The sequence below is a fragment of the Lucilia cuprina genome, chromosome X (genome assembly GCF_022045245.1).
Source record: "Lucilia cuprina isolate Lc7/37 chromosome X, ASM2204524v1, whole genome shotgun sequence".
Classification (NCBI taxonomy): Eukaryota; Metazoa; Arthropoda; class Insecta; order Diptera; family Calliphoridae; genus Lucilia; species Lucilia cuprina.
In genome coordinates, this window is record NC_060949.1 from 6,491,042 (window position 1) to 6,625,676 (window position 134,635).

At 29.7% G+C, this 134,635-nt stretch overlaps 2 protein-coding genes across 4 annotated transcripts; one reads left to right on the forward strand and one right to left on the reverse strand.

Annotated features, from left to right (window-relative positions):
* Window positions 1-18,723: 18,723 nt before the first annotated feature.
* LOC111689371 (43 kDa receptor-associated protein of the synapse) lies at window positions 18,724-57,397 on the forward strand. 2 transcript variants are annotated; one of them, XM_046945350.1, is made up of 8 exons: window positions 18,724-18,812; window positions 18,869-18,951; window positions 19,008-19,174; window positions 19,235-19,996; window positions 31,910-31,960; window positions 38,075-38,266; window positions 56,454-56,653; window positions 56,721-57,397. In XM_046945350.1, the coding sequence occupies exons 1-8, from the start codon at window positions 18,775-18,777 to the stop codon at window positions 57,211-57,213; spliced, it is 1,986 nt and encodes a 661-aa protein (XP_046801306.1). In that variant the 5' UTR covers window positions 18,724-18,774; the 3' UTR covers window positions 57,214-57,397. The 2 variants fall into 2 exon arrangements, with proteins under 2 accessions (XP_046801306.1, XP_046801315.1); XM_046945359.1 differs by lacking the exon at window positions 31,910-31,960.
* An 11,457-nt stretch (window positions 57,398-68,854) lies between these two features.
* Window positions 68,855-92,150, reverse strand: LOC111685658. 2 transcript variants are annotated; one of them, XM_046946385.1, is made up of 4 exons: window positions 91,808-92,150; window positions 76,655-79,136; window positions 69,427-69,578; window positions 68,855-69,364 (listed from the first exon to the last, which is right to left on the reverse strand). In XM_046946385.1, the coding sequence occupies exons 2-4, from the start codon at window positions 79,115-79,117 to the stop codon at window positions 68,959-68,961; spliced, it is 3,021 nt and encodes a 1,006-aa protein (XP_046802341.1). In that variant the 5' UTR covers window positions 79,118-79,136; window positions 91,808-92,150; the 3' UTR covers window positions 68,855-68,958. The 2 variants fall into 2 exon arrangements, with proteins under 2 accessions (XP_046802341.1, XP_023303689.2); XM_023447921.2 differs by having other exon boundaries at window positions 91,674-91,811.
* Window positions 92,151-134,635: the final 42,485 nt, after the last annotated feature.

A 134,635-nucleotide genomic window follows, 5' to 3' on the forward strand; every position in this document is an offset into this window, starting at 1 on the left:
GTAGAGTGACGATTGACTTCCTCGTAGGACAAGCCCATGTTAAAATGGTCGGTCACCTGGGTAGTCAGGTGGCTAGGGGCCACCACAAGTGGTAGGTTAAGTGGTCAGGTCGGGACTGTCCCGTCGAACTGCTGGGTATATACAAAAATTAATGTGTCTTTGTTTGTATATTTATATGTTTGTATGTTTATATGTTTGTATACTACTAAATGGCTGAACCGATTTGGTTGAAATTTTCAGAGCGTATTCCTGTATGTCTGGAATAGGTAATAGGCTACTTTTCATTTTGAATTTTCAAGTAGGCGAGGAGCCACGCCCACATTAAGAAAATATAAAATTCGTATATTTGAGATAATATAAGAGTTAGAGTCCTCAAATTTTGTTGGAGGCACTTAGTGTCAATATGATTATATGGGATAAAAAGTGGCGTTAGGGGGCGTGGCACCTCCCATATAAATGAAATACAAAAAATCCTTTATCTTGAGATAATGTAACAGTTAGAGTCCTAAAATTTTGTCGGAACCATTTTAGTGTCAATATGATTATTTTAGGATAAAATGTGGGAGGACTAGCGTTAGGGGGCGTGGTAACTCACATATAAATTAAATACAACAATTTGTTTATCTTGGAAACTAATACAGTTAGAATCCTAAAATTTTGGATGAATAACTTTAACATCCATGCAAACATTTTAAGTAATAAATTGGCTGACTACCCATGAGGGGTGCGGCACCTCCCATATTAATTAAATACAAAAAATCGTTCATTTTGAGATAATGTAACAGTTAGCGTCCTCAAATTTTGTTGGAGCCATTTTATTGTCAATATGATTATTTTAGGACAAAATGTGGGAGGAATAGCGTTAGGGGGCGTGGCACCTCCCATATAAAATTTTGCACGAAGAACTTTAATATTTATCTAAACATTTTTTAGAAAAAAGAGTAAACTTTCATCTGAGGGGGCGCCAATATGAATAAAATAGAAAAATTCGCATATCTCAGAAACTGTTAGAAGTAGAATCATTAAATTTCACTTGAAGAATTTTGACATTCATCTGAACATTTAGAGTATAACGAACGAAATTTTAATGGGGATTATGAATAAAATACAAAAAATAGTTTATCTAGAAAAATATGGAACTAGATTCATCAATTTTTGCTTATATTACTATAATATTCATCTGAACATTTTGAGGATAAAGCGCGGACTTTAATCTTGGGATCTTGAATTAAATAAAAAAATAGTTATTTAAGAAACTATTGGAGCTAGAATCCTCAAATTTTATATGAATAACTTTGACATTCATGTGAACATTTAGAAAATAATGGGCGGGATTTCAGTGGGGGCTTGGCATCACATATATGAATTAAATACAAAATTTCGTATATCTTGAAAACTGTTAGATAATTCGAATTTTTCTTAGATAGATAGAAATTGGCGAACTTGCAATATATGTAACATATTGTTAATCTTGAAAACTATTGTGGTTGTAATTTTCAAAATCTTTAAGTGGGGTTTTTATGTTTACTAGAGGGTAAAAAATATATTGTATATCCCAAGGCATTAGAATAATAATTATTCTTTAAGACTAAAGGTATATACAGTGAATCAATTAAGTAATTTGCCCATGTAAAATTTTATAAATTTTAAGAAAAAACTTTATCTGAACAATTATTTTTAAAGTAAAATCGTTATATTAATTAACGAGATTTTTGAGAAAATGTGAACGTATTGTTAACTTTTTGGGTCAATAAAGTATTTTGCTTTTTAGGGTTTTTGTTCATTTTTTTAATATTGCTGCATTATTTTATAAGGTTTAATATTTTTATTACTCCTATATATTAGAATAACATTTTTTAGATATTTGAGTAGTGGAACGACTAATTTTGGATATTTCTTAACCGATTTATTATCCTATATACCTATCAGAATTTATTAATATTTGACTTAACATAAAATCTATCGTTTCTTTCATTAAATTTCGAAAATTATAAGTAATTTTGAATTGGATACATGATATATTAGATAATCAATGGGTTTGGACCTAGAAAAAATGTTTTGTGAGGTATAAATATATACATTATAACGAAAATAATCCGGATTTTCGGTCATTTTGTATTGATAAACAAAAACTACATTACGGAGACTCCATCTATTTGGGGAATATTATGTAAACTTTAATTAGAATTGTATAATATTGATTCTTATTCAATAAATCTAACACTAAGTACCATCCTAGCCACTCTAAGTATGGGGACATCACCATATACCACTATAGAACTATTAAATGCTAAAATCTTGATTTTTATATTTTAAATTCTTTGTTTTATGAATAAGATACATTTGGATCTGGATAGTTATTCTTGATTTGGGTTCTAAATATATATAAGTGTATGTATTAGGTGAAAAATATTACGTTTACCTTTGGCAGTTAAAGATTTTGGAAGAGCACTCAGTGCGTTTTTTCTAATAATTCTTTGGATCATTTCATCTATTACTCTATTTCATATTTTTTTAATGTTATTGATTAAACATTTCATATTTATATTTTATTGATTTACACTTGTTGTAGAAATCTAAAATATGTAATTTTTTATATCGAAATTGCCTGATTATTATCCTTTTAACATTTTAAGGCAAATAACATCACATTTTCGCCTAATGAGGATATGATTTTTGCAAATCGCAATTGAAAAATACTTAACAATAAAACAATAAATTCCAAAAATAATTAAAAACTAATTTGAAAAACCCAATGAAATTAACCGGAATTCTCAATATGCAAAATACTTCATTGACATGCAAATTCTGATGAAAAATAATAAAATGCAACAACAAATGCACAAAAATTTGTATTTTAATATGTTTTCTAATTTTTCTCATTTTACCCAATTTCTCTTTTTAATTGGAAAAACATCTATTTACTTTTTAGCTGTTTTTTCGAATTATTTATGAACAAAAAACAAAATTCTCTTAAAAAAGGAAGACAAAAAACTTAGTTGATTCACTGTATTAAATTTTAACAAGTCAGAAGTAAATATATTATTAATGTATTATTATACCCTTCACCTTCGTGAGAAGGGTATATATAAGTTTGTCATTCCGTTTGTAATTTCTATAATATAATTTTCCGACCCTATAAAGTATATATATTCTGGATCCTTATAGATAGCGGAGTCGATTAAGCCATGTCCGTATGTCTGTCTGTCCGTCTGTCACAAATTTTTCCAAGTGCTTTTTAAAACAAATTTTTTACGATAAACAAAAACAAAATCTACGTCTCGTCAGTGTTTACCAGCAATGAATACGAAAGAGTTGTTGTTTTACTCTTGCTTGTATACTGTTAAGAACAACAACAACGTATTGCTAATGTTAAGCGCATATAAGTGTATAGAAAACACACTGTCTATAGCTAACCGCATTTACAAAAACAAAAGAGTACCAAGCGCATAGGGCTTGGGCACCCTTGGTTTGGATGCTGTTGGCGTCATTGCGTTGTTATTTTTGTTTTTCTGTGTTTTTCGTTATATATGTTTAGATCATATACCGGCGGATAGAGAGGCAGATAAAAAAAATCACCACTACACACACACTATTGGCATTTTTTCATTGAAATTGCACTGAAAAAAATATTTGGTTATTTTTAATTTTAAAGATTAAATTGCATTACTGTTAAATGCGAATATTTATAAACAATGTGTAATCAATGTACTTAAGAATGATAATTTCTTCACATAGAAACAACATTTCTAATTAAAATGTACAAAAAAAGTATGAAACAAGATTAACTTATTTACTTTCATTGTTATGCATTCTAGAAAATTATTTAGAGTGTACGTTGTTTTTGTAAATTATTCTCTTGCTTTTGCAAGTTGTTTTTGTTTTTTCAAGTTGTGTTTGCAATTTCTTTAACAAAGCGACACCAACCCGCTTTGTTGAATGCTGTAAAGCAACTAAATAAAATATTTGTATTTTTGATGCTCTTGTTTAGAGGTTCGTATGCGATCGTGTTGTGTACATGTAATTTGCCGAAAATCTTCGTTGTCAGAACAATACTAGCGCCGACGTCTGATCTAAACCAACAGACATCTAAACATACATAACGAAGAACACAGAAAAACAAAAATAACAACGCAATGACGCCAACAGCATCCAAACATAACAAAAAATACACAGCTGAATAAAACCAAATACATCTACACACACACACGTGTACATCTTTTTCTAATATACAGTGTTGTTGTTGCTTTTTTAACAAAGCATGAAAAAAATATGACATTTTTTGATGAAATTTACAGAGGTTGTCTCGGATTTTTGCTCATATCTCCGTTATTTACCGACCGATTTTGCTGATTTTAAATAGCGATCTTCTCGAAAGCATGTCTAATAGATTTATTGAAGATTCGGATCTCGCCGATATCTGGGGTCTGATTTCAACAGACAGACAGACGGACATGGCTTAATCGACTCCGCTATCTATAAGGATACAGAATATATATAGGGTTGGAAAATTATAGAAATTACAAAAGGAATGACAAACTTATATATACCCTTCTAACGAAGGTGAAGGGTATAAAAATTACTGCAATCTTTTCGAAATGGGTCTCAAAAGAAGAAAGCGAAAGCGCGATAAGAAGCAAAAACGAAAAACTCTGAGTGAAATTAAAAAAATATATATAATAAGGTGTAAAAAAAATAGAAAAAAGACTATTAAAATACATATTATTTATATACCCAACAGTGAATAATCAAGTTTATTAAAAATAAATCATATTATTGGATAAAAACTAATTAAAAAACAGCCCAACAATGACTGATTGCAATACGTGCAAGTCAGCCATTAGAGGTGAGACAGGCATTAGATGCAGTGGTGTATGTGATAAAATATATCACTGTACAAAAAAATGCTCAGGAGTGGATCAATACTCAATGGGAATGCTAGAGGCAAATAATTTTATAAGGTTCATTTGCGAGGACTGCATGCAATACATAAGGAATGTTGATCTTGTTTTAGGAGAAATACAAGACGGAGTTAGAATAAACAAACAGAATTTAAAAGAATATAAAAGAGAATTTGAGACATCACTAAAACAAAATGAAAATGAAATAAAACAACTATTGCAAGCTATTGAAAATAGGTACGAGGAGAGACTCAAAATAATAGATAAAACACAAAAATCATGTGAAAAAAACGTTGAAGAAATTAAGAAACTTTACGGCACAATAAAAGAACATGAAAATAAAAACCAAGAAGTATGTAACAATATAGAACAATCAAACGTCAAAATGTGTAATGAAATAAAAAAAGCTATAAAAGAAACAAGTGTCAAACAAAACAAACTATCATTCTCAGATGCATTGAAAAATAATATGGTGTTGCCAGAAGTTAAAAATCAGGCTCCTTTAATTATAAAACCAAAAGAAAAACAAAAAATAGAAAAAACCAAAGATGATTTAAATAAAAAGGTAGACCCTGTAAACTTTAAAATTATAAATATTGAAAATAAAAGAAATGGTGCCTTAGTGATACAAAGTGAGAACACAAATGAACGGGAAAAAATCAAAACTGCAATTGAAAATGAAATGAGTGAAGAATATGAAATTAAAGTACCAAATGAAATCGACAAGTCAATTGTTGTTACGGATATGAGTTTCAAATACGGAAATAATGAACTAATTGAAAAAATGAAGAAACAAAATCAAATTCTAGAAGGAAGCAAAATGGAAATTATAAAAATATATGAAATTAAGAGAAATAATAGAAAAATATTTAATGCTAAAATAAAAGTAGATAATGAAGCATACCCAAAAATACTATCGGTACAAAAATTAAATATTGGATGGGAAAAATGTAGAATATTTGACGGAACAGAAATAACACAATGCTATAAATGTAAAGGATTTAATCATAAGTCACTAAACTGCAAAAATGAAGAAGTGTGCTTTAAATGTAACGGAAACCACAAGACAAAAGAGTGTAATAAAGAATATATAAATAAATGCATAAACTGTATAAGAACCAATAAACGATTGAACCTAGGACTTGATGAAAATCATGCAACCATAAGCAGAGAATGTCCAGTATACCAGAATAAGCTAAAAATGAAGAAACGAAGAATGGGCTTGGTAGATTAACAACGAAAGAATATACAAGGAATGTACTCAAACATACAAGGACTAACAAATAACTTCAACCAATTGGAAGCAATAGCAGATACAAGAATATATAAATGAATGTGTGTTTGTTTGTATGTTTGAACGTTATAGACTACTAAACGTCTGAACCTATTTTCTTGAAATTTTCACAGCGTATTCCCGTATGTCTACAATAGCTAATAGGCTACTTTTTATTTTGAAATTTCAAGTGGGCGAGGACCCACGCCCATATTAAGAAAATATAAAATCCGTATATTTGAGATAATATAACAGTTAGACTCCTCAAATTTTGTTGGAGCCACTTTAGTGTTAATATGATTATTTTGGAAAAAAAGTGGGCGGGCTAGAGTTAGAGGCGTGGCACCTCCCATATAAATTAAATACAAAAGTTCGTATATCTTGGCAACTGTTACAGTTAAAATCTTAAAATTTCGCACGAATAACTCTAACATCTATGTGAATAACTTTAACATTTCGGGTAATAAATTGGCGGACTACCCATGAGGGGAGAGGCACCTACCATATTAATTAAATACAAAATTCGTTTATCTTAAGATAATATAACGGTTAGAGTCCTTTAATTTTCTCGGGCCACTTTAGTATCAATATTATTATTTAGGATTAAGTGTGGGAGGGCTAGTATTAGGGGGCGTAGTACCTCCCATATAAATTAGATACTAAAAATTCGTAATAACATTACCATCCCTGTAAAAATGTTGGCTAATGGAGCCCCTATGTAAATAAAATACAAAAATTCGTATGTCTGAGAATCTATTAAAGCTAAAATCTTAAAATTTTACTTAAAGAATTTTGACATTCATCTGAACATTTACCACCTTATTCACAAACAATATTATTATTTTTTAAATGGTTTATATATTAGATTTTGTATGGAAATTTTGTTTTATAAACTTTTTATAAAAAAAAAATTGTGTGTCAATAAGGGGGTTAGAGTATAACGAGCGATCTTCTAATAAGGACTTGTCATCTCCCATATGAATAAAATACAAAATGTTGTTTATCTAGAAAAATATAGAACTAGATTCATCAAATTTTGTATATATGAATTTTATATGAATGATTTTGACATTCATGCGACATCCTAATATCTATATATATAAAAATGAATGTTTGTTTGTATGTTTATATGTTTTGTCGGAGCCACTTTAGTGTCAATATAATTATTAAAAAATTGGGCGGACTAGCGTTAGGGGGCGTGGCACCTCCCATATAAATTAAATACAAAAAATCGGTTAACTTTGAACCTAATAGAGTTAGAATATTAACATTTTGCACGAATAACTTTAACATCCATTTAAACTTTTTGGTAATAAATTGTCGGACTACCCATGTGGGGAGCGGCACCTCCCATATTAATTAAATTCAAAAATTCGTTTTTCTTGAGATAATATAATAAGTGGTCGTACCAGCGTAAGGGGAATATGGGAAACTAATACAACTAATTCAATAAAAAACTAGTGTTTGTGATTTTTTTGTGGTTTTCGGAAGTGGACCTTATATGGCAGCTATGACCAATACTGAACCTATCAAGAAAAAAATTATGATTAATGTGCACATATATAAAACATATCCAGGTCAAATTTTATAATGATAAATTTATAATTCAATGCAATATGTGCGTTTAAATGGTTTTCGGGAGTGGACCTTATATGACTAATAATTAACCGATCCAGGAAAAATTCGATAGAATAATTTGCTTGTACATAAAACATATTCAAGACGAATTTTATCCAGATAAATAAATAATTCAATGAAATATGTGAGTTTAAGTGATTTTCGGAAGTGGACGTTATATGGGAGCTATAATCAATTGTGACCAATACAAATCTTCTTTGGTAGTATGATTTCCTTTTGTATTATATTGAGATGTACAAAATTTTGTATTAATATCGATATATTTGAAGGAGTTATTAAAGATAAACTAATTTCCGGGAATATGTACCTTTGTATGGGGGCTATAGAAAATATTAAATCAATTCTCATGATTTTCAACATACTTGGTCCATGGTAGAAAAAATAATATTTGTGACAAAATTCATCGAATTATCTTTTGTAGTTTTTGAGAAAAGAGCTGAAGAATGAAGAAAAAAAGGAATTTTTTCTAATTTTCAAAACCAAACTGCTTAGGATAACAATAAATATTTTCGGCGAATCTGGTTGATCTCCTTGGCTTAGTTTTAAGGTGAGCTTGTTTTACATAAACAGACAGACGGACATAGCTAAATCGACTCAGAATTTCATAAGGACCCAGAATATATATACTTAGATGAATATTTCATGGTGTTACACACAGACGACAAGCTTACCACTGATGGTGGTGAAGGGTATAAAAAGGAATTTTTGTATTTAATTAATATGGGAGGTACCGCTCCCCTCATTGGTGGTATGTCAATATATTACCCAAAATGTTTACATGGATGTTAAAGTTATTCGTGCAAAATTTTAAGATTCTAACTGTAATTGTTTCCAAGATAAACGAATTTTTGTATTTAATTTATATGGGAGGTGATACGCCCACTAACGCTAGTCCGCCCACTTTTTATCCTAAATAATCATATTGACACTAAAGTGGCCCCGACAAAATTTGAGGACTCTAACTGTTATATTATCTTAAGATAAACGAATTTTTGTATTTAATTCATACAAGCGCAGCGAGCTCTCAATTCACCTCTCTGCTTTATTTTCCAAAACGTATGTAACTTCCAAACTAAGAAAATTATAGCTTGGAAGTTTTTTGATGGAGTTACCATAGAGAAATCTCTGTTGTTAAACATAAAGATAAGTTCTTGTTTGCCGAAAGTTATTTTTATACCCACCATCAAAAAAGATGGGGGGTATATTGGTTTTGTCACTCCGTGTGTAACACATCGAAATAATGCTCTAAGACCCCATAAAGTATATATATTCTGGGACCTCGAATGATTATAAGACGATCTAGCCATGTCCGTCCGTCTGTTGTTGGCACGATAGAGTCCACAAAATAAGAGATATTGAGATGAAAATTTCCCAAAATATATTTTATTGATCAGAAATGTTTGGTATTGAAAATGGGCAAAATCGGTCAACGATTTCACATAGCCCCCATACAAATGTACCCCCCGGAATATTGTATAAATAGCTTCAAATATTCACAAATTCGTTGTTTATGATGCAAATACCACAAAATTTCGCACAGGTCAGTTTTTTGACGTCTGAAAAATATTTCTGAATTATGGCGGACATAGGACCATAATTGGCCCTACCCATCCATATAAGGTCCCCTTTAGAAATTCACTAAATAGCTGATTACTGGCTTAAAAATGGGAATATAGCAATGAAATTCGACACACATAAGTTTCATGCAAGTCAATATCTCTCAACCAAATTGTATGTATATCGGTCCATAATTGACCCAGACCCCCCCCCCCATATAACGTCCCCTTCAGAAAATGACTTTAACGCTCATTACTCGCTTAAAAATACAAGTATAGCGATGAAATTTGACATAAGTAAGTTTTTTACTAGCCAAAACCTCTCTATGAAATTTTATGTGGATCGGTTCATAATTGACCCTACCCCCCATATAAGGTCCCTTTCAGAAAATGACTTTAACGCTCATTACTGGCTTAAAAATGGGAATATAGCGATGAAATTCGACACACATAAGTTTTATGCAAGCCAATATCTCAAAAACAAATTTTATGTATATCGGTCCATAATTGACCCTACCCCCATATAACGTCCCCTTCAGAAAATGACTTTAACACTCATTACTGGCTTAAACAAACGAATATAGCGATGAAATTTGATATAATTAAGTATCTTACCAGCCAAAAATCTTTATGAAATTGTATGTGGATCGGTCCATAATTGACCCTACCCCTCATATAAAGACCCTCCATAAAATTACTATAACGCTCATTACTTGCTTAAAAATACGACTAAAGCGATGAAATTTAACAGAAGTAAGTTTATACTAGCCAAAATCTCTTTACCAAATTTCCCAGAAATAAGTTTTATACTAGGCAATATCTCTCTACCAAATTTTATGTGGATCGGTCCATAGTTGACCCTACCCCCCATAAGAAGTCCCCCCATAAATTGTTTTAATGCTCATTACTGGCTTAAAAATCGGACTATAGCAATGAAATTACACAGAAGTAAGATTTATACAAGTCAAAATTTACCAAATTTTATGTGGATCGGTTCACAATTGACCCTTCCCCCCATATAAGGCCCCCTTCAGAAAACGACTTTAATGTTAATTATGGGCGTAAAAATACTAATATAGCGAAGAAATTTGACATAAGTATGTATCTTAGGAACCAAAACCTTTCCATCAAATTTTATGTGGATCGGTCTATAATTGACCCTACCCCCCATATAAGGTCCCCTCCATAGAAACTTTAATGCTGATTACTGGCTTAAAAATAGAATAATAGCATTGAAATTACACAGAAGTAAGATTTATACAAGTAAAACTCTATCAAATTTTATGTGGATCGGTCCATAATTGACCCATTCCCCCATATAAGGTCCCCATCAGAAAACGACTTTAACGTTAATTATGGGCGTAAAAAAACGAATATAGTGAAGAAATTTAAAATTAACGATATGTTACATATGAAAAATTGGAATTATATAACAGTTTTCAAGATATAAGAAATTTTTTATTTAAATTACATATGTGGTGCCAAGCCCCCCATTAAGAGTCTGTCCGTTATTTTCTAAATGTTCACATAAATGTCTATGTTATTCATATAAAATTTGAAGATTGAAGCTCTAATAGATTCTCAGATATACGAATTTTTCTATTTTATTCATATGGGGGCTCCAAGCCCCCATAGTAGTAGGGCCTGACATTATATCATTCGTTACACCGGGATTTGCTTGTATTTTATGAAGTTGCTTTACAGCATTGAACAAGGGTGTTGTGTCATAATTTCTATTGACTTAATAACGCGCCACCTTCAACGCAACGCAATTTAAAACAAGTATGAATGTATAGTCGGACATGGCCGACCATATGATACCCTACACAAGTTTGTTTGTTAAAGAAGTGGATTATTATACCCTTCACTATCATTAGAGGCGATAAACTGTATATATTAGTTTCTACAAAAATAACCTTGAAGTTGACGTAAATTTCTCTACCAATATTTATAAGGATAGGTCCATATATACCCCTACCTCGATAAGAACCCTCTTGAAGAAAATCTCTTTTTTTTTTTGCTTCCATTTATTTCAACAAATTGTTTTCAATTTTCCAAGAAGCTTTTAAACATATATAATTCCCTACCCATTATACCATAATAACATAGTTTCTCTAATCAAATACTATGGTCTACGAGATCAAATGCTTTATATAGATCAAAGAATATACTACACACTCCATTAAAACCTTGATCTAAACCATTACATATAAAATTTACAACATTTACAACTGCATTTTCCGTTCCACTGCCTTTTCTGAAGCCATATTGGCCATCATAAAGAAGCTTTTTATTTTCCAAATATTGTAATAGACTTGCTCTTTTAAGTCTTTTCTGAATATCAATATTATTATTATTATTATTAGAATAATTTTTTGAGTCGATTAAGACATGTCCGTCCGTCCGTCTGTCCGGTTGGCTGGCTGGCTGTCCATGTAAACCTTGTGCGCAAGGTACAGGCCGCAATTTTCAAGATAATTTGATGAAATTTGGACCAAGCATGTTTTTTGGCACAAGGACGAAGCCTATTGAAAATGATTGAAATCGGTCCATTATTTCACCTACCCCCCATACAACCGTACCTCCCGATTTAAACTTTTTATGCTATAATTACGTCAAATATTCTGCTATCTCTCTAAATATTGGCACAAATAAGTTTTATATAAGTATAAATGATACTGCAGATTATCGTAACGATCGGCCTATATTTGACCCTAGCCCCCATACAAACCCCCCTTCAAAAAATGACTTAAACGTCTAAAATTGACTTGTAACCATTTGTATCGCAATGAAACTCAACAAAACTAACTGTTATTTAAAAATATATCCTTTTCCCAAATTTACCGAGGATCGGCCCATATTTGACCTATATAAAGCCTTATTTAAAAATTTTAGTTTTTTATCAATAAATGGCTTAAATATTTTGGAATTATGGTAAAATTCAACATAAAAGTTTCTTTACAAAAAATAAAAATTTTATAAAAAGTAAAAATTTTAAAAATATACTCATGGTGTAGGGTATTATATGGTCGGCCATTCCCGACTATACTTTCCTATTTGTTTCTTGCATGAAAATATACGATATACTGTGGCTGCAAAACATGTGTGTGTTTGAACCAAATTATTTTTGCACTGTTTGATAAAACAATACCATCAAATATTTATTCAAGTCTGAACTTGAAATAAATATTGCATTTGTTTGACGCAACTTTAGAAATATTTTATAACAAATATTTGGACCAAATATTTTACAGGTCTGAACTTAGCATAAGTTTGTCGTTATACAAGCAGACTTGAACGCATTATTGGCCGTCTTTACAAAAAATAAAAATTTTATAAAAAGTAAAAATTTTAAAAATATACTCATGGTGTAGGGTATTATATGGTCGGTCATGCCCGACTATACTTTCCTACTTGTTTAGAAATATATCTTTGTCCCAAATTTACCGAGGATCGGCCCATATTTGACCTATATAAAGCCTCATTTAGAAATTTTAGTTTTTTTTATCAATAAATGGCTTAAATATTTAGGAATTATGGTAATATTCAACATAAAAGTTTCTTTACAAAAAATAAAAATTTTATAAAAGTAAAAATTGTAAAAATATACTCATGGTGTAGGGTATCATATGGTCGGCCATGCCCGACTATACTTTCCTACTTGTTTTTAAGAATTTGTCTTTTCCTTTTTACGACAGGAGAATAATCATTTGCATTTGATAATTAATCTATTAAATTTGTAGTATCAATCGATGGATTTCCAGTTTGATAAATTGAATTATCATTAGTAAGGTATTCTCTAAACTTATTAAGGTCACAGAACTTTCGAGTAACTTCAAAGTAATTTGACTCTTGATATAATTTCCTAAACTTAAAAGAAATTATGTTGTGGTCAGTTAAATTATTTTCAATGGAATCTATATATACCAAATTAGGAAGGTTTGTATAAGTATTATCTATTGATTTCCCAGATATTTGACGAGTTACTAACGTGTGGCAATTCATAAAATAGTAACTTTCCAGTAAATTTACCAACCAAGAAGACGTATTCCTCAAAATGTCAATATTAGAATCTCCGATAATAATACAACAATTTCTACAGTATTTCCAGCAAATTTTCAATAATATTACTAAAAACACTTACTGGACGATGTTCACTTTTGCATATTTCAACATGATTTTGAATGTTTTCCCTCACATAAATATAGGTTCCTCCATAACCATCACTTCTACAACTATGAAAACAACTTTAGCCAGGGATTTGATAAATATGAGATAATTTTGAAACAAACCACGTCTCTTGAATTACAATTACAGTTGGTAGTTGTGCAAACTTAGTGATCAATGTCTTAAAATTATTTAATTTTTTATTGATGAAATACTTTTAACATTGAAGATATTTGTTCAATTCACAATAAAGTGTATGTTGTACCTACTAAAGTGCAGTAACAGTGATTGTAAACAGATCTTCGCAAAATGTTCTCAATGAGAAAAAAAACTATCAGAACAAATATACATAACAATGTCAAAAAATAAAAAAAAAATAAAAAAAATATTAAATTCTTTGAATTTTCATTTCATTTTATTTTCTTTATTCCACATTTTAAACTAATAAATAAACAGTTTTTAAAAAAAATTTATCGTTTTTTATGCTAAAATCGTTTGAAATTTTTGTTTATATGTTGAAATAAACAATTGGCAACACTAGACTTTCTTACAACATTTCAAAAACATATAAAAATTGTTGCAGAAGTTGTATAGAGCTTTTGCATAGAAAGTACCAACAACATTATTATGACTTTTGTAGCATCTGCTGACATACAACCCATACAACGCTACAACATCGGTTGTAAATTGAACAATTGTATTGAGAAATGAAAATTCAAAGGTGTTTAAATAATTGACATAATCATCAAAAGAAGAAAAGTAATTATTTTGATTATTATTTGTCATAAAAAAGAAAAAGTTTTATACTGTAAACAAACATTTGTTTATACCCTACACCACTTTAGTAGTGTAGAGAATGATTCACTTACCAACACTAATAACAATAATCAATAATAAAAAATAACAATAATAAATAATAAAAAAATAAATTCTTCATAATTAAAATTGAAGTAGACTTAACTTCCCCTACCAATATTTATAAGGATAGGGCCATTTACCCCTACTCTCTTTTGAGCCCTCTTGTAAAAAATATATTTTTTACCAAAAAAAAGTTAAAATATTCCGACTTTACATTCATACTTGTTTAATATTATATTTAAAACAAGTAGGAAAGTAATAACATTTAGTTTTGTTGAGTTTCATTGCGATACAAATGGTTGCAAGTCAATTTTAGACGTTTAAGTCATTTTTTGAAGGGGGGTTTGTATGGGGGCTAGGGTCAAATATAGGCAGATCCTTACGAAAATCTGCAGTGTCATTTATACTTATATAAAACTTATTTGTGCCAATTTTTAAAGAGATAGCAGAATATTTGACGTAATTATGGCATAAAAAGTTCAAATCGGGAGATACGGTTGTATGGGGGCTAGGTGAAATATTGGACCGATTTCAACCATTTTCGATAGGCTTCGTCCCTGTGCCAAAAAACATGCTTGGTCCAAATTTCATCAAATTATCTTGAAAATTGCGGCCTGTACCTTGCGCTTAAAAATACGAGTGTAGCGGTGAAATTCGACACAAATAAATTTTATACGAACCAATTTCTGTCTACCAAATTTTAAGAGGATCTACCCATAATTGACCCTACCCCCTATATAATATCCCTTCAGAAAATTTCTTTAACGCTTATAACTGGCCCAAAAATACGAATATATAAATGATATTCGACATAAGTAAATTTCATTCGAGTCAAACGAGGTTTGATGGTGGGTATATAAGATTCGGCACACGCAGAGAAAAAACATAGTTCGACATGGTTACTATAACTAAATTATGTTCACTGTAACAATATATTGTTATCAAAAACATATAATTGCAATTTTAATTCTATTTAAACAATATTGTTGTTACTATAATCATTTTCATGTTCATGGCAATTATAAATTTGAGTATGATTCACTGAAAAATAATTATTTTTTCAATAACTAAGTAATGGTAACGACTAAAACATATTATGTTACTAACAAATATTTTAACTTACTGATAACCATTATTTGTTATGTCGCTATATGTTGTATAACCATTATATGTTATGTGGTTATAAATAACCATTATATGTTTTGTTGTTCTATATCTGTTGCTACAACAACAAAACAATTTTAGCCACACACCTCACACATATTATTTTGTGTGTGTGTGTTGTTTAAAGCGACAATAAAATGAGTTGAAATAATTCTCATTGGTTTATAAAATTATATGTATAAGTATTTCACTTTGTATAGAATATGTTATGTTATGTTTTTGGGAATTTAATTGAAATTTGTAAATCGGTCTGAGTAATGAAGGTCTTTACTTTTTTAAAAACTGTAATTGCACTGATTCAGTAATCAAAATAAATTTGAATTCGAATACATATTTTTAACGATATTTTGATCACATTCGATCATAATATAGTCATGTATAACAAACAATATTATGGTAAATTAAAAATATTATGATAAAATGTTTTAGCTGATTTTAACCATAATATGATATTTTAAAATTGTTACAATAACCATAATATATTTAGACTACAATCATAATTTTAACCATAATATGTTGCACTTAGAACATGGTTACCACAACCATGTTTTTTCTCTGCGTGCATGGCCGAATATAACACTCTTACTTGTTAAAAATTACTTCGCGCTGTAAGGTTTTTTATTGTTCTTATCTCATTCATACTTGTTTTTTTATGGATCTGTTCGTATATTTAGATCCGTGGTGGCCAGAAAGAGAATGTTTAAAACGCATATGTTGTAGTGCAAAATATAAAAGAGAACATAAATGAAAACATGTGTGCTTTGCACTGAAAATATGAGAATTATTTCAGCACATTTATTGTCGCGTAAAACAACACAAAAAGAACTAATCTGTGTGAGGAGTGTGGCTAAAGTTTTTGGTTGTTGTACCAGCAAACATAGAACAACATAACATAAATTGGTTATTTATAACAATATAACATATACTGGTTATATAACCTACAACAATATAACATATAATGGTTATAAGAAAGTTCAAATGGTTATAATATGTTTTCATAGTTACCAATATTTAGTTATTGAAAATATAATTATGTCTCAGCGCCATGAAGATAAAAATGATTACAATAACACAAATATTGTTTAAATTGAACAAATTGCTATATATGTTTTTGATAACAATATTTTGTTACAGTGAACATAGTTTATTTATAGTAACCATGTTTTTTCTCTGCGTGTGGATGTCTGCTTCATTGTGTGGTATATATTTTGTTTTTTGTGTGTTTTATTTCGTTTAGATTGGTTTCTTTTCTTTTGCTATTGATATAATAATGATATAGCCGGAAACATAAAAAAATATAAATTTAATAAAGTAAAGGACATAAAAATTCGGCACTGGACATATTCAATCCTTTGGGACTAACGTGGTCGTCTGACAGACACCAAAAAATTACAAAAATTAGATTTTTCAATTTGTATCTTGTCAATAAACACTGCATTGTCGCGTCGAAGATAAAAAATATTATAATTCATAACCAGAGACTGAAAATTACGGGTCCACTTTGTTTTTATAAGGTTAATTGCTGTGATCATTATTTATAATAGTGTTTTTGCAGTTTATGACTATGTAAATATCTTTTGATAAGTGGTTGAGAGAAACCTAAAAGAAAAACAAAATAACACGCAACAATATATTTTTATTTTGTAAACGTTTTTGAAAAGGGGTGCCTATGATTTTTAGTTTTAAAAGCAAAACAACAAATCGCAAATATAAATACATTTTTAGAACACACAAACTATCTACAGAAATCATAGCAAACAACAATCAAGCGCTCAGCCAAAAACATAAGTAACAAAACAAAAGTAATAATTGTATAACTGTTATTCTGAGTGATTAATTTTAAAAAATAAATCACAATTCTTTCACATTGGTTATATGGCCTTTAGATAGAATCCATAAAAGGGAACTTTTTTGTACTGTTTCGATTTTTAAAAAGTACTTTTTAAATTTTCTATTTTAGGTACTGTATTATACGTATTGGTCCAAAACCCACCTTTAAGTATACCGATCGATTCAGAATCATTTTTTGAGTTGATTAAGTCGATTTTTTGAGTAAACCTTGTGCGTAAGGTACAGGCCGCAATTTTCAAGATAATTTGATGAAATTCGGACCAAGCATATTTTTTTGCACAGGGGCGAAGCTAATGAAATCGGCCCATTATTTCACCTAGACCCCATGCAACCGTACCTTCCGATTTGGACTTTTTATGCCATAATTACGTCAAATATTCTATTATCTCTCTAAAAATTGGCACAAATAAGTTTTATATATGTTTAAAATTGACTTGTAACCATTTGTATCGCAATGAAACTTAACAAAACTAAGTGTTATTTAAAAATATATGCTTTATATAGCATTTAATTTTATTAAAGAACCGAGATTCTACCAAATGAAACAAGCCCACACCACCAGACTACCACCCCCAAGTTTCACCGTTTCTTTTACCTGGTGCTTTTTTAAGCTTTTATAAGGGCGGTGCCAGCAGTATTCATTGCCATCAGACTAAAAACGATTAGACTTCGTTTTATCGGAATATATAACGCTTTTCCAGCAATCGAAACTCCAAAAAGTGGATACATTGCCTTTATTAGTGGAAAATTAATAATACTAGCTAAAATTATAGATTTATTTATTTATTTATTTATTTATTTATTTCTTTATTCTTTTGTTGCTTATTTAAAAATAAGTATCTATTTTTAATATTTTCTACAGATTGCGACCCTACCCTATATATGTATATATCCTACACTACTATCGAAGGGTATTATGCGTTTGTGCTGATGTTTACAACACCTAAAAATATGGATCCTATACCAACCTTAAAGCATAACAATCGGCTCACTTTCTAAGTCGATTGGTATATTCGTCCCCCCGAATATGTTAAATGTTAAAAACTTAGTGTTATAGAAGTTTGAAAGATTGCCGATTTTGGTAATGATCGGGCCTCATTTACTTATAAACACTAATAACACGATTAAATTCTACATAAATAACTTTAAAGTATATGTAAATTGATCTATCCCCATTTGAGCCCTCTAGTATAAAATCTTTTTTTGTTATTTTTAACATGCTGATTTGATATAGGGTAGGGTATCATATGGTCGGCCATACCCGACCATAATTTCCTACTTGTATTTTTTGTATTTACGAATAAGATTATATAAATGTTCTTCTACATACATATTTATATTTTTAGTTCAACTTGGCTTTTATAACATGTCATGGGAGAGTATAGCAAACAAAGATCTCCTTAGGTAAGGAATTGTTAAATTGGGAAATACAACAACTTATAGTTTTATTCGTGTTTTAGCATACCCCACAGTCATAATCTTTCAGCAACCCATTTATTAGCATCACCTGATGGTTCACGTTACCTGTTAAATAATACCAATGGTACGTATGACTTGTTACTGCCATTCTTGAAATACTTAATTTATTTGTATTTTTAGAATTTTGTCAATTGGATGAAAGTTACTCCCGCTTGGCTGGTTGTGGTTCCAGCCCCGATGGTACCTCATTATGGGCGCGGCATGGTTACACTCGTTCAAATAATTCTGTTATTAATTGTTTTTTAGCATGCCAGCGAAGTTTAAAGCAGTTTATGGCACGAAGAAAGGTAGAACGATACTTTTATATTACTCATTAGAATACATATTACTATTTTTATTCTTTAAAGATTGAACGAGGCCTTAAACTCTACGAACAACACAATCAAAATGCCGCTGTGCGAACATGGCGTAGTGCTTTAAAGTCGACTAGTCGCCGTGAAGACTGTTTTCAACTGCTGGGCTATTTATATCAGGCACATATGGATTGGGGCAAATATCGCGAAGCTATAGAATTCGGTCATCAGCAACTTGGTATATCAGAAGAACTAGATTCTCCCACCATGCGAGCCGAGACCTATCTCAATTTAGCTCGTGCTCACGAGAGATTAGGTGGTTTGGAAAGAGCCTTAAGCTATGCAAGACACTCATTGTATAATGAATGTGGTACGCAATGCCGTACAGGTGGACTGGTCCATTTGACTGTTGCGCGTGTCTATTTGGAAATGGGGGGATTCTCAAGGGCTTTTGAAGGTTTACAAGGTGCATACAAAATCGCAACTGCGATATGTGATCCTTCATTAGAATTGCAGGTTTATGTTGCTCTATCTGAACTATATGGTCGTCTTCAAGACAATGAAAAGAGTGCCTCGTACGCTTCAAAAGCTTATGATTTGTCACGTTCCTTACAGCTAGGTGATCTGAATTCTTCTCATCATCGAGCCGCTCTTTTAAGAATGGCTGTCGCTTTGCGTAAACAGGGTGACTTGGGCGATGCCCATGACTATTGTATGGAGGCAACACGACTATCAATGATATCTGGCGATCAAGCAACATACATGCGAAGTATACGCATAATGGGTGATATTTATCGCAAGAAAATGGACTACGACGTAAGTTAATCTAAGATTATCTTCAGGTATTTGCTCTAAAGTTTTCTTTGTTTAAAAAAAAATGAAACTTTAAGGCAAATGGGAAAAAAAGACTTATGTATTAGAACAGGCGCGGATCCAGCTCAAGCGTGGGGGTGGTTGTTTCTTTTTTATTTATTTTTCCCCCCTTTTCTTTATATTTTCCTTTTTTATACATGTTGAATCAAAAATTTTTGAGTAAAAAGTTTTGCGGTAACTTATAGAGCGAAGAGGCAACACTAATTATGTTTTTATTGGAAATTTCCAATAAAACAGAAGAAAATATTATCCCAATAAATTCTCTCCTGGTAAACTCTAAGTTTATGCCCACGTACTTTTTCAGCTTTTTCAGTCTAAAACTCATGTTTAAAATAAAGTATTTTTTTTTTGTAAAATTTTACAATCTGCACCAGGGTTGGTAAAATTGAAATAATTGTACTTTTTTGGTACAAGTCAAACATCAAAAGTACAATGGTAAACCAATGATTCATTTGTTACAATTTAAACGTTTCCTAACTTTACTTTTTAATTAATTGAAATGGCAACTTATTTGGCTGTCAATTTATTGTGAATATTTTTCTCTCTTTCTTAAGTTTTTTTGCTACTTTAACTACCACACAACCAAAAAAACCGTTTTAACTGCCAACAAGTAAGAAGTTATAGTCGGGCGAGATCTTATAATACCCTACACCTGTATACGAATGAAATGTGAATTAGGTTTTGTAATAAATCGACTTATAAAATGATTCTGAGCCGATTGGTATACTTTAAGGTGTATATTGGTATAGGGCCAATATTATTGTGCGTTACAAACGTCAGCACAAACTCAATATACCCACCCCAATAAAGTAGGGTATAAAGAGCGCGAACAAAAAAAACCTAATTTTGTACATAATTCCATTTAAAAGAAGTGTTCATTGTAAAAGAAAGTGTTAGTTTTTAAAACGAAATATTTGAGTTCTTTAAAGTCGTTAACTTTTGCGTAATTATTAAATGGTGAATCTATTTGAAATTTTTTAAACTATATTTTTTACAATAAAAATGAAGTAAAAATTTAAATTTAATATAATTTTGATGAACGAAAAATAGAAGAAGAAATGTAGGAGGTAGTGAAAAGCGCACCTAAAATTTATACGTTTTTAACAAAAACCAATCAACAATAAAACTTGAAATTTTATTAACAATATTCATTGCGGATCATAATTAACCATTTTCTGTTTTTGGATCATTTAAATGGATTACACAGATAATAAAAAAATTAATATACATAAGTAGAACGAAAGCAAAATAAATAATACACAGTGGGAACCATTGCAATATTATTTTAAACTAAACGATTTTGAAGCTGAGTTCTATACATTTATATTTATTATATCCACATTTTTAAACTTATCTTAATGTTTTTGAAATATTTGTTAAAAATGACAAATTCAATAAATTTATAAATGCAGGCAGAAGATGCATAATTTTAGAACGAATAACGTTTTTATTCCGCCAAATGGGCCCAATTTTTTGAACAAAGATGTACTTGATCTAAATTGTTAAGAAGATGTTTTTTGCGGAACACAGGCAGATATTTATATATCAACAAATGAAGTTTAAGAAAATGTTTTAATTCAATTAACATAAAAAAGATAAGTTTTATTTAAAATTTTGCGAAGTTAAGAAAACTAAATTTAATTTTGATAATGAAACCTTAAGCTGGTTTAATAAGTTTTTCCCAGAAAATTTTATCTCTGGTAAGACATGTTACTACACTTTCTGGTTTAATACAAACTAAAGATTTAATAAATTCATCAAACTGTTTTTCTCATAATTAGAAAATAACAAAAAATTTGTTATCAAAACTATAGTAAAAACTCTATACAACATAAAGACTTTTGTGAAAAATACATGTATAATAGAGTGCTCCAAGTTTGTATAAAGGAAAAAAAAATATCCTACCGGCCGTCCCCCCCTTGAATTGTTCTATGGGTTATAAAAATAAGTCGTGCAAAAAAATAGGTCAATAGGATTACGTTAACTGGTGTCGCAACGGCTCTGAAGTTTGAATATGCATTTACAAGGGAAAAATATGCAATCTTTCAACAAAAGTTTTGTCATTAAACAATTTGTTTTATATTTTATTGTCAAAGAATTGTAATGTACACAGAATTAGCGTTACAAAAAGATAAAAAAAAAACACAAAAGTTGGTTGAAAAATGTAAATGTTATTAAAAATTCCCCAGACCATTATCGTGTCTCAGAGAACTTGAATTCGAAATGTGATAAAAAAATAAACATATTTTTGAAAATTTTCTAATAAAACAATTGTATTACTTAAAATACATCTGTAGCAGTGTTGCCAACTTAGTGCTTTTAGCACTATTTGCGGTGCTTTTTGGTGTGCCAAACGCGGAAAATTTTGCTCATGGTGCCTTTCTTCAAAAAGGCACTAAAGTGGTGCTTTCTAATTTTATGACAGTGCATTTAGTGCTTTTTATACCCAACATATACCCAAGATGAGTGGGGTATATTGATTTTGTCACTCCGTTTGTAACACATTGGTGGTATATATTTTGGTCCTTATTAAATTCTAAGGCGATCTAACCATGTCCATCCGTCTGTTCGTCTTTCCGTCCGTCTGTTTGTTGAAAGCACGATAGGGTTAGAACGTAAAGAGCAAACGAGTTAAATTTTTCCACAAATTTTTATATGCATCAAAATTTCTCTACCAAATGACATTAATATTCATTACCGACTTAAAAATATTCGACATAAATATGTTTTATATAAGCCAAAATCTCTCTAGCAAATTTTACGGCAATCGGTCCATAATTGACCCTACCCCCACATATGGTCACCTTCAAAAATTGATTTTAACGCTCATTACTGACTTAAAAATACGTGTTTAGCGGAGAAATTCGAAATAAACTACTTTTATACAAATGTAATCTTCCTACCGAATTTAATTCGGATTTATCGGTAACGTACCCTACCCCCTATTAAGGTCCCCTTAAAAATATGAGTACAGCGATGAAAATTGACAAAAAATAAGTTTTATATATTTTTTTTACACAATTGAATCTATCCCTCATATATAAAGCCTCCATGATTACTTCATCGTTGTACTCGCAATAAAAAGATTTTTGTTATAATTCTTTATGCCAAATTTTATGACGATTGGTCTATAACTGAATGTAATGAACAAAATGTACAAAAGCATATATTCTTCAAAAACAAAAAAACAAAATATTCAAAATACTTTAAAATAAGTTATGTTATTCACTATCAGTGAAATTAACAATTTTTCCAGAACTCAAAAAACTTAAAAATAATATATATAGATTTTGCAAAAAAAATATATATTTCATAAGTTTTGTAAAATTTTACAATTTGGGTGTGGGTACATCGGTTGGCCAGTTGGTAGTGTGCCTGTCAGTTTGAATGTTTAATGACATTTTACTATTTTTAAAATTCTCATCTTATTTATCTAATATTCGTCAAACATTAGTTTTAGTTCTTACGTTACTAAAAATCTAACTCACACCGGTGAAAGACCTTAGTATGACGCATGTTTTGTTTTGCAGCCCAATATTCTAAAAAACGAATTTTGGAGTCTTGTAGGAAATGAGAGAAATAATGTGCAATTTTTATTAAAATAAACAATATTTGACTGAAAAAACGTTAGTGCTTTTTTACCCATTTTCAGTTAGAAAATTACGCTTTTTTACCCCTTTTTAATTTTTTTGCGCGCGTTTTGCTTGACCAATGTTGGCAACACTGATCTGTAGTTATTTGAATATGAGTTTTTGTCCTTATAGAATAACGTAAACCTGTTCTCAGCTATGGTCGAAATATTTTGATATTTTTTTAAGGTCGTTTCAAAATTCAAATTTCAGTTTTTTTGATACTTTGTTAAAAAAATTTCAATATTTTTGGGAGAACTCATAGGAATTTATGGACAACAGATTAGGGAATAAAACAGTAAAAAATATTTTAATACCTCTTATAGTTTGCCTTTCGAGAAAAACCCATTTTTATGAAATATTTTGCAAAATTAGCCTTTTTATTATATTGTTGTGTATTTTAAATGGAACCTTTTGTAATTTTTTAGTCCACATATTTCTAAATAAAAATCAAGAGTTTCATACAATTTGGACGCCATTAACGCATAAACTTTAAAGATCAAAGATCAAATTTTGTAATATTTGCAATTTTTGATATAAACTAGTCGAAATTGTTTCTATTTTTAGGTAGATTATCATAAAACTTATGAAATTTATTTATTAACAACCCATATTTACAATAATAGTGAAAAAAATTAACCCTTAAATGGCCTTGGGGTCAAATTGGCATGTTTTAAAAACATGCCAATTTGGACATATTTCAATAAAACCCGTTTGCAATCCCATTAATTCAGCAAATTGATAAAAAAACAATTGGGTATTATAAAAAATATATTATATATAAATAAAAATAATGAAATCTAAAAAATTTATTTAAATATTATTTGCATTACATATTTTAAAATAAAAATAAAACTGGAAAATTATATCACAAATATAAATTATTATATCTTAGTTTTTAATACAAAATTTACATCGATTACAAAAAGTATTACTGAAAACATGCTTTGGTTCAAATTGACGCCATATTCAAAAAGGTATTAAACCAAATTTTTTAAACTGAAATAATGGGATTGCAAACGGGTTTTATTGAAATTTTGCAAAATATTATCAAAATATTTGCAAAATAGTATCAAAAAACTAAAATTTGAATTTTGAAACGACCGTTAAAAATATCAAAATTTTTCGACCATAGCTGAGAACAGTTTTACGTTATTCTATAAGGACGAAAACTCATATTCAAGTAACTACAGATGTATTTTAAGTAATACAATTGTTTTATTCGAATATTTTCAAAAATATGTTTATTTTTTATCACATTTCGAATTCAAGTGCTCTGAGACGCGATAATGGCCTGGGGAATTTTTAATAACTTTTCTCTATGGACAAAAAAAGTCGTGTCAGTCACAACCTAGAATTAAAGATATGCCAATAACATTTCTAACAAGTAAGAGTTCTATATTCGGCTGTGCCGAATCTTATATACCCTTCTCCATGATGTGTTTAAAGCCTTTTGTACCTTTTGAAGAACGAAAAAGTACCAAAAAGTCCCCATCTATGGGTCCTCAGTTAATCCGGGCCATACAAACTTAATTACATGTTCCTAGGTTCAATATTGTAGAAATTGTAAAAAGTACCTTTTGAAGAACGAAAAAGTACCAAGAAGTCCCCTTTTACTGGATCTCACTTAATCCGGGATATACGAACTTAATAACATGTTTCTAGGTTCAATATTATAGAAATTTCAAAAAGTACCTTTTGAAGAATGAAAAAGTACCAAAAAGTACCCTTTCATGGGTCCTCACTTAATCCTGGCCATACATACTTAATTACATGTTTCTAGGTTTAATATAGTAGAAATTGCAAAAAGTACCTTTTGAAAAACGAAAAAGTACCAATAAGGCCCCTTTTATGGGTCATTACTTAATCCGGGCCATACATACATAATTACATGTTTCTAGGTTTAATATCGTAGATATTGCAAAAAGTACCTTTTGAAAAACGAAAAAGTACCAAAAAGTCCCCTTGTATGGGTCCTCACTTAATCCGGGCCATACATACTTAATTACATGTTTCTAGGTTCAATATTGTAGAAATTTCAAAAAGTACCTTTTGAAGAACGAAAAAGTACCAAAAAGTCCCCTTTTATGGGTCCTCACTTAATCCGGGCCATACATACTTAATTACATGTTTCTAGGTTCAATATTGTAGAAATTGCAAAAAGTACCTTTTGAACAACGAAAAAGTCCCCTTTTATGGGTCCTTACTTAATCCGGGCCATACATACTTAATTACATGTTTCTAGGTTCAATATTGTAGAAATTGCAAAAAGTACCTTTTGAAAAACGAAAAAGTACGAAAAACTCCCCTTGTTTGGGTCCTCACTTAATCCGGGCCATGCATACTTAATTTCATGTTTCTAGGTTCAATATTATAGAAATTTCAAAAAATACCTTTTGAAGAACGAAAAAGTACCAGAAAGTCCCCTTTTATAGGTTCTCACTTAATTCATGCTCTACATACTTAATTTCATATTTCTAGCCAATAACAAAACATTAGTGCTGCTCTCGCTCTGCTACTCTTGCTCTGCTTTGCTTTTATAAACAAATTACAATAACAATATTTACCGTATTGTTATGTATTAAAAAATCTAAATTTTATATGAAATTTTCAGAGGTTGTCTCTGTTTTTTGCTCATATCTCCGTTATTTATGGACCGATTTTGCTGATTTTAAATAGCGTTCTTGCCGGTCGTATGTCTGATAGAATTATGGAAGATTCGGATCTCGCAGATATCTGGGGTCTTCTAAAAACTGATTTCAACAAACATACAGACAGACGGACAGACAGACAGACAGACAGACGGACATGGCTTAATCATCTCCGCTACCTATAAGGACCCAGAATATATATACTTTATAGGGTCGGAAAATTATATTATAGAAATTACAAACGGAATGACAAACTTATATATACCCTTCTCACGAAGGTGAAGGGTATAAAAATATAATAAAAATAAGATTTTTTGCCACGCCTAGAAATACCGCCCTTTTTGGTTTTCATATATTACGTCGTCTATTTAAGTCCGATCGCTTCATATGATTTATCAATATTTATGTCTTGGCTGAAGTCTATGCCCGACTTCTGATATCTCGGATCTTTTCCCAAAATCTGAAATTGTGGCTATATAATAATAAAGAGCTTTTAATTATATAAAATATATGCCTTTGAAATGCTCACTTTTATGAATTAACAGCTATTTTATAGATATTTAAAAATGTTCATATATTCATCATCAACTGTTCTCACAACAAATAATCAATTTGCCAGAAAAAAGCGTCGAAAACACTTTTTTTAATAAATTAAAAAAAATTATTTTTTTAGTTACAAACCCTTCCAGATACTACTTCCTATCGGAAACAAGGAAAATTTATTATATTCTACAGCACTATAGTGGTTTAGCTTTGTCCATCCGACTTGTAATCAAATTACAAGTCAAAATTTCCCAGATAATACGATACAAATAGGCTGATATTTCTCATTTTACCCAAGATAGATTAGATTAAATAGGACCATTATTCCCCTAGCCCCCATAAAACCGTACTCCTCGAATAGGGCTTTGGAGCTCTTTAAAATGGCTTCAAGGTCATTAATTCCCTCTTAAACACAACAATCATAATGAAATTCTGAAAATTTATCTCTTATAAGAAAATAAATCAAACACCAAATTTTAATAGGATCGATCCATAATTGATCCTAGCTCTCTTTTACAAAATCAGTTTTTCATCAATAAAAATAGTATATGGAAATTAAGACAAAATTCGATATAACTGATTTATTAAAAAATAAATCATATTTTAGTTATGCTCATATCTGGTATCATATGGTCTGCCATTCCCGATTATTCATTTTATATTAGTTTATATTATATAAAGAACTTCTCTAAAATAATGAACCTATTAAAAAGAATAAATAAATTAGCAAAATTTTATCATAAAAAAGTTATCACATTTTATAAAAATTTGTACAAACATTTTTAAAAATTGTTAAATAAAGAAACATACAAGTAGTTGTATGGAAAAAAAACATATAAAACTTATAACTTTATAAAATAAAAAGTTAATTTTTTATATACCTACATGATTTCGTTATTAATTAATAGAATATTTGAATGCTGAATAAAATGTTAATATAGGGAGTAGGATGCAATTTTTGTATTAGAAATTAATTAAAAAAAATGTTTTTTTGACCATATCCCTAGCAAATTAATTGTATGTATTAAGAACTATACAGGTATTTTTATATACCTGTGTAATAGCTCTTTAGGCATAAAAGTGAGCATTTTAAAAGCGTATATTCATGTAATTAAAGTACTTTATTCCAGTATATTAGATTTTGGGGAAGGATCCGAGATATCAGAAGTCGAGTGTTCGGTCCTTTATTTATATTACATATGCTGTACCTTTTTATCTTCTTTTGTCATTTATTTTAATGCTTCTCAGAGAGTCAAAATTAACTTCAAATTGATACATATTATATTGTTTTTGTGTTTTGAAAGATAACCGTTTATATTCTTTTGTCTTACTTTATGCCCAATGTAACAATATTATATTTTTTTAGTCTACAACGAGATTTGATACAAATAAAACTTGTTTTACTACCTTTTGTCTTTTATTTAAAACAAATAAATCTACGGGTCGGTCAAATCAGGCTGTCCTTAAACATCGAGCATAGAATGTTAATTTGAAAATCATCTAAGGGTGAAATGAAGCTACATCCATGCCATTAATATTGATATATCATATGTTACGATCGGAATTAAAATAGCGTCGTAATATATAAAAAACAAAAAGGGCTGTATTTCTAGGCGTGACAAAAAAATATTTTTTATATTTTTGAAAATGTTATTAACATGTCTTTAATCGTAGGGGGTGACTGACTCAACTTGTCGACCCTCCCTAATATACATTATTAATTTATAAAAAATATAATACTTATTTATTGGAAAACTTAAATTTCTCCATCAAATTAGTTACTATTATTTTTCTTTGTTTCAACTGTACAATTAAATTTTGATGTACTTATTTTATTATGTTTTTTATTAAAATATGGGGGCTAGGTGAAATAATGGGCCGATGTAAACCATTTTCAACAAGCTTCGTCTACGGTACCATAAAAGATTATGTACCAACTTTCATTGAATTATATCAAAAATTGCGACATGTAGTTTAATTACAAAGTTTAAAAGCCCTATTCGGGGGTTCAGTTATATAGGGGCTAGGTGAAATAATGAACCGATGTTAACCATATAAAAAATATAATAGGGGCGTGGCACCTCCCATATAAATTAAATACAAAAATTCGTTTATCTTGGAAACTATTACAGTTAGAATCATAAAATTTTGCACGAATAACATTAACATCCATGAGGTAGCCGACACCCCTTATGTCAATTAAATAAAAAATTCGTTTATCTGGGAAACTAATAGAACTAAATTCTTAAAATTTTGCACGGAGCGTGAGCCACCATATGAATAAAATATAAAATTCGTATATCTGAGAAACAGAGCTAGAAGCTTTAAACTTTACTTGACATTCATCTGAACATTTAGAGTAAAACGGGCGGAGGTTCAATGGGGGACTTGGCACCTCCCATAGGAATTGAATACAAAATTTTATTTATCTATAAAACTAAAAGAACCAGATTCTTCATGTTTTGAATGAATTTTCTATGTAATGTGTTGTGTGGCCAATCGACCACAAATGGGTGTGTACTTGAAAACAGTCGTGTGCTACGTAAAAATATACGGGTATCGGGTACGAGTTCCCTAATTTCAGAGGAACACATTCCAATATAGTATCAATAGAACAGTGAAATACACCCCACATTACGACGGTGCTCCAGTAAACCAATAGAGTTGGATACCCTACTGTCACCGATAATTACCATACATTTATGTGTTAAAAAACAACATTGAGTATTGCAGGCGTTTAAATCGACTCTGTTTACACGACCCCATTCAGAGATTTTTATCAAATCGTGATTAAGCGATTCATATTGAGCCTCATTACCCCAATCTCTAGAGGGCTTGGTATATATTTGAATAGGAATCGTAGATATTGCTGTCATCCGCAAAATAGTAGATAGAATTGGAAGTTTGACATGGAAGGTCATTTATGAAGATAAGAAATAGGGTAGGAGAAAAAACGGAGCCTTGCAGTACCCTTGAATTTATCTAGAACTCATTTGATAAGATCCCATCTATAACAAGTCGTATAGTGCGATCTCTGAGAAAGTTCGAAATAAATCGAATGTAGTTATTACCGACACCAAATGCAATAAATTTAGATACCACACTCTATCAAATGCCTTGAAAATATCTAAGCCATCACTAATTCTACGAAAGCCACACTGGCGGTTATTAAGTAAATTGTTGAAAGGAAAGGAAAGGCATGACATTAGCAATCTTCCATCATGTATGGGATGCCGAAAAGATTAGCTAATGGACGAGCTAGCGTCGAAAAGCACTGCTTAAAGACCACTGCCTGTATACATCAGGAGACTTATTTACGCTGAGATGCAAGCAAGAATTACTTGCGAATAGTTCAGCTAAAAGGTTAGCTGTATCAACCGGGTCAGTGAATGTTTGATCGTCCCTGCAAAGCGTCGGAATTGAAGAACTAGCATTATCTTTTACACTTTTTACGAACGACGAAAAGGTTTTGTTGCCCCTAGAAGCAGCAATAATCATAACACGCAGGCCCTGCTCATATAGAATTGTTCGCTTCTAAGTACTCTAGCACACGAAGTTCTGGCCTTTTGCGCAGCATGACAGTGTACGCGTTTTTATTATTGCGGCAAATTCTGAAAGCTTCCGCTGTGGATCTGACTGCTCTTTTGCACTTCTGATTAAACCAAGATTTTTGTCTAGGTCTAATCAATGATTTTTTTGAAGGAATGAATGTTTTCATTCCCAGCGTAATTATATTTTCAACCAAACGAAAATTGAACGTTTCGTAGCTGGTTGTCTTTACTTTTTGACTACGTCCCCACACTTCTGAAATAAGTAGATAGATTTATAGAAGGTATATTTAAGCTTTTTTGCTATAATCAGTGACTTAAAACTGAATCGACTCACTAAGTAAGTATTAATCAGGGGGAAAAGTTTTATACCAACGGAGTCACTTTTCTTCCTTTCAAATTGTGCTCTATTAGATATTTTTAGGTAATGCTTACCTACATTCTGTTACGTTTTGATTACTAGTGAGACGTCCATCCAGTGATACCAAGGTAGTAACGTGATGTGCGATGTTCAAATTGTTTAGTGTCACAAGAGCTTCCTATGCTAATTGAAAACCTTATGTGTTTATTTTTTAACCACGTCATTACTTTTTTTTACCACGTCCCCACACGTCTGAAATAAGTAGCTAGGTTTATAGAAGGTACATTTAAGTATACATGTCTACTAAGAACGATAGTGTCATCAGCAAATGTAGAAATGGTTAATTCGTTGGACATATCCAAATCAGAGTTGTACAATAGTGATCCTAGAACACTTCCCTGAAGTACACCAGCTTTGATAGCATAGTCAGTTGTTGGATAATCGTTGTAGAAAACTTTCTCAAATAGTTTTGATCTACAAGGCAGCAAGCTGATTGGTTTATAGGAGGACGCCAATGTTTAATCCTTTCGTTGCTTCGGTATCATAATTATTTGGGAGATTTTCCAAATATCAAGGTATGTAACCTGATCAGACTGTGGGATGTTCACATTGGTAGTGTTACAGGAGGACAGATACCATGCCCACATTGTTATCCAAATAGTAACCAAAACGTAACAGAATTTACGTAGCAATATCTAATATTGCACAATTTGAAAGAATAAAAATTGACCCCGTTAGTAAGAAACTGTACCGCTGATTAATACTTACTTAGTGAGTCAGTCAGGAAATTTATCAAATTTTACACTCTTTTATGTAGTAAAAGCGACTTTATAATACATTTTATTTATTTCTCTTACCTTATGAATAATTTAAAATTGTTTATTTTATACTCACTAATTTCTCACTAATGTTTATTATATATTAAACTTATTTTTATACATTAATTTGTAATAAAATTATCAACAAATTGTACAATGCTTTACATGGACATTATATACAACTGTTTACTATAAATTTAATAAAATCTGCAATCTCTTCTTGTTCAAAAATTTTAAAAGCAAAAATAATTTTGCATTATCTTGTTAGTGTATTAAAAATGCTCTTTTTATACATTTTTATTCCAGACATACGCGAAGAGCCACCTTATGAGCTCTCTGGTTTTACTTCATTCACACGTACGTACGTTATTCTCTTAATTTTGTAGTTTTTCGATTGAGATACATACAGAGAAATCTTTGATGTTCTGTTCACCGAATGTTTTTATACATGAATAAGTTAGATATTGAAAATTTTAAAAAAGGTTAATCATCGACCCAAACTCCTAAACAAATGTAATATACCCTGCTATGTTATTTCACGACATATAAGCAGATTTCCGATTTCAATGTCCTGATAATATTTTCATTAAATTGACATTATGAGCACTCCATATGAGTGCAAAGCATCATGGAGGATATTTTTATACACATAACAATCCATTATTTGTAAAATGTCTTAAAATCTTCCATTATATATTTAGTTTATTTAGTTTTAACTTCACGAAGAGGACCTTAATACTCATTTTTGCAAATAAATGCATTTCCGATGACAATGAACTAAAATGATAGTTTTTGCTTTAGTTTTTTTCTAATATATGTTCATACAAAATCCAAAATATAACGATTTTTAGTTAAAATGTTAAAAACTTTCCTTCTAAGCCAAAAGCTGAAGCGGTGTCGATATCGGGTCTAAACCATTAGTGGGCAGACACTATACTATAAAGTATATATTTATATTTGTGTACGTTCAGCAGCAGCAGAGCATCGTATTATGTAGAAATCCAGGGATTCTTAAATAAATCGATATCTGGATTTCCAAATCCCCCAAAAAAATCAAAGAACCTTAATGATTTACTGCCCAAAAATACATTTCTACTTCATACTGCACTATGTAAGTGTAACAAACATTTTGTGAAAAGAACAAGTAAGAGTGCTATATTCGGCTGTGCCGAATCTTATACACCCTTCACCATAGTGTATTTTAAACATAATTGATCTTACAGTCTTGTTAATAAAAACATTAAAAAAATTTGAGTCGATTTAAGCCGAATGTTTCGGCGGCGGCTCAAGCAACTAAATATAGTTCGGCGGCGGCTAAGCTCCGACTAGAAGCCGGTCGACTTCGACCTCTGATTCATTGCTGGTAAACATTGACGAGACGTAGATTTTGTTTTTGTTTATCGTTAAAAAAATTGTTTTCAAAAGCACTTGGGAAAAATTTGTGTTAGTTTTAAATTTCAAACTTACATTATTCGCATAAAAATTATTGTACAATAACTCACAATCTACTCTCATATAATTGAAAACGTTTTAAATACTTTTTTCTATTCATCAAAAAATATATTTGCAAAACAAAAGGGAAAATTATTTTATTTTAACAAAAAATGCAAATCATATTTTTTTGCTGTGTATACTTTGTATGTTTGAATTCCAAACATACAAAAAAATACACAGCTGAATAAAACCAAATACATCTACACACACACGTGTACATCTTTTTCTATGTACAGTGTTTTTGTTGCTTTTTTAACAATTTTTTGATGAAATTTTCAGAGGTTGTCTCGGATTTTTGCTCATATCTCCGTTATTTACCGACCGATTTTGCTGATTTTAAATAGCGATCTTCTCGAAAGCATGTCTAATAGAATTATTGAAGATTCAGACATCGCCGATATCTGGGGTCCTCTAAAAACTGATTTCAACAGACAGACAGACGGACAGACAGACAGACAGACGGACATGGCTTAATCGACTCCGCTATCTATAAGGATCAAGAATATATATACTTTATAGGGTCGGAAAATTATATTATAGAAATTACAAACGGAATGACAAACTTATATATACCCTTCTCACGAAAGTGAAGGATATAAAAACAATTTTATTCTAAGTATTTAAAATAAAAATCTCTCCATCCCAGGTTAGTAGAATAAAAACCCACAAGTAAAAGCTTCTTATATATTATAAGTATAAAAAATATTATTTGGCAACACGCTTGCGCAACATTTATTTTATCTCGTACGGAAAGTTTATTCACCTTCGTGAGAAGGGTATATATAAGTTTGTCATTCCGTTTGTAGTTTCTATGATATAATTTTCCGACCCTATAAAGTATATATATTCTGGATCCTTATAGATAGCGGAGTCGATTAAGCCATGTCCGTCTGTCTGTCTGTTGAAATCAGTTTTTAGAGGTCCCCAGATATCGGCGAGATCCGAATCTTCAATAATTCAGACATGCTTTCGAGAACATCACTATTTAAAGTCAGCAAAATCGGCCTATAAATAAGGGAGATATGAACAAAAATCCGAGACAACCTCTGAAAATTTCATCAAAAAAGCCACATTTTTTCATGCTTTGTTAAAAAAGCAACAAAAACACTGTGAATTGGATAAAGATGTACATGTGCGTGTGGAGATGTATTTGGTTTTATTCAGCTGTGTATTTTTTTGTATGTTTGGATGCTGTTCTGTTCTCACGAAGATAAGTGGGTATAACAAGAACAAGGTGATAAACAGTAATATGTTGGTAATACATCTGATATTTGTTTGAGGATGGTAATACAGTTTGACGGTGGTATTACAGTACAACGGTTAATATTTCTTTCTGCTACAGTTTATATTTGCTTGTGTGTATGTTATGTGTGACATGTGTGCAGAGATACAAAATAAATAAAAACTGTTTTTTAAAACATACTTGGTGAAGGGTATATAAGATTCGGCACAGCCGAATATAGAAATATTACTTGTTTATATTATGTTAGGTTTCGCAGGCTCCCTATGTCACGTCGATATTTATACCCTACACCACTCCTCTCAGAATCATTTTCCGAGTCGATTTAGCTTTGTTCGCCCATCTGTCCGCCCACGTAGACTTTATAATGAAACTAAAAGTCGCAGTTGTGAAGTTAACGCATTTTGGAACATGATCTTCTATTGTACAAAGGGACGAAGCCTATTGAAAATGGGTAAGATCGGTCCATTATTTCACCTAGCCACCATACAACTGAACCCCCGAATAGGGCTTGTAACCTTGTAATCAAACTAGAGATCGCAATTTTGGAGATAATTCAGATCTTCTATGGTATTATAGATACAGCGTATTGAAAATGGTTGACATCGGTCCATTATTTAACCTAGGCCCCTTACAACGGAACCCGCCGAATTCAGCTTTTAAATTCATAATTATACCCTACACCGCTACAGTGGGGAGGGTATTATGCGTTTGTGCTGAAGTTTGTAACACCCAAAAATATTGGTGCTAGACCCACCTTAAAGTATACCAATCACTTTCTGAGTCGATTTAGCTATGTCCGTCCGTCTGTCTGTCTGTGTGTCCATGTAATCCTTGTGCACACGCTACAATTTTCAAGATAATTTGATGAAATTTGGCACGTGCTCTTTTTTAAGTTCAATGACGATCGCTATTGAAAATAGTTGAAATCGCTCCATTATTTCTCCTAGCCCCCATACGACCGTACCCCCCGAATCAGGCCTTTAAGCTCATAAGTACGTGAACTGTTTTATAATGTCAACAAAAATCAGCAAAAATTAGTTTTATAGAACAATAAATGACAATACTAATTTTTATTGTGATCGGGCCTCATTTGACCCATACAGATACCCCCATACAGACACCCCTTCAGAAAATGACTTGAAGGTCAAAATTAACTTATAATTACTTAAAAAACTATTAAAATCTACATAAATGACTTTGAAGTAGACGTAAATTCATCTACCAAAATTTATAAGGATATGCCCATATTTACCCCTTCTCCCCTATGAGCCCTCTTGTATAAAATCTCTTTTTTGTCAACAATAAGTAAAAATATTCCACAATAAAACAAATTAAATGCTTAATTTAAAAAAAATCAAAATTTTAACATACTGACTGGTGTAGGGTATCATATGGTCGGCAATGTCCGACTACAAATTCATACTTGTTATGTTTAATATACTCCTATCTAGACAAAAAGCTGCAAAATCAAGTTCATAATAGCCTTGATGGCCCTTATGAACTCTATAATTATAGGGTCTTATTTGACCTTAGCTCCTAGAAAAAACGCCTTCAAAATTTTACTTAAATGTCCACAATTTTATTCCACAATAAGTATGTCTGAGGCAAGGTACAATTGTTATACCCTACACCACTTTAGTGGTGAAGGGTATATTGGGTTTGTGCTGATGTTTGTAACATACTAAAATATTCGTGATATACCCACCTTAAAGTATACCAATTGGCTTAGAATCATTTTCTGAATCGATTAAGCTATGTCCTCGTCCGTGTGGCTGGCTGTCCATGTAAACCTTATGCGCAATTTACAGGCCGCAATTTTCAAGATAATTGGATGAAATTTAGCACACACGCCCAAGGACGACCGGTTAAAATCGGTCCATTATTTCGACTAGCCCCCATACAACCGTACCCCCAAATAGGGCCTTTTGGCTTAGATTTAATTTAAATGATCTATTATGTTAACAAAAATCTACAGAAATTAGTTTTAAAGAACTTTAAATGACACTACCGATTTTTGTAATGATCGGGCTTCATTTGTCCCCATCACCCATACAAACTCCCCTTCAGAAAATGACATAAAGGTCAAAATTCACTTACAAACACTAATAACACTTTTAAATTCTACATAAATAATATTTAAGAAGACTTAACTTCCCCTACCAACATACATACTGACTGGTGTAGGGTATCATATGGTCGGCTATGCCCGACTATACATTCATACTTGTTTTTATACCCACCATCAAAAAAGATGGGGGGTATATTGTTTTTGTCATTCCGTTTGTAACACATTGAAATATTCGTCTAAGACCCATAAAAGTATATACATTCTGGGTCCTTATTAGATTCTAAGACGATCTAGCCATGTCCGTCCGTCCGTCTGTCCGTCTGTCTGTCTGTTGAAAACACGATAGAGTCCAAACGGAAGTAGCTAGCGAGCTGAAATTTTGCACAGCTCGCTAGTTGATCCAGTTTGTTTTGGTGTTGAAAATGGGCAATATCGGTCCACGATTTCGACCAGCCCCCATATAAGGCCTCCTTTAGAAAATGACATTATCGCCAATAACTGACTAACAAAAGCATCAATAGCGCTGTAATTCGGCACAAACATGTTTTATGGGGACATAAATCTTTTCATAGAATTTCATAAGGATCGGTCCATAATTGACCCTACCCCCCATACAAAGTACCCTTCAGAAATTGACTTTGTCGCTCATAACTGGCTAAGAGAAGCATCATCAATAGCGGTGAAATTCGGCACAAACATGTTTTATGGTCTCATAAATCTCTTTGTAGAATTATAAAGGATAATTGACCCTATACATAATTGACCCTATCCCACCTATAAGGTCCCTTTCAGAAAACGACTTTAATGCTCATATCTACCTTAAGAAGCATATATATAACAATAATATTCGACATATAAAAGTTTTATGGGAACTAAAATCATTTTCTTAAATGAGTCCATTATTATATGATGAGTCCATTATTATGTTACCCCCTAATAATGTGCCCTTTAGACAACGAATTCAACGCTCATTACTACAAAATTCTACATACACAAGTTTCGTGCCAGCCAAAATCTCCCTATCAAATTTTATAAGGATCGATCCTTATTGAATGTAAGAATACCGGTTCACGTTTTCTCCTATCCCTATTAAAATGCCCCCTTCAGAAAATAACTTTATCGCTAAGAGATGTATGCTCATATCTGCTCATAACATATCTGCTCATAACATATATATAAAGCAATAAAATTCGACATAAAAAAGTTTTATAGGAAACAAAATCATTTTCATAAATTTAACGAAAATGGATTTATAATTGACCTTACCAAGGTCCCCTTCTGAAAATGACTTTAAGACATATTACTGACCCAAAAATGTAAGTACATCAGTAAAATTCTACATAAACATGAATGATTTGATGGTGGGTATATAAGATTCGGCATGGCCGAATATAACACTCTTACTTGTTCTTATATGTATTTGTGGTTGGTTGTCCTCATACTCCCGTCGTCAATTAATTGCAAATTAGTGTATTTTCTTAGTTTGTTTCTTAGTTCTTACACTTTTTCATTGTATATCTCCTCTAAATTTAATATTTCGAATAAATATATTAGTTTTATAAAAAAATTCCAATAAAAATAACAAAAATAATTACAGAAAATTCCCGCATCATTTCCAACTCCTAGTATACATATAAATAATATCATACTCATTGTCAAATTTTAGAGAGCTTTACGTCAATATGAACAAGCCATGGGCAACTCAGCATCATTAGGTGATAGAATGGCACAAATGGAAGCCATGGATGGTGCAGCACGATGCTTAGAAGCTTTACGACTACAGCAAAAAATTTGCAATTGTCGTCCACTGGAATTCAATACTCGCCTACTAGAAGTAGCAAGTTCCATAGGTGCTAAGGTATGTATGTATAAGGTTTTTTACGAGTTTTGTTTTTAGAAAAACGGTTTTAATTCTCTAAAGTGATTTTTATTGACTTTCAAAGAAGCGAAAATAATACTTATACCCTACTCCACTATAGTGGGGAGGGTATTATGCGTTTATGCTGAAGTTTGTAACACCCAAAAATATTGGTCCTAGACCCAATTGGTAAAGTATACCAATCGCATCAGAATCACTTTCTGAGTCGATTTAGCTATGTCCGTCTGTCCGTCCGTCTGTCTGTGTGTCCATGTAAACCGTACCCCCCGAATCGGGCCTTTAGGCTAATAAGTACGTTAAATGTTTTATAATGTCAACAAAAATCAGCAAAAATTTGTTTTATAGAACAATAATTGACAATACTAATTTTTATTGTGATCGGGCCTCATTTGACCCTAGCCCCCATACAGACTCCCCTTCAGAAAATGACTTGATGGTCAAAATTAACTTATAATTACTTATAAAACGATTAAAATCTACATAAATGACTTTGTAGTAGACGTTAATTCATCTACCAAAATTTATAAAGATAGGCCCATATTTACCAGTTCTCCACTATGAGCCCTCTTGTAGAAAATCTCTCTTTTTTATCAACAATTAGTAAAAATATTCCACAATAAAACAAATTAAATGCTTTATTTAAAAAAAATCAAAATTTTTACATACTGACTGGTGTAGGGTATCATATGGTCGGCAATGTCCGACTATAAATTCATACTTGTTTTTTTAAATTAAAGTATATTTATGCCCTACACCACTATAGTGGGGAGGGTATTATGCGTTTGTGCTGATGTTTGTAACACCCAAAAATATTGTTTCTAGACCAATCTTAAAGTATACCAATCGCCTCAGAATCACATTCTGAGGCGATTTAGCTATGTCCGTAAACCTTGTGCGCACGCTACAGGTCGCAATTTACAAGATAATTTAATGAAATTTGACACATACTCTTTTCTTGATTCAAGGACAAACCCTATTGAAAATAGTTTAAATCGGTCCATAATTTCGCCTAGCCCCCATACAACCGTACTCCCCGAATCGGGGTTTTAGGCTCATAATTACGTTAAATGTTCTATTGTGTCAGCAGAAATCTGCAAAACTTAGTTTTATAGAACGATAAATGATAAGCTATAGTGATCGGGCCTCATTTGACCCCCCATACAAACTCCCCTTCAGAAAATGTTTGAAGGTCAAAATTCACTTATAATTTCTAATAAAACGATTAAAATCTACATAAATAACTTTAAGGTAGACGTGAATTCCTCTACCAAAATTTATAAGAATAGGCCCATATTTACTCTTACTCCCCTATGAGCCCTCTTGTAGAAAATCTCTTTTCGTTGTCAATAATACGTAAAAATATTACACAATACGGTTAAAGAACAAACTAAATGCTTTATATTTAAAATTATCCACTTTTTTTAATATACTGACTGGTGTAGAGTGTCATATAGTCGGAAATGTCCGACTATATATTCATATTTGTTTTTGTATTGGAATTTTTTGAATTAAGGCATAACTATAATATGCTTACCTAAACTGAAGTCAGCTTAAGCAACTGTGCAAACACATATAAAACGTATGTGACAAACTATAATGTACTTAAGAGAGTTTCGTTAAGTTTCGTCAAATTTTATTTGTTTAAGCAAAGAGCGATACTGAAAGCTCATTCAGTACGGAATCAATTGTTTGTTTATTGTACACAAATAAAAAAAGAAAAACATGAAAATTTCCAAGAAAATTATATATATTTTTTTTTCAATAAAATGTAATGAAATATGTACATTTTTCATTACGTGTGACATTTAAATGTGCAAATGAAGCTAAAATGTTTTGAATGCACGTAAGTACATTATAGCCACCTAAAACTTTCCTAGGATTTTCTTAAGCACTTGAGAGACTTTTCGTTCGATTTTGTCATTAACTTAAGCTTGCTTATTCATATTATAGTTGGGCCTTTAAACCAATTTTATTTTGGAGTTAATTGATAAATGCGTGTAATTTATTAATTAATGTATGTTAACTAGCTATACCCAGTGTACTTTGCTACCCTAAAAGCAATGTTAATAAAAAAAACACTTTAGATGGATGTTAAAGTTCTTCGTTTTAAGATTCTAACTCTAACAGATTCCCAGATAAGCGAATTTTTGTATTTAAATCATATGGGAGGTGCCACGCCCCCTACTGCTAGTCCGCGGTCCAGCTGTTTAGCTGCATATAGATTCCAAATATAATCCAAATACATACATACATACATACATACATACATACATACATACGTACCTCCTCCCTATAATTGTTCTTTGGGTTGGGTTCTAGTTGAATAATACTCTATATAGTATAACTATTAGAGCCAAATAAGTGGTCGTTTTTGAGTTATTTCCGAATCATATTATAGTCATTTTTGAGGTATATGAAATTATGGACCGATTCTGGCAATTTTCAGCAGGAATCAAGGTCTTGAAACGAATGATGATTTTCATGAAATTATTTTACATAGTTTTCGAGAAAATTACATCAGAATGTGTAAAAAATGCTTATTTTTTCGGAGTTGTTTTAAATTTTGATTCATAACTTTTCCCGATGTGAACCGACTTTGCTCATTTTCAATATCAAACTGTATCGGATAATAATGAATATTTTGGCTGAATTTCGTTAATTTCTATTGCTTGCTTTTGTGAGCGTGTTTTACACAGACAGACTGACGGATGGACATAGCTAAATCGACTCAGAATTTCATAAGGACCCAGAATATATACTTTGTTGGGTCTCGGATGAATATTTCTTGGTCTTACACACGGAATGACAAACTTATATATACTTACCACTGATGGTTGTGGAGGGTATGAAAAAAGAATAAAAGTCATATGATTTATATTTTTTTGTATTTACACGATTGGAATAAAACAATAACAAAGCATGGAAACAGCTGTTTTACATATTTTGTATGTGTTTACATAAAATAAGTGACAATTTATAGTCGGGCGTAGCCCGACTATGACTTTAAGTCATTTTCTGAAGGGGAGTTTGTATGGGGCTAGGGTCAAATGTATGTTACAAACATCAGCTCAAACCCAATATACCCTCTCCACTAAAGTGGTGTAGGATATAACTACATCCCTGATCTAATGCGACCTCCTTGATTTTTGAATCATTTCAAAAAATGAAGAGAGCCATACGACTGTCAAATTTTCCATCCGTATTCTATCTTAATGTGTGATGGTTTCATTACATATTACCTTTAGACGATCCCATCCGTACTCTTCTGCATAAAAGTTTGACAGATCATACTACTTGTGCGATCGTTTAAAAAAAATTAAATTGGAGATTTGAAATGGCCATTGAAAAAATTATATATTTTTGACCATAGCTAAGTACAAGTTTGTGTAAATTTTTTGTCATATTTCGAATTCATGTGCTGCAACATACGTTAATGGTCTGGGGAATTTGCAATTAAGTTTTCAACTATTTTTTGTGTTTTATATCTTTCCGAAATACTTATTCTGTGCACATTTCGATTCCTTTATACAAATGTGCAAAATGTATTACTAAATGGCAAATTTTTAGCAAAAACTAAAAAAAAAACCAGTAAGAGTTCTATATTCGGCTGTGCCGAATCTTATATACCCTTCACCATGATGTGTTTAAAGCCTTTTGTACCTTTTGAAGAACGAAAAAGTACCAAAAAGTCCCCAAATAAACAGTTTTTAAACTTTATTTTTGTTTTGGCAAACAGCTGTTTGTTTGTAATTTCTGTGTACCACTTTATCGTTTTTTATGCCAAAATCGATAGAATTTTTTATTTATATGCTGAAATAAACAATTGACAACACTGAACTTTCTTACGACATTAGAAAAAACATATGAAAAATTGTCGTAAGAGTTGTATAGAGCTTTTGCATAGAAAATACCAACAACATTGTTATGACTATTGTAGCAGCTGCTGACATACAACGCTACAACATCGATTGTGAATTGAACAATTATGTCGTAAACTTTAAAACACTGATCACAGAAATAATGTCTTGGTAAAGCGTAACATTAGAGCAATTACCGCATCCGTTGCTACACAGATAAAGTTAAATCTAAGTCCGTGGGTCTTCTAAAAACTGATTTCAACAAACATACAGACAGACAGACGGACAGACAGACAGACGGACATGGCTTAATCATCTCCGCTACCTATAAGGATCCAGAATATATGTACTTTATAGGGCCGGAAAATTATATTATAGAAATTATGACAAACTTATATATACCCTTCTCACGAAGGTGAAGGGTATAATAATTCTAAATGGGGGCCGGGTAAAATTCAGAACTTAGTTTTTTGGAGCTATCTTATATTAATTAGTTGTATTCTAATACTACAATTTCCAAATAACTTCCAAAAAAAAGAATATAAAAATTACTTCCTAAGAATGCCTTCAGTTATGGTGAATTTGAAATCAAATAAAAAGGACATCCCTTTTATGACTTGCTAGTGCTATTTGGTGCATTTTGTTTGTACACCAGTATGATGGTGTTTTCCAGGGCAAATCTTCACTTTCATAATTTTAGTGTAACCGAAAACCCGAGTTTTATTTCATATTCCTCTCGTTCGTGAATCGGTTAACCTGGTTATACGTTTTTATGTCTCGGTTAACGGGTTTTTTTTTTAATTGTGTGTCAAATTTTTCAAAAAACTTTAATACAAAATTTTATATGTCATTTTTAAACAAGAGCTAGGAAATGTTAAAACAATAATTCCCCGTGAGTTTCTTCCATTTTGTATTCTTTATAAATAGGAGAGGGAACAAACTCCCAGGGAATTTATTGTTCAGAATGAGACTCAAAAATTTTAAAATTTTGAGCTTTTGAGAACCAAGAAAGATTGTAGACTATATTCTTTTGCATATTTTACTGAGATCAATCACTGTATAAGTTTGGTTTATTATATATTATTGTAAATATTGGTATATATTAAAAAGTGAAAATATCTTATAAAGCTATTTATAATATTTCCTCTTCCAACTAAATATAAGTACATTTTAAAGATTTCCATACACTTCGGATAACCGGTTAGTTTGTTCTCGGTTAACCGTTTTTTAAGAAATGGCCAATTTACGGTTAACCGAAAAACCGATATCTTCAAAATGTACAGCTATTCTTAAAAATAATAATCTTTTAGGCTTACACGATACAAGACCTGATACAATGTGAAAAGGTTCATACGAAATTGCAGGATTGCTTTAAGAAGTTGTGAGTAGGTTGTTCAAAAGTTCATCATATAGATATTTTTGCAAGTTCTACAAACGGGTCTCAATATAAGGAAAAAGGTTTTAATCCAGGTTAAATAAATTTCAAATCACAATGTCAGAAGCGGCCAACAGATGGAGTTATTTCAAAATTTAATGTAAAAATCAGAATTTTTCCATACAAATTTTAGCAATTTGTTGAAAAAGGTGTTATCTACACTGAAATAACATGGAGTGCAACATTTTAGTTACAACAATTTTCTTTACTTTTCTATTTTTACACATTTAAAAGACATTTGCCATCTGCTGGTGAATTAAACAAATTTATTTGCTTTAAAATTATTTTGGTTTTGTTCTATGAATACAAAGAATTGCCATATTGAACTTAGCTAAATTTAACTATTTTTTTTTTGGATTCAATAAATCTGAATTGAATTTACTTCTTTTGCTACAGAAACGCCATTTTATTTTTCTTTCACCTTGTATTAGCTTATACAGTGCATTTTCAGATAATGGTAAGCAAAACTAAATTACAGCCTCCAAAGATAGTTTTTTCTTGAAATAAAATAAATCCATTATATTTTATACCCCATTCACACCGTGCAATTATTCATAATTCACACTCTCATTCATCATTTAACCCCCAATTACGTACTGAATGACATGATTTGCTATACAAAATTTCAGCTTTACACAAGCTTTTCGTAATTCAGTTTGAACAAGTATCAATGTATAGTCCGGCATGGCCGACCATATGATCAGTCAGTACGTTAAAAATATGGATTATTTTGTTAAAAATATGGATTATTTTGTTAAAAATAAAGCATTTAATTCGTTTTTAACTTTATTCCGGAATATTTTTACTTATTTTTGATTAAAAATATATTTTATACAAGAGGGCTCAAAGGGGAGTGGGGGTAAATATGGGCCTATCTTTATCTATGTTGGTAGAAGAATTTACATTTATTTAAAGTTATTTATGTAGAATTTAATCGTGTTATTAGTGTTTATAAGTGAATTTAGACCTTCAAGTAATTTGTAGGAGTTTGTATGGGGGCTAAGGTCAAATGACACCCGATCATAAAAAATTGATTGTGTTATTGAGAGTTCTATAAAACAAAGTTATGTCAAGTTTTGTTGACGTAATAAAACATTTAACATAATTATAAATGCAAAGGCCCTATTTGGGGGGAGGGGTTGGGTTTTACGGTTGTATGGGGGCTAGACGAGGTAATAGACCGATTTTGGGTGTTACACACATCAGCACAAATGCATAATACCCTCCCCGTTATAATGGTGCAGGGTATAATTACGTAAGAATTACTAATAAATAAGTGTCATCTCTAACTTTTATCGGGTCAGCTGTTTGCTTTCATTAGTTGGAGACAAATAAAAAATTTCGTTACAAAAAAAATGCAAATAAATAGAAAATATACAGTTTAAATTGTTGAAATAATGTAATAAACGTATTTTTGTATCATACACACACATGTCAACCTTTTTTTGTAAATTCCTTTTTATCTTCCCTTTTTTGTTTTAGCGTTTGAACAGCGTAGTAATTTAATTATCTAAAAGTTTATAAAATCAGTCTCTCATTACTATTAATTACTATTAAATAAATATTATTTCAATTACTAAAACCAGTGTTTCGATCTTTGGCTCCAACATGCTAGTTCTCCAATTTGTCCACCAAATAATTATATGGATTTCAAAATTGCCCATAAAAAATTCAAAATAAAAATAGCCTATAGTTATTTCCAGATATAGGAGAACAAACACTAAAAATTTCAAGAAGATCGCTTTAGTGGTATAGCCTACTATAACTAACTCATCCTCGACGTTAATAAAAATTGTATACTTTTGGTTCATTACAATGATGGGTTTAAATATTATACATTTTGTCTTTTTTCATTTCAAATTAATCCATTCAATTTCTACTATTAAAGACGCGTCATGCCCACAATTAGTTTTCAAGATTAAATCCTGCTTGTATGGGTAATCAATAGATATGCCTCAAAATATGCTCTTAAAATTTTAAAAATATGCTCTAAAAATAAATTTTCGATTTTTTTTAACATTGAAAAGCTCAACAAGACTGAAAATGGTATGAAATATTCAATTGTTGAATTCACAATCGATGTTGTAGCGTTGTATGCGTTGTATGTCAGCAGCTGCTACAATAGTCATAACAACGTTGTTGGTATTTTCTAGGCAAAATTTCTATACAACTATTACGACAATTATTCATATGTTTTTTGAATGTCGTAAGAAAATTCAGTGTTGTCTATTGTTTATTTCAGCATATAAATAAAAAATTCAATCGATTTTGGCATAAAAACGATAAAGTGGTAACACAGAAATTACAAACAAACAGCTGTTTACCAAAACAAAAATAAAATTTTATTAAAAACTGTTTATTAGTTTAAAATGTGGAATAATGGAAATAATAGAATTTTAAATAAAAAGAAATTAATTTGGTTTATTTTGTCCTTTTAATTAGTTTAATATTATTTGTTTTATTTTACTTTTGACATTGTTTGTTTTGATTGTTTTTTTATTTTTTTATTGTGAACATAAACTTATGACTTGCTACAAAAATCTGTTCACAATCACTGTTCAAGATAATTTGATGAAATTTGGCACATACTTTTTTTTGATTCAAGGACGATCGCTATTGAAAATGGTTGAAATCGGTCCATAGCCCCCATACAACCGTACCCCCCAAATCGGGCCTTTAGGCTCATAACTACGTTAAATGTTTTATAGTGTCAACGAAAATTAGCAAAAATTAGTTTTATAGAACAATAATTGACAATACTAATTTTTATTGTGATCGGGCCTCATTTGACCCTAGCCCCCATACAGACTCCCCTTCAGAAAATGACTTGATGGTCAAAATTAACTTATAATTACTTATAAAACGATTAAAATCTACATAAATGACTTTGTAGTAGACGTAAATTCATCTACCAAAATTTATAAAGATAAGCCCATATTTACCCCTTCTCCCCTATGAGCCCTCTTGTAGAAAATCTCTCTTTTTTGTCAACAATAAGTAAAAATATTCCACAATAAAACAAATTAAATGCTTTATTAAAAAAAAATTCAAAATTTTAACATACTGACTGGTGTAGGGTATCATATGGTCGGCAATGTCCGACTATAATTTCATACTTGTTTATTTTGTATCTCTGCACACATGTCACACATAACATACACACAAACAAATGTAAACTGTAGCAGAAAGAAATATTAACCGTTGTACTGTACTACCACCGTTAAACTGTATTACCACCCTCAAACAAATATGAGCTGTATTACCAACATATTACTGCTTTATCTCCTTGTTTTTATGCTTTTATTTATAATTGGTTGAGGAAATTTTCAGAGGTAGTCTCAGATTTTTACCCATATCTCAGTTATTTATAGACAGATTTTGCTGATTTTTAATAGGAAACTTCTCGAAAGCATGTCTGATAGAATTATTGAAGATATCTGGAGTCTTCAGAAAATTGAAATTCAACAGACAGACAGACGGACATGGCTTAATCAATTCCGCTATATATAAGGATCCAGAATATATATACTTTATAGGGTCGGAAAATTATATTATAGAAATTACAAACGGAATAACAAACTTATATATACCCTTCTCACGAAGGTGAAGGGTATAATTAGTATGATTATCAAAAAAAGTCAATTAGAAAATATATTTTGTTTTTAAACTATCAGATTTGAAATAAAATGAAACTTCAATATAAAAAATTCACAGAATAAAAGTAAATTTTCATTTTGTTTCTGTTTTTTATTAAAATTTGTTTATATTTTTTTTGTTTAGATAAAAATAAAACTAAAAAATCGAATCGTTTTGTGCTGATGTTTGTAACACACAAAAATATTATATAAATATTAGTCCTATACCTTAAAGTATACCGATCGATTCAGAATCATTTTTTAAATCGATTAAGTTCGTCTGACCTGCAGGCTGTCCATGTAAACCTTGTGAGCAAGGTACATGTCGCAATCTCGACTTAGCATGTTTTTTGGCACAGGGACAAAGCCTTTAAAAATAGTTGAAATCAGTCCATTATTTCACCTAGCCCTCATACAACCGTACCTCCTGATTTGGGATATTAGTATAAGACACTTGCGAATTTTCGTAATGATCGGCCTTTATTTGACCCAAGCACCCATACAATCCCCCTTCTTAACTTCTAAAATTGATTTGTAACCGTTTGTATCACAATGAAACTAAACAAAACTAACTGTTATTTAAAAATATATTCTTTTCCCAATTTTAATGAGTATCGGCCCATGTTTGAGCTATACGCCTATATAAAGCCTCATTTAGAAATTTTAGTTTTTTTATCAATAAATTGATTAAATACACAAAAAAGTTTCCTTATGAAAAATACAAAAATTTTAAAAATATACTAGGGTGTAGGGTATTATATGGTCGGCCACACCCGACTATACTTTCATACTTATTTTTAATTTTATTTGAACATTTTTACATGTCGTTTTACGGAATATTATGGTGTGTAGCCAACTTAAATAACTTATATGCCCCAAAAACATGCATTGCATATTTTGGTTTCCTTGGATATCAGCATACATAAATATTTTCGATTTTACAAATATTTTTTAAAAAAGCGTAATTCAGTATATCTCTTACCGTAAAATTATAGGTTTTGACATGAAATGGTATGATCTATTAAGTCGAAAGCTTAAGAAAATCATAAAAAATGTCTCCAACTCCTGAACAACCACGATCCAAGCCATCGCAACAGCTTCCTCTGTTCAGCAACCATTAAGAATCGATATTGATTTTTATAGATTATTTCCTGATCATTTAAATATTATACAAGTTGTGAGTAAAAATCGTTTCAAATTGTTTATCAATGACTGATAATCAGGGCAAGGATTTTCATGTACTACAAATTCAAAATATGCGCTTATAATATGCACTATAAAATGGAAAATATGCAAAGAATATGTAAAATATTTCCTTTAACAAAACAAGAAAGTAGAGTAGAGTACGATCGCCTATATATAGTATGGCACTTAAAATACATATTACCTACAATTTTATGTGAATATTGATTTAAATAATAAAATTTCTATATAAATAAATTTAAGTGTAAAAAAATATTAAATATATAAGTTAATTTTTCTAAAAAGTATTAAAAAATTGTTTAACTTAGAATATTGTTTTACCATCCTCACAAATGAGATGGAGGTATTATATTATAGATATAATTTTACAATTAAATTGGCCAATAGAGTGAGCAAAGTGTCTATCTGTATATGGTATATCATTAAGGTTGTATGGGCCACTAGTTTCCGAGCATGTTACGGTAATACATAATTAATAATATGTATAAGGTTTACACAATATAAATGATAACTTAGAAAAGACATTGTTCAAATGATTATCAAAACTCAAATTATGATCGAGGAAAATGCCAAGTGTTTAAATATATAATTAATTTAGTTAAAAAAATAAAACAAGATTAAAGTATTTTGTTTTCTGTTACTGACAAAACAATGTAAACTTTGGTGTTATACCAAAATTGGTCAGAACTTGTCAGAAACTCAGAATATAGTTCTATATCTTTTACTTTGTATTGCTGCATAACATTGGAGACGCATTGAAACAATAGTTGGATAAAAAAATTAAATTGAAAAATTTAGCTATTCCCTTATATCCGCTTCCTAAAAATCGTCCTTCCAATTAGACCAGAAAGGAATGGATCTCTACCTTATACCATACATTCTGTCTATTATAACCACCATCAAAAAAGATATATTGATTTTGTCATTCCGTTTGTAACTCATCGACCATCATAAACCCACAAAAGTATATATATTAATGGTCCTTATTAAATTCTAAGACGTTCGTGTTGAAAGCACGATAGGGTCCGAAAGAAACGAGAGAAAGGATTGGAATTTTCCACAAATATTCTCCATAGGTAAGGTTTATTTGGTATTGAAAATGGGCAATATTGGTCCACGTTTTCGGATAGCCCCCATACAAGTGTACCTCCGAAAAACAGTTTTAATGGGCATATCTGTTTCAAAAGTATAGGTAAGTAATGCAATGAAATTCAAAATAAATAAGTTTCATATGATCCAAAATCTCCCTACCAAATTTATTGAGGATCGGTCTATAATTGACTCTACCCCCCATATAAGGCCCCCTTCAGAAAATTACTTTAACGCTCATTACTGACTTAAAAATACGAGTATAATGATGAAATTCGACACACATAAGTTTCAATGTAGCCAAAATCTCTCTATCAAGTTTTATGTAGATCGGTCCATAGTTTAACGCTCATAATCACCATAATATTTTATGGTACTGTCGACAATGCCTATTGAAAATGGTTAACATCGATCCATTATTTCACCTAGGCCCCATAGAACTGAACCCGCCAAATAGGGCTTTTAAGTTCATAATTATGCTTAATATACTCGTATCTCGACAAAAAAAGTTCTGTAGTAGTCTTGATGACCCCGATGAACTTTATAATTATAGGGCCTCATTTGACCCTAGGCCCTCTAAAAAGCCCCCATCAAAATTTTACTTAAATATCCACAGTTTTATTAAACAGTAAATTCCTTTAGTATATCTGAGACAAGATACAATTCAACTTAAATGCTTTATGAAAACTAAATCTCATTTTATTCGTATACAGGTCGGCCTCGCCCGACTATAACTTCTTACTTGTTAATTATGTTTTTATACCCTTCACTTTCGTGAGAAGGGTATATATAAGTTTGTCATTCCGTTTGTAATTTCTATAATATAATTTTCCGACCCTATAAAGTATATATATTCTTGATCCTTATAGATAGCGGAGTCGATTAAGCCATGTCCGTCTGTCTGTCCGTCTGTCTGTCTGTTGAAATCAGTTTTTAGAGGACCCCAGATATCGGCGATGTCTGAATCTTCAATAATTCTATTAGACATGCTTTCGAGAAGATCGCTATTTAAAATCAGCAAAATCGGTCGGTAAATAACGGAGATATGAGCAAAAATCCGAGACAACCTCTGAAAATTTCATCAAAAAATTGTTAAAAAAGCAACAAAAACACTGTACATAGAAAAAGATGTACACGTGTGTGTGTAGATGTATTTGGTTTTATTCAGCTGTGTATTTTTTTGTATGTTTGGAATTCAAACATACAAAGTATACACAGCAAAAAAATATGATTTGCATTTTTTGTTAAAATAAAATAATTTTCCCTTTTGTTTTGCAAATATATTTTTTGATGAATAGAAAAAAGTATTTAAAACGTTTTCAATTATATGAGAGTAGATTGTGAGTTATTGTACAATAATTTTTATGCGAATAATGTAAGTTTGAAATTTAAAACTAACACAAATTTTTTCCAAGTGCTTTTTAAAACAATTTTTTTTACGATAAACAAAATCTACGTCTCGTCAATGTTTACCAGCAATGAATCAGAGGTCGAAGTCGACCGGCTTCGAGTCGGAGCTTAGCCGCCGCCGAACTATATTTAGTTGCTTGAGCCGCCGCCGAAACATTCGGCTTAAATCGACTCAAATTTTTTTAATGTTTTTATTAACTAGACTGTAAGATCAATTATGTTTAAAATACACTATGGTGAAGGGTATATAAGATTCGGCACAGCCGAATATAGCACTCTTACTTTTTTTTTTTTAATTTTGGTAAATACGTGTGTATTAATAACAAGTAAAAAGTTATAGTCGGGCGAGACCGACTATACATACTAAATTGGGTACTAAATTGGGAAACTAATATAACTAATAAAACAACAATTAAAAAAAAGGACTTTCATCTGAGGGGCTTGGAGCCTCCATATGAATAAAATAGAAAAAATCGTATATCTGAAAAATTATTAGAGCTGGAATATTTAAATTTTACTGAATTTATCTGAACATTTAGAGTATAACGAGCGAACTTTTAACAGGGACTTGACATTTCCCATGAATAAACAAGTAGGAAAGTATAGTCGGGCATGGCCGACCATATGATACCCTACACCATGAGTATATTTTTACAATTTTTACTTTTATAAAATTTTTATTTTTTGTAAAGAAACTTTTATGTTGAATATTACCATAATTCCAAAATATTTAAGCCATTTATTGATAAAAAACTAAAATTTCTAAATGAGGCTTTATATAGGTCAAATATGGGCTGATCCTCGGTAAATTTGGGAAAAGGATATATTTCTAAATAACAGTTAGTTTTGTTGAGTTTCATTGCGATACAAATGTTTACAAGTCAATTTTAGACGTTTAAGTCATTTTTTGAAGGGGGGTTTGTATGGGGGCTAGGGTCAAATATAGGCCGATCCTTACGAAAATCTGCAGTATCATTTATACTTATATAAAACTTATTTGTGCCAATTTTTAGAGAGATAACAGAATATTTGACGTAATTATAACATAAAAAGTTCAAATCGGGAGGTACGGTTGTATGGGGGCTAGGTGAAATAATGGAAAAATTTCAACCATTTTCAATAGGCTTCGTCCTTGTGCCAAAAAACATGCTTGGTCCAAATTTCATCAAATTATCTTGAAAATTGCGGCCTGTACCTTGCGCACAAGGTTTACATGGACAGCCAGCCAGCCGGACAGACGGACGGACGGACATGTCTTAATCGACTCAAAAAATGATTCTGAATCGATCGGTATACTTAAAGGTGGGTATTGGACCAATATTTTTGTATGTTACAAACATCAGCACAAACGTATAATACCCTCCCCACTATAGTGGTGTAGGGTATAAAAACAAAATATTGTTTATCTAGGAAAAGAACTAATTCAAATTTTGCATAAATTACTTTAATATTTATCTGAACAATTTGGTGGAAAAATGGCGCACTTTCATCTGGGGAGGTTAAAGTTCCCACATGAATTAAATAGAAAAAATCGTATATCTAAGAAACTATTAGAGCTCGAATATTCAATTTTTATACGAATAACTTTAACATTCATGTGAACATTTACAAATAACTGGCGGACTTTCAATGGGGGCTTGGTAATTGAATTAGTTACAAAATTTCGTATATCTTCAGAACTGTTAGATAATTAAAATTTTTTCGTAGATAGATATTGGCGAATTTGCAATAATTTGCTTGGCATCTGGTAATCTGGGAAACTATTGTGTTTAGAAATTTCAAAATCGTTAAGTGGATTTTTTATTTATACTAGAGGGTAAAACAAAAAATATTGTATATCCAAAGGCATTACAATAAGAATTATTTTTTGTGAATAAAAGTATGTATTAAATTTCAGCACTAAGAAATAAATCAGATCATTATTGTATTATTTTAGAATTGAAATGAAATATATTCTCATCAAGAGAAATTATAATAAACCTTTAAGAAAAATTTAGTAACTAAATAAATAATTTTTTGGATTATTATGTACATATTTACATTTGCTTGGGGTAGCGAAGCACACCGAGTATTAGCTAGTTATAAATAATAATGAATTGATAATCTGAGATACGAGATATATATGCAATTATATTATGTATATTAGAGTGCTCCAAAAAAAAAACGAAGCGATTTTTTTTGAATATATTCTAAAACACCATTTTGTTACTCTAGTCCGATATTAGTTTTTGTCTTTATAAAATAATGCAAACATGGTCACAGATATGGTCAAAAAAATTTGATTTTTTCAACTGGAGTTTCAAATCTTCAATTAAAGTTTTTTAAATTTTGTTGAAAAAATTTCAAAATTTTTAGAAGATCTCATGGGGATTTATAGACAAAAAACCACAAACCTTATGTGGTCAAATAAGATTGTTTCATAAGCTTTTATACCTAATATATAATTTTTTGTATTATTTTTGTTATTCCTCTAATTATATAGAGCATTATATAAACACTATTTATTGTTTTTAAGATTTTGTTGCATTTCGGAATTAAATTTATTCCATATATTTAAAAAAGTTAATTTTACTTTTATAGCTGTTATTTTAAACACAGGACTTCATTCTAAGAATAAAAGTCATATTTATTAAACATGGTCAACAAATAAATAATATTTCGATATGAAATATTTTGAACTCCAAATGTTATGGGTTAAGAATGTCCGATTTGAATAAAATTTGGAATATATATAGTAATATATAATACTCTAAAGATACAAAGATGCGATTTTCCCGAAATCCGCAGAGTTCAAATTGTAAGTATAGGTCAACTTTAAGAATTATTATTAATAATTATTAATCTAATTTTTCACCGTTTTATTCACTTATCTGTTGCCCATAAATCCCCTTGAGATCTTCTAAAAATTTTGAAATTAGTTGAAAAAAGTTTCAAATTAACTGAAATTGGAGATTTAAAACGGCCGTTGAAAAATTTAAACTATTTGACCATAGCTGACAAAAAGCTTGCGTTATCATATAGGGACAAAAACTAATATCCTAGTAAACATCTTGAATTTATTTGCTGTGAGACACCGTTAATGGCCTGGGGAATTTGCAATAGCTTTAAAAATTTCAAAACAATTATTGTGTTTTACATCTTTCTTGGATCATGTTGAAAATTGTGCAAGTCGCCATGGTAATAATTGTTCACAGACTCTTCCATAACTTTTTTCGTTTTAAGTAGAACTCACAAAATGTTTTTTATCTTTACGTATCCATTGTAGCATTTTCTGTTTGTACTCTGAGTGTTTGGAAATTACCATTAACACATGGTATGACTTTATAGATTTTTTCTCTAAGTAATATAAGTTGAAGAAAAAATATATTCTGTATCATCAGAAGGATTTCCTTACTTTCCTTTATTTGGTCATAAACATTGTATAAAAGTCATTAGTCTTTAATGAAGTGTGTAATCTGATGCAATCCATATTGTGAACGTTATGACTGAATTCTACAGATTCAACATATATTTTAAACTGTATATTACTATATACATGATCCAACGACTTACTACTGCAAGACAATTCCTTAAGTCCTAACACGCTTGAAGATTTGTTAAATTTTGTGAAAGCAAACTTTGTAAATTGTCTATATTTGAATCTCCAACAAAGACCAAACTTTCCCAATATGTTTTATAAAAAAAAGAAACATAAAAAGTTCTTATATTACATTTGGGAAATCTGTAGAATGACATTATTTTTAGAGGTTTTAAATTTTGTGAAAACAAACTTTGTAAATTATCTATATTTGAATCTCCAACAAAGACCAAACTTGCTCAACATGTTTTATAAAAAGTACTTATATTACATTTGGGAAATCTGTAGAATGACATTATTTTTAGAGTTTTTCCAAAAATTTGTTTATTTAGTAATGTTAGAACAATTGAATCTATATTATTCTCGCAGTTACATATATCAATTGAATATGATAAATTCTCACGAACGTATATTTAGATCTACCATGCCCATATTCTCTACAAGTATGAAATGCCAGGAATATTATACATATTTATTAAATGTTGTACTTATAAAAAGTACTTATATTACATTTGCGAAATCTGTTTTTCTGAATCTGAAATTATTTTTAGAGGTTTTCCAAAAATTTGTTTATTTAGTAATGTTAGAACAATGGAATCTATATTATTCTCACTGTTACATATATCAATTGAATATGATTGATTCTAACGAACGAATATTGTAGATCTACCATGACCATATTCTCTATTATACAGATTTATTAAATGTTGTTGAAGTTGATAATTTTGGAAATAAAATTTTTAAATATATTGAATTTTAAAAATCTACTAAATGCTTCTGGCATTAAAATATCCATATCTATATATAAAAAACCAAATTAATGATTAAATACCCTCCACCAATAAGCTTCTTTTTATTAAAATCCATTTAAAAATCAATATTCTTTTTATTATAACCCAATTGACAATCAATTTTTAGATAATTCGACAAAAGTTTTGTTTTCATAGTGAGGGTACTAACTTTTATTCATGTGTGGAATTAATTTTTATTAAATCCAGAAAAATGTATATTCAGTTAGATTGTCAATATGCGTTTAAATTAATAATAATATATGTATATGCGTTTATGTGATTATCGGCAGTGGATTTTATATACGGATTTTTATAATACGAATCTATCCGGAAAAAATTTCGGAGAGTGATTTATATGTACACACAAATATTTGTGTCGAACTTTATTCCGATAGCTTTATTATTCAAAGAAATATATGAGCTTAGGTGATTTTCGGAAGTGGACCCTTTTTGGGAGCTATGACTACTTACGGCCCTATCCGAAAAAAAAATATAGAGGGATTCATATAAAATAATAACTTTGTGTGGGGAAAATATATAACTTTGTGTGGGGGCTATGGGAAATTGTGAATCAATTATTATTATTTTCAACGTAATTGATCCCTGATAAAAAAAATTTTTAACAAATTTCAAATCGAATTAGCTTTTGTAGTTTCTGAGAAACGCACTTAAGAATTAGGAAAAATCTTAATTTTTTCGAGGTAGTCTGAAATTTTTACTCATAACTTTTTACGTGGTGAACCTATTTTGCCAAACTGTTTAGGACAATGGTGAATATCAATTCTGCGTCTGTTCATCTGTTCACTTAAAAGCTTGGTAATGATTTTAAGTGAACAGATGAACGATAAAATTCTGAAGAAATATAGTTTATACAAAAATACATGCATTCACCAAATGTTATTCGAATTGCTATCCAGCTTTTCACTTTCAGAAGTTAAATATATACTATATAAAGTTGTTTCTTAGTCTTTATATTTGTCATTCTCGAGGTCGTGTTTCCGTTAAAGTGGTACTATAGTTCATACAGTTTATAGACAGAAACAACAGGTAAAATTTATAAATTATTTGCAATTTCCTTATCATATTTAAGTACTCTTTAAGTGAAAATATATATATTGGTCATTTAAAACCTGCTAAATACAAAATTTTTTACAAACTCTTTATTGCAGTTATTAGTGCGAAAAATTCGCAGACGCCTAGCATTAATATATCGAGCGTTAGGTGATGAGGAACAATACAATACTCACATACGTCTGGCTAATCAAACAGACTCAGCACTGGGCTTAAATTGTGGCGCTTGTGGCGAAGTATTTGGTCTAGAGCCAGATTCCTTAGAAGCACTGCCATGTGCCCACATTTTACATGCCAGGTTAGTATATAACGATTTTGTATAACTTTGATATGTTACTATATTCATGCAATAACTTTTCTTAAAGATGTGCACAAGAATTAATACGCCGTAAAGATAAAGGCGCACCGAGAGCGTGTCCGGCATGCAATAAGGTTTTAAGTTCCCGCTTGCACTTATGTAGCACCAATATTGATGGCAGTAATAACTCCAGCAGCACTCTAAATCCAAACAGTTTGGCTAGGGATAGTATTCTTGCCACTATGGACTCACATAATGATCTTTTTACATTGCAGAGAATGAGTAACACAAATCCATCCAGTGCTCAAGTGACTCTGATAAACAACCCTTCGGCAAGCATTGTTAAAACATGCTACAGCGAAAACACTAATATTTACGGCGGATTAAAACAGCAGCCACCACAACAGCACAGCAACGCTGAGAGCACCTCTTTATTATTAGCCAACAATTCAAATTCTCCTAGGCCGGTTTATCGCAGCAATTTATCTTTAGCGTCGTTGAGTTTAAGGGCTTCAAATCTTACTATAGATAGTAGTCGTAATGCGACTTCATCGGTTTAATAAAGCCTTTAAAAAGTTATAAAGACTCCTTCCCACAAAACATGTTGTATGTAGAACTTAAAAATCCGGTCCTTTTTATTTTATACCATTAATGGTGAAACTTATACATACCTTTTATTTCATATGAAATTTTAAAAATACTGATCCAGGAGTCTTGTACACATAAAATGTCATAATTTTGAACAACAATATATATATATATATATATTATATATATATATATATATATATTATATATTATATATATATATATATATATTATATATATATATATATATATATATATATATATATATATATATATATATATATATATATATATATATAATTATATATATATATATATATAATATATATATATATATTATATAATAGCCACTTAAAACACATTAATTTACATAGAAGTTTTTATTTTCTGAGGATTCCTGCTCTGATTAATATTGGTATTAAATTGAAATGCTAAAAATCATAGTCGTGGCAAATAATATTAACTTATGCTGAATGGGATCCAAAAGTACGTTCAAAATAATGCATAAAAAAAATTGTAATCGAATATACATATGTATTTATACATTTATACATAGATATGTATGTTGTATGTATGCACATTAGGGTTATAACTTTTATACAGTTTTTGAAAATTTCAAAACGGTCTTATCCATTCCACATAGAGCGTAAAAATATATATCGAAAAATTATATTATTTTTTCGTGCGTTAAATAAGTTTCGGCGACAAATGCCTCAAATTTTTCGATATTAATGGTTAATGTTTGCAAAGAATTTTTAAAAGAAAACCTGTAGTAATGTAAAATTAAGCATTTTTGATTGATCATACCAGTTCCACAATTGCTAAAGCAGATATATTTTAATAAGTGAAAGGATTTTTATGCAAATGCATACTTATATTCAATAATTAAAAATATCTTTTAGCTATTTTCTTTTCGAATCGAAGAACTAGATTTTTCTTTTTGCATTACTACATTTTTATTGCATATCTCATTATCCATTTTACAATATCCACCCTATCCTTAAAAAACTGGCTTTAACTTCCATAAATCACAAAAAAACGTCATCACATGATGATCGGACAAATTTTAAACCTCGCTCAACATACGAACGCTACTATTTAAATAAATTCATGTTTTTCTTAATTGGTGTAGAGTATCATGTGGACGTCCATGCCAGATTATATTTTCATTTATGTCTCACATGTTTATAATTTAAATAGATCTCGTAAAATTTCTCACTTTCACTTCAGAAATTAAATATACATATACACTATTTTAAAATGTTCCTTTGGCTTCATAGTTATTGTCATTCTCGAGATCGTGGTTCCTTCAAACATGTATATATATTATTTTTTGTATATATTTTTCACATTTATACACATATTTTTAATTGTTATTGCAAAATTCCTCGCTTGATTATAATGACCTAAATAGCAGTTAAGAAAAAAATGTGTTCGACAAATACAAAAAGGGCATTTTACGTGGGATTGAATATTATGGAAAAGTAAATACCAATATATTTAAAGCCGACATCGGCAGAGCGTAAAATTTATTTCCAAAAATGTTTACATGGATGTTAAAGTTATTCGTGCAAAGTTTTAAAATTCTAACTAAAATTGTTTCTAAGATATTGGAGGTGTTATGGCCCCTAATACTAGTACGCCTACTTTTTGTCCTAAATAATCATATTGACACTAACGTATACATACGGATTTAATATTTTTTAATATGATTGTTGTTTCTCGCCCACTTGAAGTTTCAAAATAAAAAGTAACCTATTACCTATTCCAAACATACAGGAATACCCTTTGAAAATATATTTTGTATTAGTATAACACTAATCAATATAATTTACACAATTTATCATGGCGAAACTAATAAGGTGAAGTCATTTCAACAGCTGATTGTTTTTTTTTTTTTTTTTTTTTTGTCTGCGGAAATTTAGCCCGAAGCTGTCAAACTCCATATAAAAAAATTCTCTCTCAAACCCGAAGCTGTATACATATATAAAAAATTTTCTGAATGCGCCGCAAAATGAAATGACTTCACCAAGGCGTATTCATATAAGGTGGTGTTATTCAATAAGTTGATAATTTTTTTCTTAATTCGCCTTGTTTACGTAGCTGTCAAGATTTGTTATTGTTTACATTTATATATTTCAAAAACGGAAAAAAACTTCGTTAATATTTTGAATTATTTATGTAAAAAATCTGAAAATACAAAGCATCTCGTAAACAAATATCATATTATTTAAATAATAGCAAGGTATGTATACAAATATGTTATTTAAGAAAAATATTATATGTTAACATGTATTATATGTTTACATATTACACAATATTGTTTTATATTTTAAATTGAAATTGTGTAGATAACGTGATTAACTAAAAAATATCTTCCGGAACAACTAATATTAAGAAACGCATATAAAGTATTTACCCGACTGGCGGCAGCTGACTTCTACGTTATGGCTTAATTTCGAAATCTATTAAATGTTAAAAAAGTAAACAATATTGTTTTATATATACACACCTCGATAAAAAGATTAAATTAAAAAAGTCTGTTCCAGAACGCTTTAAATAACAAAACGCATATGAGGTATTTACCCGTCCGGCGGCTGCAACATTATGGCCAAATATTGAAAATTACTTCGCCGGAGTAGAATTATCCATTCGCAACAAATATTCATTCATTCGTAATATAATATTTTTTATGAATATGTACATTTTTATGTTTATTTTTCACAAAAAATTAAGTTTTACTTAACTTAAGGCACTCACTTAAATTTTTCGTTGGAAACAAACATTATTCAATTCAGAATATATTTTCTTCGCAAATTTTAATATCTTTATCTTTTACTATAATAAAAACATTTTACAAAAATTTTTCATCAAATTAATTCGTCGTACTTATGGTTTTTGACATCTACGTAAACCAAATCCAAAAACAAAATACATGTAAAATGTTGTTGTTGCAGAACTGCCACTACCTTATCTGAATTCGCCTTGGACTTCACATTATTGTCTATTCGCCTTGTGATTTATTAATTTATGGCATTATATTTAAGAAAAAGGCAAATCAAATGACTTTGGGCATCATTTTGTCGACAGACTGTCATTTCCAAATTGTCTAAAGTTTTCGTTATTAACCTAAAGTTATCGAAAAAAGCCTTATCTGAGAAAAATTTGTTAAAAATCAACTTATTGTTGACTTAAAGAAGGGTCGAGGTTACAATAAAATTCAAATTTTTTTCAATAGTTTATTGAAGAATTTTTAACCCATTTGAAGTTTATTAATACAAATTTTATGAATTTTTTCTAAAATCCCAGCAAAAAATCTCAATTTCATTATTTTAGTGATTTCTTTTAGTCTTTTTTTTGTGACGTCCACATTGACGTGGGTTGCAAAGTTCCTAAAAAGTTCCTTATGAAATAGCAAACACCAATTCATTCAATGAAAAGTTCATATTTATTAAAAATTTTTTTATGTAAAATACAAAACATACAAGAAAAAAATTATTCGTATATGTATGTAAAAATTATCTAAAATGAAAACAAATCAGAATCTTAAATACCCTACACCAGCTACTTTTGTAATAATAATTTTTTATTTGGTGAAATATTTGTAAAAATAATTTTTCCCTATTCATAGCTTATATCTGTCACAAATGCAAAATTTATTGAACATTACAAAACACCATTTTAATATGCTTCAGCGAGTAAAATATTTAAGGATATTTAAAAGTATTGTCGCACACTAATTGTTTATAATTTGAGTTAAGAAAATACAACTAGTTAAATACGGTGAAAACGCCTTTTGAGAAGGGACCTTGTATGGGAAATATGATCATTTATGGCCCGATCGTAAGAAATTTTTACAGTAAAATTTTTGTAAACAAGAGCAATATTTCAGTCAAATTTCCTATCTATATCGTTAGTATATCGTTATCGTTAGTGGTAATAAGTAAAATTATTAATGTATGTTGAAGAGTATGAGAGCTATGACAAATTATGGACCGATTGGAAAATGAAATTGACAGTAACATTTTTGAAGATAAAAAGGATTATTTTTGCAAAACTTTATTTAATAGTGAGTAAAAAGTGTTTACAGAACCTAGTACGGGAGCTATGACCAATTGTGAACTTAATCTCGTAATAATAGTTAAAAAATATCTAAATAAAATAAAGGGAAAGAATAAATAACAATTATTTTCAGTATAAATCCTGAAATCCACGTGTACAATTTGCTGGAAAATAATCGGACTAGCAATAGGGAATTAATTCAATTTAAAATTTTAACATCTGGGAAGTAGAATATTCAAATGTTGTACGTAGGGGACATATGAATTAAATACAAGAAATTTTCAGAACGGGTTCCTACATTATCAATTCTAGAAGACGTTTCACTAAAACCTTACCATTGTTTTAATGTGTTAACTATGACATTTAAATTATACAATTCAGTGTTAACAAATCATTTGTCTTTTGGTTAATTAAACTAATTTCTGAGCCACCATTTGCTGATTAGAGAAATTGCCGTAAAATATAAATATGAAAAATCGTATTTTTATTAATTTTAGAGAGAGAAATATACTGGGTATAGCTATTTTTTTATAAAAGTAACTAAAATTTAACAAGCAAATATAGCTATGAAATTAGACATAAGTAAGTTTCTTATAATCCAAAATCACTATACAAAATTTTATGAGGATCGGGCCATAATTGACCCTTTCTCATATAAGGTCCCCTTCAGAAAATGACTTTAATGCTAATTACTGGCTTAAAAATAGTAGTATATAGATGAAATTCGACATAAGTAAGTTTCATACGAGTTAAAATTTATCTAAAAAAAATTATTAGGATCGGTCCACGATTGACCCTACCCCCCATATCAAGTGCCCTTTAGAAAATGACTGCAACACTCATTAATGGCATAAAATTACGTATCGATGAAATTCGACACAAATAAATTTAATACGAACCAAATTCTGTCTACCAAATTTTATGAGGACCGACCCATAATTGACCCTATCCCATTACATAATGGGTTCCCTTCAGAAAAATACTTTAACGCTTATAGATAAAATTCGACATAAGTAAGTTTTATTCGAGTAAAACGAGGTCTGATGGTAGGTATATAAGATTCGGCATAGACGAATATAACACTCTTACTTGTTATTATCTGAAGTCATTCTCAAGAAGTAAATTTTATGTTCTTTTTTGGAAGTATATATATTTTTATAGTTTTTCGATATTTATAAAGTTTTATTATTTTTACTACTTTTTGTTAAAAATTTTTTAAAAATTCGTTATGTCGAAATGAAAGGTGCTAAATGAATAAGATTTGCCTGTTCGTTAAATCCTATTTAAAGCCGCAGCTAGTGATGTGATGGACTTGTCCAACTTTAGTTATTTTGTTTTACTTAGAATGTGTACAATTCCCAGGATCATCATCACCTATACATAGATAGAAAATGACTTTTAGAAACCTGAGAAATAAACGTTAATTCAGTACCTTAATTTAAAGCAAATGTTATGTTTTCATACTTCATTAAATTAAAAAAGTATGAATACAAAGTAAACAAAAAGATATTTATGTATTCATATATACTCTATATTAAGCAACAAAAATATGAAATATATTTTTTCAAAAATGAAAAAACATAAAAAAATAAAATTTAAAAATTAATGTAATCATATAAAATATAAGAGATGAGAATTAAATCAAATTTAAAATTCACGTGTTAACAGAAAAATAAACAAAATTAAAACATACATATTTCAATATTTTAAATGTAAACAAAAAACAAAAACTATTAATGAAAAACTAATAAAATTATATTTTAAATTCAATTATTTTAAAATAAAAAACGAAAATCTAATAGTATATATTCCCTACACGTAAGCTGATCTAATATTATATGGATAGAAAGAAAAAAAACTCCCTCTAGATGTATTCCTTGGATTGAAAACAAATCTGCGAATATTAGGATTCTGGTTAATCGATATCAATATTTTGTGTTCAAAATTATATAATGATGCCAACCGTTTCTACATTATTTACTACAAAAGGGTGTTATTGCGGATTTTGCCGTTCCCCTCTAGAATTGTTCTACAACTTGTAAAACTATATCTTTCCAAAATTCTTACTCTGTGCACATTGAGATTCCTTCAAAATAAAGTTCAAAATTTATTACTAAATAGCCAAATGCGCTTGGAATCTCCAGAACCGTTACGGCACCTGTTAACGTTATTCTATTAGCCAAATTTGCACGACATAGTTTTACAAGCCATAGAACAATTCCAGAGAGGGGAAGGCATGTCCGATAATTTGTTTGCCTTCATACAAGCATAGAGCCCTCTAAGCACATATATACTTACATACATATGTAAAATAGGGTGGCCCGTTTGTATAGAGAAGGAATACGGTAGTGATGATAAATAAAAATTAAAGTTTAGTTCAGTTGTGATACCATTACTCAAAATATTTTCCCCAGGTATAATTTTTTGGGAAAAAATTGTACATAAAGTACTGCTCAAAAATTTTAGGTTATTATTCTTTTTATATTAATAAGTTAGAAAAACATGATTGATGGCAAATTCTAAAACGGTAATATTTAGTAAGATTTTTTTTCACAGGTAAACAACAATCTGACCTTCTAACATGAGTCACTTTTTTGGCAGATTTGAGATTGCGATGATACAAATTGTATAATTTTAAACAATTTCTCTATAAAACTTTAAAAAACTTGCTTCTAATGTTTAATGTTAATATCTGGAATAATAACACATCGTTATTGTTATCTGAATATGCTTAATTCTATACAAGCTGAACATGTAATATAAACAATTTAAGAACAGATTTGTTAATATCTATTATCGTATTACATAGATTTGATAATCAATTTGTATAGTAATTAAAAAAAAATTATATTTTTGAGCAGTACTTTAAAATTATTTAATGTAATTCACTGAAATCACATAAAGTATATATGTATGTATGTATGTATGTATGTATGTATGTATGTATGTATGTATGTTTGTATGTATGAATAAATGAATGTATGTATGTATTTTTGTATTCAGCCAAGTCGAAACTGATTTTAAAAATTGAAAAACTGTAATTTTTTTATGTTAAAAAATTTGGCCTCCTTTTTGAATGTATCATTCAATTTTGAAAGACAACAAGTAAACAATTATGTATAATTATAATTTATTGATTGTCAATTACTTTTTTATAGTATAACTCATATTTTAAATATTTTTTAATATAAATTAATTTAATTTTGAAATTTGTGTTTAAAATATTTTATTTTTAAGTATACATATTGTTTCTCTTATATATTTTCAGTACTGTACAATTTTAAAGGTAAACGTATAAAAATTAATAATTTAAGAACAATAAATGGACTATTTAATTAATTTTTTTTTAATTTAAATTTATATTTAAAGCATTATTTTTTATATTAAGGAAACATTCCAATTTTAATAAAATCTTCATTTATGCGAAATATGTATCGTTTGGCATGCAAATGACGTTGAAAGTTATTTTTCCCATCCCAACATATGAAGTATTCTCTGACAAAATAAGATGCCTATAAAATTTTTGTTAACCGTTGTTTTTCAATATATTTGATTTAACATTTTTTAAAGAATACTTAAAAAATAAATAAATGTTATCCTGTTTATATCGGAAGAAGGTAAGTCTTGGTAATATTATGTCGTTTTCTTTATCACATGTGTTTAATCTAATGACCAAATATGATAAAGACACAACACAACCAGAGTTTTGGATATTGCGGAGAATCCGAATGTGACTTTATAATTTTTCATAGTTTTTTTAATATCTAACCGCAAATTTTGAAGAAGCCTCTGCTTTTATTTCATTTTGTTTATTTTTATTTCATCTGAAAGACCTAACTATTTGCCACAAAACAATGTTTGGTTGGTTAGGGAAACCAAAACTGTCTGTGTTACAATTTAAAAGTAGTCGCTTGTAGAGCTAGAAAACAGAAAAAACATTAGTATTATAAAAACCAATGTTATAGTTATAGTGATAATATATTGAATTTAAAATCGGATAACTTTGGATATAATGAAAAAATGAAAAAAATGCATTATTGACGTTTAGAAAGGATAATTATTGGGTTCTATGGCTACGCCGAAAAAAATATCAGTTAAGAAAATATAAGAACAATTGGAGGAATTGTCACTTAATTTTTTTTTAGCTTTTCAGTGTTAATAAATAATTAAAACTTTAATTTTAAAGCATATTTCAAATCTTTACTGCATATTTAAAAATCTTAAAACAATTTTCTAGAGCATAGTTTTTATACCCTACACCACTTTAGTGGGGAGGGTATATTGGGTTTGTGCTGATGTTTGTAACATCATTCGTCCTATACCCACCTTAAAGTACCAATCGGCTTAGAATCATTTTCTGAGTCGATTAAGCTATGTCCGTCCGTCCGTCTGGCTGTCCATGTAAACTTTGTGCGCAAGGTACAGGCCGCCAAATTTGGCACACACGCTTCTTTTGGCACAAGGACTAAGCCTATTGAAAATGGTTAAAATTGGTCCATTATTTCGACTAGCCGCCATACAACCGTACCCCCCAAATATGGCCTTTTGGCTTATAATTAATTTAAATGATCCATTATGTTAACAAAAGTTGACAAAACTTAGTTTTATACAACTTTAAATGACACTACCGATTATTGTAATGATCGGGCTTCATTTGACCCTATCCCCCATACAAACTCCCCTTCAGAAAATGACTTAAAGGTCAAAATTCACTTACAAACACTAATAACACTTTTAAATTCTACATAAATAATATTGAAGAAGACTTAACTCCCCCTACCAACATTTTTAAGGATATGGCCATATTTTGGCCAACTCCCCTTTAAGCCCTCTTAAAAAATCTCTTTTTTTTTGCCAAAAAAAGTAAAAATATTCCGAAATAAATAAAAAAAAATAAACCAAATGCTTTATTTTTTTTTAAATAATCCCCATTTTTAACATACATACTGACTGGTGTAGGGTATCATATGGTCGGCTACGCCCGACTATACATACATTGTTTTTAAAATTCCAAGTTACGAATGGTAATAACTAGGATTCATTGAAATTTAGACTATGATATTTCTAAAACCTGATACGATGAGAAATTTAATACAAATATTCTCTGGTCTTTTTTCAAACATATGAATAATTTTTCTAAATTATATTTTTACATGCAGTGAAAATAATCCATGTCCAACTTTACGAAAATTCGTAACTTCTATATTCGTAATATTTACAAAAATTTCGTGTATAATACGAAATATTATTTAATAAAACTCTTTTCTGAAAGTACGAAAACCTTTCGTAATATTTTTTTCTTAAAGTTTAGTAAAATTAAACAAATTGATATTAATTATATTTGTTCAATTCACAATCGATGTTGTAGCGTTGTATGTCAGCAGCTGCTACAATAGTCATAACAATGTTGTTGGTATTTTCTATGCAAAAGTTCTATACAACACTTACGACAATATTTCATATGTTTTTCGAATGTCGTAAGAAAATTCAATGTTGTCAATTCTTTATTTCAGCAAATAAATAAAAAAATCAATTTTGGCATAAAAAACGATAAAGTGGTAACACAGAAATTACAAACAAACAGCTGTTTACCAAAACAAAAATTTCATTCAAAACTGTTTATTTATTAGTTTAAAATGTGGAATAATGAAAATAATATAATTTTAAATAAAAAGAAATGAATTTGGTTTATTTTGCTCGTTTAATTAGTTTAATATTATATGGTTTTTTACTTTTGACATTGTTTGTTTTGATTGTTTTTTTATTGTGAACATAAACTTATGACTTGCTACAAAAATCTGTTCAAAATCGCTGTTACTATATGTTCAATTCACAATCAAGTTGTATATTGTACCTACTAAAGTGTAGTAACAGTGATTGTGAACAGATCTTTGCAGCAAGTCATAAGTTTATGTTCGCAATGAAAAAAAAAAAAACAATCAAAACAAATACACATAACAATGTCAAAAGATAAAAGAAATCAAAAAATATTAAATTAATTAAAAATGCGAAATAAACCAAATTAATTTCTTTGAATTTTCAAATCTTTATATTCTTTATTCCACATTTTAAACTAATAAATAAACTTTTTTTAATAAAATTTTAGTTTTCTTGTATTTGTAAACAGCTGTTTGTTTTTGATTTCAGTGTTACCACTTTATCGTTTTTTATGCTAAAATCGTTTGAATTTTTGTTTATATGTTGAAATAAACAATTGACAACACTAAAATTCTCTCACAACATTCGAAAAACATATGAAAAATTGTCGTATGAGTTGTATAGAGCTTTTGCATAGAAAATACCAACAACATTGTTATGACTATTGTAGCAGCTGCTGACATACAACGCATACAACGCTACAACATCGATTGTGAATTGAACATATACTTTAGTAGATACAATATACAACTTGATTGTGAATTGAACAATTATAATTAAATAAAACTATAATATTTCTATAACATTTAATAAAAAGTAGAATATTATTCAAAATTATATTCATAACAAAATTAAAAATTCGAATGGAGAATAATTTTTAACTAAAATTAGAAAAATTGTTTTAAAAAGAAAAAAATTTTTGCATAAATTAATAATTGGTAAATTTTACCATATTTATTTAAAATTTGCTTTTTTCAATTTATGTAAATTAATTTTTCCAAGATTATTTTGCATTATACTAAAATATTTCGTACAATTTCGTATATTTTACAAAAGAATTTTGTGGTAGTACAATGTACGACATTTTTCGTATATATTAGGCATGGTTTTTTCACTGTATCGATATAATAATTTATTTTTATTACTATTTGAAATTATTTATGTGTTTGCAAACATCTGAAAATTGAGTAATAGAAAAAATTTTTTGATTTACATTCTTAATATTTCTTAATATTACAAATCTCACATTGTTGTTTTAAAGAAATAATCTTTATACTATTTTATTGATATTTTTATTTTCAATAGAATAATTTATATTAATAAATGCATTATAAAACAAGGTATAGCCGTTATACCTTACTTAATGTTAAGTAAAAGAATTAAAAATTTATTAAAAAATCTGTATATTTTAAATTATTAGTCATGTACATGGCTTTAAATTTAAATTTGCTTAAAAGTTTATTATCGGTTTAATAGTTGTTGTTTATAACATTAACTAGTCATATAATATCTGAATATGCTTTGTTAAGGTTTTTGTGGATCTTTAAAATTAAATTTTTGGTAAATAGAATATAATAAAGTGGAATGAAAGTGATTTTTCCTAATTTTTTTCATTACTAATTCATAGCAATTTCTTAATATTTGTCAATACACTAATCCTGTTTTTTGGCAGAAACATAAATCTTGTATAAAAAAGTAATTCTTGCGTTGGAAACTTAAACTATAAAGGTTATTCTGTTGCCACATTGTTTCAAAATTCATATTTAATATATTTAGTGGATTTAAATCTTTTGGGCTACTGAAGGTCTTGTAACAAATTAATTAATTTTCTGTTAATATTTTTAACTAACAATAAAATAGATTATTGCTGTATAAAAACTACATAAGTTAGTGAAAGCCATTAAATAAGTACATTCAGGGTTGCTTTAACACTACAAATAAAACGCCCCTTGTGACTAAGTAATATTACCTATTTCGAATAGGCATTTTGTATTTTCTCAAATAATAGAGTGCAGGTAGGGTTCAATAAGTAATGCAGTACACCGCAAATCTGGCATCTGAGTTTCACTTTCTTCACCATCAGAGTCAAAACGTCCCAAATCCTTCGAATTTTTTTTAGATGATAGAGGAAAATTCGAATGTCTCACTTTGTCCAAGTTATCCTTAAAATCCAGAGAAGGTGAAACGGCACCATCGGGTTCAGCTCTACAATATAAATTATTATTAACATCAGAAATATGTTGATTTAGAGTTTGAGTATTGTGGTTATTATATCTATCATTTATATTAAGAGGCAAACTTCTATATTCCTCATTTTCAGTATTAGCCTTAAGGTGAAGCCTAAGTTGGTTTCTTAAGTTCGCCTTTTCCGGAGCCCTTTTCCTTTGGAAATCCTCTTCAACTCTGAAATGTAGAAATAAATAATATAAATTCATTGTACATGATATTTTATTGATTTTAATTACCTTTTCATAGCTTCTAATTCATTGAGTCGTTGTGCTTCTTGTATTTCCGCGTCTTTGGACAATTTCTCAGCTAATCTACGCTTTTCCAAAACACGTACAGTACTTTGAAAGCTAAAGCGATGTGTGTTCTTTTCTGGCACCCCAACATTACTCTGAAAATAGTAATAAATTTATGTAATAAAATAAGTAAAACAAATTTATTTATTTAGTTATTAAATTATGCAATTTTTCTTAAAGGTTTATTATAATTTCAAGAAATAATAACTTCTACACTACCTTATCATAGAAGCTTTCATTCCAATTATTTATTGCTCGATATAGATGTGTAAATGTTAATAAGAATACAATTTTTTTTGGAAAATTTTCCAATTTAAACATATTTTTATACCCTTTACCTTCGTGAGAAAGGTATATATAAGTTTGTCATTCCGTTTGTAATTTCTATAATATAATTTTCCGTCCCTATAAAGTATATATATTCTGGATCCTTATAGATAGCGGAGTCGATTAAGCCATGTCTGTCTGTCTGTTGAAATCAGTTTTTAGAGATCCCCAGATATCGGCGAGATCTGAATCTTCAATAATTCAGTTAGACATGCTTTCGAGAAGATCGCTATTTAAAATCAGCAAAATCGTTGTTGTTTGGTTTTTCTATGTTTTTCGTTATTTGTGTATAGATGTCTGTTGTTTTAGATGCCTTGTGAATTTTTTTATTTCGTTTAGCGTTGTTGTTGTTCATTTTGTTTTTCTTTTGGTTTAGTAATAATGTAAACGGGAAAAATTTAAAATTTATAAAGCTAATATGTTTAAAATACACTATGGTGAAGGGTATATAAGATTCGGCACAGCCGAATATAGCGCTCTTACTTGTTAATTTTGTTCTTGTTTCGGATACTTAGATATGCTGGCTATAGTTTTATTCATTTCACTTGCCTATGTCATGTTAATATACTTATTTTTTATTTTTCCATATCAACTTAAAACGGCGATATCGCCCATATTAGAGATGTCAATTTCACCGATTTTTGAAAAGTTAATTAGGATTTTAATTCCCAGGTATTGGAGGTGCCAATCCCCCCATTGAAAGACCGACAATTTTTCTCTAAATGTTCACATGAAGTTCTTCAGATTCTAATTTGTAATTAATTCATAGGGGGTGGTTCCAAGTAAGTGTATTTCATACAGATAGACAGACGGACATAGATAAATCGACACCACAATTTTTCGTGGTATTACATGGTGGTATTAAAAATTTATTATAAAACATATAGTTCAAGTCTTTTATAGAAATATATATCTTTTTAGAGAGAAAATAATTATTTTGTAACATACATGTGGGCAATTTCAATTCTAGTGAACTCAAAAAATCGATTTCAACGAAATTTGCAACAAGCTAATTTTCTCTTTTAAACAAAAAAAAAGCTAACTTTGAAAAAAAAAATAAAAAATTTCTTTGAAAACAATAATGAAATGGCTATCTGAATTCATTTGGACAATTTTTGCTAAAACCCCGTATGACCAAAATGTCAGAAGACATTGATTTAAAAACTCACTTCACAAGAAATTCTCCATATGTAAATATGTATAATATGTTACTTGTGCAATTGATAATTCGTCTAAATTTAATGTAAGAATATTTTTTATTCAGAATTAGTACAACGAACACCACTACCCATTGTTAAATTAATATATAGAAGACACTTAAGATAAACATATATCAAATTTTGTTTCATATCGAAAAATATTTCAATGAGTACTTTTTTGAATCTCATATATGAACTACTATACGAATTTTAAAACGCAATTATATTTAAAGCAATCATGATGCAATTTGCTTTATTTTAATAAATTCGTTATTAATATTCAGTACAATCTAGTCATATTTGACCCAGGTGGCATACATCATTTTACAAATAAAGTTGTCTTTTCTCTGTTATAACGTCTCAATAAAATAAAAATCTCGATTATAGATTAACAAATATGGTCAATATGGGTATCATGGGAAAGTTCGTTAAAAGCTTCCCATTAACATATAAGCAATTATAAAATTTTTTGAATTTAACCACACTAAAGTGGGTATAAATATAATTTAAAAGAATTGCATATTTATAGAGTGATGCTCTTTAAGCTAGAAACATTTTATTTGCTCAACAAAACCTACAATTATTTCACTTTTTTGATGCGCCAAAGTTTAAGTTTTAAAGCATTAAAAAAATTTACAAATTATGATAATTTTGACCAACTTTGTGCGTCTTTTTAGGACAATATTTGTAAAGGTTTATAAACCACAAAAATTAAATTTTGCAGTATTTTTAAAAAGTTCATAAGATTTTAGCATTCAAATATTATTGCATGCTCAAATTATGTCCTATGTAAATGCAAATGTGCCTAGCAAAAAACTAATAATATAATAAAGTTAATGACCTACTTTTTTTTAATTTTATAAACTTCCAAACCCGATATCGTTTAAAAATTAAGGTATTGTGTATATAATCCTTTAAAAAAATTATTTGACATTTTATTCTTACCGAAGTTATTAACAATTGAGTTCAATTTCAAAGGAATTAAAAACTTTGATAATTGCTCATAAATTAATATACATCTCATCTAGTTTAAAAAATAATAAAAACTTTTGAAGTCTATAAAAATCGGAGAATTTGTTAACATGTCTGTAGTAAATTAGAGCACTTGATAAGTTCCGAAAATATATCATTTTATATTAGATATGAATTGAGTTTCAATCATTTGGAAAACATTTGATTTAAAGTCAAATATTTAGCAAAATTTAAATTTCTAGTATTATTTATAAATGTCAATCAAGATAAAAATAAGTACAACTTCCGGCTCCATTTCGAAATAAGGTAATTTGTAAAACATACATCTTCTAATTCCAATACTGTAAAATTTTATTGGCCGTTTTTTAAGAATATATAGTTGATTCATATTTGAGAACAATGTAAATATGTGCCAAACATTAAAAATAATAATTCAAGATTTAAAATTTGAATAATATATATAAAACTTCTTATTTTTTTCTGAATGCTTGATTACAAAACATTTCGTCTTATATTAGATAAAATTGAATTTTTTGAGTTTCTATAGTTTGTGAATCATTTGTTTTAAATTTAAAAATGTTTAAAAATTTAAATTTCTTATAATTTTAATTAGATTCCTAACAAAAAAATAGTGGAAAAATATGTTGTATTTCATCGTATTTGTAGTAACTTTTCTACATCTATTTCTTCGCATAATACTTGGTACTCTTTTTAAAGAAAATATTTGGGTTATAAAAAAATATTAATAAAAATATACATATATACACATATCTCTGAAACTAATAACGAAAAAAAATCAGACTTAAAACATAGAAGTACAATTTTTTCCTGTTTTTCGCCTTATATATTTCGAAAAGGAACTTTGCTACATTATACACATTTCGGACACTTTAAAAGCTTAATCAAAAATGTTTTCGCTTGAGTATAGACAATAATTAGTATTTACTCCCAAAAGTGCGAATTGTGTACCTTTTTACCCAAGTTTTGAAAAACAATATATTCTATCACACCATAAACTTATATACCTAACTATGTTTCAAATTTAAAGAAAATCGTCTTTCAAGGATGAATTCTATTGAAAATCGTAATACTGTGTGTCCACTCAGAATAAGTATCATACTAACTTCAGACTTGCTCATTTTGAGGAGATTTTTCGGTATGCTCTCATCAGGGACACCCCATAGGATCTTCGTGGTTCTACCCATTCTGTATTATGTATCTGGTATGCGATCAGGCACGTCCGATGATTGTATATAACCTTCCAATGTGTTTAGTATACATCGATGACGTGTCCTATAACCGCTTTTGGCCAGTTCGCCTAAATAAAGAGACCTTTGACTGTAAGCGCCGTCTCATATCTTAAATATGTTTCAATGGGTGGAATAATATCTGATTATTGATGCATAAGCTAGAATTGGTCTAATTACACTTGTATAAAGCCAATTTGCCATAGTAGGACTAAGACCCCATTTCATGCCTATAGTTCTCCTACATATCGCCCAGCACTGATGTGACTTTTTAATCCTATCCCCTATGTGGTGTCTCCATTTTAATTTTCGGTCGAGGATTACACCTAAGTACAAAGTACATCTAAGTACAAAGTATAGATAGCGGAGTCGATTAAGCCATGTCCGTCTGTCTGTCTGTCTGTTGAAATCAGTTTTAGAGGACCCCAGATATCGGCGAGATCCGAATCTTCAATAATTCTATTAGACATGCTTTCGAGAAGATCGCTATTTATAATCAGCAAAATCGGTCGGTAAATAACCTCTGAAAATTTCATCAAAAAATTGTTAAAAAAGCAAAAAGTGGTGCCAAGCCCCACATTATTCAATATTTTATGAATTAAGTTCTATATTTTCCTAGATAAACAATATTTTGTATTTTATTCATATGGAAAATGTCAAGTCTCCACTAAAATTTCGCTCGTTATACCCTAAAAATTATACTGTAAATGATATACGAATTTTCTATTTCTATTTCTTTTTTGTTTATATGAAAGTCCGCTCTTTTTTCCTAAAAAATGTTCAATTGAATATTAAAGTTCTTGGTGCAAAATTCAAAAAATTTAGTTCTATTAGTTTCCCAGATAAATGAACTTTTGTATTTAATTAATATAGTAGATCCCGCTCCTCTCATGGTAAAATTAAAAATTATTAAAATTATTGGATAGTAAAATTATTAGTGCAAAATTGTAAGATTCTAACTGTAACAGTTTCCAAGATAAACGAATCATGGTATTTAATTTATATGGAAGTTGCCAAGCCCCCTAACGAAAGTCCGCCCACTTTTTGTCTCAAATAATCATGCTGACACATAAAATTTGAGGACTCAAACTGTTATATTATCTCAAGAAAAACGAATTTTTGTATTTAATTAATATGGGAGGTGCCGCTCCCCTCATGGGAAGCCCGCCAATTTATTACCCAAAATGTTTACTTGGATGTTAAAGTAATTCGTGCAAAATATTTTAATATTCTAACTGTATTATTTTTAAAGATAAACAAATTTTTGTGCCACGCTGCTACGCCCCCTAACGCTAGTCCTTCCACATTTTATCTCTGAGACTCCAACTGTTATATTATCTCAAGATAAACGAATTTTTTTATTTAATTAATATGGGAGGAATCGCTTCCCCTATGGGTAGTCCGCCAATTTTTACCCAAAATGTTTACATGGATGTTAAATTTATTCGTGCAAAATTTTAAGACTCTAACTGTAATTGCTTCCAAGAATTTTTGAATTTAATTTATATGGGAGGTGCCACTCCCCCAAATGCTAGTCCTCCCACTTTTTATCCCAAATAATCACATTGACACTGAAGTGCCTCCGACAAAATTTGAGGACTCTAACTGTTATATTATTTCAAGAGAAACAAATTTTTGAATTAATTAATATGGGAGGTGCCGCTGTTTACATGGATGTTAAAGTTATTCGTGCAAAATTTTAAGATTCTGAATGTAATAGTTTCCAAGATAAACGAATCTTTGTATTTAATTAATATCTAGTTCGCCCTCTTTTTGCCCTAAATAATCGTATCGACCTAATGTGGCTCCGACGAAATTTGAGGACTCTAACTGTTATATCTATATAGTGTCTGACCAAACGTTCGGAGTTCGGTAAAAAGTGAGGTTCGGCAATGTTCAGTGTTCGGCGAAATTTTTACCGAATTTTATATAGATCTCGAGATATATTACTTCAAATATGGAAAACATACCCGGGTATGTGGGTATTGACAGAACGGTTAAAAAAGCATCAACAATACTGTGAATTGGAAAAAAATGCACATGTGAGTGTAGATGTATTTGGTTTTATTCAGCTGTGTTCATTGAGTTATGTATTTTGTTTTTTTTTTATTTTTATTTTTTGTGAATTCTGTTCGTATATTTGGATGTAGGCGAAGTAAATTAATAGAGTAGCGACATCTCTTGTTGTACAACAACACCTACAACAAACATATGTATTTTGTTTTGTAAGATACTGACTGACTGGCAGACATGTCAAGATCGTTTGGGAATAAGGACCTAGAAAATTTCAATGTTACAAATGGGATCAAAGCTTTATAGTCGAAACTAGATAATTCAAATTAAATGTTTCACTTTTCTTAGCTTTGTAATCCCTTTCTGGTTAACTGTTTTTTAAATCAGCCGAAAAATGCGTTTTTTCGATATTTTACCCCTTGTAAGAACATATTTTCCCCATACAACAATTCCAGAGAGGGAGATGAGCAAAATTCGCAACTTCGTTTTTTTTTTGGGAGCACTCGAATGCACATTTTAAGTGCTTAAAACACTTTTGTAGCTCTTATTATTGGTTTCCCGGTGATGGCGTTCGAAACAAACAAATGTAATAAAAATTACATATTTCCACCCCAAGTTTTGAGAAGATTACCATTTTCAAATGGCTTTAGGGTAGAAGAGGGATCATTCGCCATAGGGACACATCTGTCAATGCGAATATCATTAAAACTGAGTAATCGATTTTATCGCATTATCAAATTTTGTTTTCGTTTATCGATTATCTATCATCCCTGAAAATTTGAAACATTAACTTTACTTTTGATGGGAGGCAGACATGATTAATTGTTTTTCAAAGGGCTGTGAAAATATTTCACCGTGTGAACTTTTTGTGCTAACTTTTTTTGTTTTTGTGATAGAAAAAAAATATTGGTCAGTATTTGAAGGTCAATAATAGTGAACAATAAGACATAATAATATTTTCGATAATATAATTTGAAGCCCGAAAAAAATTAAACTAAACCCCAGAACTGCCCGTGGGGCATATGCGCCAAATTATGCTTGTGATGTAGAACAAAATTTGGTTAAAATATAGAAAAAATCAGTTATAATTTGTTTGAATTTTTTTGTTAAGTTTTGTGAAATAATAAATATCTGGTTCATTATACTTTGTTTAATGAATTAAAGTATAAAACAGCAAAATAAGTTTTTATATTTGTAAATTTTTCTTTTATTTTACTAATGACAAATCTGTCCCATCCCCTTGGCGCATTTACCCCATGGATGGGGCGGTATCGCCGTTTTTGGTCAGTGCGGAAAGGAAAAGAATGTAAGTTTAAGCATAGACGAATACTCATACTTGTTTCATTATTAGTGAAAATGCTCTTTATCATCAGTAATAATGCCTGAAAAAATAATTTAATTAGTATTTCGTACCTGTGGCATATTCTGTATTGGTGTTAGATCTTGTAGACTTTCTCTAACCATTTCCTGCCGCTGACGTTGGCGCTTATATGTGGTCTTGGAAGTCTTTGTTTGTTTTGTATTTGATTTGGGACTTTTAATTAAGCCGTTAATAGTGTTCTGCCCAGGAAGGTACACAATATGTTTACCCCCACATACATTGGTCAATGATTTCGGTTGTAACTGTGCCAATGAGTGCGTTGTCATGGACGAATTAAAGCAATTGTCATCAGAAGTTTTAGGGATAGCAGATAGTGCTGTATCATTTGTTTTCGATTTGTGCAGGACCCAATTATCATTATGATAGCTAGTTGACTTAGTTGTTGTTTTGAAAAGATCACAATCTGGTTGATGACTTTTTGAGTCGACAGAAAATGTGTCACCAAAAATTGTTTGCAGATGGTAACTATTGCGTTTGTTTGCTGATTTTGCAGCACAGGTACATTTACTGTTGGTGCGTGAGTCTACTAAGTTTTTACCCAAGTGACTTTTAAATTTTTGCAAACTGTTAAAGCCCGGTACCAACCAACAGTTGGCAGCCTTTAGACTATTTTCTTGTTCCATGTAATTCATTGAAGACTTTTGGCATTGTAAATGAACGTCTCGGGGCAAAGATAAACTAAAAATGTGCATCGAATTTGGATGTTTATGACTTTCTATGTTTATGTTATCAGACAGTTTTGTGGTTTTGCATTTATCGTCTAAGTCATAATGTTCTTCCTCGTCATCATCGTCAAGATCTTGCTGTGGGGTCCAGTGGTCTGTTGCTAAGGGTGGTGCGGTGTCCTTGAGCTTAGTTGGAAGACAAATAGGCGATTCAATTACATGGTTATTTATAACGTTTTTAGGTTTGGAACGTTCATGTTGCAAACGTTGTTGTTCCTCCAAAAGGTTGCGCCAAGCAGCAGCTGGACTAAAACTAGGTGTTTCAGGTTGTCTTCTAGGTAGGGTAGGGCGAACATGCACTAATATACCATTGTCCACAATTTCTTCTTCATCTTCGATGTTGTGATTTAATAGCACTATATTGTCTTCTTCGACCGGTTTTTCTTCATTTCTACAAGGTACCTTTTGAGTGATAGAAATATCTGAATTTAAGCTTTTATTTGTTGTTTCCATTCCAAAATAAAATGTTCGTTTTAGCTGAGGTATACGTGACTGTTGAGTTTTAGTTTTTCTTTTATTTAATGATGATGGACTATCAGTTTCGCTCTCGTGTTTCATTTTCAATCGAATATCGCTGTTAACGTTCAAATTATTACACTCACCTTGTAGAGTTCTTTCTTCGATTTTTTTAATTTCTCGTGGATAGTTCTTATCTAAACAGTGAGTATTTGTAGTGGTAATATGCATTTTATTTGAAGTGACATTGGTTTGTTGTCTTGTAGGCTTTTTCTTTTCAATAACAGTATCAACTACATTTCGATGTGCATTTTCTTCCAATTTATTACTAACCGGCTGAGTAGAAAGACCTCGTTTCTTAAGTATGTTCGGCCTTTGAAGAGAAGTCCTCGTTCTGTCAGTGTAATCTTCATTACTCTCTTTTTGTCTTAACAGCACTGCATCAAAACTTTTCTCTCTTCGGTAGGGTAATTTGCTAGTGAAACCTATATTTGATTGATGATTTGGCACTAAAGAATTAATTGATGTTCGGGTATTAGATCCACGTTGTAAGGGTGTTGTATGTTGCTGGGGTTTATGGTTCTGTGGCTGCTGCTGTTGTGGTGTTGGCTTATTGCTATTTGTTGCATATTTTCGGGGTTTAGCTAGAGAAGTGTTCTTTGAGTCGACCGCTACATTTTGACCCGGATTTGCGGGAATGAGTCCAGAAGTAGTGTTCGTCGGTGCTGCTGGAGCTTTGCGTTTCTTGTTGTACTTATTAACTTTTGACGTAGACGCCGTAGGTGTACTTGTTGCGGGTTGCGGATAAAGGTTGTTACAATCGTCCAAATTCGTTGAAATATTTTCTTGAGATTTAGTTCTATTGTAACCAACATGTAATAATGTTTGTGAGCGTCGGAATTCTGCTGTTGGTGGGGCGGATTTCCGGTGAGATATTGACTCGTTCTGACTATCAAGAATAAGTGTATGACAACGTCTCATCGGTTTAAATGCTGTAGGTTGATCCTTATCGCGATCCAAACCTGAAATAACAGTTCTTTCTTCTAATTGTTCTTTGGAGCGGAAGCTTATTGTACCACCCGCCTGTAGAATAGCACCGTTGGTTGTAGCTCTAAGCTTTAGGTTATCTGTAGGTTTTGGCAAGACTTTACAATCATTTAAATTTCTACCGCTAGACCATCCTCCCAATATCACTTGGTTATATTTATTTTTTGTCTCTCCTGTTCGTCTTAAATATTGCTGTGTATAATAAGAATTTAATTCGCTATCGACACATTCACTGTGTAAATTATGTGCACTTCCTGTGTTCCCCATAATTAAAAAAGAGAGAAAGCTGTAAATAGTACGAAAAAAATATTTTACTTTTATAAACCAAATATGACCAGTGAAAGTAAACTTTATCTAAATATTGGGTCTGACAAAGAATGGTTTTGTAATTAATTTAAATGGTGTTTACTACACTGAAAATAATCCATGCTCAACTTTACGTAATTTTTTTCCTTAAATTTTAGCGAAATTAAACATAATGATATTAATTATATTATCAATAAATAAAACTACAACATTTTTATAAAATTTAGAAAATGTATAATATTATTCTCGAATTATTTTCATAAAAAAATTAAAAATTCGTGAGGAGAATAAATTTGAACTAACATTAGATAAGTTATTTCAAAATGAACAAAAATATTTGCATAAATTAATATTTGGTAAATTTTACCATAATTAATCAAAATTCACTTTTTTGAATTTATGTAAATTACTTTTTCGAAGATTATTTTGCATTATACTAAAATATTTCGTACAATTTCGTATATATTACGAAAGAATTTCGTTTATAATAGGCATGGATTTTTTCAGTGTAGATATGGACATCATATAAAGGCCTTTTGAATCAGGATAGGAAGGAATAGTGGAAGAATTAAATGACGTTTCTTTGGTTTATCTTAAAGATATCTTAAAATTGTACCGAAAAAATCTATTTTGGAAAAGTCAAAACTATTCTGTTCAAGGTTATGAATTAAGGAATGTTTGTTCGACAGTTTGATAAAATTCCGAAAAAAATATAGAAAAAAAATTTAACTTTTTTGGCAGCAGCCTTTTTGACAAGGGGTTGTATAATTGTATTTTTGTACATACATATGTAAGTAAATGATAGAGTTGCCATTCGATTAAAAATTAATACGAAAATCAATTCAACATTCAAATAATAATTTAACTTCACTTTTTACGCCTAATATAGCATTACATAAATTTCTGTTATAATTCAAACAAAAAGTAAATTTTTACTTTTGAAATTTATAAAAAAATATACATACGTAATGTACAAATTGGCATCTATATATACAAAAATGAATGTATGTTTGAACGTTATAGACTACTAAACGGCTGAACCGATTTTCTTGAAAATTTCACATCGTATTCCTGTATGTCTGGAATAGGTAATAGGCTACTTTTTATTTTGAATTTTCAGGTGGGCGAGGAGCCACGTCCACATTAAGAAAATATAAAATTCGTATATTTGAAATAATATAATAGAGTCCTAGTGTAAGCGGCGTGGCACCTCCCATATAACGAGCGAAGTTTTAATAAGGATTTAACATCTCCCATATGAATAAAATACAAAATATTGTTTGTCTAGGAAATTATAGAACTAGATTCATCAAATTTTGCATAAATTACTTAAATATTCGTTTGGACATTTGGAGGAGAAAGGACGGACTTTCATCTGGGGAGCTTGAAGCCCTCACATGAATTAAATAGAAAGAATCGTATATCTAAGAAACTAGTAGAGCTAGAGTCTTCAAATTTTACATGAATAACTTTGACATTCATGCGAACATTTAGAAATTAATGTGCGGACTTTCAATAGCGTGTAAAACAAAAAATATTGTATATCCCAAGGCATAAGAATATGGATTATTTTTTAAGAATAAAGGTATATATTAAATTTAATATATTGTCATCAAGAGAAATTATAATAAATCTTCAAGCAAAATTTATAATTTAGTAACTAAATAAATAATTTTTTATTGTTTTTTATGTGTTTAATTTCGATTGGGGTAGCTGAGCACACCGGGTATTAGCTAGTATTTAATAAAATCTCCTTTTTATAAGGTTATAACAATAATTGTAGCAAATCCGTCCTTAGAAAAAACTTAGATTTTTAAGTATTGAACATAACTGGATTGGGGTTTTCCTTTTAGTATATACATAAGTGAAAATATTCCGAAAATCAATTTGAAAGACAAACCAGTTTTTACGTAAAAGATGTCTAAAAGTTTGCAAGAAAAATTAAATAAATATATTAATAATACTTAATAAAAACAAGTATGAGTGCTATTTTCGACTGTTCCAAATCTTATATACCCTTCACGTAGTGTATTTAAAAATATTTATTTTATAAAATTTAAATATATGTATTTTATTTTCAACAACTCTAAACGAAATAAAACACACAAAATAAAATCATGGACTGAAAATAACGTGTACAGTTAGTTTTTATAAGGTTAATTGCTGTGATCGCCATTTATAATTGTGTATTTGCAGTTTATAACTGAGAGAAACCTTTATGTTAGATTTTTTGATAAGTGGTTGAGAAAGCAAAAAAAGAAAAAGCAAAAATCCGAGAAAACATCTGAAAATTTCATCAAAAAATGTCATATTTTTTCATGCTTTGTTAAATAAGCAACAACAACACTGTATATTAGAAAAAGGTGTACACGTGTGTGTAGATGTATTTGGTTTCATTCAGCTGTGTATTTTTTTGTATGCGTGGATGCTGTTGGCGTCATTGAGTTGTGTATTTTGTTTTGTTTTTGTGAATTCTTATTTGGATTTGTTTTGTTTTTCTGTGTTTTTCATTATGTATATTTAGATCAGCCAAGTAGTGGTAAGAAAATACCAAAAAACACTTAAAAAAATATTTCCTAGTTACGCTTGCTATGATCAAATTTTATAAGAAGTAAAATTGTAAATTTTACAGATAAAGCATATTCAAAGAAGAGAAAAATGTTTATTTCTAAACAAAGATTAAAGCTTTTAATGTAAAATGTTTAAAAAAAGTATTAAAAATATTGTTATTATGCATTCCTGAAAAGTTTTTGCAGTGTTCGAGTTTTTTGCAAGTTATTCTCTTGTTTGAAAATATTGTTGTTGTTATTACAAATTTTTGCAACTTTTACGCTCTTGCTATAAGTTTTATTTATTATCGGGTTGTGTACGTGTGAATTACCGAAAATCTTCGTAATTAGAACAATATGAACGCGCAACGCTGATTTAGGTGTCTGTTGGTTTAGATGTCTTGTGTATTTTGTTTTTTATTTCGTTTAGAGTTGTTGTTGTTCATTTTGTACAGCCGAATATAGCATTCTTACTTGTTTCCCTTACAACCAAATTTAGAGTTGGAAAACATGTGTAGAAAGGGATGTAAGAAAAAATAAACTCAGTGTTATTTTTGGTGTTTTGTCAAAAATTTAATGTTTTGTGAAAGATGCGTTTTGAATTCTTAGAGTTTAAAATAATTCTTTCATAAGACATTTCTAGTTTTCCTAAAATTTGGGAAAGGTTTCCTGGCTTAAGCAACCGGCGAAATGCGCATAGGAACTAGCTTCCCCACCACAATACATTACAGTGAATTTGTTTAAAAATTGGGGTTGAAAGCACGATAAGAAACATTTTAACTTATTTGATTTTTATTTTAAAAGCAAAACAATAAATCGCAAATGTAAATACAGGATTAGGACACACATACACACAAATTATCTTCAGAAACCATAGCAAACAACAATAATATATTCTCCTATTCTCATATTAGCAATAGAAAAAAGGAATACAAAAACCAAGAGCTTAACAAAAAACATAAGTAACAAAACAAAAGTAGAAAAGGTAAAACTAAACTATTTAAGTAAAATCATTTTATAACTGTTGTTTTGATTGATTTATTTAAACAAAAATACATTACAATTCAATTACTTTGGTGGCCCATGAAGCCAACAGACATCCAAACATACGAAACGAAATACACAAAAAACAAGTGAGAATGTTACGTTCTTCTGTGCAGAACCTCATATACCCTCATTAAATTTTTTAGATAGATTTTGGCTCGCGTAAAACTTACGCGTGTCGAATTTTTATACTATATTATAATTTTTTAGCCAGTTGTGAGTGTGTTTGTAATTTTTAGAAGGGGACTTTATTGGGTAGGGTCATTTATGGTTCGACCCTAAAAAAGTTGGTAGAGAGAGAGGCTTGTAAGAAACGTACTTATACCGAATTTCAATCGAATTTTTAGACTAGAATTGAGAGTTAAAATCACTTTCTGAAGGGGACCTTATATGCGGGGTATGGTCAATTATAGATCGATCCTCAAAAAAATTGGTGGAAAGTTTTCTCTCGCGAGGAACTTAATTGTGTCAATTTTTATTGTTATATTCATATTTTTTAGCCAGTAATAAGCGTTTAAGTCAATGTCTGAAGCTGACCTTGTATGGGGGGTAGGGTAAATAGATTTTGGCTCGCTTAAAACTTACGTGTGTCGAATTTCGATACTATATTTTTAAGCTAGTAATGAGCATTGTAGTCATTTTGAGAGGGCGACCTTATATTCAGGATAGGGGTCCAATACTAAAAACAAATGGTAGATAGGTTTTAGCCTGTAAGCAATTTACTTATACTTACTTATTTCATAGCTATACTCAAATTTTTAGGCCAGAAATGAGTGTTATAGTCATTTTCTGTGGGGGACTTTAGGGTCAGTTATAGACCGATCCTCAAACAATTTTGTAGAAATATTTCGGATCATATGAAACTTGTTTATGCGGCGGTCCTTACCCCACCCGTCTACCTAATGAATGTGTCGTATAAATGAGATGTGTGCTGGGTTGAATGATGATGGATGAAAGGTATCATATACATTTGATACCATTGAATTTTCCTTCCTTGTCCAGATATGTTCAGGTTTTACTCAGTTCATATCAAAATTACCACAGTGTGTCCCTGTGAGTAAGAACAATGTCTACGTCTTATTGATGATCGTACTTTGGTCTACCGGTAGACCGTTCTCAAGTCAATAAAACCATCAGACATCTAAACATTCAAGACAAAATACACCAAAAAAGAAAATACACAAAACAATAGAACCAACCTATATCCAAATAAACGAACAGAATCCACAAATTTCATCGAATTATCTCCAAAATTGCGACCTATAGTTTGATTACAATGTTTACAAGCCCTTTTCGGGGTTCAGTGCGTAGCCTCCAGTAGGTTAGTGTTCTAGTCTGGTAGACCGGAGGTCGTGGGTTCGATTCCCACCTGAGACACTGGTTAAGGAGCGCACAACAGGTCCGATAGAGGCCTAGGTGTATTTCTTCGGATATGATGAATATATGTACATAAGAGTGCTCCAAAAAAACTAAGTTTCGAATTTTGCCCGTCCCCCTCCTAAAATTGTTCTACGGGTTATAAAAATAAGTTGTGCAAAAATTTAGGTCAATAGGATTACGTTAACTGGTGCCGCAACGGCTCTGAAGTTTGAAGATGCATTTACAAGGGGAAATATGCATTTTTTTCAGTTTTCACAAAAGTTTTGTCATTAAATAATTTGTTTTGTATTTTATTGTCAAAGAATCGTAATGTACACAGAATTAGCGTTACAAAAAGATAAAAAACACAAAAATTGGTTGAAAAATGTAAAAGCAAACGGATTTTATTGAAATATGTCCAAATTGGCACGTTTTTAAAACATCGGGATCATTTTGATACCAAGGCCGTTTAAGGGTTAATTAATTTTTTTCACTATTATTGTAAATATCGGTTGTCAATAAATAAATTTCTTAAGTTTTGTGATAATCTACCTAAAAATAGAAACAATTTCGACTAGTTTCCATCAAAAATTGCAAATATTACAAAATTTGACTTTTGACCTTTAAAGTTTATGGGTTAATGGCGTCCAAATTGCATGAAACTCTTGATTTTTATTTAGAAATATGTGGACTAATAAATTCACAAAAGGTTTCATTTAAAATACACAACAATATAATAAAAAGGCTAATTTTGCAAAATATTACATAAAAATGGGTTTTTGTCGAAATCCGCTGAATTCAAATTGCAGGTACAGACAAACTATAAGAGGTATTGACCTAATTTTTTTACTGTTTTATTCCCTAACCTGTTGTCCATAAATCCCTATGAGTTTGAAATTTGTTTAGCAAAGTATCAAAAAAACTAAAATTTGAATTTTGAAACGACCGTTAAAAATATCAAAATTTTTCGATTATAGCTGAGAACAGGTTTACGTTATTCCATAAGGATAAAAACTCATATTCAATTGGTTTATTATAATATTTTCAAAAAAATGTTTATTTTTTTATCACATTTCCAATTCAAGTGCTATGAGACACGATAATGGCCTGGGGAATTTTTAATAACTTTTACATTTTTCAACCAATTTTTGTGTTTTTTATCTTTTTGTAACGCTAATTCTGTGTAAATTACGATTCTTTGACAATAAAATACTAAACAAATTATTTAATGACAAAACTTTTGTGAAAACTGAAAAAGATGCATATTTCCCCCTTGTAAATGCATCTTCAAACTTCAGAGCCGTTGCGGCACCAGTTAACGTAATCCTATTGACCTAATTTTTTGCACGACTTATTTTTATAACCCATAGAACAATTCTAGTGGGGGGACGGCCTGTAGGATATTTTTTTCCTTCATACAAGCTTGGAGCACTCTAATGTACATCCTCCTTTCAAAGTAACTAACTCAGTTGTATGGGGCCTAGGTAAAATAATGGACCGATGTTAACCATTTTTCAATAGGCCCCATCAACAGTAACATAAAAGATCATGAGCCAAATTTTATTTTCATTATTATTATATTATCTCCAAAATTGGGACCTGTAGTTCGGGGGTTCAGTTGTATGGGGGCTAGGTGAAATAATGGACCGATCTTAACCATATTCAATAGGCTTCATAGGACAATAGAAAATCATGTACCAAATTTCATTGAATTATCATTAAAATTGTATGTCGATTGTAAGGTTTACATGGACGGACGAACAGACAGGCAGACATAGCTAAATCGATTTAGAAAATGATACTGAGCCGATTGGTATACTTTAAGGTGGATATAGAGCCAATATTATTGTGCGTTACAAACATCAGCACAAATCCAATATACCCTCCCCACTAAAGTGGTGTAGGGTATAATTAATTTATCACGTCAGATAATATGGACATCTAATAATAATACCTCTCACGTTATTTTGTGCCAAATTTTACTTTTTCTTCCACGCTAAATCATTTTATATTCGAAAATTCAAAAATTTGATTGACTCCTTTTTCCAAACTAAAACATTTTATATATATTTAGATGTACAAACATATTTTACTTCTCCGGGTAAAAATATACTAAAGCTGGAGGTCCACAACACGCGTTCTACTCTTTCTCGCATTCTGTCAAAAAATAGAAGCAATGTATTTGCATGCTGAAAGCTAAAATGCTAAATATGATGTACTTAAGACAGTTTTGTCAAGATCTGTTCAAGCGACGTTGTTCGCACACATATATATATATATATATATATATATATATATATATATATATATATGTATATATATATATATATATTATATATATATATATTATATATATATATATATATATATATATAATATATATATATATATATATATTATATATATATATATATATATATATATTATATATATATATATATATATATATATATATATATATATATATATATATATATATACTAAAAAACATTTACTTTTGCCCTCATCAGTTTGGTATTAAAAATCAGCAAAATCGTCATAAGTAATTATGAGTAAAAATTATGAGTAAAAATTTTAGACAATTTTTTCCCATAATTCTTAAGTAGTTCTTTCAGAAATGAATGAAGAATTTGGTCAAACATTATTTTTTTCTGCAAGGGGATAAAGTAAGTTAAAAATCATAATAATTGATCCAAGGTTTCCCATATCCCCCATACAAATGCATACATTCTCGGCTTATAGTTTATCGTTAATAACTCCCTCAAATATATCGGAATCAAATTTTTCCACATCGGTTCATTATTGGACATAGCTCCCATATAAGGCAAACATTCGAAAATCACTTAAACGCACATATTTAATTAAACTATAAAGTTATCGGGTTAAATTTTACTTGAATATGTTTTGTGTACGTATAAACCTTTCTACCAATTTTTCCCATATAAGGTACACTTCCGAAAATCACTTAAAAGCACATATTTCATTAATTTATAACACAATTGGGTCAAAATTCGACATAAGATTGTTTTGTGTGTATATAAACCATTTCCGAAAATTTCTAAAACGCACATGCAATGAACAAAACAAATCATTTGAAATTTTTTCAAACATTCCATAAGTAGTCTGAAATTTTAAATAAAAAAACAAGTATGAATTTATAGTCGGAGATTGCCGACCATATGATACCCTACACCAGTCAGTATGTTAAAATTGTGGATTTTTTTATATAAAGCATTCAATTTGTTTCATTGTGAAATTTTTTACTTATTGTTGACAAAAAAGAGATTTAGAGGGCTCATAGGGGAGAAGGAGCAAATATGGGCCTATCCTTATAAATTTTGGTAAATGAATTTACGTCTTCCTCAAAGTCATTTATGTAGATTTTAATCGTTATATTAGTAATTATTAGTTAATTTTGACCTTCAAGTCATTTTCTGAAGGGGAGTTTGTATGGACCTAGGGTCAAATGAGGCCCGATTTCTATAAAAATTAGCATTGTCATTTATTGTTCTATAAAACTAATTTTTGTTGATTTTTGTTGACATTATAAAACATTTAACGTAATTGTGAGCCTAAAGGCCCGATTCGGGGGGTACGGTTGTATGGGGGCTAGGAGAAATAATGGACCGATTTCAACCATTTTCAATAGCGTTCGTCCGTGAACCAAAAGAAGAGTATGTGCCAAATTTCATCAAGTTATCGCTAAATCGACTTAGAAAGTGGGTGTTACAAACTTCAGCACAAACGCATAATACCCTCCTCACTATAGTGGTGTAGGGTATAATAAAAGAAAAAAATAAATTCTAAACCTGGTATTGAACTTGGTGTATTTCAATTTATAGTTAGATTCTCTTACCACTGAGCTATTGATCTCTTGTTCGAACAAAACTTGTATTACCTGCTATAATTTATGTAACATTTTTGTATTTACTGCGTCGTTTAATGCAAACGGACACTTTTAGCATTACATTTCTTCAGAAATGTGCCATAGGGTTGTCATTTGAATAAAAAATATTCGATTAATCTAGAAAAAATTGTTTTTCTTCGAACGAATAAAAAAATTCCAATTTAGAATAAAGAATAATTCGAACAATTTTGGTCGAATAATCGAATATTCGACAACGAATATATTACTGTAACTTTTAACACATATTTTATTATAATATTGAACAAAGAATGACACTAATATTTTCAAAACAAATACTAAATCAAAATATCTGTTATAATTGGAAAACATCTTTTACTATTTTTTGCAATTTATAAAAATTTATATTTTGCAATGCAAAAATAGAATACTACTGCTTAATAAGTGATTTTATGATTTTTTAATGCTTGCAATAAGTGAATCAGATAGTTCCTAAAAACCTGTTTATATAGAATTTAGTTGATATACTTATATTTTGAAGCGATTTATGTACGTTAAAGCCATTTTCAGATGGGATCTTTATATGAGAGGTAGAATCGATTATCAATTTTCAAAAACATGTTGGTTCATTAAAAATTTGCCATCCGCTTTTAAGGCCAGTTATCTGAGTTATAGTAATTTTCTGAAGAGAACCTTATATGGGGGCTAGGTTTAATCGTAGACAGATATTGCCCATTTTTCATACCAACCAAAATTTTTTTTTAAATTAAAACTCTCTAGCTCTTCCTATCGTGTTTTCAACAGCCAAGCAAACGGACGGACGGCGAGATCGTCTTAGAATCAAATAAAGACCTAATATTTCGATTTGTTACAAACGGAAAAAACAAATACAATACTCCTCCATCTTTGCTGATGGTGGGTATAAAACATACAAGCGCAGCGAGCTCTCAATTGAACTCTCTGCTCAAGAAAAATTATCATTAAATACGTAAAAAAATATATTTGAAACATTTTTTTCTGAGTAATTGTAAAACATAATGGGAATTTTAATAAAAGTGAATCAACGACATAAACTTCTAAACAAATGTAATACCCGCTAATATGTTAATTTTTTATATACAAGCCTATTTACAACATTATCCTGTAAATATTTTCAATTAATTGACAGAGGATATTTGTATACACCTAACAATCTATTATTTGTTTAATTTTTTTAAATCTTCCATTATTTCTTTACTTTTATTTACATGGAGTATATATTAAAATTAATTTTGTATCTAAAATTGCAAATAAATGCATTTCCGAGAGCAATGTTCAAAAATAGTAGGTCGTGTTTAAATTTTTTCCAATCCTATTCATAAAAAATCAAAAAATTTTAATGATTTTTTGTTATTTATATTACAGTACACTGTCAAGTAGTGAAGTCACTACACCAAAAACACTAAAAAATTTTACAAACTTTTCTTTCAGTGCATGGAATGCAAAAGGAAAGAAAATTTTACGCTCTGCCGATGTGTGATGTAGCTGATGAAATAAACTCATATATATACTCATATAAAAGCCTCGGCGTCCAATTTAAAATCTACTAAGAAATTTAAAATAGGTTAAGATTAAACACTGAGTTTTAAGTACATTAATGTACTCAAACTCTTTTTTACCCATATCCTAAGATTTTGGAGGTGTTGACAAGTTTTATTTACATTTTATTATGTTATTCGAAATAAACTTTTATTCGAATAATCTTTAAAATTTAGTCGACTATTCGAATAAAAAAAATATTGTAAGTTTTTATTCGAGTAATTTTAAACACGAATAATTGGAAACCCTAACTTTATGTGACTATCAAAGTGGCATTTTTAAAATATTTAAATTTTTTTATTTTGATTTTAATTTACAATAAAGTACTAACATATAATAACAACATTTTTAAATAACAATTGGAAATTCGTTAAAAATTTGGAACAAGTCGGTTTTAGTGACATTTCTCAAAAAGATAAAAACGTCTTTTTCATCAAATATTTGAAAATATTTTAAAACGTTAAAGACACAATGCACTTCGACCTTGTCGTAGATATATTGTACAGCCTATTAGTTTACCATACTAGTCTAAGTTATGCATGAAAATAACCGGGCTAATTAGCAAGTAGTAGGGTAAGACAAAATCTTCGTTTTTCGAGTCCCCAATAGTACATTTCCCCAATGGTAGTGCACAGAATCTAGTGAGATGTACACGTGTGTGTAGATGTATTTGGTTTTTCAGCTGTGTATTTCGTTTTGTATGTTTGGATGCTGTTGGCGTCATTGAGTTGTGTATTTTGTTTTTGTGAATTCTGTTCGTATATTTGGATGTAGGTTGGTTTTATTGCATTGTTTATTTTGTTTTTGTTTTTCTGTGTTTTTCGTTATGTTTGTTTCTTTCTTAAAAATAAAAGGATTTTTTATTTTTCTTAAAAATAAAAGGATTTCTTCAAAAAATATATGATTTAATTTTTTTTTTTGTGTTTACTTGATTGGTGTAAAACAATAACAAAGTAAGATTTAAACAGCTGTTTCATATTTTTGTATGTGTTTACATAAAAATACATCCCTGATCTAATGCGACCTGCTTGTTTTTTGAATCATTTCAAAAAAATTAATGAATTTTCTATCCATATTCTCTCTCAATGTGTGATGATTTTATTACATATTACGTTTTGACAGATCATATTACTTGTGTGATTGTGTAAAGTTGGCGTAATAGGGCTTTTATGTTAATAATTATGTTTAAATATATTTACTTGTATCTAGCACAACTAAATTTTATAGCTTTTATAAACACTGATGAGCCTTTTATATCCCGCAATGATTGGACGTAATTTGGTCAGTGTTTTTTGCATGGGTCTTATTTGCCTTATAAGAATCTAAAATAAATTTGTCTTTAATTGTAGCTCATCTGAGAACAAGATCACCTGCTAGAAATCAGTTTAAAGTTGTAAACAGATAAAAATATCGTAACACTCAGTTTAATTATAATAATATTATAAGATAATTATAAAAATTCTTCTTTAGGGTGACTTTGCAGTATATAAAACATAGTTGTGCCTATTGAGAGATACTGGTATATTTAACAAAATAAGGCGATTCTCAATAAATGTTTTTCAGGGATATTTGTTTTTAAAAGTGTTGTCTATGCCGATTCTATTTGTATGCATCACAAATATTACCACAAACGCGTAATACCCTCCCCACTATAGTGCTTTATGATTTAAAAGCTAATTAAATTAGTGACTTAAAAACCGATAACTAAACTATTTAAAAATAAATAAATTTATTAATTTAACATTGCAAATTAAAGCATGGCAAAAAAATTCCATATTCAATATTCTTATTGAAGTTTTTTAAGAAGAGTTTTTTAATTGTATAATTATTATGTATACATAAATACTTTAACATAAACAACAAATCCAGTTTTTTTAAATATTTCTTAAATCGTAGTTTTTAAGTTTAATTAAATAAATTATTTTAACACAATTACACATTTCACTGTTAATAAGTTAAAGTACATTAAATTTCATCAAAACAATAAAAAACAATATAAATAATTGACCAATATTTTATCACATCAATTTATACATACATATGTATGTTTTTGGTAGATACATATGCGTTGTATGTTCAATTAAATAAATATTTGCAACTTTCTTTTTTTCTCCTTGTTTACCTCTTTCGTTTTGGTTTCTGTTTTTGTGACTTGTATATGTAACTTTTCACCGATGACGAATATTTTCTTTTTTTTACAAAAACGTTTCTATTTTCAATATTATTATCATATTATTTCATGGTGTAGGGACTTACCCTTGTAGTGAGAATCTTTGTCCCACAACTTTTTATTTTTTAATTTTTTATTTATTTTTTAATTTATATGTAGAATAAATATTTGTTTCTATGTACATAAAAATATATGTAGGTACTATGCTCACACAATAAGTAATTCACAAAAATAAATAAAAATTCATTTGAAAAAGAAAATTGTAAATAAACAAACTCTCTTTAATAGAGTTAATCGTACTGATCTTGTTTATTTTTTTTTTGTTGTTATATTTTGAGACTGGAATCAGCAAGAATTAAAGTGACGCATTAATTTATGCTTAAATGAAAAGTGGCAAGGGGTATATGTGTGACCGCCCGCCTGACTGGTTTGATGGTTAAAATGATACTAATATGGTGAGTATCTGATACAATCTATGCTTCTTGCATTAAAATATAACCACAAATAGACAAACTTACATTCATATATCTTTATAACCTGAATTGAGTTTCTTTTTTCAACATCTAAACAAAATTTCATTCATTTATTCTGCATACACTCTCCGCTCTCTTACGAACATTTCTAACGATCGTGCTTTTTGAGTTTTTGCTTAATAAATTGTCTGAGAGCTCACCGTTGAAGTAAATACATACATAAGTATCTACTTTCTTCACAGGTAACAGAGATGAAGAAGTCAGTACAATTGTACAATTTATTTGGTACGATTGAAGATAAAAATGCAGTGCTTGTTTGTTGTTATTATGCGCATAAAAGTTGATACCATAAGTACTTAAAAAATCATCGAATGTAATAAGTGTTTTTACTATGTATCTATAGTGTTATGGGCGGGTTTTTATGCATTTTGTTAGGAAATAGAATACATATGTATGTATATATATTTTTTTTAATTGTGGCGACGTATTGAACGAAATGGTCCTAAGATATAGGCCTAAGCATTAAAAATTTATTAATTTTCAAAACCTATAATTTGTTTCAAAGTTATTTAAAAACAATTTAGAGTGCTATATTCTGCTGAGCCGAATCTAAAATACCCTCCACCATCTACTTTTATATTAATACATTTCTAATTGATGAAATAGAAATGAGTTTCCTGATGTCTTAAATAGAAAAATCCCAAGACTTAAATCTTGTATAGAAGCTATGTCCAATTATGCACCCATCCAAATTTTTTTCTCTTGATAAATTTTATTGACATAAGATTTTAATTCGTAAAATTTTGCGAAGATATCGACTTTGCGGTGGAAGTTATTAACAATAAACCCATTTTCCGGAATACGTACTTTTGATTTTCCGCAGAGATCAAGCTCTTGTGTAGAAAAATGTACGGTGAATTTTATGAAATTATCTTGCATAGTTTTCAAGAAAAACACATCAGAATGTGTTAAAAATTTTTATTTTATCGAGGTTGTATTGCATTTTGATTCATAACGATGTGAACCTAATTTGCTCATTTTCAATACCAAACAATTCAGGAAAATGATGAACATTTTGGGTGAATTTGGTTAAATTGTACATACAAAAAAAAAAAACAATTATCTGTTTCCATTCTACTTCGTTTTTGTTTTATACAAATAGTGTAAAAGCAAAATATATAAATCATACGACGTTTACTTTCTTTACAAAAATACTGATGCAATTACATACGAAGTCTTTTTTGGAAATGTTTAATATAAGTCCATTATTTCACCTAGCCCCCATACAAGTGAACCCTCCTAATAAGGCTTTATTGTTCATAATTATGTTAAATATACTTGCATATCGACACAGTGCTGCAAAACCTAGTTATATACTAACCTCGATAGGCTTCATTTGACCCTAGCTTCTATAAAAAGCCCCCTTCAAAATTTGACATAAATGTCCACAATTCTATTCAACAATAAATAGCTTAAGTATGTATATCTGAGGCAACGTACAATTCAACTTAAATGTTTAATTATGAAAACTAAATCACATTTTATTTTTGTAACAGGTGTAGGTTATTATATGGTCGGCCTCGCCCGACTATAATTCCTTACTTTTTTCAAGATAATTTGATGAACTTTGACACATACTCCTATTTCGACCCAAAGGCGAAAATGGTTGAAATCGGTGCATTATTTCGCCTAGCGCCCATATAACCGCACCCCGAAAAGAGCTTTTGGACTCATGTTAAATGTTCTAGTATGTAAAAATCGGTAAAACATTGTTTTATAAAAGTTCAAAAGACACTGCCAATTTTTGTAATGATAGGGCCTCATTTGATCGTAGCCCCCATACAAACTCCCTCTCAGAAAATGGCTTCAAGGTAAAAATTTACTTATAAACACTAATAAAAAACTCTTATTTTTGTAAAAAAATACTTAAAATATACCAGAATTAAGGTAAAAACATTTTAAATGTATTATTATTAAAAAAGTAATAAACATTTTGAACATACCCACTAAACATTTTTTGCCGAATTCGTACCGACAGTCTGCACAAGTTTCCGATTGCTCAGATTTCGAAACTCTTTGTCTGAGGAAATTCCGAAAAATGTGCAGATTTGTCGGTCAGAATTCATTACGAAATGTGATGTGAATTCCTTGGGATATTCTCAAGGAATTTTCGACAAATCTGGTTAAAGTCGGACAAAAATCTGATACCATACATGACATTCCGAGCTAGGGTCAAATGGGGTCCGATCTCTACGAAATGTGGTAGGGTCATCAAGACTTCTATAAAACTTAGTTGTGCCGCATTGTATTAATATACCTGTATATTTAACATAATTATGAGCTCAGAAGCCCTTTTCGGGGGGTTCTGTTCTATGGGGGCTAGATGAAATAATGGACCGATTTTAACTATTTTCAATAGGACAAATAAAACGTTCATGCCAAATTTCATCCAATTATCTTGAAAATTGCGACATGTACTTTGCGCACAAGGTTTACATGGGTATAGAAGGTTTAAGGTGGATATAGAACCAATATTTTAGTATGTTACAAACATCAGCACAAATCCAATATACCCTCCCTGAGAGATGCCAAGCAAATTATTGCAACTTCAATCTATTTATGAAAAATTTGAATTATCTAACATTTTTCAAGATATGTATACGAAATTTTGTATTCAATTCAAATATGTGGTGCCAAATCCCACATTATGCAAAATTTTATGAATCTAATTCTATATTTTCCTAGATTAACAACATTTTGTATTTTATTCATATGAGAGATGTCAAGTCCATACTATAAGTTCGCTCGTTATACTCTAAATGTTATACTGTAAATTATACACGCAGAGAAAAAACATGGTTCGGCATGGTTAGGACAACTATTCTATATTTTTTGTAACAATATTTTGTTGTCATAGCCAAACAATTGTTATTTTTATTGAACTTCATCAATATTTTAGTTACTGAAAACATTTATATGTTTATGACAATTATAAATTTAAGAATGATTCTCTGAAAAATAATTATTTTTACAACAACTAAACAGTGATAATAATTTAAACATAATATATTATTTAATAATTAAAAAAAATATATTGTGTTTATATTGGCATCATGTGTTTATGGGAATATCAGTGCTTGGAAGTTTTGTGTTTGTTTAAAAGAAAATTAACAAATAATTACATTTTACGCCGAGCATATTAAATAAACCATATTATGTTTAATATGTAATCATAACATGGTACTTGAAGACACGTAACCATAATATGGATACTTCAAACAATAATATGATTACTTGAAGCCATTATATGATTACATGAAACCATAATGTGGTTGCTTGAAACTACAATATGATGCTACAACATCACATTATGATTAATAAAACTATATTATGATGAAATATTTGGACTATATTTAATAATAATATGATAGATTATTATATAATAATGATCATAATATGTTTTAATTTTAACCATAATTCTAGCCATAATATGTTGCTCTTAGGTTATGGTTACCACAACTATATTTTTTCTCTGCGTGTGTACGAATTTTACTATTTTATTTATAATGGGGCCCACCAGATGAAAGTCCGCTCTTTCAGATGAATATTAAAGTTCTTGGTGCAAAGTTCGAAAAAGTTCCCAGATAAACGAACTTTTGTATTTAATTAATATGGGAGGTGCCGCTCCGCACACAGGTAGTTCGCCAATTTAATAGCCAAAATGTTAATATGGATGTTAAAGTTATTCGTGCAAAATTTTAAGATTCTTACTGTGATAGTTGCCAAGATAAACGAATTTTTGTATTTAATTTATATGGGAGAATTTTATATTTTCTTAATAAGGGCCCACTTGAAATTTCAAAATAAAAAGTAGCCTATTACCTATTCCAGACATACAGGAATACGCTGTGAAAATTTCAAGAAATTCGGTTTAGCCGTTTAAGAGTCTATAACGTTCTAACTTACAAACAAACACACAATCATTTTTATATATAGATAAATGGTTTAATTTTATTAAATTTAATAATTATTTATAATTTTGAATTATTCATGACTTCTTAAGGATGCATAAATAATAGAAATTTATAGATCTTATATAAATAGGTAGACCTCTGTACCAAATGATGCATATAAAGCATTGTTCATATAAAAATTGGATGAATTCATCTTTCGATATCTTTTTATACTTTTAGAAAATTATCCACCAAAAATTCTTCACAACTTTTTCTGTATGTAGCGCCGTATTTATTGCAAGCTTTACAAATTAAATAATGATTTTGAATAACTCCTGCACACATTTTCCATTTACCATTAACAAATTCCGAAATTTTTTTAATTGGAGGAAGATTTGGATATTTTAATAAGTAAAATTATTTGGGTATGTTTTTTGTATATCTAAAGATATTTGACCTTTAAACCTCTATTTCTTCGGATTTAATAAGTGGTGTCTAAATCCAGCCAAAACTTAAGTGTGGATGAATAAAAGCTAATGAATAAAAATAATATTTTTAAACACACTTTCGTATAGTTTTTTTTTTTGTATTCTGAAAAGATTTACAATCCCAATAATTAAAATTAATCTCCCTATAGCTACTGTGATGATAAATATGTATTTTATTAAAAAATATATTGTTACGAAATTGTATTTGCATTTAAATTAAACAGTTCTTAACGGCCAGTTTCAAGACATTACAACATTTGATTAGAAACATTCTATTTCCGGAAACTTCTATCTGTTAAGGTAACATTTGGTATGGCAACACTAAGTGTGAGAGCTTTTAAATAAACACAGGGTGATCATTATAAGTATAAGTAGTTCTTTTAAAAATGTGACCGTTAAAACAATCCTAGAAGTATCCGGAAGATTTCGCTATAATATCCTGGAAATGTCTAGAAGATATTGACAAGGTATAAATAACGCCGGCAAGTAACCAAATCAGCCAGTCTTTTATAAAACGTCGTTAAGAAATGTTAATAGAGTCAAATGTGCTATCGTGTGTTAAAGTTGACTATATAAATTGTATTGCTATATAAAAGTGTTTGTGTACGAAACTGTGTAAATAAAGCGTTGTTGTAATTTAAAAACAAATTGGCGCTTTTATTTGCAATAAAAAGAATTCGGTTTCTTCCAATGGGAAATAAACGAACGTTTTAAAAGGTAAAACGTAACAATTGGTGTCAGAAGTGGGATTGCATAATAAAACGCAGTCATGAAGTTTGAGGAACTAAAAGTGGAACAACTCAAGGGAGAATTGAGTAAGTTGGAGTTACCGACAGCCGGTAATAAGGCAGAATTGCAAAAGAGTGGTGACATCAGTACTTACGAATTTGAGTACAAAGAAGAAACTGAGATATGTACTCAACAACGAGCAACATGGACTTAAATACAATGTTTGCCGCTATGATGGAGAAATTTGCCGAAGTTCAAAAAGCCAAAACTTTGCTGAGTTTAAAACTCAAGTTCAAGAAATTTTTAAGGTTAACTACGAGAAACTTTTAGGTGAAATGGAAGCAAAACTTCAGAAATCTTCTAGAGCCACAGATGAAAAAAATTCAAGAAATCTCTGAGGTTATTAACAACAGAGTGGATGGCATTGACAGAAAATTGGCCGATTTAGAAACAAACATTGACAAAAAGGTGGCCGATTTAGAAACAAATATTGATGAAAAGGTGTCCGACTTAGAATCAAAGCTGAAAAATCTGCAATGTCAAGAAGGAGAGGTATACATTATTCCAGAAACCTCTAGTAGAATAAAGGCCCCAAGTTTTTGATACAGTTGCCACCAGAAACATGTGGAATAATGAAGAAAAAACTATAGAGCTGATCCTGGCCTTAAAAGGAAATGCTTCAGTAGTTCTTGAAAGCGTACTAGCAACATAAATAATTACGATGATATAATGGAGGCACTACAACGCAAGTACGGTGGAGAACATATAAAGAAATTCTACCGAATGGAATTGCGTGGTAGAGTGCAGAAGGCCAATGAGACACTACAAGACTTTGCATTGGAAATCGATCGCTTGTTACAGCTTACTTATCCATTTTTAGACATTTTCAAGATAGAGGCATTTGTAAATGGCATTCGCGATCCTGAGATAAAACAAGCGGTTTGAGGCACACCAAAGTCATCATTCGCTGAAACCGTATCTTTTGCGCTGTCACAAGAAATGGCGAAAATAATTTCAAAGCCTCAAATATGAAAGGTGCGAAATGTCGAGGTTGTCGCTGAAAACGATGGAAATATAGTGAATAAATCCATGAAAGAACACGAGTTACTAGCGGATTATGTGTGGAAATGGGTAGAAAAACTAGCGCCGTCAGATAAAAATAAAGCTAAACAACTTCTGAAAAGACACGCATCTGTCTATTCTTTAAAAAGTCAAAAACAAGGTAGAACAGCAATTGTGAAACCTCAAATAGATACGAGTGATGCGAGACCCATCAAGCAGGCTCCCAGAAGTATTCCTTTAGCAAAACGACACAAAATGAAAGAGTTGGTGAACGAAATGGAGCGAAACGGCGTAATCGAACCATCTTATAGTCCTTGGAGCTCGCCTGTGGTTTTAGTTAAGAAGAAAGATGGCAGCACAAGATTCTGTGTCGAAAGCTGAATGATGTCACCAAGAAAGACAGCTATAAAAAAGGCGATTTTTTGCCATTTTTTTGCTAAAAAAGAATCTTTTTCTTTTTAAGTTATCTAAAAAGTTTCTAAGAAGATGTATATAGAATTTATACTTTTTGGAAAGTTGACTTTACTTTAAATACGATAAATGAAACAAAACCTAAAAATTTTTTATACCGAGGGGACCAGGTCCATCCAAAAAAACCCTATTTTTTATGGATAATTCAATTTTGAGTTACCTAGAATTGATGATACTCTGGACACGCTAGCTGGAACAAAATTGTTCTCCACATAGGACTTGCAAAGTGGATATTGGCAAGTAGAGATTGCAGACAAATACAGCGTTTAGTGCTAGTGATGGACTATGGCAGTTTACTGTAATGCCCTTTGGACTCTGCAATGCTCCAGCAACATTCGAGCGCTTAATGGAACAGGTATTAAAAGGACTTCATGGGAAGATATGCTGTGTACCTCGACGACACAATTGTAATGGGGAAGACTTTTGATGAACACCTGAAGAACCTTTAAGAAGTCCTTAAAAGAATATCAGCGGCTGGATATAAACTTAGTGAACGTTTTAAAAGGTAAAACATAACAATAACGAACCTAGTGGAATGAAAAGGTGCTTAGATTCAGATAATTCAATTAGAAAGAAGAAGAGATTTCCTTAAAAAACATCATGGAACGTTTAAGTACAGATGCTTACAACATATACAACAGATCCTTACAACATATATTACTTTAAAATACCTCAAGGAGTCTAAAAATCCCAATATTAAATTTTGGAATTATCTCGGGAAAAAAAAGAAAAAAATAAATTAAAATCTGGTCAAAAACCGCCATTTTAATGATACTTATAAAGATGGTACAATCGCCCCAAAATTGTTTCCCAAATGGGCATTTTTGGCCATCCCTTCGGTTGACCTCATAAACAATTTTGATTCTAATATGATGAAATGTGAAATACAGGAAAATTTCAAATATTTTTATGAGGTAATTTTATGGACTTACTTTAAAAAAAAGCTTAAATAATATAAGTACTTAAATGTATTTTTGAAAATTTTAAAAAGTATGATATGAAACCTAAGGACTGTCTAGATAATATAACAAATTTATTAATTTTGCACACAAAATTTTTTTTTCATATGTAAAATTTAACACAAAAAGTAAAAAAAATTAAATATTGTTAAAAGTTGTCTTGTTTATTAGGTTTTAGCCTAAACGGTTGAAGCTAAAGAGCTGAAATTTGGACAGGAGATTGGTCTCACATTCGAATGTTTAGGGGGTAAAAAAGGTTAAATTCGGTAACTAAATATCTCCTAAACTAGACAAGATACAAAATCAGTAAAAAACTTATCGTCGTTCACTTAAAAAATAAGAGGACAGGACAGTCTGGTACTTTTTTCAAATTCGGCCCCTTTAGGAAAAAACGGGTAAAAACTGCATTTAGGTACTTTTTTGCACCCCATGTATCTTTTAAACCAAAGGACATACAAAAAATATTTTGGCTTATTCATGACTTAACGAAAAAATATTTTGGCCGACCATATAATACCCTACACAATGAGTATATTTTTAAAATTTTTACTTTTTATAAAGAAACTTTTATGTTGAATATTATTCCAAAATATTCAAGCAATTTATTGATAAAAAAACTAAAATTTCTAAATGAGGCTTTATATAGGTCAAATATGGGCCGATCCTCGGTAAATTTGGGAAAAGGATATATTTTTAAATAACAGTTAGTTTTGTTGAGTTTTATTGTGATACAAATGGTTACAAGTCAATTTTAGACGTTTAAGACATTTTTTGAAAGGGGGGTTTGTATGGGGGCTAGGGTCAAATAAGGGCCAATCCTTACGAAAATCTGCAGTGTCATTTATACTTATATAAAACTTATTTGTACCAATTTTTAGAGAGATTATAGAATATTTGACGTAATTATGACATAAAAAGTTTAAATCGGGAGGTACAGTTGTATGGGGGCTAGGTGAAATAATGGACCGATTTCAACCATGTTCATGGTTGAAATCGGTCCAGGCACAGGCTTCGTCCCTGTGCCAAAAAACATGCTTGGTCCAAATTTCATCAAATTATCTTGAAAATTGCGGACTGTACCTTGCGCACAAGGTTTACATGGACCGCCAGCCGGACAGACGGACGGACGGACATGTCTTAATCGACTCAAAAAATGATTCTGAATGGATCGGTATACTTTAAAGTGGGTATTGGACCAATATTTTTGTATGTTACAAACATCAGCACAAACGTATAATACCCTCCCCACTATAGTGGTGTAGGGTATAATAAATATACGTATTTAGTACTTCTTGGATATTCGAACGCTTAAGGGGTGAAAAATGTACTCACTTTTGGTACTTTTTGCAATTTCTATAATATTGAACCTAGAAATATGAAATTAAGCATATATGGCCCGGATTAAGTAAGGACCCATAAAAGGGGACATTTTGATAATTTTTCGTTCCTCAAAAAGTACTTTTTTAAATTTTTATAATATTTAACATAGAAACATAAAATGAAACATGTATGGCCCGGATTAAGTGAGCTCCGATAAAAGGGATATTTTTGGTACTTTATGGTTCTTCAAAAGGTACGTTTTGAAATTTCTATAATACTGAAGAAAGAAACATGAAATTCAGCATATATGGCACGGATTAAGCGAAATCCGATAAAAGGGGTATTTTTTGGTTCTTCAAAAAGAACTTTTTTAAATTTTTATAATATTGAACCTAAAAACATGAAATTAGGCATGTATGGAACGGATTAAGTGAGATCCTATAAAAGGGGTATTTTTGGTACTTTTAGATTCTTATAAAAGGTACGTTGTGAAATTTCTATAATATTGAACCTAGAAACATGAAATTAAACATGTATGGCCCGGATTAAGTGAGATCCGATAAAAGGCATATTTTTGGTACTTTATCGATCTTCAAAAGGTACGTTGTGAAATTTCTATAATAATATATAATATTAAACATAGAAACACGAAATTAAACATGTATGGCCCGGATTAAGTGAGAACCTCAAATAGAGAACATTTTTGTACTTTTCGTTATTTAAAAGGTACTTTTTGAAATTTCTATAATATTGAACCTAGAAGCATGAAATTAAGTATGTAGAGCCCGGATTAGGTGAGAACCCATAAAAGGGGTCTTTTTGGTACTTTATCGTTCTTCAAAATGTATTTTTTGAAATTTCTATAATACTGTACCTAGAAACATGTAATTAAGTATGTATGACCCGGACTTTATGGTACTTTTTGGTACGTTCTTCAAAAGGTACTCTTTGAATTTTCTTAAATATCGGTAGTACAACATAAAAAATAGAGAGGTTACCACAATTTTACAATGCCTATAAAACGGCTCGCTCACAAGGTAGCGGGTTATAAGCTAGTGTATATATAAAGCTACGTTCAGATCTATCAAAATTTTGATGAAAAAGACGTAACCACGAATTTTTGTAAATTTATTTTTGATTCTGCATGATTTTTGTAATTGCAAATATTGTCGAGCCAAATAATAAAGACGTTTCGAACTGATGCCGTCAAAGATATATTATGTTTGTGCAAATAAATATATATATTAAGGAAATCAAAATGTAGATTTTTTAGGGGTCACAAATTTAGCCTTTTAGGTGGCATTACCATTCTTCCAAATTAAGATGTATGTATGTATATATTTAATTTTGGTTACTTCTGATATTTGTTTCCAAATTTGCATTATCTTTAATTTAAATATTTTTGTTACTATTACTGTTAACATGTTCGTTATTAGAATTTTGTGTATAATAATATATATAAAATTATTTTTAGGTGTTGTCCGATAATGCAAGAAAACTATATACGGATCAGATCCAGAATATTGACATTTATATAAAATATTTTTAACAGTCTGTATCGTTCATGGCTAAATAGGGACTGGAAGTATCGAAATTAATTCCCCAATAATTATAAAATGGCTTAAAAATGCTAGAGTAAAAACCAAAATTGTTAGAATTCCTTGTCTAAAAAATATTGGTTTTAATTTTGTGATAACTTGTGTGGCGTTTTAACCTGAATTTAAATTATAATAATGCTAAATTTCATGTTTCTAGGTTCAATATTATAGAAAATTCAAAAAGTACCTTTTGTAGAACGAAAAAATATATAAAAAGTCCCTTTTTATAGGTTCTTACCTAGTCAAGGTCCTACATTCTAAATGTTATGTTTCTAGGTTCGATATTAGAGAAAGTTCAAAAAGTACCTTTTGTAGAACGACAAAGTACCAAAAAGTCCCTTTTTATAGGTTCTTACCTAGTCAAGGTCCTACATTCTATATTTCATGTTCCTAGGTTCAATATTAAAGAAAATTCAAAAGTACCTTATGTAGAACGAAAAAGTACCAAAAAGTCCCCTTTAATGTGTTCTCGTATAATCCGGGCTCTACGTACTTAATTTCATGTTTCTAGCCAATAACAACGTAACGTAACGTCATATTCATTCTTTGATTTGTGTTTATAAACAAGAAACCACAATAACAAAAAATTATAAAAATATAAAACTTAATAATAAATTTTTAATTAATTTAAAAAAAAAATATACCATTAAGTACTTTCTATTGTACAATGTACAAAATAAAATATTGTTAATTTTATTTTTAAATGAAAACCTTTTTAATTTTTGAAAACATTTTTAATTTTAGTTTTAAATATTTTTTGCTGTAGAAATTAATAATTTTATAATCACCTTGTATAAAACAGGGTGAACACACATAATTAAAATATTTTTTGTTGAATTCAAATGAGCTTACTTTACAAATTAATTCAAATCACACTGCTAAAATGTGGAAGATTATTATATAATTTTTTTTTTGAAGAAATGTAGGTAATATTATTTTGTAATACATTAAAAAAAAAACAAGCAACTATCAAGGTAGTATTTTCTGCATTATATCATACAGAAACTATGAGAATATTTAAACTATATTTTAATAATTAATATGTCAATTAGTACAGGATATTATAGGTCGAATATCATCGATATATGAATGATAATACATATACATATTAATATCGGTATACATATATATGTACATACAAACATGAAAAAACATTATTTGTGGCCCTTTTTAACACGTTAAAACAACGCCAAAACATCTTTATTTGTAAAATGTTTTATGCCATCTAAAAGTTCTATTAGCTTTAGAAAAGTTATCTTTGTTTTCTCCTGTGTTATTAGCGTTAAGTTCATCCTTGTGCCAAATGTGACCAGATTTTCATTAAGACCGGATTTATTAAAATACTAGCTAATACCCAGTGTTCTTCGCTACCCCAAAAAAAATAAATACATAATTACAAATACATTTTAAACACAAATAGAACTAGTTCAAATTGTTATTTTTTCAGTTTCTATTAAAAATCTAAAATTTCAAATTTTTAAACTACATTTAATAAATAATACCAACATAACATGAATTAAAAATACTGAATATTATTTTAGTTAGAGATGAAATACAAATAACATAAAATAATTACAAATAAACATTTAATTGTTAATTAAGCACTAAAATTTGTACAAATACATATTTTATAAAAAATTATAAATCTAGTTGTAATATTAACAAACAATATTTTAATTTGTTTCATTATTTTGAAAAGTTAAAAAGAATTATAAAAAACATCTAATTCTAAGCAATAAATTGACGTTTTAATTTCACTTTTCTTAAAACTCAAACGTTTTTTTCCACCCATAAGTATGAAAAATAATAATGGAACTACATATGTCTACTCGAAAGAGAAAACAGTGGAATATTTTTCTATTTAAAACTCAATTACAATATTTTCAAAAGGTAATCGAGTTTGAATTTTGTCTTTAAAATCTCGATAAACTCGATTACATTTAGAATATATTATTGTAAAAAGTAAGTAAGTTTTTAATACTAAATTGATATTTTGATTTTTTATTCTCTAAAAGTAATGGAATTAATAACAATAACTTTTTCTTTTAACCTATTAAGAAGGTATATAAAAAAGATGACTCTTTATTTGAGAGAAAATAGTTTTCTGTCATTTTTTTTATATGAAATTTGACATACACATTATACTAAAGTCTGTATATAAAAAAAAATAAATTGTGATCAGCTGGATCTTTGTGTAAAAACTTGAATATTATATGTGCAAAGTGAGAGAGCAAAAACAAACAAAAATATACCTTTACTTTTTCTTTCAGAAACAACACAAATTTATTCTCTTTATTAAAAAACTCATTTAAAATTGTGAATTGGCTAGAGTGGACGCGTATTTTGTAATATTAAAAGTTTAAACAAATTGTGAAGTTTTTTAATAATATTCTATAATTTTACTAAGTATAAACTGTAATCAATAATAATGTCAAGTAAGTCCCAATATTATAAAAATAAAAAGAAAATAAAAGATAAACTAAAAAAAATGTTTTCAATGACAGAAGAAAACAAAAAAATAACAATGTTAGTGTACATAATTTAGATGAAAATATTGTTAATCCTCAGACTTCAGATTTAAAGTCAAAACTGAAAACATGGGTTCAAGAATATAATCCAACAGTTGCGTCTTGCCAAAATTTATTTAAAATTTTAAGGGAAGAAAATTTGGACGTTCCTTTAAGTGTAAGTACGTTAATCAAAGCAAAGAAAACATGTTCTATAAGGACAGTTACGCCTGGACACTATGTTCACATTGGACTTTTAGTCCAAATAAATAAAATTAAACATATTTTTGGTGCTAACGTTCATGCAATAAAAATGATTACTCAATTCCAGGTTGAACCCATGCATATGTTAAACCTTGGGATAACCAAAAAAATACTAAAATTCATTTTACAAAAAAGAGTAGTTAATTTGACAAATGATCAAAAATAAGAAATGTCTGGTGTTCTTTTATCTCTATCGCCATATATACCAAAAGAATTTGTACGAAAGCCAAGGGGGTTTGAGGAAATATCTTATTGGAAGTTCACAGAATTTCGCCAATTTTTTCTTTATACCGGCATCATTGTTTTAAAGACATTTCTTCCAAAGCACTTGTACGATCACTTTGTTATTTTACACACGTCATACAGAAGTTTATTATGTCCCAATAAATTTAAACAAAATGGTCGTAAAATAGAAAAATTAATAAACGAATTTGTAACTAAATTTCCTGCATATTATGGGCCATCGAGTGTTTCTTTAATGTACACAGTTTGCTGCATTTGGTGGAGTGCGTTGAGGAGTTTAGTGATTTAAACAGTAAATCCGCATACAAATTTGAAAATTTTTTAAAAACTTTAAAGCAAAAGGTACGAATGCCAAAACATATTGGACAACAAATTTTTTAATAAATTCATAGATTCTCCTATAAAGATAAGAAAGATTCACACCGGCCCAAAGTTAAATACTTCTGGAGATATAATAGGATTTCAAACTGAAACATCATATCTCACGAATAAAGTTCCCAACAACTAATGTTTAATGAACGATAATAATCAATTGATCACAAAAAAATAATTCTTATTCTAATGCCTTAGGATATACAATATTTTTTGTTTTACCCTCTGTATAAACAAAACAAGTATGAATGTATAGTCGGGCGTAGCCGACCATATGATACCCTACACCAGTCAGTATGTATGTATGTATGTATGTATGTATGTATGTATGTATGTATGTATGTATGTTAAAAATGGGGATTATTTAAAAAAAATAAAGCATTTGGTTTGTTTTTTTAACTTTATTTCGGAATATTTCTACTTTTTTTGGCAAAAAAAGAGATTTTTTTAAGAGGGCTCAAAGGGGAGTAGGGAAAAATATGGCCCTATCCTTAAAAATGTTGGTAGGGGGAGTTAAGTCTTCTTCAATATTATTTATGTAGAATATAAAAGTGTTATTAGTGTTTGTAAGTGAATTTTGACCTTTAAGTCATTTTCTGAAGGGGAGTTTGTATGGGGGATAGGGTCAAATGAAGCCCGATCATTACAGAAATCGGTAGTGTCATTTAAAGTTCTGTAAAACTAAGTTTTGTCGACGTTTGTTAACATAATAGATCATTTAAATTAATTATAAACCAAAAGGCCATATTTGGGGGGTACGGTTGTATGGAGGCTAGTCGAAATAATAGACCGATTTTAACCATTTTCAATAGGCTTCGTCCTTGGTCCAAAAGAAGCGTGTGTGCCAAATTTCATCCAATTATCTTGAAAATTGCGACCTGTACCTTGCGCCAATGTTTACATGGACAGCCAGACGGACGGACATAGCTTAATCGACTCAGAAAATGATTCTAAGCCGATTGGTATACCTTAAGGTGGGTATAGGACGAATATTTTTTTATGTTACAAACATCAGCACAAACCCAATATACCCTCCCCACTAAAGTGGTGTAGGGTATAAAAACCCACTTAACGATTTTGAAAATTCCAAACACAATAGTTTTCCAGATTAACAATATGTTACATATGAGAGATGCCAAGCAAATTTTTGCAAGTTCGCCAATTTCTATCTATCTATGAAAAATGGGCATTATCTAACAGTTTTCAAGATATACGAAATTATGTTTCTAATTCAATTCAGATTAATATTAAAGTAATTTATGCAAAATTTTATGAATTTAGTTCTTTTCCTAGATAAACAATATTTTGTATTTTATTCATGGGAGATGTCAAATCCGCGTTAAAAGTTCGCTCGTTATACTCTAAATGTTCAGATGAATGAAATTTTTCAGTAAAATTTAAAGATTCTAGCACTAATAATTATTCAGATATACGGTTTTTTCTATTTTATTCATAATGGGGCTCCAAGCCAGATGAAAGTCCGTTCTTTTTTCTTAAAAATGTTCAGATGAATATTAAAGTTCTTCGTGCAAAATTTTAAGAATTTAGTTGTATTAGTTTCCCGATTTAATACCCAAAATATTTACATAGATGTTAAAGTTATAAATTTTAAGATTCTAACTGTAACAGTTTCTAAGATAAACGAATTTTTGTATTTAATTTAACGCTAGTCAGCCCACTTTTTATCCTAAATAATCATATTGACACTAAAGTGGCTTCTACAAAATTTGAGGACTCTAACTGTTATATTAATTCAAGAAAAACTAATTTTTGTATGTGATTAATATGGGATGTGCTGCTCCCCTAATGGGTAGTCCTCCAATTTATTACGCAAAATGTTTACATCCAGTATCGGCAGACATATACTACTTCATTTTGCACTTGTATAAGTGAAAGTGCGTAAAAAAAAGAAATGAGAAATCACTGTATTCTCATCTCCACAAAAATTTATATATGGAAAATTGAAATTTAGAAATAATATTAATGTAACACAAAACTACCCAGCAAAAACTCGGTAATGGGTAGTACTTCCCTAACCACTTACTTTTCAATGACTACTACTTCCCGTCAGCATTACTTAGAAGTACTCTAGTAATGACTTTCTTCTAATCTGATATAGAAGTACTTTATTTTCGGCTTTGTAATTTTGTTGGCACATTTTATTCAATTGCGTGTTAGAAATTGTGTTTCACAAAAAAGAAAACAAAATTAGTTTTGTATGTGAAAACCATTGTTTGACGCGCAATAAAATAGCTAAGCATTGGTGCAGTGAGTAGAACATTTGACTGACAAACCGAAGTCCCTGGTTCGTATTCTAGCTGGCTCTTTTTATTATTAAAAATAAAACAACTTACTCAACAACTGTTTTGTAAGACAAATTGCAAGTACTTCTTTAACTCCCTATTTGTAAGCGAGCGTAGAAGTACTTGCCTCCAATGACATCACCGTGTTAAAATAATGACTCAAAATGCTAATAAAGAAGTAGTGCAAAGAGGTTTTATTAGCTTTTTAACTCATTACTTTTCAATGTAAGTTTTTCCTGGGTAATTATTTTTTAGTTTAAAAGTAGGAAATAGTTTTTGCCCTGTTTTGCACATATTTATTTTAAATATTAAAACATATGTATATAAAAACACAAATTTGAGCTTTTCAACTATATTTGTAATTAATTGTATACATATTAAAGGTAAAGATTAAACAAAATTACATTACATTTTGGTTAGTTATTATAATTTGCAAATTATGTTGTAAGAAAAAGCATTTTTTTATTAAAAAAACTACTAAATATGTAGTGTAGAGATACAAAAAAAAGGACAACAATTTTTTGAATTATCCATCCCTGCATCCTTTCGTTTAATTTATTGCAAATGCAAGAAACAAGTCTGTGCGCGGCGTTTTTAAAATACACACAGAAATACAACAACAAAATTTTGAGAAAGCCGAATTAATGTAGGACAACATGAGAGAATAGTTGATAGTTTTTTATATATAGACTTTGATATACGCTGGCTGTCAAAATCCATAATAAATATTTGACAGTTAGAATATACTTTATAGTTTGTAGTCATTTTATTAATAAACTTTTAATTTGAATGGAATTCTGTTCCCTGCTGCTTTACTAACACAAATAAAACTATGATAGTCTATGGTAGTATGTGTTTGAGCAACACTGGTGTTATTTGTGCAAAAACGAATAAAATAAACGAATTTTTGTTTTTAATTTGTATGGGAGGTACCACGCCCCTAATGCTAGTCCGCCCAATTTTTATCCTAAATAATTATATTGACACTAAAGTGGCTCCAACAAAATTTGAGGACTCTAATAATCTAATATTATCTCAAAAATACGGATTTATATTTTCTTAATATTGTCGTGGCTCCTCGCCCACTTGAAATTTTAAAATAAAAAGTAGCCTATTACCTATTCCAGACATATAGGAATACGCTGTGAAAAATCGGTACAGCGGTTATATATATAGAATAGATAACAAATTATATCATGACTGCTTTAAATATAACATTTGTATACCCTTCACCTCCGTACAAGTTTGTCTTTCCATTTGTAATTTCTATATTATAATTTTCGACCCTATAAAGTATGTATACATATATTCTGTATTCTTATAGGTAGCGGAGTCGATTAAGCCATGTCCGTCTGTCTGTCTGTTGAAATCAGTTTTTAGAGAACTCCAGATATCTTCTTTAAATATAACATTTGTATACCCTTCACCTCCGTACAAGTTTGTCTTTCCATTTGTAATTTCTATAATATAATTTTCGACCCTATAAAGTATGTATACATATATTCTGTATTCTTATAGGTAGCGGAGTCGATTAAGCCATGTCCGTCTGTCTGTCTGTTAAAATCAGTTTTTAGAGAACTCCAGATATCGGCGAGATCTTAATCTTTAATAACTCTGTTAGACATGCTTTCGAGAAGATCGCTATTTAAAATCAGCAAAATTAGTCCATAAATAACGGACAGGGGGTTGGTCTCCCACCAAATAGATCCACTAAGACGGGATTTTTGGAAATTCGAATGTTTAGGGGGTAAAAAAGGGTAAAATCGGTAACCTCATATCTCCTAAACTAGAAAAGATACAAAAATAGTTTAAAGCTTATCGTCGTTCATTTAAAAAATAAGCGGACAGGTGTCTGGTACTTTTTTCAATTTCGGCCCCTTTAGGGAATAAACAGGTTAAAACTGTATTTTGGTACTTTTTTTGCACCCCATGTATCTTTTAAACCAGTGAACATTCAAACAATATTTTTGACTCCTTCATAACTTGACGAAAAAATAAAAATATAAATTTAGTACTTTTTGGTTATTCGGATGTTTAAGGGATGAAAATTGTACCTATTTTTGGTACTTTTTTCATAAAACATTGATTTTGGTTTATTAACTTATACATATAAATACGTAATAACGGGCTCTCACTACGATGTTGCAACATTTTGGAATAGAATTTTTATTTCGTTAATGAAATTAAGCATGTAGAGCCCGGAGTAAATGAGAATCTATAAAAAGGGGACTTTTTGGTACTTTTTCGTTCTTCAAAAGGTACTTTTTGAATTTCCTATAATATTGAACCTAGAAACATGAAATTAAGTATGTAGAGGATGGATTAAGTGAGAACCTATAAAAGGGGATTTTTGGTACTTTTTCGTTCTTCAAAAGGTACTTTTTGGATTTTTGTATAATATTGAACCTAGAAACATGAAATTAAGCATGTAGAGCCCAGAGTAAATGAGAATCTATAAAAGGAGACTTTTTGGTACTGTTTCGTTCTACAAAAGATACTTTTTGAGTTTTCTATAAAATTTAACCTAGAAACATGAAACTAAGCATGTAGAGCCCGGAGTAAATGAGAATCTATAAAAGGGGACTTTTCGTTCATCAAAAGGTACTTTTTGAATTTTTTATAATATTGAACCTAGAAACATGAAATTAAGTATGTAGAGCCTGGATTAAGTGAGAACATATAAAAGGGGACTTTTTGAAACCTTTTCGTTCTTCAAAAGGTACTTTTTGGATTTTTGTATAATATTGAACCTAGAAACGTGATATTAAGCAGTAGAGCCCGGATTAAGTGAGGTCCTATAAAAGGGGACTTTTTGGTACTTTTCCGTTCTTTAAAAGGTACATTTTGAATTTTCTATAATATTCAACCTAGAAACATGAAATTAAGCGTTTAGAGCCTGGATAAAGTGAGAAACTATAAAAGGGCACTTTTTGGTACTTTTTCGTTATTCAAAAGGTACTTTTTGTCTTTTTTATAATATTGATCCTAGAAACATGAAATTAAGCATGTGGAGCACGTAGAAAATGAGAATCTGTATAAGCGGACTTTTTGGTACTTTTTCGTTCTACAAAAGGTACTTTTTGAGTTTTCTATAAAATTTAATCTAGAAAAATGAAATTAAGCGTGTACACCCCGGAGTAAATGAGAATCTATAAAGGGGACTTTTTCGTTCTTCAAAAGGTACTTTTTGCATTTTTGTATAATATTGAACCTAGAAACATGAAATTAAGAATGTAGAGCCTGGAGTAAATGACAATCTATAAAAGGGGACTTTTTGGTATTTTTTCGTTCTTCAAAAGGTACTTTTTGAATTTCCTATAATATTGAACCTAGAAACATGAAATTAAGTATGTAGAGGATGGATTAAGTGAGAACCTATAAAAGGGGAATTCTGGTACTTTTTCGTTCTTCAAAAGGTACTTTTTGGATTTTTGTATAATATTGAACCTAGAAACATGAAATTAAGCATGTAGAGCCCAGAGTAAATGAGAATCTATAAAAGGAGACTTTTTGGTACTGTTTCGTTCTACAAAAGGTACTTTTTATGAGAATCTATAAAAGGGGACTTTTTGGTATTTTTTCGTTCGGGCTCCCACTACGATGTTGCAACATTTTGGAATAGAATTTTTATTTCGTTAATGAAATTAAGCATGTAGAGCCCGGAGTAAATGAGAATCTATAAAAGGGAACTTTTTGGTACTTTTTCGTTCTTCAAAAGGTACTTTTTGAATTTCCTATAATATTGAACCTAGAACATGAAATTAAGTATGTAGAGCCCGGAGTAAATGAAAATCTATAAAAGGGGACTTTTTGGTACTTTTTCGTTCTTCAAAAGGTACTTTTTTAATTTCCTATAATATTGAACCTAGAAACATGAAATTAAGTATGTAGAGATGGATTAAGAGAATGGATTTTGTATAATACTAGCTATACCCAGTGTGCTTCGCTACCCTCATCGTAATGGAATAAAATAAATTATTGTAAATGTATATATATCTGCAATATCAAAAATTCCCCTTTTAGAGAACTCTTTAAGTTTGATTTTATGATTCTAGTCTCAATATTACAGAAATTAGAAAAAAACAGTTGAAGAACGAAAAAGTACCAGACAGTGCCTTTTTATATATTTTCATTAAATCAGGATGACGCATGTTTAATTTTCAACCAGAAACCAAAAAAAAAACGCATACAGATTTTTATACAATCAGGAAGCTACATGTCCAATTTAATCTTTTTAGGTTCAATATTATAGAAAATTCGAAAAGTATTAGTAAAAAAACAAAAAAGTACCAGAGTATGCCTTTTCAATTTTCGTGTTTAATTTTATGTTTATATATTCAATATTTTAGAAAGCTCTAAAAGTACCAGTACCAGTGAAGTACGAAAAAGTACCAAAGGACCTATTTTATTTAATTTCATGTTCCTAAGTTCAAAAAATACCAGAAAATATTCCAGTTTAAATTTTCATTTACTCAAGTCCCTGATTGCTTTTAAAGATTCTAATTAACTCCGGGCTCCACATGCTTAATTTCATGTTTCTAGCATCAATATTATAAAAAACACAAAATGTACCTTTGAAGAACTTAAAAGTACCCTTTATAGGTTCTCACTTAATCCAGGCTCTAAACGCTTAATTTCATGTTTTTAGGTTCAATATTATAGAAAATTCAAAATGTACCTTTTAAAGAACGGAAAAGTACCAAAAAGTCCCTTTTTATAGGTCCTCACTTAATCCGGGCTCTACATGCTTAATTTCACGTTCCTAGGTTCAATATTATACAAAAATCCAAAAAGTACCTTTTGAAGAACGAAAAAGTACCAAAAGTCCCCTTTTATAGGTTCTCACTTAATCCATCCTCTACATACTTAATTTCATGTTTCTAGGTTCATTATTATAGGAAATTCAAAAAGTACCTTTTGAAGAACGAAAAAATACCAAAAAGTACCCTTTTATAGATTCTCATTTACTCCGGGCTCTACATACTTAATTTCATGTTCTAGGTTCAATATTATAGGAAATTCAAAAAGTACCTTTTGAAGAACGAAAATGTACCAAAAAGTTCCCTTTTATAGATTCTCATTTACTCCGGGCTCTACATGCTTAATTTCATTAACGAAATAAAAATTCTATTCCAAAATGTTGCAACATCGTAGTGGGAGCCCGAACAAAAAAATTCAAAAAGTCCCCTTTTATAGATTCTCATAAAAAGTACCTTTTGTAAAAAGAAACAGTACCAAAAAGTCTCCTTTTATAGATTCTCATTTACTCCGGGCTCTACATGCTTAATTTCATTTTTCTAGGTTCAATATTATACAAAAATCCAAAAAGTACCTTTTGAAGAACGAAAAAGTACCAAAAGTCCCCTTTTATAGGTTCTCACTTAATCCATCCTCTACATACTTAATTTCATGTTTCTAGGTTCAATATTATAGGAAATTCAAAAAGTACCTTTTGAAGAACGAAAAAAATACCAAAAAGTCCCCTTTTATAGATTTTCATTTACTCCGGGCTCTACATTCTTCATTTCATGTTTCTAGGTTTAATATTATAGGAAATTCAAAAAGTACCTTTTGAAGAACGAAAAGGTTTCAAAAAGTCCCCTTTTATAGATTCTCATAAAAAGTACCTTTTGTAGAACGAAACAGTACCAAAAGTCTCCTTTTACAGATTCTCACTTAATCCATCCTCTACATACTTAATTTCATGTTTCTAGGTTCAATATTATAGGAAATTCAAAAAGTACCTTTTGAAGAACGAAAAAGTACCAAAAGTCCCCTTTTATAGGTTCTCACTTAATCCATCCTCTACATACTTAATTTCATGTTTCTAGGTTCAATATTATAGGAAATTCAAAAAGTACCTTTTGAAGAACGAAAAAATACCAAAAAGTCCCCTTTTATAGATTCTCATTTACTACCGGGCTCTACATTCTTAATTTCATGCTTCTAGGTTTAATATTATAGGAAATTCAAAAAGTACCTTTTGAAGAACGAAAAAGTACCAAAAAGTCCCCTTTATAGATTCTCATTTACTCCGGGGTGTACATGCTTAATTTCATTAACGAAATAAAAATTCTATTCCAAAATGTTGCAACATCGTAGTGGGAGCCCGAACGAAAAAATACCAAAAAGTCCCCTTTTATAGATTCTCATAAAAAGTACCTTTTGTAGAACGAAACAGTACCAAAAAGTCTCCTTTTATAGATTCTCATTTACTCTGGGCTCTACATGCTTAATTTCATGTTTCTAGGTTCAATATTATACAAGAATCCAAAAAGTACCTTTTGAAGAACGAAAAAGTACCAAAAGTCCCCTTTTATAGGTTCTCACTTAATCCATCCTCTACATACTTAATTTCATGTTTCTAGGTCAATATTATAGGAAATTCAAAAAGTACATTTTGAAGAACGAAAAAATACCAAAAAGTCCCCTTTTATAGATTCTCATTTACTCCGGGCTCTACATTCTTAATTTCATGCTTCTAGGTTTAATATTATAGGAAATTCAAAAAGTACCTTTTGAAGAACGAAAAAGTACCAAAAAGTCCCCTTTATAGATTCTCATTTACTCCGGCGTGTACACGCTTAATTTCATTTTTCTAGGTTAAATTTTATAGAAAACTCAAAAAGTACCTTTTGTAGAACGAAAAAGTACCAAAAAGTCCGCTTTTACAGATTCTCATTTTCTACGTGCTCTACATGCTTAATTTCATGTTTCTAGGATCAATATTATAAAAAACACAAAAAGTACCTTTTGAAGACCGAAAAAGTACCAAAAAGTGCCCTTTTATAGTTTCTCACTTAATCCAGGCTCTAAACGCTTAATTTCATGTTTCTAGGTTGAATATTATAGAAAATTCAAAATGTACCTTTTAAAGAACGGAAAAGTACCAAAAAGTCCCCTTTTATAGGACCTCACTTAATCCGGGCTCTACATGCTTAATTTCACGTTTCTAGGTTCAATATTATACAAAAATCCAAAAAGTACCTTTTGAAGAACGAAAAGGTTTCAAAAAGTCCCCTTTTATATGTTCTCACTTAATCCAGGCTCTACATACTTAATTTCATGTTTCTAGGTTCAATATTATAAAAAATTCAAAAAGTACCTTTTGATGAACGAAAAGTCCCCTTTTATAGATTCTCATTTACTCCGGGCTCTACATGCTTAGTTTCATGTTTCTAGGTTAAATTTTATAGAAAACTCAAAAAGTATCTTTTGTAGAACGAAACAGTACCAAAAAGTCTCCTTTTATAGATTCTCATTTACTCTGGGCTCTACATGCTTAATTTCATGTTTCTAGGTTCAATATTATACAAAAATCCAAAAAGTACCTTTTGAAGAACGAAAAAGTACCAAAAGTCCCCTTTTATAGGTTCTCACTTAATCCATCATCTACATACTTAATTTCATGTTTCTAGGTTCAATATTATAGGAAATTCAAAAAGTACCTTTTGAAGAACGAAAAGGTACCAAAAAGTCCCCTTTTATAGATTCTCATTTACTCCGGGCTCTACATGCTTAATTTCATTAACGAAATAAAAATTCTATTCCAAAATGTTGCAACATCGTAGTGAGAGCCCGTTATTACGTATTTATATGTATAAGTTAATAAACCAAAATCAATGTTTTATGAAAAAAGTACCAAAAATAGGTACAATTTTCACCCCTTAAACATCCGAATAACCAAAAAGTACTAAATTTATATTTTTATTTTTTCGTCAAGTTATGAAGGAGTCAAAAATATTGTTTGAATGTTCACTGGTTTAAAAGATACATGGGGTGCAAAAAAGTACCAAAATACAGTTTTTACCCGTTTATTCCCTAAAGGGGCCGAAATTGAAAAAAGTACCAGACACCTGTCCGCTTATTTTTTAAATGAACGACGATAAGCTTTAAACTATTTTTGTATCTTTTCTAGTTTAGGAGATATGAGGTTACCGATTTTACCCGTTTTTACCCTTTTTTACCCCCTAAACATTCGAATTTCCAAAAATCCCGTCTTAGTGAATCTATTTGGTGGGAGACCAACCCCCTGTCCAAATTTCAGCTCTTTAGCTTTAACCGTTTAGGCTGTGCGATGATGAATCAGTCAATCAGTCAGTCAGTAACGTTAGAATTTTATATATATATACCCAGGAAAAACTTACATTGAAAAGTAATGAGTTAAAAAGCTAATAAAACCTCTTTGCACTACTTCTTTATTAGCATTTTGAGTCATTATTTTAACACGGTGATGTCATTGGAGGCAAGTACTTCTACGCTCGCTTACAAATAGGGAGTTAAAGAAGTACTTGCAATTTATCTTACAAAACAGTTGTTGAGTAAGTTGTTTTATTTTTAATAATAAAAAGAGCCAGCTAGAATACGAACCAGGGACTTCGGTTTGTCAGTCAAATGTTCTACTCACTGCACCAATGCTTAGCTATTTTATTGCGCGTCAAATAATGGTTTTCACATACAAAACTAATTTTGTTTTCTTTTTTGTGAAACACAATTTCTAACACGCAATTGAATAAAATGTGCCAACAAAATTACAAAGCCGAAAATAAAGTACTTCTATATCAGATTAGAAGAAAGTCATTACTAGAGTACTTCTAAGTAATGCTGATGGGAGGTAGTAGTCATTGAAAAGTAAGTGGTTAGGGAAGTACTACCCATTACCGAGTTTTTGCTGGGTATATATAGATTACAAAAATTTCTCTTTTTAGTCTATAAAGGAATTTAATTTTAGGTGGTAAAAAATTTTACAAAAACAAATTACATTAAAGAATTTTAGCAAAAACAAAATTCAATAAAACAACAGTTATTATTCGAGCAAAAATTTTATGAAAACATAAAAATCAATGCAATTTAGTTGATTTGTGATTACGGACAGGAGAAGTTAATTTAAATAAAAGTGGGTAATTTAAACATAATTTATTGAAAAAAATAAAATAGTGAAGAGTGAGTGTGATATGAAACAAAAACATGTTAGAGTGCTATATTCGGCAGTGCTGAATCTTAAATACCCTCCACCAGCTGCTTTTATATTCATAATTTGTTATTTGGAGAAAAATTTGTGAAAATAAGTTTTATTATGTTTTTCAATAGAAAAAAGGTGAACCTTGTTCGGGAGCTATGACCAATTGTGGATTGATCAAAATTTTACAATGACTTTTCTATGCATAAAAGTAAAAATTCTATCCAAGATAATGAGTTATGTATATGACAAATTATGGTCTAAATGGAAAAAACTTACAATTACATTTGCGTCTATAAATGTGATATTTTTGCTAAATTTTGTATAAATATCTTAATTATGTAATGAGTTATGGTCGTTGAAGCAATTTTTGGGAGAGAACCTTGTATGGCAGCTATGACCAATTGTAGACCGATCGGAAAAAAACATGTATATAAAAATTATAATGTATATAATTTTGGGAGCTACGACCAATTGAGGACCGATCGGAAGAAAATTTTACGGTATTTGTGCCAAATTTTGTATAAATATCTTAATTAATGAGATACATATGTGCGCTTAAGTGATTTTCGGGATGAAACCTTGTATGGGAGCTATTGATTTCAAAAACCATTAATAAAGATTTTCTAAATTTTCTCCTCTATGGTATATCTAACACCGGCTTCGCTTAATAATGATTTCCTAAATAGCCGGCCTACGGCCTGTCGCAAGGATTTTCTCCTCCATGGTATGTCTAACACCGGCTTCGCTTAATAAAGATTAGTATACATACGTTTTTTTCTTAATAGCAAAATCATAATTTAATTATTAATATCTCAGGAACTATAATACTTACAAAAACATATTATACCTTAATAAAAAGCTCAATATCTTGGCTTTTAAACAATCTAATTTATAAACTTACCTATAAATGCATTTTTCCCCGATTTTTTAGATAAACCTCAAAAATATCGGGTCAAAAATTATGTTTCCCAAAATTGACCTATAATGGGTTCTTTTTTGTATATCATGTTACATATCATTGGAAAGGAAAGGAAATACCTTTAATTTGATATATATCGGTCCAAACAAATGTATATTTTTCGAGATATAGCCATAAATATTTTGAACTTTAGAGGCCCGCCCACCATAAAGTAGGCGTGGCCGACAAAAAATTTTTACGCCATTTCACTTACAAACGAACTCTCTATTAGTGGTGAAATTTTCGACGTGATTTGAAAAATGTCACTAAAACCGACTTAAGCCTCAATATGACTACGTTAACTGGTGCCGCAACGGCTCTGAAGTTTGAAGATGCATTTACAAGTGGAAAATATGAATTTTTTCAGTTTTCACAAAAGTTTTGTCATTAAATAATTTGTTTTGTATTTTATTGTCTGAGAATTGTAATGTACACCGAATTAGCGTTACAAACAGAAAAAAATGGTTAAAAATTGTAAAAGTTATTAAAAATTCCCCAGGCCATTATCGTGTCTCAGAGCACTTTAATTCGAAATGTGATAAAAATATAAATATATTTTTGGAAATATTCTAATAAAACAATTGTCTTACTTAAAATACATCTGTAGTTACTTGAATATGAGTTTTTCTCCTTATAGAATAAGTAAACCTGTTTTCAGCTATGGTCGAAAAATTTTTGATATTTTTAGCGGTCGTTTCAAAATTCAAATTTTAGTTTTTGAGATACTTTGTTAAACAAATTTCAATATTTTTTGGAGAACTCATAGGGATTTATGGACAACAAATTAGGTCAATACCTCTTATAGTTTGCCCGTACCTGCAATTTGAATTCAGCGGATTTCGAGAAAACCCCATTTTTATGTAATATTTTGCAAAATTAGCCTTTTTATTATATTGTTGTGTATTTTAAATGGAACCTTTTGTAAATTTATTAGTCCACATATTTCTAAATAAAAATCAAGAGTTTCATGCAATTTGGACGCCATTAACCCATAAACTTTAAAGGTCAAAGGTCAAATTTTGTAATATTTGCAATTTTTGATGGAAACTAGTCGAAATTGTTTTTATTTTTAGGTAGATTATCATAAAACTTAAGAAATTTATTTATTAACAACCGATATTTACAATAATAGTGAAAAAATAAATTAACCCTTAAACGGCCTTGGGGTCAAAATGACCCCGATGTTTTAAAAACATGCCAATTTGGACATATTTCAATAAAACCCGTTTGCAATCCCATTAATTCAGCTTAAAAAATTTAGGCATTAAACCTTTTTGAATATGGTGTCAATTTGAACCAAAGTATTTTTTCAGTAATACTTTTTGTAATCGATGTAGGTAAATTTGGTATTAAAAACTAAGATATCATAATTTATATTTGTGATATAATTTTCCAGTTTTATTTTTATTTTAAAATATTTAATGCAAATAATATTTAAATACATTTTTCGCTGAACCTTTCAAAATGGGTTAATACACAATTGTTTTTTTTTTATCAATTTGCTGAATTAATGGGATTGCAAACGGGTTTTATTGAAATATGTCCAAATTGGCATGTTTTTAAAACATCGGGGTCATTTTGACCCCAAGGCCGTTTAAGGGTTAATTTATTTTTTTCACTATTATTGTAAATATCGGTTGTTAATAAATAAATTTCTTAAGTTTTATGATAATCTACCTAAAAATAAAAACAATTTCGACTAGTTTCCATCAAAAATTGCAAATATTACAAAATTTGACATTATGGGTTAATGTCGTCCAAATTGCATGAAACTCTTGATTTTTATTTAGAAATATGTGGACTAATAAATTTACAAAAGGTTCCATTTAAAATACACAACAATATAATAAAAAGGCTAATTTTGCAAAATATTACATAAAAATGGGGTTTTCTCGAAATCCGCTGAATTCAAATTGCAGGTACGGGCAAACTATAAGAGGTATTGACCTAATTTTTTTACTGTTTTATTCCCTAATCTGTTGTCCATAAATCCCTATGAGTTCTCCCAAAAATATTGAAATTTGTTTAACAAAGTATCAAAAAAACTAAAATTTGAATTTTGAAACGACCGTTAAAAATATCAAAATTTTTCGACCATAGCTGAGAACAGGTTTACGTTATTATATAAGGACAAAAACTCATATTCAAGTAACTACAGATATATTGCATGAAACTCTTGATTTTTATTTAGAAATATGTGGACTAATAAATTTACAAAAGGTTCCATTTAAAATACACAACAATATAATAAAAAGGCTAATTTTGCAAAATATTACATAAAAAAGGGTTTTCTCGAAATCCGCTGAATTCAAATTGCAGGTACGGGCAAACTATTAGAGGTATTGACCTAATTTTTTTACTGTTTTATTCCCTAATCTGTTGTCCATAAATCCCTATGAGTTCTCCCAAAAATATTGAAATTTGTTTAACAAAGTATCAAAAAAACTAAAATTTGAATTTTGAAACGACCGTTAAAAATATCAAAATTTTTCGACCATAGCTGAGAACAGGTTTACGTTATTATATAAGGACAAAAACTCATATTCAAGTAACTACAGATATATTTTAAGTAATACAATTGTTTTATTAGAATATTTTCAAAAATATGTTTATTTTTTTATCACATTTCGAATTCAAGTGCTCTGAGACACGATAATGGCCTGGGGAATTTTTAATAACTTTTACATTTTTCAACCAATTTTTGTGTTTTTTATCTTTTTGTAACGCTAATTCTGTGTACATTACGATTTTTTGACAATAAAATGCAAAACAAATTGTTTAATGACAAAACTTTTGTGAAAACTGAAAAAAATGCATATTTTCCCCTTGTAAATGCATCTTCAAACTTCAGAGCCGTTGCGGCACCAGTTAACGTAGTCCTATTGACCTAATTTTTTGCACGACTTATTTTTATAACCCGTAGAACAATTTTAGGGGGGGGGGACGTTCAAAATTCGAAACTTAGTTTTTTGGAGCACTCTAAAGAAGATCTATTAATTGTACATTTTCCACTAAGCACAGTTCTTACGTTAAATATTCGTTTTTAATGTTTATGGTTTTCGACATGAGAGCACGTATCATGACAAAAGTATAAATTGGCAATTTCGTGTCAAGTGGCCCAACTTTTAAAATCGTTGTCTTCCGATTCGGATGAAATTTACACCAAGGTTAGTACTATTAAATAGTAGGCCAGACACACATTCTCAGCTCTATCGATCAAGAACTGCCGGTCTTAGAGGGAGTTGGACATTTTGGTCATACAGGGTTTTATTCAAATCACTGTAACTTATCAACTATCGGCGCGCAGATGATAGTTTATACAATATCCTTTAAGGGCTTATAGTCCCATAATGGACAGTTCTTGACCGACAGAGCTGAAAATTTGTGTCTGGCCTATCCGATAGTACTAACCTTGACTCGAAATTGCCCTATATATACAATGGGTCATTACAAGATTCTAAGACAGACATGTCCGTATGTCTGTGGACCATGTTGTTATAAAATAAACTACTAAACGGATCATGCACTATATGTATATATGTACTATAGCGGCTTCGGTCGATAAATGTGTTGGTGACCCTTAAACCTGGTAATTACAGTCTCTTGTAGCTTTAAATCACTTTGGTGACCGTGGCAATGTAAATCATGGTAGATTTTTAGCGCTATTTTTTATTTTTTTTAATATTATTTAACTCCTATGATTTTATTTTTTATATTTTCAAAAAATTCTGTGAGAAATTATTTTATATTTGACTTTTCAATAAACAATATATGTAGTATTTTTGAAATGAGTATGGTAGCTCGAAGGTTAATATGGCGACAAAAAGAGATATTTTTACCATGGTACGTATTCATTATTGTAAACTCATATATTAAACTCATTTTTCCACAAATATTTGAGAAGTAAAAAAAAATAATTTAAATTTACATGTGGCCTCCGGTAGGTTAGTGTTCTAGTCTGGTAGGCCGGAGATGGTGGGTTCGATTCCCACCTGAGACACTGGTTAAAGAGCGCACAACAGGCCCGATAGAGGCCTATGTGTATTTCTTCGGATTTGATGTATATAAATCCTCCTTTCAATCTAACTAACTAAATTTATATGTGAAACGTTTCCACTTATCCTAGGATTTCTAATCCTGTGTGATTTATTAAAATATTATTTATTTTAAGAAAAACTAAAATACCATGCTTTTTGTGATTTTATAATGAAACATATTCATAAATTTAATTTTTTAACTTTCAGCTAAATAAAAGGGTTTTCAATTATTCGCGTTTAAAATTATTCGAACAAAAAGTAATAGTAACATTTACAAACTCACACGGAGAAATATAAGACCGATAAAAGTTTATATATTCTGGGACCTTATTAGATTCTAAGACCCAGTTTTTGAGTTGACAATCAAATGTCAATTATTAATTAATAATCAGCTAAATATTAGGGTTTTCAATTATTCGCGTTTAAAATTATTCGAACAAAAAGTAACAGTAACATTTAAAACTCACGCGGAGAAATTAAAGACCGATAAAAGTTTATATATTCTAGGACCTCATTAGATTCTAAGAGCGAGTTTTTGAGTTGGCAATCAAATGCCAATTAATAATCAAATTAGTTAATCTAAAAATAAATTGATTCTGATGTTCATTCCTTTAATGTTTTTGAGTGCAAGATTAAACTTCACAGTGTTGCCATATAAAACCACAGAAAACGTCACAGTTTGTTATCAAAACAATGCATGCTTTATAAAAAAGAAGAAGACAATTGCAAATGTAATATAAAAATTGATAAAAATTTAAATTTAAAACAAAAAATATATTGTGAAGTACTCATAATTTATACTAATCGATAATAATAAAAATTGTATTAAAAAATTTGTATTATTTTTTTTTTGCATCAGCTGTTCAAGTTTAAACCACATCAATTGAGCGCTTAAACTAGCAAACAAAATTTGCTGATTGAGTATTCAAAAACAACTTTCGAAGATTAATTTTAATTTAATCCCTAATCCTGCACCTAAAGATTGGCCCTAAGACGATCAACTGATCTTAACACAAAGTTGTTCAAAAACCGAATTTATTAAATATGCTTTATAGATCTTTAGATTTAGAATTTGAATTTGAATTACAAAATATTAACGTAATTCTTAGTTCAAAAGTAAAAAAATAAAAAGTAAAATTGATTGTTTCCTCTATTAATCGAATAATTTTTATTCGAACGACAACCCTACAAAATATCAAACTTTAAAGCAACATTTTCAGGGGCTGTTCACAATGCTAGCAACCAATTATTTTTAAAACTCGCGATTGTCATGCGGTCTCAATATCACTATTTGATTTTGTACACATTCTTTTTAGTTTTTTTTTTACTTTTTGTTTATAGAATACTAGGTAATACCCGAAGTGTTTCGCTACCCCAAAATTATTTATTTAGTTATTATCATTTGATGACAATATATTTTATTCAAAATCTAAAATCCCACTAAGCAAGTCTGCACAAGTTGCCGATTTCGTATCCGAATTCTGTCAGAATTCGTTACGAAAAACCTATAAAAGGTTGCTCGGTATTCAGAACTCTTTGTCTAAGGAAATTCAGAAAAATTTGCAGAGTTTTCGGTTATGAAATCTGATGTAAATTCCTTGGGATATTCTGAAGGAATTTTCGACAAATCTGGTTAAAGTCGGACAGATATCTGATACCATACCTGACATTCTTTTGACATTTCGTACGAAAGTCTGATCAAATATAAGAAAGTCGGATAAATGTCTAATAAAATAACAGACAGTTTTCTTATATTTAATCAGACAGTAAAAGTCTGATTAAATATAAGAAAAGTCGGATAAATGTCTGATAAAATGTCCGACAGTTCGTACAAAAGTCTGAGCAAGTATAAGAAAATGTCCAGAATATTCCGATCAACGTCTGATGAAAACTATTTTCATAAATATATTTTACTAGCTATACCCAGTGTGCTTCGCTACCCTCATCGTAATGGAATAAAATAAATATTATTATTGTAAATGTATATATATCTGCAATATCAAAAATTCCCCTTTTAGAGAACTCTTTAAGTTAGATTTTATGATTCTAGTCTCAATATTACAGAAAATTAGAAAAAACAGTTGAAGAACGAAAAAGTACCAGACAGTGCCTTTTTATATATTTTCATTAAATCAGGATGACGCATGTTTAATTTTCAACCAGAAACCAAAAAAATCGCATAAAGATTTTTATACAATCAGGAAGCTACATGTCCAATTTAATGTTTTTAGGTTCAATATTAAGAAAATTCGAAAAGTATTAGTAAAAGAACAAAAAAGTACCAGAGTATGCTTTTTCAATTTTCGTTCAATTGGGATACTGCGAGTTTAATTTTATGTTTGTATATTTAATATTTTAGAAAGCTCTAAAAGTACCAGTACCAGTGAAGTACGAAAAAGTACCAAAGGACCTATTTTATTTAATTTCATGTTCCTAAGTTCAATATTATAGAAAATTCAAAAATATTCCAGTTTAAATTTTCATTCACTCAAGTCCCTGATTGATTTTATAGATTCTAATTAACTCCGGACTCCACATGCTTAATTTCATGTTTCTAGGATCAATATTATTAAAAAACACAAAAAGTACCTTTTGAAGAACGAAAAAGTACCAAAAAGTGCCCTTTTATAGGTTCTCACTTAAAAATAGGCTCTAAACGCTTAATTTCATGTTTCTAGGTTCAATATTATTGAAAATTCAAAATGCACCTTTTAAAGAACGGAAAAGTACCAAAAAGTCCCCTTTTATAGGTCCTCACTTAATCCGGGCTCTACGTGCTTAATTTCACGTTTCTAGGTTCAATATTATACAAAAATCCAAAAAGTACCTTTTGAAGAACGAAATGTCCCCTTTTATTTATTATTTTATAGATTCTCATTTACTCCGGGCTCTACATGCTTAATTTCATGTTTCTAGGTTAAATTTTATAGAAAACTCAAAAAGTACCTTTTGTAGAACGAAACAGTACCAAAAAGTCTCCTTTTATAGATTCTCATTTACTCCGGGCTCTACATGCTTAATTTCATGTTTCTAGGTTCAATATTATACAAAAATCCAAAAAGTACCTTTTGAAGAACGAAAAAGTACCAAAAGTCCCCTTTTATAGGTTCTCACTTAATCCATCCTCTACATACTTAATTTCATGTTTCTAGGTTCAATATTATAGGAAATTCAAAAAGTACCAAAAAGTCCCCTCTTATAGATTCTCATTTACTCCGGGCTCTACATACTTAATTTCACGTTTCTAGGTTCAATATTATAGGAAATTCAAAAAGTACCTTTTGAAGAACGAAAAAGTACCAAAAAGTCCCCTTTTATAGATTCCCATTTACTCCGGGCTCTACATGCTTAATTTCATTTTTCTAGGTTAAATTTTATAGAAAACTCAAAAAGTACCTTTTGTAGAACGAAAAAGTACCAAAAAGTCCGCTTTTATAGATTCTCATTTACTACGTGCTCTACATGCTTAATTTCATGTTTCTAGGTTCAATATTATAGAAAATTCAAAAAATACCAGTCGAAGTACGAAAAAGTATCAAAAAGTCCCCTTTTATAGATTCTCACTTACTCCGGGCTCTACATGCTTAATTTCATGCTTCTAGGTTTAATTTTAAAGAAAACTCAAAAAAATACCTGTGTAGAACGAAAAAGTACCGAAAAGTCTCTTCATTATTAATTTCATGTTTCGATTTCAATATCAAAGAAAACTCAAAAACTACCAGATGGAGAATGAAAAAGTACCAAAAAATATCACTTGGTACCGGGTTTCCAAATAACACCTCATTAGCATATTTAGTGTTTCTAAATCTAAAAATTTTATCTAAATTGGATCATTGTGTTTGAATAAAATCAAATTTCCAGTTTTTACCCCTTTTGGTACTTTTTTTCTACCCATTAACGAAATAAAAATTCTATTCCAAAATGTTGCAACATCGTAGTGGGAGCCCGTTATTACGTTTTTATATGTATAAGATAATAAACCAAAATCAATGTTTTATGAAAAAAGTACCAAAAATAGGTACAACTTTCACCCCTTAAACATCCGAATAACCAAAAAGTACTAAATTTATATTTTTATTTTTTCGTCAAGTTATGAAGGAGTCAAAAATATTGTTTGAATGTTCACTGGTTTAAAAGATACATGGGGTGCAAAAAAAGTACCAAAATACAGTTTTTACCCGTTTATTCCCTAAAGGGGCCGAAATTGAAAAAAGTACCAGACACCTGTCCGCTTATTTTTTAAATGAACGACGATAAGCTTTAAACTATTTTTGTATCTTTTCTAGTTTAGGAGATATGAGGTTACCGATTTTACCCTTTTTTACCCCCTAAACATTCGAATTTCCAAAAATCCCGTCTTAGTGGATCTATTTGGTGGGAGACCAACCCCCTGTCCGTTATTTATGGACTAATTTTGCTGATTTTAAATAGCGATCTTCTCGAAAGCATGTCTAACAGAGTTATTAAAGATTAAGATCTCGCCGATATCTGGAGTTCTCTAAAAACTGATTTTAACAGACAGACAGACGGACATGGCTTAATCGACTCCGCTACCTATAAGAATACAGAATATATGTATACATACTTTATAGGGTCGAAAATTATATTATAGAAATTACAAATGGAAAGACAAACTTGTACGGAGGTGAAGGGTATACAAATGTTATATTTAAAGAAGATATCTGGAGTTCTCTAAAAACTGATTTCAACAGACAGACAGACGGACATGGCTTAATCGACTCCGCTACCTATAAGAATACAGAATATATGTATACATACTTTATAGGGTCGAAAATTATAATATAGAAATTACAAATGGAAAGACAAACTTGTACGGAGGTGAAGGGTATACAAATGTTATATTTAAAGCAGTCATGATATAATTTGTTATCTATTCTATATATAAACCGCTGTACCGATTTTTCACAGCGTATTCCTATATGTCTGGAATAGGTAATAGGCTACTTTTTATTTTAAAATTTCAAGTGGGCGAGGAGCCACGACAATATTAAGAAAATATAAAATCCGTATTTTTGAGATAATATTAGATTATTAGAGTCCTCAAATTTTGTTGGAGCCACTTTAGTGTCAATATAATTATTTAGGATAAAAATTGGGCGGACTAGCATTAGGGGCGTGGTACCTCCCATACAAATTAAAAACAAAAATTCGTTTATTTTATTCGTTTTTGCACAAATAACACCAGTGTTGCTCAAACACATACTACCATAGACTATCATAGTTTTATTTGTGTTAGTAAAGCAGCAGGGAACAGAATTCCATTCAAATTAAAAGTTTATTAATAAAATGACTACAAACTATAAAGTATATTCTAACTGTCAAATATTTATTATGGATTTTGACAGCCAGCGTATATCAAAGTCTATATATAAAAAACTATCAACTATTCTCTCATGTTGTCCTACATTAATTCGGCTTTCTCAAAATTTTGTTGTTGTATTTCTGTGTGTATTTTAAAAACGCCGCGCACAGACTTGTTTCTTGCATTTGCAATAAATTAAACGAAAGGATGCAGGGATGGATAATTCAAAAAATTGTTGTCCTTTTTTTTGTATCTACACTACATATTTAGTAGTTTTTTTAATAAAAAAATGCTTTTTCTTACAACATAATTTGCAAATTATAATAACTAACCAAAATGTAATGTAATTTTGTTTAATCTTTACCTTTAATATGTATACAATTAATTACAAATATAGTTGAAAAGCTCAAATTTGTGTTTTTATATACATATGTTTTAATATTTAAAATAAATATGTGCAAAACAGGGCAAAAACTATTTCCTACTTTTAAACTAAAAAATAATTACCCAGGAAAAACTTACATTGAAAAGTAATGAGTTAAAAAGCTAATAAAACCTCTTTGCACTACTTCTTTATTAGCATTTTGAGTCATTATTTTAACACGGGACTAAAAAGAACCCAAATCTCTTTGTAAAATTTTATAGGTCGGCTCATAATTAACCCTACCCGCCATATAAAGTCCCCTTCAGAAAATGCCTTTAACGTTCATAACTGGCTAAAAGTTTGTAACACATCGAAATGTATATATCTTCTGGGTCATTATTAGATTCTAAGACGATCCAGCTATGTCCGTCCGTCTGTTAAAAACACGATAAAGTCCAAACGGGAATAGCTATAGAGCTGAAATTTCGCACAGATATTATTTAATGCAGGCTGTTTATTATTGAAAATGGGCAATATGGTACACGATTTCGTCTAGGAATATTCTGTATTTTATTAAATGGACTTACCATAATTTTCAATTGTATTTGATGGCTTCAACGAATTTAAATTTATCCTATGTTTTTCTGTCAGTCCGTGTTTTTTTACATCTTTTTTTTGGCACTGCAGTCCAACTTTACAAACCTTGCACCACGCTCCATGAGATGGTCCACTATGGCTCCATTCAGGTGCCTGCTCGATAGGAACAAGCCAGCCTGTTTATTACAAAATTATTTTAAAATTTATGTTTTACACAAAATTTATAAATACATACCTTTTGTCCAGTCTTCTTTCATCCAGGAGTTATAAAATTGTCTTCTATTCTTTTCCATTTCTCACTTTGTGCTTATAAGTACAAAATAAATTTTTTTCACATTTAACAAATTTTTGTGCACGTCTTTTTTCACTTAAATTGACAAATTTTCCCGTTACATTTTTTTGACACATTCACATGTATGTATTTGTAGCATTATATTTTAGACATGATTGCCATGAAACTTAATAGGGTCGGAAAATTATATTATAGAAAATACAAATGGAATGACAAACTTTTATATATAACCTTCTCACGAAGGTGAAGGTTTAAAAAATGTCCTTGAGTTCCATTTTCTTTATTCCTTTACCAAAAAAAAAAAAAACGTATATCAACAAAATATATAAATTTTAAAATGTGACAATGAGAGGATCACAAGAAAATCAGCTTTTGGTACAATAATCCACATCATTTCCATAAAAATTTCAAAATTTATAGTTAGTTTTTTTGATGAACACAAAAATAAATTTAAACATTTAAAACAAAAAATAAATTGTTGATTAAAAAAAATTAAATTTTTTAAATTTGTATGAAAATTATGTGGATTGTTGTTGTCCCATTCTGAATTTTTTATGTATTGTTGGGTTAAGAAAATGGAAGATACATACATTTTTTGAGATAACTTTGACTTAAAGAAATTTTTTGATAAATTATCCTTATGTTAAAAACAATTAAAAAAAAGACATAGGCTTTAATTAGGGACTAAAACTAAAAAAAACTGTGAAATTTAAACCTTAATAAAATCTAAACCGTACTGAATTTGGAAATTTTAGAGAATTTTAAACTTTATATTTATACAAAGAAAAAGTTTATTTCCTAATTGTTATCAAAAAACGATAAATCGCAGAAGAAATATATGTTTATACATTAGAGTATTTAATTATTCGGGTTTTTGTCTTATTCGGTTTATTCGAAAAATAATTATTTGAGGTTTTACGTTAGCCGGTTAATAATCGGATAATTAAAAATTATTCGGTTATTCGAACTAAAAGAAACTAGATGTTACTATTGCTTTTTACAATAATTTTCTTCATATTATACACAGTAACAATTTTGAAAAGAAGCTGTCAAAATAGATTACACTTATAGCAATTCTGCGTACTCCGATTTTTATGTCCTTATAAAAGGATTTCAAAGTTTAAAGGACTACAAACAAATATTTGAAATATTTATATGCATTTTATGATGCTAATATTGGTGTCAAATGGATGCTGGTAATCTGTACATTCTATATACATATATTATTTACCTGTCTCACTTAGAAAAAAAAAAACGAAAAAGAAATTAAATTTAAAAACGTTTCATTTTCGAAACAAAAACTTTTAACTACTTTTTTTGACAAATTTTCTGTTAGATTTTCAATTCTTTCTTGATGATTTGAAATAAATTATATTATTTCGAAGCAAAGAAAGCCACTTTCATTTGAAATTAATATTAATGCCAACTTTTTAATATAAATTTGGAATTCATCTTTTGAAATCGGTTGTCTTTTAAACTTTAAAGTCCTTTAATGAGCCGATTATGAAAAACTGAGTACACAGAGTTAATACTTATGGTCCACAGTTTCCTGTAACCATAGATCATGTTTGAAAATAACTTTTGAACGGTTTATAAACAAAATTATTATTTTCACTTCTTTCACTATAATTCTTCTCAAATATTATAAACCATTCCCGTTTATGTGAAATGCTTTTCTATATAAAGAAATTACTGTTTTTAAGATTTTCAACGAGTTCTAGAATTCATAAGTTCCCTTAAACACTAGTTCAACTATAACTGTTGCTGAAGAACTTATTGGAAAAAGAACACAACAATGTTCCCAAAAAACTGGTTGTAGAAATAAATGCTATATAATTATTTCCATGATTTCTTTTCAAAAATCATCAAGTAAATTTTCTTTATTATAGAAAAATTATTAAGAAATTAAGAAAAGAAGAAAATTTATAATAAAAATATTCAATTATGTAGAAAATATATAGTAATTTTACTGCTAAATAGGGAGTTTTTCTTAATCGGTTAATTGATAGAAATTATTCGGTTTATTCGTTATTTGAAATTTGACAATTTTCATTTATTCGAACGATTAATCGTCAAAAATTAATCGATTAACCGATCGACGATTAATCGTTTGAATACTCTATTATACATACAAATATTACAAACAAGAGAAGTTGTTACGTTTTTTTTTGGTTTTCTTAAAAAAATACTAGGAGTTCTTGACAAGTTAAATTTATGTAAAATTCGACAGAGCAGTCTTATTTTAGCGTATTACAACAGATTTTCTAAACGATAAGGGAACAAACATGTGTCATTTAGTTCTATTTAATTTTGGTCCGATCCTTATAAAACTAGATAGAGGTTCAGAACATAATGGTCCCTTGAGTTTTATTTTTCGTTCAGAAAATAACACAGACCGACAAAATCTGAAAAAAGTCAAACCCCTGAGACCAAGTTATACTTTTCTGTAGGACTGAGCCGCGTTGAATCCGAATCTGGGCTCCATCACATCTGGTATTTGAGATATCGTGTCCTAAAGTTTGAAAATAACAATTTTCGGCATTTTATTTTATCTTTTTTGCCATCTAAAAGTTCATTCTGTCAGCTTTAAAACAAAGGCTTTAAATCTGACATATCTTCTTTCATCTTCGAAATATCTTCAACTAAATCTTTTCGGTATATTTATCATTTTTATACTCTAATTTGCAACAGTAAGAAGGGTATTATGCTTTGTAAATATTGTTTATGACGAACAAAAATATAGGATTCACACCTGAGGATATATAACTCAAAATCAATTTCTGATTCGATTTTACGATGTCTGCCTATGCGCCATCTTCAATGGATGATATCTCAGCAACTACATCAGATTCCTAAACAACTAAAAAATATTTTTATAGAAAAATTACAATGCATAAGTTTTTTGTAAAATATAGGCAAAATATACGAAAATATTTAGTTTTTGTCAATTTATGGTTGTATATCAAGCTTTATGTGAAGATTTTTATAAGAACAAAGAAGATATGATATTTTATAAAGTTGCCTTGGCGCTGTTACAACGCCTCAAAAAGGGCCAAAAACATAATTTGGTCTATGAATTAAAAATTTATCGACTGACTTTGAGTTTTTTTTAAATACAAGTTATTTTTATGTTGTGAAAATACAGGGAAAATAAGTTTTTTCGCAAAAACTTTTATCATTCATATTTTTTGTCAGAAAACTTGCCAAAAGAAAAATAATTTTTGTTTTATTGAATGATTCTTTTAATAAATTTAAAAATAACTACTATTTTAAACTTTTATTTTAAATAGAACTAAAAAATAATGATTGTTTTCTGAAAAAAATAAAACTCAAGAAAAAATCATTATTGTAAGCAAAAAAATTAAAACTAAAAAATTATGATCATAATTGTTTTTCTAAGTGCAAAAAATAAAACTTAGAAAATAATCGTTTTTTAATAAAACTTATAATCGTTACAGTCCTTGAAGGAAAACTCCAAAATGTATTAAAATTTGCAATTCAAACGAGTACGTTTTTTTTGCAGTTTTTTTTATCATTTAAATCGTTACAAACACACATATTAAAGAACTTAGCAACAATATACATTTGGCAAATCTAATAATGCAGTCTATAAACACACATACATAAAATAAGTAATATTTAACTGACATTGTTACAGAACAAAACGAAACAAGAATAGAAAAAAAGAACAAAACGAAACAAGATTTGAGAAACAAAGAAAAAAGAAGGTAACAACATCTTCAGTTTTGTTTGATCTATGCGACAGTAAAGAAGTCAAGTGTTTTGTAAGAATTAATGTGTTATATTATTTATATAAAGTGATTATTTACATTGAATTGGTAAATTGTATTAATTGTTTTTGTGTGATAACTTATTTATTTGCCTAAATAAGTTTTTTAAGCATTTAAACTTTTGCCGTTCTGTGGGTGACCAAGAAATCTATCAATGCAGATTTTCAAAATGTTTTCAAAAATTTTCTTTAAAATCATCTTTTAAAAAACACGTTTTTAAACATTTTCAAAATAGTGTAGCTTCATGCTCCAAGTCAAATGCTAATGATACTGCAGATGTAAGTGAGATTGGAAAACAAAATGAAAATCTTCCAAGTGGACCAAGTTTAGAAAATATTGATTCTGATTGTGTTGCAGAGAGTATTGTTTCATATAGTGAGCAATATAATGTTTTGTGTAACTTTTCTAGTAAATTTATAATCAAATTGTACGCATTCAACAATATATCTAGATCAGACATAAATAAAATTAAAGAAAGTATTGAAAATAACATCATTTCACCAATATTATTGAGGGATCAGGTGTAGAAAGATGCCAAGTTTTAAATGACATAAAATATGTATTTAAGGACGTTAAAACGGACTTTACATTAGAAAAAAGTATGATAAACATGGGCCTTATTTCAAGTCCTCAATCTTTTCATGTAGCTAATGTTCAAAAATGTTCTGGTATCGATAGAAAACTTACCTATTAACACCAAAATTCCATCCCTTACATTGATTTTAAAAAACACTGAGACTGGCGGAGGAATTTGACCTATACTGGAGAAAACGTGCTTACTACAGATTTAAACAAATGAAAGAGAAGAAAAGTACATTGGAAATATTGAACGAGTGGCCGGAATATAAAAAGTCATCAGGATTTCAATTAGTAAGTATTTTTATTTATTAGTAGATGTAGTTATTTATATTTCATTTATTTATAGACATCAATAGACTTTCAACTAAAGTTTCCAAAGGCTAAGGAATTAAAAACCAAATGGGCAGATTAGGGCGGAAATTTGTTTAGTTTGTTGCGGAACTCGACTCGACTGCTTCAGCTATACTCAAAAAGTTAGAAGGCTGTAACGAAGGTAAATGTATAATTTTGTATAATTTTAATTTTAGACACAAAAATATTTGGAACGTTTTGGTTTCTTCATCATATATTTCCACCGCCATTAAGTGTAATAACGGAGCCTAATGGGGCCAAACAACGAAAAAAATTCTCCATTATCGATTCTCAAGAATCATTTGCTATAATGGGCAAAAGTTCCGAAGAGCTGGAAACAAAATTGAATTTGCTGAAGCTCCGGTCAATAAGTATACAGCCATTACTTTTAGTGTTAGGTGATTTAGAAGATATCAAAAATTTTTCGATATATTTTGATGGCATAAGGTATCCCATGATGACTACCTTAACTGTTGTAGATATTTTATACAAAATAATGTTTGTTTTTAATCTAGAGTTTCCAAAACAATCAGAAATATTTTATACTTTTATTCAAAAATTCTTTTTTGAAATGCCCACAGTCAAAAAAAATTTACAACTTGCAAGTTTTATAAGCCAATTACTTAATTAATGTTTTTTTTAAATATTAATGTCTTTTTACATCAAATTTATGTATAAAATAATTTTTTTTGAATTAACTCTTTACTTTAACTAATGATATACATATAATTTTTAAAATTAACATTTGTAAACAAATTAATTAGTTATAAAACCCTATTGCATTTCTCTGTATAATTTTATTTATATAAAATCATTTTTATACCCTTCACCTTCGTGAGAAGGGTATATATAAGTTTGTCATTCCGTTTGTAATTTCTATAATATAATTTTCCGACCCTATAAAGTATATATATTCTG

What these genes read in the sequence shown, in the direction of transcription:
- LOC111689371 (XM_046945350.1), top strand. Translation starts at nt 18,775, where the DNA reads ATGTCATGGGAGAGTATAGCAAACAAAGATCTCCTTAG. An exon ending in GCAAACAAAGATCTCCTTAG is followed by an intron (nt 18,813 to 18,868) that starts GTAAGGAATTGT and finishes TTCGTGTTTTAG; the next exon opens with CATACCCCACAGTCATAATC. An exon ending in GCCCACATTTTACATGCCAG is followed by an intron (nt 56,654 to 56,720) that starts GTTAGTATATAA and finishes CTTTTCTTAAAG; the next exon opens with ATGTGCACAAGAATTAATAC.
- LOC111685658 (XM_046946385.1), bottom strand. Translation starts at nt 79,117, where the DNA reads ATGGGGAACACAGGAAGTGCACATAATTTACACAGTGAATGTGTCGAT. An exon ending in CAATACAGAATATGCCACAG is followed by an intron (nt 69,579 to 76,654) that starts GTACGAAATACT and finishes TACTATTTTCAG; the next exon opens with AGTAATGTTGGGGTGCCAGA. An exon ending in GAATTAGAAGCTATGAAAAG is followed by an intron (nt 69,365 to 69,426) that starts GTAATTAAAATC and finishes TCTACATTTCAG; the next exon opens with AGTTGAAGAGGATTTCCAAA.